The sequence below is a fragment of the Triturus cristatus genome, chromosome 1_1 (assembly GCF_964204655.1).
Source record: "Triturus cristatus chromosome 1_1, aTriCri1.1, whole genome shotgun sequence".
Taxonomy (NCBI): domain Eukaryota; kingdom Metazoa; phylum Chordata; class Amphibia; order Caudata; family Salamandridae; genus Triturus; species Triturus cristatus.
In genome coordinates this window covers 201,127,374-201,271,552 of record NC_140579.1, presented here as the reverse complement: position 1 = coordinate 201,271,552, position 144,179 = coordinate 201,127,374, and positions in this window count along the sequence as shown.

Sequence of the window (144,179 nt, the reverse complement as noted above, 5' to 3'; positions counted from 1 at the left end):
GACTCACTCTCACTGACTCACTCACTCTCACTGACTGACTCACTCTCACTGATTGACTCACTCACTCTCACTGACTGACTCACTCACTCTCACTGACTGACTCACTCTCACTGACTGACTCACTCTCACTGATTGACTCATTCTAACTGACTGACTCACTCACTCTCACTCACTGACTCACTCACTCTCACTGACTGACTCACTCTCACTGACTGACTCTCTCTCTCTCTTACTGACTGACTCACTCACACTCACTGACTGACTCCATCACTCTCACTCACTGACTGACTCACTCTCACTGACTGACTCACTCTCACTGACTGGCTCACTCTCACTGACTGAGTCACTGCATGACTCACTGGCTGACTCACTGGCTGACTCACTCACTCTCACTGACTGACTCACTCACTCTCACTGACTGACTCACTTACTCTCACTGACTGACTCACTCACTCTCACTGACTGAGACTCACTCTCACTGACTGACACTCACTCTCACTGACTGACACTCACTCTCACTGACTGACACTCACTCTCACTGACTGACTCAGTCTCCCTGACTGACTCACTCACTCTCACTGACTCACTCACTCTCACTGACTGACTCACTCACTCTCACTGACTGACTCGCTCACCCTCACTGACTGACTCACTCTCACTGACTCACTCTCTCTCTCACTGACTCACTCACTCTCACTGACTGACTCACTCTCACTGACTGACTCACTCTCACTGATTGACTCACTCTCACTGACTGACTCACTCACTCTCACTGACTGACTCACTCACTCTCACTGACTGACTCACTCTCACTGACTGACTCTCTCTCTCTCACTGACTGACTCACTCACACTCACTGACTGACTCACTCACTCTCACTGACTGACTCACTCACTCTCACTGACTCACTCACTCTCACTGACTCATTCACTCTCAATGATTTACTCACTCTCACTGACTCACTCACTCACTCTCACTGACTGACTCACTCACTCTCACTGACTGACTCACGTACTCTCACTGACTGACTCAGTCTCCCTGACTGACTCACTCACTCTCACTGACTCACTCACTCTAACTGACTCACTGACTCTCACTGACTCACTGACTCTCACTCACTGACTGACTCACTCTACCTGACTGACTCACTCTCACTGACTGGCTCACTCTCACTGACTGAGTCACTGCATGACTCACTGGCTGACTCACTGGCTGACTCACTCACTCTCACTGACTGACTCACTCACTCTCACTGACTGACTCACTTACTCTCACTGACTGACTCACTCACTCTCACTGACTGACACTCACTCTCACTGACTGACACTCACTCTCACTGACTGACACTCACTCTCACTGACTGACACTCACTTTCACTGACTGACTCATGCACTCTCACTGACTGACTCAGTCTCCCTGACTGACTCACTCACTCTCACTGACTGACTCGCTCACTCTCACTGACTCACTCACTCTCACTGACTGACTCACTTACTCTCACTGACTGACTCACTCTCACTGACTGACTCACTCACTCTCACTGACTGACTCACTCACTCTCACTGACTGACTCACTCACTCTCACTGACTGAAACTCACTCTCACTGACTGAGTCACTCTCACTGACTCACTCTCTCTCTCACTGACTCACTCACTCTCACTGACTGACTCACTCTCACTGACTCACTCACTCTCACTGACTGACTCACTCTCACTGATTGACTCACTCACTCTCACTGACTGACTCACTCACTCTCACTGACTGACTCACTCTCACTGACTGACTCTCTCTCTCTCTCACTGACTGACTCACTCACACTCACTGACTGACTCACTCTCACTGACTGACACTCACTCTCACTGACTGACTCACTCACTCTCACTAACTGACTCACTCTCACTGACTGACTAACTCACTCTCACTGACTCACTCACTCTCACTGACTGACTCACTCACTCTCACTGACTGAGACTCACTCTCACTGACTGACACTCACTCTCACTGACTGACACTCACTCTCACTGACTGACACTCACTCTCACTGACTGACTCACGCACTCTCACTGACTGACTCAGTCTCTCTGACTGACTCACTCACTCTCACTGACTGACTCACTCACTCTCACTGACTGACTCACTCTCACTGACTGACTCTCTCTCTCTCACTGACTGACTCACTCACACTCACTGACTGACTCACTCACTCTCACTGACTGACTCACTCACTCTCACTGACTCACTCACTCTCACTGACTCATTCACTCTCAATGATTTACTCACTCTCACTGACTCACTCACTCACTCTCACTGACTGACTCACTCACTCTCACTGACTGACTCACGTACTCTCACTGACTGACTCAGTCTCCCTGACTGACTCACTCACTCTCACTGACTCACTCACTCTCACTGACTGACTCACTCACTCTCACTGACTGACTCGCTCACTCTCACTGACTGACTCACTCTCACTGACTCACTCTCTCTCTCACTGACTCACTCACTCTCACTGACTCACTCTCACTGACTCACTCTCACTGACTGACTCACTCTCACTGACTGACTCACTCTCACTGACTGGCTCACTCTCACTGACTGAGTCACTGACTGACCCACTGGCTGACTGACTGGCTGACTCACTCACTCTCACTGACTGACTCACTCACTCTCACTGACTGACTCACTCACTCTCACTGACTGACTCACTCACTCTCACTGACTGAGACTCACTCTCACTGACTGACACTAACTCTCACTGACTGACACTCACTCTCACTGACTGACACTCACTCTCACTGACTGACTCACGTACTCTCACTGACTGACTCAGTCTCCCTGACTGACTCACTCACTCTCACTGACTCACTCTCTCTCTCACTGACTCACTCACTCTCACTGACTGACTCACTCTCACTGACTGACTCACTCTCACTGATTGACTCATTCTAACTGACTGACTCACTCACTCTCACTCACTGACTCACTCACTCTCACTGACTGACTCACTCTCACTGACTGACTCTCTCTCTCTCTTACTGACTGACTCACTCACACTCACTGACTGACTCACTCACTCTCACTGACTGACTCACTCACTCTCACTGACTCACTCACTCTCACTGACTCACTCACTCTCAATGATTTACTCACTCTGACTGACTCACTCACTCACTCTCACTGACTCACTCACTCTCACTGACTCACTCACTCTCACTGACTCACTCACTCTAACTGACTCACTGACTCTCACTGACTCACTGACTCTCACTCACTGACTGACTCACTCTCACTGACTGACTCACTCTCACTGACTGGCTCACTCTCACTGACTGAGTCACTGCATGACTCACTGGCTGACTCACTGGCTGACTCACTCACTCTCACTGACTGACTCACTCACTCTCACTGACTGACTCACTTACTCTCACTGACTGACTCACTCACTCTCACTGACTGACACTCACTCTCACTGACTGACACTCACTCTCACTGACTGACACTCACTCTCACTGACTGACACTCACTTTCACTGACTGACTCATGCACTCTCACTGACTGACTCAGTCTCCCTGACTGACTCACTCACTCTCACTGACTGACTCGCTCACTCTCACTGACTCACTCACTCTCACTGACTGACTCACTTACTCTCACTGACTGACTCACTCTCACTGACTGACTCACTCACTCTCACTGACTGACTCACTCACTCTCACTGACTGACTCACTCACTCTCACTGACTGAAACTCACTCTCACTGACTGAGTCACTCTCACTGACTCACTCTCTCTCTCACTGACTCACTCACTCTCACTGACTGACTCACTCTCACTGACTCACTCACTCTCACTGACTGACTCACTCTCACTGATTGACTCACTCACTCTCACTGACTGACTCACTCACTCTCACTGACTGACTCACTCTCACTGACTGACTCTCTCTCTCACTGACTGACTCACTCTCACTGACTGACTCACTCTCACTGACTGACTCACTCTCACTGATTGACTCATTCTAACTGACTGACTCACTCACTCTCACTCACTGACTCACTCACTCTCACTGACTGACTCACTCTCACTGACTGACTCTCTCTCTCTCTCTTACTGACTGACTCACTCACACTCACTGACTGACTCACTCACTCTCACTGACTGACTCATTCACTCTCACTGACTGACTCACTCTCACTGACTGACTCACTCTCACTGATTGACTCACTCTCACTGACTGACTCACTCACTCTCACTGACTGACTCACTCACTCTCACTGACTGACTCACTCACTCTCACTGACTGAGACTCACTCTCACTGACTGACACTCACTCTCACTGACTGACACTCACTCTCACTGACTGACTCACGCACTCTCACTGACTGACTCAGTCTCCCTGACTGACTCACTCACTCTCACTGACTCACTCACTCTCACTGACTGACTCACTCACTCTCACTGACTGACTCGCTCACTCTCACTGACTGACTCACTCTCACTGACTCACTCTCTCTCTCACTGACTCACTCACTCTCACTGACTGACTCACTCTCACTGACTGACTCACTCACTCTCACTGACTGACTCACTCACTCTCACTGACTGACTCACTCTCACTGACTGACTCTCTCTCTCTCACTGACTGACTCACTCACACTCACTGACTGACTCACTCACTCTCACTGACTGACTGATTTACTCTCACTGACTCACTCACTCTCACTGACTCACTCACTCTCAATGATTTACTCACTCTCACTGACTCACTCACTCGCTCTCACTGACTCACTCACTCACTCTCACTGACTCACTCACTCTCACTGATTCACTCACTCTAACTAACTCACTGACTCTCACTGACTCAGTGACTCTCACTCACTGACTGACTCACTCTCACTGACTGACTCACTCTCACTGACTGGCTCACTCTCACTGACTGAGTCACTGACTGACCCACTGGCTGACTCACTGGCTGACTCACTCACTCTCACTGACTGACTCACTCACTCTCACTGACTGACTCACTCACTCTCACTGACTGACTCACTCACTCTCACTGACTGAGACTCACTCTCACTGACTGACACTCACTCTCACTGACTGACACTCACTCTCACTGACTGACTCACGTACTCTCACTGACTGACTCAGTCTCCCTGACTGACTCACTCACTCTCACTGACTCACTCACTCTCACTGACTGACTCACTCACTCTCACTGACTGACTCGCTCACTCTCACTGACTGACTCACTCTCACTGACTCACTCTCTCTCTCACTGACTCACTCACTCTCACTGACTGACTCACTCTCACTGACTGACTCACTCTCACTGATTGACTCATTCTAACTGACTGACTCACTCACTCTCACTCACTCACTCTCACTGACTGACTCACTGTCACTGACTGACTCTCTCTCTCTCTTACTGACTGACTCACTCACACTCACTGACTGACTGACTCACTCTCACTGACTCACTCACTCACTCTCACTGACTGACTCACTCTCACTGACTGACTCACTCTCACTGATTGACTCACTTTCACTGACTGACTCACTCACTCTCACTGACTGACTCACACACTCTCACTGACTGACTCACACACTCTCACTGACTGACTCACTCTCACTGACTGACTCTCTCTCTCTCTCACTGACTGACTCACTCACACTCACTGACTGACTCACTCACTCTCACTGACTGACTCACTCACTCTCACTGACTCACTCACTCTCACTGACTCACTCACTCTCAATGATTTACTCACTCTCACTGACTCACTCACTCACTCTCACTGACTCACTCACTCTCACTGACTCACTCACTCTCACTGACTCACTCACTCTAACTGACTCACTGACTCTCACTGACTCACTGACTCTCACTCACTGACTGACTCACTCTCACTGACTGACTCACTCTCACTGACTGGCTCACTCTCACTGACTGATTCACTGCATGACTCACTGGCTGACTCACTGGCTGACTCACTCACTCTCACTGACTGACTCACTCACTCTCACTGACTGACTCACTTACTCTCACTGACTGACTCTCTCACTCTCACTCTCACTGACTCACTCTCACTGACTCACTTTAATTGACTCACTCTCACTGACTCACTCACTCTCACTGACTCACTCACTCACTGACTCACTCTCACTGACTCACTCTCACTGACTGACTGACTCACTCTCACTGACTGACTGACTCACTCTCACTGACTGACTCACTCTCAATGACTCACTCACTCTCACTGACTGACTCACTCACTCTCACTGACTCACTCACTCACTCTCACTGACTCACTCACTCTCACTGACTCACTGACTGTCACTGACTCACTGACTGACTCACTCTCACTGACTGACTCACTCTCACTGACTCACTCTCACTGACTGACTCACTCACTCTCACTGACTCACTCACTCTCACTGACTGACTCACTCACTCTCACTCTCACTGACTCACTCTCACTGGCTCACTTTAATTGACTCACTCTCACTGACTCACTCTCACTGACTCACTCACTCACTGACTCACTCTCACTGACTCACTCTCACTGACTGACTGACTCACTCTCACTGACTGACTGACTCACTCTCACTGACTCACTTGCTCACTCTCACTGACTGACTCTCACTGACTGACTCACTCTCACTGACACTCACCCACTCTCACACACTGACTGACTCACTCTCACTGACTGACTCCCTCTCACTGACTCACTCTCACTGACTCACTCTCACTGACTGACTCACTCTCACTGACTGACTCACTCTCACTGACTGGCTCACTCTCACTGACTGAGTCACTGACTGACCCACTGGCTGACTCACTGGCTAACTCACTCACTCTCACTGACTGACTCACTCACTCTTACTGACTGACTCACTCACTCTCACTGACTGACTCACTTACTCTCAGACTGACTGACTCACTCTCACTGACTGACTCACTCACTCTCACTGACTGACTCACTCACTCTCACTGACTGACTCACTCACTCTCACTGACTGAGACTCACTCTCACTGACTGACACTAACTCTCACTGACTGACACTCAATCTCACTGACTGACACTCACTCTCACTGACTGACTCACGTACTCTCACTGACTGACTCAGTCTCCCTGACTGACTCACTCACTCTCACTGACTCACTCACTCTCACTGACTGACTCACTCACTCTCACTGACTGACTCGCTCATTCTCACTGACTGACTCACTCTCACTGACTCACTCTCTCTCTCACTGACTCACTCACTCTCACTGACTGACTCACTCTCACTGACTGACTCACTCTCACTGATTGACTCACTCTCACTGACTGACTCACTCACTCTCACTCACTGACTCACTCACTCACTGACTCACTCTCACTGACTCACTCTCACTGACTGACTGACTCACTCTCACTGACTGACTGACTCACTCTCACTGACTCACTCACTCTCAATGACTCAATCACTCTCACTGACTGACTCACTCACTCTCACTGACTCACTCACTCACTCTCACTGACTCACTCACTCTCACTGACTCACTCACTCTCACTGACTCACTGACTGACTCACTCTCACTGACTGACTCACTCTCACTGACTCACTCTCACTGACTGACTGACTCACTCTCACTGACTCACTCACTCTCACTGACTGACTCACTCACTCTCACTCTCACTGACTCACTCTCACTGACTCACTTTAATTGACTCACTCTCACTGACTCAGTCTCACTGACTCACTCACTCACTGACTCACTCTCACTGACTCACTCTCACTGACTGACTGACTCACTCTCACTGACTGACTGACTCACTCTCACTGACTCGCTTGCTCACTCTCACTGACTGACTCTCACTGACTGACTCACTCTCACTGACACTCACCCACTCTCACATACTGACTGACTCACTCTCACTGACTGACTCCCTCTCACTGACTCACTCTCACTGACTCACTCTCACTGACTGACTCACTCTCACTGACTGACTCACTCTCACTGACTGGCTCACTCTCACTGACTGAGTCACTGACTGACCCACTGGCTGACTCCCTGGCTAACTCACTCACTCTCACTGACTGACTCACTCACTCTTACTGACTGACTCACTCACTCTCACTGACTGACTCACTTACTCTCAGACTGACTGACTCACTCTCACTGACTGACTCACTCACTCTCACTGACTGACTCACTCACTCTCACTGACTGACTCACTCACTCTCACTGACTGAGACTCACTCTCACTGACTGACACTAACTCTCACTGACTGACACTCACTCTCACTGACTGACACTCACTCTCACTGACTGACTCACGTACTCTCACTGGCTGACTCAGTCTCCCTGACTGACTCACTCACTCTCACTGACTCACTCACTCTCACTGACTGACTCACTCACTCTCACTGACTGACTCGCTCACTCTCACTGACTGACTCACTCTCACTGACTCACTCTCTCTCTCACTGACTCACTCACTCTCACTGACTGACTCACTCTCACTGACTGACTCACTCTCACTGATTGACTCACTCTCACTGACTGACTCACTCACTCTCACTCACTGACTCACTCACTCACTGACTGACTCACTCTCACTGACTGACTCTCTCTCTCTCTCTCTGACTGACTCACTCACACTCACTGACTGACTCACTCACTCTCACTGACTGACTCACTCACTCTCACTGACTCACTCACTCTCACTGACTCACTCACTCTCAATGATTTACTCACTCTCACTGACTCACTCACTCACTCTCACTGACTCACTCACTCTCACTGACTCACTCACTCTCACTGACTCACTCACTCTAACTGACTCACTGACTCTCACTGACTCACTGACTCTCACTCACTGACTGACTCACTCTCACTGACTGACTCACTCTCACTGACTGGCTCACTCTCACTGACTGAGTCACTGCATGACTCACTGGCTGACTCACTGGCTGACTCACTCACTCTCACTGACTGACTCACTCACTCTCACTGACTGACTCACTTACTCTCACTGACTGACTCACTCACTCTCACTGACTGAGACTCACTCTCACTGACTGACACTCACTCTCACTGACTGACACTCACTCTCACTGACTGACACTCACTCTCACTGACTGACACTCACTCTCACTGACTGACTCAGTCTCCCTGACTGACTCACTCACTCTCACTGACTCACTCACTCTCACTGACTGACTCACTCACTCTCACTGACTGACTCGCTCACCCTCACTGACTGACTCACTCTCACTGACTCACTCTCTCTCTCACTGACTCACTCACTCTCACTGACTGACTCACTCTCACTGACTGACTCACTCTCACTGATTGACTCACTCTCACTGACTGACTCACTCACTCTCACTGACTGACTCACTCACTCTCACTGACTGACTCACTCTCACTGACTGACTCTCTCTCTCTCACTGACTGACTCACTCACACTCACTGACTGACTCACTCACTCTCACTGACTGACTCACTCACTCTCACTGACTCACTCACTCTCACTGACTCATTCACTCTCAATGATTTACTCACTCTCACTGACTCACTCACTCACTCTCACTGACTGACTCACTCACTCTCACTGACTGACTCACGTACTCTCACTGACTGACTCAGTCTCCCTGACTGACTCACTCACTCTCACTGACTCACTCACTCTCACTGACTGACTCACTCACTCTCACTGACTGACTCGCTCACTCTCACTGACTGACTCACTCTCACTGACTCACTCTCTCTCTCACTGACTCACTCACTCTCACTGACTCACTCTCACTGACTCACTCTCACTGACTGACTCACTCTCACTGACTGACTCACTCTCACTGACTGGCTCACTCTCACTGACTGAGTCACTGACTGACCCACTGGCTGACTGACTGGCTGACTCACTCACTCTCACTGACTGACTCACTCACTCTCACTGACTGACTCACTCACTCTCACTGACTGACTCACTCACTCTCACTGACTGAGACTCACTCTCACTGACTGACACTAACTCTCACTGACTGACACTCACTCTCACTGACTGACACTCACTCTCACTGACTGACTCACGTACTCTCACTGACTGACTCAGTCTCCCTGACTGACTCACTCACTCTCACTGACTCACTCTCTCTCTCACTGACTCACTCACTCTCACTGACTGACTCACTCTCACTGACTGACTCACTCTCACTGATTGACTCATTCTAACTGACTGACTCACTCACTCTCACTCACTGACTCACTCACTCTCACTGACTGACTCACTCTCACTGACTGACTCTCTCTCTCTCTTACTGACTGACTCACTCACACTCACTGACTGACTCACTCACTCTCACTGACTGACTCACTCACTCTCACTGACTCACTCACTCTCACTGACTCACTCACTCTCAATGATTTACTCACTCTGACTGACTCACTCACTCACTCTCACTGACTCACTCACTCTCACTGACTCACTCACTCTCACTGACTCACTCACTCTAACTGACTCACTGACTCTCACTGACTCACTGACTCTCACTCACTGACTGACTCACTCTCACTGACTGACTCACTCTCACTGACTGGCTCACTCTCACTGACTGAGTCACTGCATGACTCACTGGCTGACTCACTGGCTGACTCACTCACTCTCACTGACTGACTCACTCACTCTCACTGACTGACTCACTTACTCTCACTGACTGACTCACTCACTCTCACTGACTGACACTCACTCTCACTGACTGACACTCACTCTCACTGACTGACACTCACTCTCACTGACTGACACTCACTTTCACTGACTGACTCATGCACTCTCACTGACTGACTCAGTCTCCCTGACTGACTCACTCACTCTCACTGACTGACTCGCTCACTCTCACTGACTCACTCACTCTCACTGACTGACTCACTTACTCTCACTGACTGACTCACTCTCACTGACTGACTCACTCACTCTCACTGACTGACTCACTCACTCTCACTGACTGACTCACTCACTCTCACTGACTGAAACTCACTCTCACTGACTGAGTCACTCTCACTGACTCACTCTCTCTCTCACTGACTCACTCACTCTCACTGACTGACTCACTCTCACTGACTCACTCACTCTCACTGACTGACTCACTCTCACTGATTGACTCACTCACTCTCACTGACTGACTCACTCACTCTCACTGACTGACTCACTCTCACTGACTGACTCTCTCTCTCTCTCACTGACTGACTCACTCACACTCACTGACTGACTCACTCTCACTGACTGATTCACTCACTCTCACTGACTCACTCACTCTCACTGACTCACTCACTCTCAATGACTCATTCACTCTCACTGACTCACTCACTCACTCTCACTGACTCACTCACTCACTCTCACTGACTCACTCACTCTCACTGACTCACTGACTCTCACTGACTCACTGACTCTCACTGACTGACTCACTCTCACTGACTGACTCACTCTCACTGACTGACTCACTCTCACTGACTGGTTCACTCTCACTGACTGAGTCACTGACTGACTAACTGGCTGACTCACTGGCTGACTCACTCACTCTCACTGACTGACTTACTCACTCTCATTGACGGACTCACTCACTCTCACTGACTGACTCACTCACTCTCACTGACTGACTCACTTACTCTCACTGACTGAGACTCACTCTCACTGACTGACACTCACTCTCACTGAATGACACTCACTCTCACTGACTGACTCACTCACTCTCACTGACTGACTCACTCTCACTGACTGACTCACTCACTCTCATTGACTCACTCACTCTCACTGACTGACTTACTCACTCTCACTGACTGAGACTCACTCTCACTGACTGACACTCACTCTCACTGCCTGACACTCACTCTCACTGACTGACACTCACTCTCACTGACTGACTCACGCACTCTCACTGACTGACTCAGTCTCCCTGACTGACTCACTCACTCTCACTGACTCACTCACTCTCACTGACTGACTCATTCACTGTCACTGACTGACTTGCTCACTCTCACTGACTGACTCACTCTCACTTACTCACTCTCTCTCTCACTGACTCACTCACTCTCACTGACTGACTCACTCTCACTGACTGACTCACTCACTCTCACTGACTGACTCACTTACTCTACCTGACTGACTCACTCTCACTGACTGACTCACTCACTCTCACTGACTGACTCACTCACTCTCACTGACTCACTCACTCTCACTGACTCACTCACTCTCAATGATTTACTCACTCTCACTGACTCACTCACTCACTCTCACTGACTCACTCACTCTCACTGACTGACTCACTCTCACTGACTCACTCACTCTAACTGACTCACTGACTCTCACTGACTCACTGACTCTCACTCACTAACTGACTCACTCTCACTGACTGACTCACTCTCACTGACTGGCTCACTCTCACTGACTGAGTCACTGCATGACTCACTGGCTGACTCACTGGCTGACTCACTCACTCTCACTGACTGACTCACTCACTCTCACTGACTGACTCACTTACTCTCACTGACTGACTCCCTCACTCTCACTCTCACTGACTCACTCTCACTGACTCACTTTAATTGACTCACTCTCACTGACTCACTCACTCTCACTGACTCACTCACTCACTGACTCACTCTCACTGACTCACTCTCACTGACTGACTGACTCACTCTCACTGATTGACTGACTCACTCTCACTGACTCACTCACTCTCAATGACTCACTCACTCTCACTGACTGACTCACTCTCACTGACTGACTCACTCACTCTCACTGACTGACTCACTCACTCTCACTGACTGACTCACTCACTCTCACTGACTGACTCACGCACTCTCACTGACTGACTCAGTCTCCCTGACTGACTCACTCACTCTCACTGACTCACTCACTCTCACTGACTGACTCACTCACTCTCACTGACTGACTCGCTCACTCTCACTGACTGACTCACTCTCACTGACTCACTCTCTCTCTCACTGACTCACTCACTCTCACTGACTGACTCACTCACTCACTCTCACTGACTGACTCACTCACTCTCACTGACTGACTCACTCACTCTCACTGACTGACACTCTCACTGACTGACACTCACTCTCTCTGACTGACTCACTCACACTCACTGACTGACTCACTCACTCTCACTGACTGACTCACTCACTCTCACTGACTCACTCACTCTCACTGACTCACTCACTCTCAATGATTTACTCACTCTCACTGACTCACTCACTCACTCTCACTGACTCACTCACTCTCACTGACTCACTCACTCTCACTGACTCACTCACTCTAACTGACTCACTGACTCTCACTGACTCACTGACTCTCACTCACTGACTGACTCACTCTCACTGACTGACTCACTCTCACTGACTGGCTCACTCTCACTGACTGAGTCACTGCATGACTCACTGGCTGACTCACTGGCTGACTCACTCACTCTCACTGACTGACTCACTCACTCTCACTGACTGACTCACTTACTCTCACTGACTGACTCACTCACTCTCACTGACTGAGACTCACTCTCACTGACTGACACTCACTCTCACTGACTGACACTCACTCTCACTGACTGACACTCACTCTCACTGACTGACTCAGTCTCCCTGACTGACTCACTCACTCTCACTGACTCACTCACTCTCACTGACTGACTCACTCACTCTCACTGACTGACTCGCTCACCCTCACTGACTGACTCACTCTCACTGACTCACTCTCTCTCTCACTGACTCACTCACTCTCACTGACTGACTCACTCTCACTGACTGACTCACTCTCACTGATTGACTCACTCTCACTGACTGACTCACTCACTCTCACTGACTGACTCACTCACTCTCACTGACTGACTCACTCTCACTGACTGACTCTCTCTCTCTCACTGACTGACTCACTCACACTCACTGACTGACTCACTCACTCTCACTGACTGACTCACTCACTCTCACTGACTCACTCACTCTCACTGACTCATTCACTCTCAATGATTTACTCACTCTCACTGACTCACTCACTCACTCTCACTGACTGACTCACTCACTCTCACTGACTGACTCACGTACTCTCACTGACTGACTCAGTCTCCCTGACTGACTCACTCACTCTCACTGACTCACTCACTCTAACTGACTCACTGACTCTCACTGACTCACTGACTCTCACTCACTGACTGACTCACTCTCACTGACTGACTCACTCTCACTGACTGGCTCACTCTCACTGACTGAGTCACTGCATGACTCACTGGCTGACTCACTGGCTGACTCACTCACTCTCACTGACTGACTCACTCACTCTCACTGACTGACTCACTTACTCTCACTGACTGACTCACTCACTCTCACTGACTGACACTCACTCTCACTGACTGACACTCACTCTCACTGACTGACACTCACTCTCACTGACTGACACTCACTTTCACTGACTGACTCATGCACTCTCACTGACTGACTCAGTCTCCCTGACTGACTCACTCACTCTCACTGACTGACTCGCTCACTCTCACTGACTCACTCACTCTCACTGACTGACTCACTTACTCTCACTGACTGACTCACTCTCACTGACTGACTCACTCACTCTCACTGACTGACTCACTCACTCTCACTGACTGACTCACTCACTCTCACTGACTGAAACTCACTCTCACTGACTGAGTCACTCTCACTGAATCACTCTCTCTCTCACTGACTCACTCACTCTCACTGACTGACTCACTCTCACTGACTCACTCACTCTCACTGACTGACTCACTCTCACTGATTGACTCACTCACTCTCACTGACTGACTCACTCACTCTCACTGACTGACTCACTCTCACTGACTGACTCTCTCTCTCTCTCACTGACTGACTCACTCACACTCACTGACTGACTCACTCTCACTGACTGATTCACTCACTCTCACTGACTCACTCACTCTCACTGACTCACTCACTCTCAATGACTCATTCACTCTCACTGACTCACTCACTCACTCTCACTGACTCACTCACTCACTCTCACTGACTCACTCACTCTCACTGACTCACTGACTCTCACTGACTCACTGACTCTCACTGACTGACTCACTCTCACTGACTGACTCACTCTCACTGACTGACTCACTCTCACTGACTGGTTCACTCTCACTGACTGAGTCACTGACTGACTAACTGGCTGACTCACTGGCTGACTCACTCACTCTCACTGACTGACTTACTCACTCTCATTGACGGACTCACTCACTCTCACTGACTGACTCACTCACTCTCACTGACTGACTCACTTACTCTCACTGACTGAGACTCACTCTCACTGACTGACACTCACTCTCACTGAATGACACTCACTCTCACTGACTGACTCACTCACTCTCACTGACTGACTCACTCTCACTGACTGACTCACTCACTCTCATTGACTCACTCACTCTCACTGACTGACTTACTCACTCTCACTGACTGAGACTCACTCTCACTGACTGACACTCACTCTCACTGCCTGACACTCACTCTCACTGACTGACACTCACTCTCACTGACTGACTCACGCACTCTCACTGACTGACTCAGTCTCCCTGACTGACTCACTCACTCTCACTGACTCACTCACTCTCACTGACTGACTCATTCACTGTCACTGACTGACTTGCTCACTCTCACTGACTGACTCACTCTCACTTACTCACTCTCTCTCTCACTGACTCACTCACTCTCACTGACTGACTCACTCTCACTGACTGACTCACTCACTCTCACTGACTGACTCACTTACTCTACCTGACTGACTCACTCTCACTGACTGACTCACTCACTCTCACTGACTGACTCACTCACTCTCACTGACTCACTCACTCTCACTGACTCACTCACTCTCAATGATTTACTCACTCTCACTGACTCACTCACTCACTCTCACTGACTCACTCACTCTCACTGACTCACTCACTCTCACTGACTCACTCACTCTAACTGACTCACTGACTCTCACTGACTCACTGACTCTCACTCACTAACTGACTCACTCTCACTGACTGACTCACTCTCACTGACTGGCTCACTCTCACTGACTGAGTCACTGCATGACTCACTGGCTGACTCACTCACTCTCACTGACTGACTCACTCACTCTCACTGACTGACTCACTTACTCTCACTGACTGACTCCCTCACTCTCACTCTCACTGACTCACTCTCACTGACTCACTTTAATTGACTCACTCTCACTGACTCACTCACTCTCACTGACTCACTCACTCACTGACTCACTCTCACTGACTCACTCTCACTGACTGACTGACTCACTCTCACTGATTGACTGACTCACTCTCACTGACTCACTCACTCTCAATGACTCACTCACTCTCACTGACTGACTCACTCTCACTGACTGACTCACTCACTCTCACTGACTGACTCACTCACTCTCACTGACTGACTCACTCACTCTCACTGACTGACTCACGCACTCTCACTGACTGACTCAGTCTCCCTGACTGACTCACTCACTCTCACTGACTCACTCACTCTCACTGACTGACTCACTCACTCTCACTGACTGACTCGCTCACTCTCACTGACTGACTCACTCTCACTGACTCACTCTCTCTCTCACTGACTCACTCACTCTCACTGACTGACTCACTCACTCACTCTCACTGACTGACTCACTCACTCTCACTGACTGACTCACTCACTCTCACTGACTGACACTCTCACTGACTGACACTCACTCTCTCTGACTGACTCACTCACACTCACTGACTGACTCACTCACTCTCACTGACTGACTCACTCACTCTCACTGACTCACTCACTCTCACTGACTCACTCACTCTCAATGATTTACTCACTCTCACTGACTCACTCACTCACTCTCACTGACTCACTCACTCTCACTGACTCACTCACTCTCACTGACTCACTCACTCTAACTGACTCACTGACTCTCACTGACTCACTGACTCTCACTCACTGACTGACTCACTCTCACTGACTGACTCACTCTCACTGACTGGCTCACTCTCACTGACTGAGTCACTGCATGACTCACTGGCTGACTCACTGGCTGACTCACTCACTCTCACTGACTGACTCACTCACTCTCACTGACTGACTCACTTACTCTCACTGACTGACTCACTCACTCTCACTGACTGAGACTCACTCTCACTGACTGACACTCACTCTCACTGACTGACACTCACTCTCACTGACTGACACTCACTCTCACTGACTGACTCAGTCTCCCTGACTGACTCACTCACTCTCACTGACTCACTCACTCTCACTGACTGACTCACTCACTCTCACTGACTGACTCGCTCACCCTCACTGACTGACTCACTCTCACTGACTCACTCTCTCTCTCACTGACTCACTCACTCTCACTGACTGACTCACTCTCACTGACTGACTCACTCTCACTGATTGACTCACTCTCACTGACTGACTCACTCACTCTCACTGACTGACTCACTCACTCTCACTGACTGACTCACTCTCACTGACTGACTCTCTCTCTCTCACTGACTGACTCACTCACACTCACTGACTGACTCACTCACTCTCACTGACTGACTCACTCACTCTCACTGACTCACTCACTCTCACTGACTCATTCACTCTCAATGATTTACTCACTCTCACTGACTCACTCACTCACTCTCACTGACTGACTCACTCACTCTCACTGACTGACTCACGTACTCTCACTGACTGACTCAGTCTCCCTGACTGACTCACTCACTCTCACTGACTCACTCACTCTAACTGACTCACTGACTCTCACTGACTCACTGACTCTCACTCACTGACTGACTCACTCTCACTGACTGACTCACTCTCACTGACTGGCTCACTCTCACTGACTGAGTCACTGCATGACTCACTGGCTGACTCACTGGCTGACTCACTCACTCTCACTGACTGACTCACTCACTCTCACTGACTGACTCACTTACTCTCACTGACTGACTCACTCACTCTCACTGACTGACACTCACTCTCACTGACTGACACTCACTCTCACTGACTGACACTCACTCTCACTGACTGACACTCACTTTCACTGACTGACTCATGCACTCTCACTGACTGACTCAGTCTCCCTGACTGACTCACTCACTCTCACTGACTGACTCGCTCACTCTCACTGACTCACTCACTCTCACTGACTGACTCACTTACTCTCACTGACTGACTCACTCTCACTGACTGACTCACTCACTCTCACTGACTGACTCACTCACTCTCACTGACTGACTCACTCACTCTCACTGACTGAAACTCACTCTCACTGACTGAGTCACTCTCACTGAATCACTCTCTCTCTCACTGACTCACTCACTCTCACTGACTGACTCACTCTCACTGACTCACTCACTCTCACTGACTGACTCACTCTCACTGATTGACTCACTCACTCTCACTGACTGACTCACTCACTCTCACTGACTGACTCACTCTCACTGACTGACTCTCTCTCTCTCTCACTGACTGACTCACTCACACTCACTGACTGACTCACTCTCACTGACTGATTCACTCACTCTCACTGACTCACTCACTCTCACTGACTCACTCACTCTCAATGACTCATTCACTCTCACTGACTCACTCACTCACTCTCACTGACTCACTCACTCACTCTCACTGACTCACTCACTCTCACTGACTCACTGACTCTCACTGACTCACTGACTCTCACTGACTGACTCACTCTCACTGACTGACTCACTCTCACTGACTGACTCACTCTCACTGACTGGTTCACTCTCACTGACTGAGTCACTGACTGACTAACTGGCTGACTCACTGGCTGACTCACTCACTCTCACTGACTGACTTACTCACTCTCATTGACGGACTCACTCACTCTCACTGACTGACTCACTCACTCTCACTGACTGACTCACTTACTCTCACTGACTGAGACTCACTCTCACTGACTGACACTCACTCTCACTGAATGACACTCACTCTCACTGACTGACTCACTCACTCTCACTGACTGACTCACTCTCACTGACTGACTCACTCACTCTCATTGACTCACTCACTCTCACTGACTGACTTACTCACTCTCACTGACTGAGACTCACTCTCACTGACTGACACTCACTCTCACTGCCTGACACTCACTCTCACTGACTGACACTCACTCTCACTGACTGACTCACGCACTCTCACTGACTGACTCAGTCTCCCTGACTGACTCACTCACTCTCACTGACTCACTCACTCTCACTGACTGACTCATTCACTGTCACTGACTGACTTGCTCACTCTCACTGACTGACTCACTCTCACTTACTCACTCTCTCTCTCACTGACTCACTCACTCTCACTGACTGACTCACTCTCACTGACTGACTCACTCACTCTCACTGACTGACTCACTTACTCTACCTGACTGACTCACTCTCACTGACTGACTCACTCACTCTCACTGACTGACTCACTCACTCTCACTGACTCACTCACTCTCACTGACTCACTCACTCTCAATGATTTACTCACTCTCACTGACTCACTCACTCACTCTCACTGACTCACTCACTCTCACTGACTCACTCACTCTCACTGACTCACTCACTCTAACTGACTCACTGACTCTCACTGACTCACTGACTCTCACTCACTAACTGACTCACTCTCACTGACTGACTCACTCTCACTGACTGGCTCACTCTCACTGACTGAGTCACTGCATGACTCACTGGCTGACTCACTCACTCTCACTGACTGACTCACTCACTCTCACTGACTGACTCACTTACTCTCACTGACTGACTCCCTCACTCTCACTCTCACTGACTCACTCTCACTGACTCACTTTAATTGACTCACTCTCACTGACTCACTCACTCTCACTGACTCACTCACTCACTGACTCACTCTCACTGACTCACTCTCACTGACTGACTGACTCACTCTCACTGATTGACTGACTCACTCTCACTGACTCACTCACTCTCAATGACTCACTCACTCTCACTGACTGACTCACTCTCACTGACTGACTCACTCACTCTCACTGACTGACTCACTCACTCTCACTGACTGACTCACTCACTCTCACTGACTGACTCACGCACTCTCACTGACTGACTCAGTCTCCCTGACTGACTCACTCACTCTCACTGACTCACTCACTCTCACTGACTGACTCACTCACTCTCACTGACTGACTCGCTCACTCTCACTGACTGACTCACTCTCACTGACTCACTCTCTCTCTCACTGACTCACTCACTCTCACTGACTGACTCACTCACTCACTCTCACTGACTGACTCACTCACTCTCACTGACTGACTCACTCACTCTCACTGACTGACACTCTCACTGACTGACACTCACTCTCTCTGACTGACTCACTCACACTCACTGACTGACTCACTCACTCTCACTGACTGACTCACTCACTCTCACTGACTCACTCACTCTCACTGACTCACTCACTCTCAATGATTTACTCACTCTCACTGACTCACTCACTCACTCTCACTGACTCACTCACTCTCACTGACTCACTCACTCTCACTGACTCACTCACTCTAACTGACTCACTGACTCTCACTGACTCACTGACTCTCACTCACTGACTGACTCACTCTCACTGACTGACTCACTCTCACTGACTGGCTCACTCTCACTGACTGAGTCACTGCATGACTCACTGGCTGACTCACTGGCTGACTCACTCACTCTCACTGACTGACTCACTCACTCTCACTGACTGACTCACTTACTCTCACTGACTGACTCACTCACTCTCACTGACTGAGACTCACTCTCACTGACTGACACTCACTCTCACTGACTGACACTCACTCTCACTGACTGACACTCACTCTCACTGACTGACTCAGTCTCCCTGACTGACTCACTCACTCTCACTGACTCACTCACTCTCACTGACTGACTCACTCACTCTCACTGACTGACTCGCTCACCCTCACTGACTGACTCACTCTCACTGACTCACTCTCTCTCTCACTGACTCACTCACTCTCACTGACTGACTCACTCTCACTGACTGACTCACTCTCACTGATTGACTCACTCTCACTGACTCACTCACTCACTCTCACTGACTGACTCACTCACTCTCACTGACTGACTCACGTACTCTCACTGACTGACTCAGTCTCCCTGACTGACTCACTCACTCTCACTGACTCACTCACTCTAACTGACTCACTGACTCTCACTGACTCACTGACTCTCACTCACTGACTGACTCACTCTCACTGACTGACTCACTCTCACTGACTGGCTCACTCTCACTGACTGAGTCACTGCATGACTCACTGGCTGACTCACTGGCTGACTCACTCACTCTCACTGACTGACTCACTCACTCTCACTGACTGACTCACTTACTCTCACTGACTGACTCACTCACTCTCACTGACTGACACTCACTCTCACTGACTGACACTCACTCTCACTGACTGACACTCACTCTCACTGACTGACACTCACTTTCACTGACTGACTCATGCACTCTCACTGACTGACTCAGTCTCCCTGACTGACTCACTCACTCTCCCTGACTGACTCGCTCACTCTCACTGACTCACTCACTCTCACTGACTGACTCACTTACTCTCACTGACTGACTCACTCTCACTGACTGACTCACTCACTCTCACTGACTGACTCACTCACTCTCACTGACTGACTCACTCACTCTCACTGACTGAAACTCACTCTCACTGACTGAGTCACTCTCACTGACTCACTCTCTCTCTCACTGACTCACTCACTCTCACTGACTGACTCACTCTCACTGACTCACTCACTCTCACTGACTGACTCACTCTCACTGATTGACTCACTCACTCTCACTGACTGACTCACTCACTCTCACTGACTGACTCACTCTCACTGACTGACTCTCTCTCTCTCACTGACTGACTCACTCACACTCACTGACTGACTCACTCTCACTGACTGATTCACTCACTCTCACTGACTCACTCACTCTCACTGACTCACTCACTCTCAATGACTCATTCACTCTCACTGACTCACTCACTCACTCTCACTGACTCACTCACTCACTCTCACTGACTCACTCACTCTCACTGACTCACTGACTCTCACTGACTCACTGACTCTCACTGACTGACTCACTCTCACTGACTGACTCACTCTCACTGACTGACTCACTCTCACTGACTGGTTCACTCTCACTGACTGAGTCACTGACTGACTAACTGGCTGACTCACTGGCTGACTCACTCACTCTCACTGACTGACTTACTCACTCTCATTGATGGACTCACTCACTCTCACTGACTGACTCACTCACTCTCACTGACTGACTCACTTACTCTCACTGACTGAGACTCACTCTCACTGACTGACACTCACTCTCACTGAATGACACTCACTCTCACTGACTGACTCACTCACTCTCACTGACTGACTCACTCTCACTGACTGACTCACTCACTCTCATTGACTCACTCACTCTCACTGACTGACTTACTCACTCTCACTGACTGAGACTCACTCTCACTGACTGACACTCACTCTCACTGCCTGACACTCACTCTCACTGACTGACACTCACTCTCACTGACTGACTCACGCACTCTCACTGACTGACTCAGTCTCCCTGACTGACTCACTCACTCTCACTGACTCACTCACTCTCACTGACTGACTCATTCACTGTCACTGACTGACTTGCTCACTCTCACTGACTGACTCACTCTCACTTACTCACTCTCTCTCTCACTGACTCACTCACTCTCACTGACTGACTCACTCTCACTGACTGACTCACTCACTCTCACTGACTGACTCACTTACTCTACCTGACTGACTCACTCTCACTGACTGACTCACTCACTCTCACTGACTGACTCACTCACTCTCACTGACTCACTCACTCTCACTGACTCACTCACTCTCAATGATTTACTCACTCTCACTGACTCACTCACTCACTCTCACTGACTCACTCACTCTCACTGACTCACTCACTCTCACTGACTCACTCACTCTAACTGACTCACTGACTCTCACTGACTCACTGACTCTCACTCACTAACTGACTCACTCTCACTGACTGACTCACTCTCACTGACTGGCTCACTCTCACTGACTGAGTCACTGCATGACTCACTGGCTGACTCACTGGCTGACTCACTCACTCTCACTGACTGACTCACTCACTCTCACTGACTGACTCACTTACTCTCACTGACTGACTCCCTCACTCTCACTCTCACTGACTCACTCTCACTGACTCACTTTAATTGACTCACTCTCACTGACTCACTCACTCTCACTGACTCACTCACTCACTGACTCACTCTCACTGACTCACTCTCACTGACTGACTGACTCACTCTCACTGATTGACTGACTCACTCTCACTGACTCACTCACTCTCAATGACTCACTCACTCTCACTGACTGACTCACTCTCACTGACTGACTCACTCACTCTCACTGACTGACTCACTCACTCTCACTGACTGACTCACTCACTCTCACTGACTGACTCACGCACTCTCACTGACTGACTCAGTCTCCCTGACTGACTCACTCACTCTCACTGACTCACTCACTCTCACTGACTGACTCACTCACTCTCACTGACTGACTCGCTCACTCTCACTGACTGACTCACTCTCACTGACTCACTCTCTCTCTCACTGACTCACTCACTCTCACTGACTGACTCACTCACTCACTCTCACTGACTGACTCACTCACTCTCACTGACTGACTCACTCACTCTCACTGACTGACACTCTCACTGACTGACACTCACTCTCTCTGACTGACTCACTCACACTCACTGACTGACTCACTCACTCTCACTGACTGACTCACTCACTCTCACTGACTCACTCACTCTCACTGACTCACTCACTCTCAATGATTTACTCACTCTCACTGACTCACTCACTCACTCTCACTGACTCACTCACTCTCACTGACTCACTCACTCTCACTGACTCACTCACTCTAACTGACTCACTGACTCTCACTGACTAACTGACTCTCACTCACTGACTGACTCACTCTCACTGACTGACTCACTCTCACTGACTGGCTCACTCTCACTGACTGAGTCACTGCATGACTCACTGGCTGACTCACTGGCTGACTCACTCACTCTCACTGACTGACTCACTCACTCTCACTGACTGACTCACTTACTCTCACTGACTGACTCACTCACTCTCACTGACTGAGACTCACTCTCACTGACTGACACTCACTCTCACTGACTGACACTCACTCTCACTGACTGACACTCACTCTCACTGACTGACTCAGTCTCCCTGACTGACTCACTCACTCTCACTGACTCACTCACTCTCACTGACTGACTCACTCACTCTCACTGACTGACTCGCTCACCCTCACTGACTGACTCACTCTCACTGACTCACTCTCTCTCTCACTGACTCACTCACTCTCACTGACTGACTCACTCTCACTGACTGACTCACTCTCACTGATTGACTCACTCTCACTGACTGACTCACTCACTCTCACTGACTGACTCACTCACTCTCACTGACTGACTCACTCTCACTGACTGACTCTCTCTCTCTCACTGACTGACTCACTCACACTCACTGACTGACTCACTCACTCTCACTGACTGACTCACTCACTCTCACTGACTCACTCACTCTCACTGACTCATTCACTCTCAATGATTTACTCACTCTCACTGACTCACTCACTCACTCTCACTGACTGACTCACTCACTCTCACTGACTGACTCACGTACTCTCACTGACTGACTCAGTCTCCCTGACTGACTCACTCACTCTCACTGACTCACTCACTCTCACTGACTGACTCATTCACTCTCACTGACTGACTCGCTCACTCTCACTGACTGACTCACTCTCACTGACTCACTCTCTCTCTCACTGACTCACTCACTCTCACTGACTCACTCTCACTGACTCACTCTCACTGACTGACTCACTCTCACTGACTGACTCACTCTCACTGACTGGCTCACTCTCACTGACTGAGTCACTGACTGACCCACTGGCTGACTGACTGGCTGACTCACTCACTCTCACTGACTGACTCACTCACTCTCACTGACTGACTCACTCACTCTCACTGACTGACTCACTCACTCTCACTGACTGAGACTCACTCTCACTGACTGACACTAACTCTCACTGACTGACACTCACTCTCACTGACTGACACTCACTCTCACTGACTGACTCACGTACTCTCACTGACTGACTCAGTCTCCCTGACTGACTCACTCACTCTCACTGACTCACTCTCTCTCTCACTGACTCACTCACTCTCACTGACTGACTCACTCTCACTGACTGACTCACTCTCACTGATTGACTCATTCTAACTGACTGACTCACTCACTCTCACTCACTGACTCACTCACTCTCACTGACTGACTCACTCTCACTGACTGACTCTCTCTCTCTCTTACTGACTGACTCACTCACACTCACTGACTGACTCACTCACTCTCACTGACTGACTCACTCACTCTCACTGACTCACTCACTCTCACTGACTTACTCACTCTCAATGATTTACTCACTCTGACTGACTCACTCACTCACTCTCACTGACTCACTCACTCTCACTGACTCACTCACTCTCACTGACTCACTCACTCTAACTGACTCACTGACTCTCACTGACTCACTGACTCTCACTCTCTGACTGACTCACTCTCACTGACTGACTCACTCTCACTGACTGGCTCACTCTCACTGACTGAGTCACTGCATGACTCACTGGCTGACTCACTGGCTGACTCACTCACTCTCACTGACTGACTCACTCACTCTCACTGACTGACTCACTTACTCTCACTGACTGACTCACTCACTCTCACTGACTGACACTCACTCTCACTGACTGACACTCACTCTCACTGACTGACACTCACTCTCACTGGCTGACACTCACTTTCACTGACTGACTCATGCACTCTCACTGACTGACTCAGTCTCCCTGACTGACTCACTCACTCTCACTGACTGACTCGCTCACTCTCACTGACTCACTCACTCTCACTGACTGACTCACTTACTCTCACTGACTGACTAACTCTCACTGACTGACTCACTCACTCTCACTGACTGACTCACTCACTCTCACTGACTGACTCACTCACTCTCACTGACTGAAACTCACTCTCACTGACTGAGTCACTCTCACTGACTCACTCTCTCTCTCACTGACTCACTCACTCTCACTGACTGACTCACTCTCACTGACTCACTCACTCTCACTGACTGACTCACTCTCACTGATTGACTCACTCACTCTCACTGACTGACTCACTCACTCTCACTGACTGACTCACTCTCACTGACTGACTCTCTCTCTCTCTCACTGACTGACTCACTCACACTCACTGACTGACTCACTCTCACTGACTGATTCACTCACTCTCACTGACTCACTCACTCTCACTGACTCACTCACTCTCAATGACTCATTCACTCTCACTGACTCACTCACTCACTCTCACTGACTCACTCACTCACTCTCACTGACTCACTCACTCTCACTGACTCACTGACTCTCACTGACTCACTGACTCTCACTGACTGACTCACTCTCACTGACTGACTCACTCTCACTGACTGACTCACTCTCACTGACTGGTTCACTCTCACTGACTGAGTCACTGACTGACTAACTGGCTGACTCACTGGCTGACTCACTCACTCTCACTGACTGACTTACTCACTCTCATTGACGGACTCACTCACTCTCACTGACTGACTCACTCACTCTCACTGACTGACTCACTTACTCTCACTGACTGAGACTCACTCTCACTGACTGACACTCACTCTCACTGAATGACACTCACTCTCACTGACTGACTCACTCACTCTCACTGACTGACTCACTCTCACTGACTGACTCACTCACTCTCATTGACTCACTCACTCTCACTGACTGACTTACTCACTCTCACTGACTGAGACTCACTCTCACTGACTGACACTCACTCTCACTGACTGACACTCACTCTCACTGACTGACACTCACTCTCACTGACTGACTCACGCACTCTCACTGACTGACTCAGTCTCCCTGACTGACTCACTCACTCTCACTGACTCACTCACTCTCACTGACTGACTCATTCACTGTCACTGACTGACTTGCTCACTCTCACTGACTGACTCACTCTCACTTACTCACTCTCTCTCTCACTGACTCACTCACTCTCACTGACTGACTCACTCTCACTGACTGACTCACTCACTCTCACTGACTGACTCACTTACTCTACCTGACTGACTCACTCTCACTGACTGACTCACTCACTCTCACTGACTGACTCACTCACTCTCACTGACTCACTCACTCTCACTGACTCACTCACTCTCAATGATTTACTCACTCTCACTGACTCACTCACTCACTCTCACTGACTCACTCACTCTCACTGACTCACTCACTCTCACTGACTCACTCACTCTAACTGACTCACTGACTCTCACTGACTCACTGACTCTCACTCACTAACTGACTCACTCTCACTGACTGACTCACTCTCACTGACTGGCTCACTCTCACTGACTGAGTCACTGCATGACTCACTGGCTGACTCACTGGCTGACTCACTCACTCTCACTGACTGACTCACTCACTCTCACTGACTGACTCACTTACTCTCACTGACTGACTCCCTCACTCTCACTCTCACTGACTCACTCTCACTGACTCACTTTAATTGACTCACTCTCACTGACTCACTCACTCTCACTGACTCACTCACTCACTGACTCACTCTCACTGACTCACTCTCACTGACTGACTGACTCACTCTCACTGATTGACTGACTCACTCTCAAAAACTCACTCACTCTCAATGACTCACTCACTCTCACTGACTGACTCACTCTCACTGACTGACTCACTCACTCTCACTGACTGACTCACTCACTCTCACTGACTGACTCACTCACTCTCACTGACTGACTCACGCACTCTCACTGACTGACTCAGTCTCCCTGACTGACTCACTCACTCTCACTGACTCACTCACTCTCACTGACTGACTCACTCACTCTCACTGACTGACTCGCTCACTCTCACTGACTGACTCACTCTCACTGACTCACTCTCTCTCTCACTGACTCACTCACTCTCACTGACTGACTCACTCACTCACTCTCACTGACTGACTCACTCACTCTCACTGACTGACTCACTCACTCTCACTGACTGACACTCACTCTCACTGACTGACACTCACTCTCACTGACTGACACTCACTCTCACTGACTGACTCACGCACTCTCACTGACTGACTCAGTCTCCCTGACTGACTCACTCACTCTCACTGACTCACTCACTCTCACTGACTGACTCACTCACTCTCACTGACTGACTCGCTCACTCTCACTGACTGACTCACTCTCACTGACTCACTCTCTCTCTCACTGACTCACTCACTCTCACTGACTGACTCACTCTCACTGACTGACTCACTCTCACTGATTGACTCACTCTCACTGACTGACTCACTCACTCTCACTGACTGACTCACTCACTCTCACTGACTGACTCACTCTCACTGACTGACTCTCTCTCTCTCACTGACTGACTCACTCACACTCACTGACTCACTCACTCACTCTCACTGACTGACTCACTCACTCTCACTGACTCACTGACTCACTCACTCTCAATGATTTACTCACTCTCACTGACTCACTCACTCACTCTCACTGACTCACTCACTCTCACTGACTCACTCACTCTCACTGACTCACTCACTCTAACTGACTCACTGACTCTCACTGACTCAGTGACTCTCACTCACTGACTGACTCACTCTCACTGACTGACTCACTCTCACTGACTGGCTCACTCTCACTGACTGAGTCACTGACTGACCCACTGGCTGACTCACTGGCTGACTCACTCACTCTCACTGACTGACTCACTCACTCTCACTGACTGACTCACTCACTCTCACTGACTGAGACTCACTCTCACTGACTGACACTAACTCTCACTGACTGACACTCACTCTCACTGACTGACACTCACTCTCACTGACTGACTCACGTACTTTCATTGACTGACTCAGTCTCCCTGACTGACTCACTCACTCTCACTGACTCACTCACTCTCACTGACTGACTCACTCACTCTCACTGACTGACTCGCTCACTCTCACTGACTGACTCATTCTCACTGACTCACTCTCTCTCTCACTGACTCATTCACTCTCACTGACTGACTCACTCTCACTGACTGACTCACTCTCACTGATTGACTCATTCTAACTGACTGATTTACTCACTCTCACTCACTGACTCACTCACTCTCACTGACTGACTCACTCTCACTGACTGACTCTCTCTCTCTCTCTCTTACTGACTGACTCACTCACACTCACTGACTGACTCACTCACTCTCACTGACTGACTCATTCACTCTCACTGACTGACTCACTCTCACTGACTGACTCACTCTCACTGATTGACTCACTCTCACTGACTGACTCACTCACTCTCACTGACTGACTCACTCACTCTCACTGACTGACTCACTCACTCTCACTGACTGACTCACTCACTCTCACTGACTGAGACTCACTCTCACTGACTGACACTCACTCTCACTGACTGACACTCACTCTCACTGACTGACACTCACTCTCACTGACTGACTCACGCACTCTCACTGACTGACTCAGTCTCCCTGACTGACTCACTCACTCTCACTGACTCACTCACTCTCACTGACTGACTCACTCACTCTCACTGACTGACTCGCTCACTCTCACTGACTGACTCACTCTCACTGACTCACTCTCTCTCTCACTGACTCACTCACTCTCACTGACTGACTCACTCTCACTGACTGACTCACTCACTCTCACTGACTGACTCACTCACTCTCACTGACTGACTCACTCTCACTGACTGACTCTCTCTCTCTCACTGACTGACTCACTCACACTCACTGACTGACTCACTCACTCTCACTGACTGACTGATTTACTCTCACTGACTCACTCACTCTCACTGACTCACTCACTCTCAATGATTTACTCACTCTCACTGACTCACTCACTCGCTCTCACTGACTCACTCACTCACTCTCACTGACTCACTCACTCTCACTGACTCACTCACTCTAACTGACTCACTGACTCTCACTGACTCAGTGACTCTCACTCACTGACTGACTCACTCTCACTGACTGACTCACTCTCACTGACTGGCTCACTCTCACTGACTGAGTCACTGACTGACCCACTGGCTGACTCACTGGCTGAATCACTCACTCTCACTGACTGACTCACTCACTCTCACTGACTGACTCACTCACTCTCACTGACTGACTCACTCACTCTCACTGACTGAGACTCACTCTCACTGACTGACACTCACTCTCACTGACTGACACTCACTCTCAGTGACTGACTCACGTACTCTCACTGACTGACTCAGTCTCCCTGACTGACTCACTCACTCTCACTGACTCACTCACTCTCACTGACTGACTGACTCACTCTCACTGACTGACTCGCTCACTCTCACTGACTGACTCACTCTCACTGACTCATTCTCTCTCTCACTGACTCACTCACTCTCACTGACTGACTCACTCTCACTGACTGACTCACTCTCACTGATTGACTCATTCTAACTGACTGACTCACTCACTCTCACTCACTCACTCTCACTGACTGACTCACTGTCACTGACTGACTCTCTCTCTCTCTTACTGACTGACTCACTCACACTCACTGACTGACTGACTCACTCTCACTGACTGACTCACTCACTCTCACTGACTGACTCACTCTCACTGACTGACTCACTCTCACTGATTGACTCACTCTCACTGACTGACTCACTCAGTCTCACTGACTGACTCACACACTCTCACTGACTGACTCACTCTCACTGACTGACTCTCTCTCTCTCTCACTGACTGACTCACTCACACTCACTGACTGACTCACTCACTCTCACTGACTGACTCACTCACTCTCACTGACTCACTCACTCTCACTGACTCACTCACTCTCAATGATTTACTCACTCTCACTGACTCACTCACTCACTCTCACTGACTCACTCACTCTCACTGACTCACTCACTCTCACTGACTCACTCACTCTAACTGACTCACTGACTCTCACTGACTCACTGACTCTCACTCACTGACTGACTCACTCTCACTGACTGACTCACTCTCACTGACTGGCTCACTCTCACTGACTGATTCACTGCATGACTCACTGGCTGACTCACTGGCTGACTCACTCACTCTCACTGACTGACTCACTCACTCTCACTGACTGACTCACTTACTCTCACTGACTGACTCTCTAACTCTCACTCTCACTGACTCACTTTAATTGACTCACTCTCACTGACTCACTCACTCTCACTGACTCACTCACTCACTGACTCACTCTCACTGACTCACTCTCACTGACTGACTGACTCACTCTCACTGACTGACTGACTCACTCTCACTGACTGACTCACTCTCACTGACTGGCTCACTCTCACTGACTGAGTCACTGACTGACCCACTGGCTGACTGACTGGCTGACTCACTCACTCTCACTGACTGACTCACTCACTCTCACTGACTGACTCACTCACTCTCACTGACTGACTCACTCACTCTCACTGACTGAGACTCACTCTCACTGACTGACACTAACTCTCACTGACTGACACTCACTCTCACTGACTGACACTCACTCTCACTGACTGACTCACGTACTCTCACTGACTGACTCAGTCTCCCTGACTGACTCACTCACTCTCACTGACTCACTCTCTCTCTCACTGACTCACTCACTCTCACTGACTGACTCACTCTCACTGACTGACTCACTCTCACTGATTGACTCATTCTAACTGACTGACTCACTCACTCTCACTCACTGACTCACTCACTCTCACTGACTGACTCACTCTCACTGACTGACTCTCTCTCTCTCTTACTGACTGACTCACTCACACTCACTGACTGACTCCATCACTCTCACTGACTGACTCACTCACTCTCACTGACTCACTCACTCTCACTGACTCACTCACTCTCAATGATTTACTCACTCTGACTGACTCACTCACTCACTCTCACTGACTCACTCACTCTCACTGACTCACTCACTCTCACTGACTCACTCACTCTAACTGACTCACTGACTCTCACTGACTCACTGACTCTCACTCACTGACTGACTCACTCTCACTGACTGACTCACTCTCACTGACTGGCTCACTCTCACTGACTGAGTCACTGCATGACTCACTGGCTGACTCACTGGCTGACTCACTCACTCTCACTGACTGACTCACTCACTCTCACTGACTGACTCACTTACTCTCACTGACTGACTCACTCACTCCCACTGACTGACACTCACTCTCACTGACTGACACTCACTCTCACTGACTGACACTCACTCTCACTGACTGACACTCACTTTCACTGACTGACTCATGCACTCTCACTGACTGACTCAGTCTCCCTGACTGACTCACTCACTCTCACTGACTGACTCGCTCACTCTCACTGACTCACTCACTCTCACTGACTGACTCACTTACTCTCACTGACTGACTCACTCTCACTGACTGACTCACTCACTCTCACTGACTGACTCACTCACTCTCACTGACTGACTCACTCACTCTCACTGACTGAAACTCACTCTCACTGACTGAGTCACTCTCACTGACTCACTCTCTCTCTCACTGACTCACTCACTCTCACTGACTGACTCACTCTCACTGACTCACTCACTCTCACTGACTGACTCACTCTCACTGATTGACTCACTCACTCTCACTGACTGACTCACTCACTCTCACTGACTGACTCACTCTCACTGACTGACTCTCTCTCTCTCTCTCACTGACTGACTCACTCACACTCACTGACTGACTCACTCTCACTGACTGATTCACTCACTCTCACTGACTCACTCACTCTCACTGACTCACTCACTCTCAATGACTCATTCACTCTCACTGACTCACTCACTCACTCTCACTGACTCACTCACTCACTCTCACTGACTCACTCACTCTCACTGACTCACTGACTCTCACTGACTCACTGACGCTCACTGACTGACTCACTCTCACTGACTGACTCACTCTCACTGACTGACTCACTCTCACTGACTGGTTCACTCTCACTGACTGAGTCACTGACTGACTAACTGGCTGACTCACTGGCTGACTCACTCACTCTCACTGACTGACTTACTCACTCTCATTGACGGACTCACTCACTCTCACTGACTGACTCACTCACTCTCACTGACTGACTCACTTACTCTCACTGACTGAGACTCACTCTCACTGACTGACACTCACTCTCACTGAATGACACTCACTCTCACTGACTGACTCACTCACTCTCACTGACTGACTCACTCTCACTGACTGACTCACTCACTCTCATTGACTCACTCACTCTCACTGACTGACTCACTCACTCTCACTGACTGAGACTCACTCTCACTGACTGACACTCACTCTCACTGACTGACACTCACTCTCACTGACTGACACTCACACTCACTGACTGACTCACGCACTCTCACTGACTGACTCAGTCTCCCTGACTGACTCACTCACTCTCACTGACTCACTCACTCTCACTGACTGACTCATTCACTGTCACTGACTGACTTGCTCACTCTCACTGACTGACTCACTCTCACTTACTCACTCTCTCTCTCACTGACTCACTCACTCTCACTGACTGACTCACTCTCACTGACTGACTCACTCACTCTCACTGACTGACTCACTTACTCTACCTGACTGACTCACTCTCACTGACTGACTCACTCACTCTCACTGACTGACTCACTCACTCTCACTGACTCACTCACTCTCACTGACTCACTCACTCTCAATGATTTACTCACTCTCACTGACTCACTCACTCACTCTCACTGACTCACTCACTCTCACTGACTCACTCACTCTCACTGACTCACTCACTCTAACTGACTCACTGACTCTCACTGACTCACTGACTCTCACTCACTAACTGACTCACTCTCACTGACTGACTCACTCTCACTGACTGGCTCACTCTCACTGACTGAGTCACTGCATGACTCACTGGCTGACTCACTGGCTGACTCACTCACTCTCACTGACTGACTCACTCACTCTCACTGACTGACTCACTTACTCTCACTGACTGACTCCCTCACTCTCACTCTCACTGATTCACTCTCAATGACTCACTTTAATTGACTCACTCTCACTGACTCACTCACTCTCACTGACTCACTCACTCACTGACTCACTCTCACTGACTCACTCTCACTGACTGACTGACTCACTCTCACTGATTGACTGACTCACTCTCACTGACTCACTCACTCTCAATGACTCACTCACTCTCACTGACTGACTCACTCACTCACTCTCACTGACTGACTCACTCACTCTCACTGACTGACTCACTCACTCTCACTGACTGACTCACGCACTCTCACTGACTGACTCAGTCTCCCTGACTGACTCACTCACTCTCACTGACTCACTCACTCTCACTGACTGACTCACTCACTCTCACTGACTGACTCGCTCACTCTCACTGACTGACTCACTCTCACTGACTCACTCTCTCTCTCACTGACTCACTCACTCTCACTGACTGACTCACTCTCACTGACTGACTCACTTACTCTCACTGACTGACTCACTCACTCTCACTGACTGACTCACTCTCACTGACTGACTCACTCACTCTCACTGACTGACTCACTCACTCTCACTGACTGACTCACTCTCACTGACTGACTCTCTCTCTCTCACTGACTGACTCACTCACACTCACTGACTGACTCACTCACTCTCACTGACTGACTGATTTACTCTCACTGACTCACTCACTCTCACTGACTCACTCACTCTCAATGATTTACTCACTCTCACTGACTCACTCACTCGCTCTCACTGACTCACTCACTCACTCTCACTGACTCACTCACTCTCACTGACTCACTCACTCTAACTGACTCACTGACTCTCACTGACTCAGTGACTCTCACTCACTGACTGACTCACTCTCACTGACTGACTCACTCTCACTGACTGGCTCACTCTCACTGACTGAGTCACTGACTGACCCACTGGCTGACTCACTGGCTGAATCACTCACTCTCACTGACTGACTCACTCACTCTCACTGACTGACTCACTCACTCTCACTGACTGACTCACTCACTCTCACTGACTGAGACTCACTCTCACTGACTGACACTCACTCTCACTGACTGACACTCACTCTCAGTGACTGACTCACGTACTCTCACTGACTGACTCAGTCTCCCTGACTGACTCACTCACTCTCACTGACTCACTCACTCTCACTGACTGACTGACTCACTCTCACTGACTGACTCGCTCACTCTCACTGACTGACTCACTCTCACTGACTCATTCTCTCTCTCACTGACTCACTCACTCTCACTGACTGACTCACTCTCACTGACTGACTCACTCTCACTGATTGACTCATTCTAACTGACTGACTCACTCACTCTCACTCACTCACTCTCACTGACTGACTCACTGTCACTGACTGACTCTCTCTCTCTCTTACTGACTGACTCACTCACACTCACTGACTGACTGACTCACTCTCACTGACTGACTCACTCACTCTCACTGACTGACTCACTCTCACTGACTGACTCACTCTCACTGATTGACTCACTCTCACTGACTGACTCACTCAGTCTCACTGACTGACTCACACACTCTCACTGACTGACTCACTCTCACTGACTGACTCTCTCTCTCTCTCACTGACTGACTCACTCACACTCACTGACTGACTCACTCACTCTCACTGACTGACTCACTCACTCTCACTGACTCACTCACTCTCACTGACTCACTCACTCTCAATGATTTACTCACTCTCACTGACTCACTCACTCACTCTCACTGACTCACTCACTCTCACTGACTCACTCACTCTCACTGACTCACTCACTCTAACTGACTCACTGACTCTCACTGACTCACTGACTCTCACTCACTGACTGACTCACTCTCACTGACTGACTCACTCTCACTGACTGGCTCACTCTCACTGACTGATTCACTGCATGACTCACTGGCTGACTCACTGGCTGACTCACTCACTCTCACTGACTGACTCACTCACTCTCACTGACTGACTCACTTACTCTCACTGACTGACTCTCTAACTCTCACTCTCACTGACTCACTTTAATTGACTCACTCTCACTGACTCACTCACTCTCACTGACTCACTCACTCACTGACTCACTCTCACTGACTCACTCTCACTGACTGACTGACTCACTCTCACTGACTGACTGACTCACTCTCACTGACTGACTCACTCTCACTGACTGGCTCACTCTCACTGACTGAGTCACTGACTGACCCACTGGCTGACTGACTGGCTGACTCACTCACTCTCACTGACTGACTCACTCACTCTCACTGACTGACTCACTCACTCTCACTGACTGACTCACTCACTCTCACTGACTGAGACTCACTCTCACTGACTGACACTAACTCTCACTGACTGACACTCACTCTCACTGACTGACACTCACTCTCACTGACTGACTCACGTACTCTCACTGACTGACTCAGTCTCCCTGACTGACTCACTCACTCTCACTGACTCACTCTCTCTCTCACTGACTCACTCACTCTCACTGACTGACTCACTCTCACTGACTGACTCACTCTCACTGATTGACTCATTCTAACTGACTGACTCACTCACTCTCACTCACTGACTCACTCACTCTCACTGACTGACTCACTCTCACTGACTGACTCTCTCTCTCTCTTACTGACTGACTCACTCACACTCACTGACTGACTCCATCACTCTCACTGACTGACTCACTCACTCTCACTGACTCACTCACTCTCACTGACTCACTCACTCTCAATGATTTACTCACTCTGACTGACTCACTCACTCACTCTCACTGACTCACTCACTCTCACTGACTCACTCACTCTCACTGACTCACTCACTCTAACTGACTCACTGACTCTCACTGACTCACTGACTCTCACTCACTGACTGACTCACTCTCACTGACTGACTCACTCTCACTGACTGGCTCACTCTCACTGACTGAGTCACTGCATGACTCACTGGCTGACTCACTGGCTGACTCACTCACTCTCACTGACTGACTCACTCACTCTCACTGACTGACTCACTTACTCTCACTGACTGACTCACTCACTCCCACTGACTGACACTCACTCTCACTGACTGACACTCACTCTCACTGACTGACACTCACTCTCACTGACTGACACTCACTTTCACTGACTGACTCATGCACTCTCACTGACTGACTCAGTCTCCCTGACTGACTCACTCACTCTCACTGACTGACTCGCTCACTCTCACTGACTCACTCACTCTCACTGACTGACTCACTTACTCTCACTGACTGACTCACTCTCACTGACTGACTCACTCACTCTCACTGACTGACTCACTCACTCTCACTGACTGACTCACTCACTCTCACTGACTGAAACTCACTCTCACTGACTGAGTCACTCTCACTGACTCACTCTCTCTCTCACTGACTCACTCACTCTCACTGACTGACTCACTCTCACTGACTCACTCACTCTCACTGACTGACTCACTCTCACTGATTGACTCACTCACTCTCACTGACTGACTCACTCACTCTCACTGACTGACTCACTCTCACTGACTGACTCTCTCTCTCTCTCTCACTGACTGACTCACTCACACTCACTGACTGACTCACTCTCACTGACTGATTCACTCACTCTCACTGACTCACTCACTCTCACTGACTCACTCACTCTCAATGACTCATTCACTCTCACTGACTCACTCACTCACTCTCACTGACTCACTCACTCACTCTCACTGACTCACTCACTCTCACTGACTCACTGACTCTCACTGACTCACTGACGCTCACTGACTGACTCACTCTCACTGACTGACTCACTCTCACTGACTGACTCACTCTCACTGACTGGTTCACTCTCACTGACTGAGTCACTGACTGACTAACTGGCTGACTCACTGGCTGACTCACTCACTCTCACTGACTGACTTACTCACTCTCATTGACGGACTCACTCACTCTCACTGACTGACTCACTCACTCTCACTGACTGACTCACTTACTCTCACTGACTGAGACTCACTCTCACTGACTGACACTCACTCTCACTGAATGACACTCACTCTCACTGACTGACTCACTCACTCTCACTGACTGACTCACTCTCACTGACTGACTCACTCACTCTCATTGACTCACTCACTCTCACTGACTGACTCACTCACTCTCACTGACTGAGACTCACTCTCACTGACTGACACTCACTCTCACTGACTGACACTCACTCTCACTGACTGACACTCACACTCACTGACTGACTCACGCACTCTCACTGACTGACTCAGTCTCCCTGACTGACTCACTCACTCTCACTGACTCACTCACTCTCACTGACTGACTCATTCACTGTCACTGACTGACTTGCTCACTCTCACTGACTGACTCACTCTCACTTACTCACTCTCTCTCTCACTGACTCACTCACTCTCACTGACTGACTCACTCTCACTGACTGACTCACTCACTCTCACTGACTGACTCACTTACTCTACCTGACTGACTCACTCTCACTGACTGACTCACTCACTCTCACTGACTGACTCACTCACTCTCACTGACTCACTCACTCTCACTGACTCACTCACTCTCAATGATTTACTCACTCTCACTGACTCACTCACTCACTCTCACTGACTCACTCACTCTCACTGACTCACTCACTCTCACTGACTCACTCACTCTAACTGACTCACTGACTCTCACTGACTCACTGACTCTCACTCACTAACTGACTCACTCTCACTGACTGACTCACTCTCACTGACTGGCTCACTCTCACTGACTGAGTCACTGCATGACTCACTGGCTGACTCACTGGCTGACTCACTCACTCTCACTGACTGACTCACTCACTCTCACTGACTGACTCACTTACTCTCACTGACTGACTCCCTCACTCTCACTCTCACTGATTCACTCTCAATGACTCACTTTAATTGACTCACTCTCACTGACTCACTCACTCTCACTGACTCACTCACTCACTGACTCACTCTCACTGACTCACTCTCACTGACTGACTGACTCACTCTCACTGATTGACTGACTCACTCTCACTGACTCACTCACTCTCAATGACTCACTCACTCTCACTGACTGACTCACTCACTCACTCTCACTGACTGACTCACTCACTCTCACTGACTGACTCACTCACTCTCACTGACTGACTCACGCACTCTCACTGACTGACTCAGTCTCCCTGACTGACTCACTCACTCTCACTGACTCACTCACTCTCACTGACTGACTCACTCACTCTCACTGACTGACTCGCTCACTCTCACTGACTGACTCACTCTCACTGACTCACTCTCTCTCTCACTGACTCACTCACTCTCACTGACTGACTCACTCACTCACTCTCACTGACTGACTCACTCACTCTCACTGACTGACTCACTCACTCTCACTGACTGACACTCACTCTCACTGACTGACACTCACTCTCACTGACTGACACTCACTCTCACTGACTGACTCACGCACTCTCACTGACTGACTCAGTCTCCCTGACTGACTCACTCACTCTCACTGACTCACTCACTCTCACTGACTCACTCACTCACTCTCACTGACTGACTCGCTCACTCTCACTGACTGACTCACTCTCACTGACTCACTCTCTCTCTCACTGACTCACTCACTCTCACTGACTGACTCACTCTCACTGACTGACTCACTCTCACTGATTGACTCACTCTCACTGACTGACTCACTCACTCTCACTGACTGACTCACTCACTCTCACTGACTGACTCACTCTCACTGACTGACTCTCTCTCTCTCACTGACTGACTCACTCACACTCACTGACTCACTCACTCACTCTCACTGACTGACTCACTCACTCTCACTGACTCACTCACTCTCACTGACTCACTCACTCTCAATGATTTACTCACTCTCACTGACTCACTCACTCACTCTCACTGACTCACTCACTCTCACTGACTCACTCACTCTCACTGACTCACTCACTCTAACTGACTCACTGACTCTCACTGACTCAGTGACTCTCACTCACTGACTGACTCACTCTCACTGACTGACTCACTCTCACTGACTTGGCTCACTCTCACTGACTGAGTCACTGACTGACCCACTGGCTGACTCACTGGCTGACTCACTCACTCTCACTGACTGACTCACTCACTCTCACTGACTGACTCACTCACTCTCACTGACTGACTCACTCACTCTCACTGACTGAGACTCACTCTCACTGACTGACACTAACTCTCACTGACTGACACTCACTCTCACTGACTGACACTCACTCTCACTGACTGACTCACGTACTTTCATTGACTGACTCAGTCTCCCTGACTGACTCACTCACTCTCACTGACTCACTCACTCTCACTGACTGACTCACTCACTCTCACTGACTGACTCGCTCACTCTCACTGACTGACTCATTCTCACTGACTCACTCTCTCTCTCACTGACTCATTCACTCTCACTGACTGACTCACTCTCACTGACTGACTCACTCTCACTGATTGACTCATTCTAACTGACTGATTTACTCACTCTCACTCACTGACTCACTCACTCTCACTGACTGACTCACTCTCACTGACTGACTCTCTCTCTCTCTTACTGACTGACTCACTCACACTCACTGACTGACTCACTCACTCTCACTGACTGACTCATTCACTCTCACTGACTGACTCACTCTCACTGACTGACTCACTCTCACTGATTGACTCACTCTCACTGACTGACTCACTCACTCTCACTGACTGACTCACTCACTCTCACTGACTGACTCACTCACTCTCACTGACTGACTCACTCACTCTCACTGACTGAGACTCACTCTCACTGACTGACACTCACTCTCACTGACTGACACTCACTCTCACTGACTGACACTCACTCTCACTGACTGACTCACGCACTCTCACTGACTGACTCAGTCTCCCTGACTGACTCACTCACTCTCACTGACTCACTCACTCTCACTGACTGACTCACTCACTCTCACTGACTGACTCGCTCACTCTCACTGACTGACTCACTCTCACTGACTCACTCTCACTCTCACTGACTCACTCACTCTCACTGACTGACTCACTCTCACTGACTGACTCACTCACTCTCACTGACTGACTCACTCACTCTCACTGACTGACTCACTCTCACTGACTGACTCTCTCTCTCTCACTGACTGACTCACTCACACTCACTGACTGACTCACTCACTCTCACTGACTCACTCTTACTGACTCACTCTCACTGACTGACTCACTCTCACTGACTGACTCACTCTCACTGACTGGCTCACTCTCACTGACTGAGTCACTGACTGACCCACTGGCTGACTGACTGGCTGACTCACTCACTCTCACTGACTGACTCACTCACTCTCACTGACTGACTCACTCACTCTCACTGACTGACTCACTCACTCTCACTGACTGAGACTCACTCTCACTGACTGACACTAACTCTCACTGACTGACACTCACTCTCACTGACTGACACTCACTCTCACTGACTGACTCACGTACTCTCACTGACTGACTCAGTCTCCCTGACTGACTCACTCACTCTCACTGACTCACTCTCTCTCTCACTGACTCACTCACTCTCACTGACTGACTCACTCTCACTGACTGACTCACTCTCACTGATTGACTCATTCTAACTGACTGACTCACTCACTCTCACTCACTGACTCACTCACTCTCACTGACTGACTCACTCTCACTGACTGACTCTCTCTCTCTCTTACTGACTGACTCACTCACACTCACTGACTGACTCACTCACTCTCACTGACTGACTGACTCACTCTCACTGACTCACTCACTCTCACTGACTCACTCACTCTCAATGATTTACTCACTCTGACTGACTCACTCACTCACTCTCACTGACTCACTCACTCTCACTGACTCACTCACTCTCACTGACTCACTCACTCTAACTGACTCACTGACTCTCACTGACTCACTGACTCTCACTCACTGACTGACTCACTCTCACTGACTGACTCACTCTCACTGACTGGCTCACTCTCACTGACTGAGTCACTGCATGACTCACTGGCTGACTCACTGGCTGACTCACTCACTCTCACTGACTGACTCACTCACTCTCACTGACTGACTCACTTACTCTCACTGACTGACTCACTCACTCTCACTGACTGACACTCACTCTCACTGACTGACACTCACTCTCACTGACTGACACTCACTCTCACTGACTGACACTCACTTTCACTGACTGACTCATGCACTCTCACTGACTGACTCAGTCTCCCTGACTGACTCACTCACTCTCACTGACTGACTCGCTCACTCTCACTGACTCACTCACTCTCACTGACTGACTCACTTACTCTCACTGACTGACTCACTCTCACTGACTGACTCCCTCACTCTCACTGACTGACTCACTCACTCTCACTGACTGACTCACTCACTCTCACTGACTGAAACTCACTCTCACTGACTGAGTCACTCTCACTGTCTCACTCTCTCTCTCACTGACTCACTCACTCTCACTGACTGACTCACTCTCACTGACTCACTCACTCTCACTGACTGACTCACTCTCACTGATTGACTCACTCACTCTCACTGACTGACTCACTCACTCTCACTGACTGACTCACTCTCACTGACTGACTCTCTCTCTCTCTCACTGACTGACTCACTCACACTCACTGACTGACTCACTCTCACTGACTGATTCACTCACTCTCACTGACTCACTCACTCTCACTGACTCACTCACTCTCAATGACTCATTCACTCTCACTGACTCACTCACTCACTCTCACTGACTCACTCACTCACTCTCACTGACTCACTCACTCTCACTGACTCACTGACTCTCACTGACTCACTGACTCTCACTGACTGACTCACTCTCACTGACTGACTCACTCTCACTGACTGACTCACTCTCACTGACTGGTTCACTCTCACTGACTGAGTCACTGACTGACTAACTGGCTGACTCACTGGCTGACTCACTCACTCTCACTGACTGACTTACTCACTCTCATTGACGGACTCACTCACTCTCACTGACTGACTCACTCACTCTCACTGACTGACTCACTTACTCTCACTGACTGAGACTCACTCTCACTGACTGACACTCACTCTCACTGAATGACACTCACTCTCACTGACTGACTCACTCACTCTCACTGACTGACTCACTCTCACTGACTGACTCACTCACTCTCATTGACTCACTCACTCTCACTGACTGACTTACTCACTCTCACTGACTGAGACTCACTCTCACTGACTGACACTCACTCTCACTGACTGACACTCACTCTCACTGACTGACACTCACTCTCACTGACTGACTCACGCACTCTCACTGACTGACTCACTCACTCTCACTGACTGACTCACTCACTCTCACTGACTGACTCACTCACTCTCACTGACTGAGACTCACTCTCACTGACTGACACTCACTCTCACTGACTGACACTCACTCTCACTGACTGACACTCACTCTCACTGACTGACTCACGCACTCTCACTGACTGACTCAGTCTCCCTGACTGACTCACTCACTCTCACTGACTCACTCACTCTCACTGACTGACTCACTCACTCTCACTGACTGACTCGCTCACTCTCACTGACTGACTCACTCTCACTGACTCACTCTCACTCTCACTGACTCACTCACTCTCACTGACTGACTCACTCTCACTGACTGACTCACTCACTCTCACTGACTGACTCACTCACTCTCACTGACTGACTCACTCTCACTGACTGACTCTCTCTCTCTCACTGACTGACTCACTCACACTCACTGACTGACTCACTCACTCTCACTGACTCACTCTTACTGACTCACTCTCACTGACTGACTCACTCTCACTGACTGACTCACTCTCACTGACTGGCTCACTCTCACTGACTGAGTCACTGACTGACCCACTGGCTGACTGACTGGCTGACTCACTCACTCTCACTGACTGACTCACTCACTCTCACTGACTGACTCACTCACTCTCACTGACTGACTCACTCACTCTCACTGACTGAGACTCACTCTCACTGACTGACACTAACTCTCACTGACTGACACTCACTCTCACTGACTGACACTCACTCTCACTGACTGACTCACGTACTCTCACTGACTGACTCAGTCTCCCTGACTGACTCACTCACTCTCACTGACTCACTCTCTCTCTCACTGACTCACTCACTCTCACTGACTGACTCACTCTCACTGACTGACTCACTCTCACTGATTGACTCATTCTAACTGACTGACTCACTCACTCTCACTCACTGACTCACTCACTCTCACTGACTGACTCACTCTCACTGACTGACTCTCTCTCTCTCTTACTGACTGACTCACTCACACTCACTGACTGACTCACTCACTCTCACTGACTGACTGACTCACTCTCACTGACTCACTCACTCTCACTGACTCACTCACTCTCAATGATTTACTCACTCTGACTGACTCACTCACTCACTCTCACTGACTCACTCACTCTCACTGACTCACTCACTCTCACTGACTCACTCACTCTAACTGACTCACTGACTCTCACTGACTCACTGACTCTCACTCACTGACTGACTCACTCTCACTGACTGACTCACTCTCACTGACTGGCTCACTCTCACTGACTGAGTCACTGCATGACTCACTGGCTGACTCACTGGCTGACTCACTCACTCTCACTGACTGACTCACTCACTCTCACTGACTGACTCACTTACTCTCACTGACTGACTCACTCACTCTCACTGACTGACACTCACTCTCACTGACTGACACTCACTCTCACTGACTGACACTCACTCTCACTGACTGACACTCACTTTCACTGACTGACTCATGCACTCTCACTGACTGACTCAGTCTCCCTGACTGACTCACTCACTCTCACTGACTGACTCGCTCACTCTCACTGACTCACTCACTCTCACTGACTGACTCACTTACTCTCACTGACTGACTCACTCTCACTGACTGACTCCCTCACTCTCACTGACTGACTCACTCACTCTCACTGACTGACTCACTCACTCTCACTGACTGAAACTCACTCTCACTGACTGAGTCACTCTCACTGTCTCACTCTCTCTCTCACTGACTCACTCACTCTCACTGACTGACTCACTCTCACTGACTCACTCACTCTCACTGACTGACTCACTCTCACTGATTGACTCACTCACTCTCACTGACTGACTCACTCACTCTCACTGACTGACTCACTCTCACTGACTGACTCTCTCTCTCTCTCACTGACTGACTCACTCACACTCACTGACTGACTCACTCTCACTGACTGATTCACTCACTCTCACTGACTCACTCACTCTCACTGACTCACTCACTCTCAATGACTCATTCACTCTCACTGACTCACTCACTCACTCTCACTGACTCACTCACTCACTCTCACTGACTCACTCACTCTCACTGACTCACTGACTCTCACTGACTCACTGACTCTCACTGACTGACTCACTCTCACTGACTGACTCACTCTCACTGACTGACTCACTCTCACTGACTGGTTCACTCTCACTGACTGAGTCACTGACTGACTAACTGGCTGACTCACTGGCTGACTCACTCACTCTCACTGACTGACTTACTCACTCTCATTGACGGACTCACTCACTCTCACTGACTGACTCACTCACTCTCACTGACTGACTCACTTACTCTCACTGACTGAGACTCACTCTCACTGACTGACACTCACTCTCACTGAATGACACTCACTCTCACTGACTGACTCACTCACTCTCACTGACTGACTCACTCTCACTGACTGACTCACTCACTCTCATTGACTCACTCACTCTCACTGACTGACTTACTCACTCTCACTGACTGAGACTCACTCTCACTGACTGACACTCACTCTCACTGACTGACACTCACTCTCACTGACTGACACTCACTCTCACTGACTGACTCACGCACTCTCACTGACTGACTCAGTCTCCCTGACTCACTCACTCACTCTCACTGACTCACTCACTCTCACTGACTGACTCATTCACTGTCACTGACTGACTTGCTCACTCTCACTGACTGACTCACTCTCACTTACTCACTCTCTCTCTCACTGACTCACTCACTCTCACTGACTGACTCACTCTCACTGACTGACTCACTCACTCTCACTGACTGACTCACTTACTCTACCTGACTGACTCACTCTCACTGACTGACTCACTCACTCTCACTGACTGACTCACTCACTCTCACTGACTCACTCACTCTCACAGACTCACTCACTATCAATGATTTACTCACTCTCACTGACTCACTCACTCACTCTCACTGACTCACTCACTCTCACTGACTCACTCACTCTCACTGACTCACTCACTCTAACTGACTCACTGACTCTCACTGACTCACTGACTCTCACTCACTAACTGACTCACTCTCACTGACTGACTCACTCTCACTGACTGGCTCACTCTCACTGACTGAGTCACTGCATGACTCACTGGCTGACTCACTGGCTGACTCACTCACTCTCACTGACTGACTCACTCACTCTCACTGACTGACTCACTTACTCTCACTGACTGACTCCCTCACTCTCACTCTCACTGACTCACTCTCACTGACTCACTTTAATTGACTCACTCTCACTGACTCACTCACTCTCACTGACTCACTCACTCACTGACTCACTCTCACTGACTCACTCTCACTGACTGACTGACTCACTCTCACTGATTGACTGACTCACTCTCACTGACTCACTCACTCTCAATGACTCACTCACTCTCACTGACTGACTCACTCTCACTGACTGACTCACTCACTCTCACTGACTGACTCACTCACTCTCACTGACTGACTCACTCACTCTCACTGACTGACTCACGCACTCTCACTGACTGACTCAGTCTCCCTGACTGACTCACTCACTCTCACTGACTCACTCACTCTCACTGACTGACTCACTCACTCTCACTGACTGACTCGCTCACTCTCACTGACTGACTCACTCTCACTGACTCACTCTCTCTCTCACTGACTCACTCACTCTCACTGACTGACTGACTCACTCACTCTCACTGACTGACTCACTCACTCTCACTGACTGACTCACTCACTCTCACTGACTGACACTCACTCTCACTGACTGACACTCACTCTCTCTGACTGACTCACTCACACTCACTGACTGACTCACTCACTCTCACTGACTGACTCACTCACTCTCACTGACTCACTCACTCTCACTGACTCACTCACTCTCAATGATTTACTCACTCTCACTGACTCACTCACTCACTCTCACTGACTCACTCACTCTCACTGACTCACTCACTCTCACTGACTCACTCACTCTAACTGACTCACTGACTCTCACTGACTCACTGACTCTCACTCACTGACTGACTCACTCTCACTGACTGACTCACTCTCACTGACTGGCTCACTCTCACTGACTGAGTCACTGCATGACTCACTGGCTGACTCACTGGCTGACTCACTCACTCTCACTGACTGACTCACTCACTCTCACTGACTGACTCACTTACTCTCACTGACTGACTCACTCTCACTGACTGAGACTCACTCTCACTGACTGACACTCACTCTCACTGACTGACACTCACTCTCACTGACTGACACTCACTCTCACTGACTGACACTCACTCTCACTGACTGACTCAGTCTCCCTGACTGACTCACTCACTCTCACTGACTCACTCACTCTCACTGACTGACTCACTCACTCTCACTGACTGACTCGCTCACCCTCACTGACTGACTCACTCTCACTGACTCACTCTCTCTCTCACTGACTCACTCACTCTCACTGACTGACTCACTCTCACTGACTGACTCACTCTCACTGATTGACTCACTCTTACTGACTGACTCACTCACTCTCACTGACTGACTCACTCACTCTCACTGACTGACTCACTCTCACTGACTGACTCTCTCTCTCTCACTGACTGACTCACTCACACTCACTGACTGACTCACTCACTCTCACTGACTGACTCACTCACTCTCACTGACTCACTCACTCTCACTGACTCATTCACTCTCAATGATTTACTCACTCTCACTGACTCACTCACTCACTCTCACTGACTGACTCACTCACTCTCACTGACTGACTCACGTACTCTCACTGACTGACTCAGTCTCCCTGACTGACTCACTCACTCTCACTGACTCACTCACTCTCACTGACTGACTCACTCACTCTCACTGACTGACTCGCTCACTCTCACTGACTGACTCACTCTCACTGACTCACTCTCTCTCTCACTGACTCACTCACTCTCACTGACTCACTCTCACTGACTCACTCTCACTGACTGACTCACTCTCACTGACTGACTCACTCTCACTGACTGGCTCACTCTCACTGACTGAGTCACTGACTGACCCACTGGCTGACTGACTGGCTGACTCACTCACTCTCACTGACTGACTCACTCACTCTCACTGACTGACTCACTCACTCTCACTGACTGACTCACTCACTCTCACTGACTGAGACTCACTCTCACTGACTGACACTAACTCTCACTGACTGACACTCACTCTCACTGACTGACACTCACTCTCACTGACTGACTCACGTACTCTCACTGACTGACTCAGTCTCCCTGACTGACTCACTCACTCTCACTGACTCACTCTCTCTCTCACTGACTCACTCACTCTCACTGACTGACTCACTCTCACTGACTCACTCACTCTCACTGATTGACTCATTCTAACTGACTGACTCACTCACTCTCACTCACTGACTCACTCACTCTCACTGACTGACTCACTCTCACTGACTGACTCTCTCTCTCTCTTACTGACTGACTCACTCACACTCACTGACTGACTCACTCACTCTCACTGACTGACTCACTCACTCTCACTGACTCACTCACTCTCACTGACTCACTCACTCTCAATGATTTACTCACTCTGACTGACTCACTCACTCACTCTCACTGACTCACTCACTCTCACTGACTCACTCACTCTCACTGACTCACTCACTCTAACTGACTCACTGACTCTCACTGACTCACTGACTCTCACTCACTGACTGACTCACTCTCACTGACTGACTCACTCTCACTGACTGGCTCACTCTCACTGACTGAGTCACTGCATGACTCACTGGCTGACTCACTGGCTGACTCACTCACTCTCACTGACTGACTCACTCACTCTCACTGACTGACTCACTTACTCTCACTGACTGACTCACTCACTCTCACTGACTGACACTCACTCTCACTGACTGACACTCACTCTCACTGACTGACACTCACTCTCACTGACTGACACTCACTTTCACTGACTGACTCATGCACTCTCACTGACTGACTCAGTCTCCCTGACTGACTCACTCACTCTCACTGACTGACTCGCTCACTCTCACTGACTCACTCACTCTCACTGACTGACTCACTTACTCTCACTGACTGACTCACTCTCACTGACTGACTCACTCACTCTCACTGACTGACTCACTCACTCTCACTGACTGACTCACTCACTCTCACTGACTGAAACTCACTCTCACTGACTGAGTCACTCTCACTGACTCACTCTCTCTCTCACTGACTCACTCACTCTCACTGACTGACTCACTCTCACTGACTCACTCACTCTCACTGACTGACTCACTCTCACTGATTGACTCACTCACTCTCACTGACTGACTCACTCACTCTCACTGACTGACTCACTCTCACTGACTGACTCTCTCTCTCACTGACTGACTCACTCTCACTGACTGACTCACTCTCACTGACTGACTCACTCTCACTGATTGACTCATTCTAACTGACTGACTCACTCACTCTCACTCACTGACTCACTCACTCTCACTGACTGACTCACTCTCACTGACTGACTCTCTCTCTCTCTCTTACTGACTGACTCACTCACACTCACTGACTGACTCACTCACTCTCACTGACTGACTCATTCACTCTCACTGACTGACTCACTCTCACTGACTGACTCACTCTCACTGATTGACTCACTCTCACTGACTGACTCACTCACTCTCACTGACTGACTCACTCACTCTCACTGACTGACTCACTCACTCTCACTGACTGACTCACTCACTCTCACTGACTGAGACTCACTCTCACTGACTGACACTCACTCTCACTGACTGACACTCACTCTCACTGACTGACTCACGCACTCTCACTGACTGACTCAGTCTCCCTGACTGACTCACTCACTCTCACTGACTCACTCACTCTCACTGACTGACTCACTCACTCTCACTGACTGACTCGCTCACTCTCACTGACTGACTCACTCTCACTGACTCACTCTCTCTCTCACTGACTCACTCACTCTCACTGACTGACTCACTCTCACTGACTGACTCACTCACTCTCACTGACTGACTCACTCACTCTCACTGACTGACTCACTCTCACTGACTGACTCTCTCTCTCTCACTGACTGACTCACTCACACTCACTGACTGACTCACTCACTCTCACTGACTGACTGATTTACTCTCACTGACTCACTCACTCTCACTGACTCACTCACTCTCAATGATTTACTCACTCTCACTGACTCACTCACTCGCTCTCACTGACTCACTCACTCACTCTCACTGACTCACTCACTCTCACTGATTCACTCACTCTAACTGACTCACTGACTCTCACTGACTCAGTGACTCTCACTCACTGACTGACTCACTCTCACTGACTGACTCACTCTCACTGACTGGCTCACTCTCACTGACTGAGTCACTGACTGACCCACTGGCTGACTCACTGGCTGACTCACTCACTCTCACTGACTGACTCACTCACTCTCACTGACTGACTCACTCACTCTCACTGACTGACTCACTCACTCTCACTGACTGAGACTCACTCTCACTGACTGACACTCACTCTCACTGACTGACACTCACTCTCACTGACTGACTCACGTACTCTCACTGACTGACTCAGTCTCCCTGACTGACTCACTCACTCTCACTGACTCACTCACTCTCACTGACTGACTCACTCACTCTCACTGACTGACTCGCTCACTCTCACTGACTGACTCACTCTCACTGACTCACTCTCTCTCTCACTGACTCACTCACTCTCACTGACTGACTCACTCTCACTGACTGACTCACTCTCACTGATTGACTCATTCTAACTGACTGACTCACTCACTCTCACTCACTCACTCTCACTGACTGACTCACTGTCACTGACTGACTCTCTCTCTCTCTTACTGACTGACTCACTCACACTCACTGACTGACTGACTCACTCTCACTGACTCACTCACTCACTCTCACTGACTGACTCACTCTCACTGACTGACTCACTCTCACTGATTGACTCACTCTCACTGACTGACTCACTCACTCTCACTGACTGACTCACACACTCTCACTGACTGACTCACTCTCACTGACTGACTCTCTCTCTCTCTCACTGACTGACTCACTCACACTCACTGACTGACTCACTCACTCTCACTGACTGACTCACTCACTCTCACTGACTCACTCACTCTCACTGACTCACTCACTCTCAATGATTTACTCACTCTCACTGACTCACTCACTCACTCTCACTGACTCACTCACTCTCACTGACTCACTCACTCTCACTGACTCACTCACTCTAACTGACTCACTGACTCTCACTGACTCACTGACTCTCACTCACTGACTGACTCACTCTCACTGACTGACTCACTCTCACTGACTGGCTCACTCTCACTGACTGATTCACTGCATGACTCACTGGCTGACTCACTGGCTGACTCACTCACTCTCACTGACTGACTCACTCACTCTCACTGACTGACTCACTTACTCTCACTGACTGACTCTCTCACTCTCACTCTCACTGACTCACTCTCACTGACTCACTTTAATTGACTCACTCTCACTGACTCACTCACTCTCACTGACTCACTCACTCACTGACTCACTCTCACTGACTCACTCTCACTGACTGACTGACTCACTCTCACTGACTGACTGACTCACTCTCACTGACTGACTCACTCTCAATGACTCACTCACTCTCACTGACTGACTCACTCACTCTCACTGACTCACTCACTCACTCTCACTGACTCACTCACTCTCACTGACTCACTGACTGTCACTGACTCACTGACTGACTCACTCTCACTGACTGACTCACTCTCACTGACTCACTCTCACTGACTGACTCACTCACTCTCACTGACTCACTCACTCTCACTGACTGACTCACTCACTCTCACTCTCACTGACTCACTCTCACTGGCTCACTTTAATTGACTCACTCTCACTGACTCACTCTCACTGACTCACTCACTCACTGACTCACTCTCACTGACTCACTCTCACTGACTGACTGACTCACTCTCACTGACTGACTGACTCACTCTCACTGACTCACTTGCTCACTCTCACTGACTGACTCTCACTGACTGACTCACTCTCACTGACACTCACCCACTCTCACACACTGACTGACTCACTCTCACTGACTGACTCCCTCTCACTGACTCACTCTCACTGACTCACTCTCACTGACTGACTCACTCTCACTGACTGACTCACTCTCACTGACTGGCTCACTCTCACTGACTGAGTCACTGACTGACCCACTGGCTGACTCACTGGCTAACTCACTCACTCTCACTGACTGACTCACTCACTCTTACTGACTGACTCACTCACTCTCACTGACTGACTCACTTACTCTCAGACTGACTGACTCACTCTCACTGACTGACTCACTCACTCTCACTGACTGACTCACTCACTCTCACTGACTGACTCACTCACTCTCACTGACTGAGACTCACTCTCACTGACTGACACTAACTCTCACTGACTGACACTCAATCTCACTGACTGACACTCACTCTCACTGACTGACTCACGTACTCTCACTGACTGACTCAGTCTCCCTGACTGACTCACTCACTCTCACTGACTCACTCACTCTCACTGACTGACTCACTCACTCTCACTGACTGACTCGCTCATTCTCACTGACTGACTCACTCTCACTGACTCACTCTCTCTCTCACTGACTCACTCACTCTCACTGACTGACTCACTCTCACTGACTGACTCACTCTCACTGATTGACTCACTCTCACTGACTGACTCACTCACTCTCACTCACTGACTCACTCACTCACTGACTCACTCTCACTGACTCACTCTCACTGACTGACTGACTCACTCTCACTGACTGACTGACTCACTCTCACTGACTCACTCACTCTCAATGACTCAATCACTCTCACTGACTGACTCACTCACTCTCACTGACTCACTCACTCACTCTCACTGACTCACTCACTCTCACTGACTCACTCACTCTCACTGACTCACTGACTGACTCACTCTCACTGACTGACTCACTCTCACTGACTCACTCTCACTGACTGACTGACTCACTCTCACTGACTCACTCACTCTCACTGACTGACTCACTCACTCTCACTCTCACTGACTCACTCTCACTGACTCACTTTAATTGACTCACTCTCACTGACTCAGTCTCACTGACTCACTCACTCACTGACTCACTCTCACTGACTCACTCTCACTGACTGACTGACTCACTCTCACTGACTGACTGACTCACTCTCACTGACTCGCTTGCTCACTCTCACTGACTGACTCTCACTGACTGACTCACTCTCACTGACACTCACCCACTCTCACATACTGACTGACTCACTCTCACTGACTGACTCCCTCTCACTGACTCACTCTCACTGACTCACTCTCACTGACTGACTCACTCTCACTGACTGACTCACTCTCACTGACTGGCTCACTCTCACTGACTGAGTCACTGACTGACCCACTGGCTGACTCCCTGGCTAACTCACTCACTCTCACTGACTGACTCACTCACTCTTACTGACTGACTCACTCACTCTCACTGACTGACTCACTTACTCTCAGACTGACTGACTCACTCTCACTGACTGACTCACTCACTCTCACTGACTGACTCACTCACTCTCACTGACTGACTCACTCACTCTCACTGACTGAGACTCACTCTCACTGACTGACACTAACTCTCACTGACTGACACTCACTCTCACTGACTGACACTCACTCTCACTGACTGACTCACGTACTCTCACTGGCTGACTCAGTCTCCCTGACTGACTCACTCACTCTCACTGACTCACTCACTCTCACTGACTGACTCACTCACTCTCACTGACTGACTCACTCACTCTCACTGACTGAGACTCACTCTCACTGACTCACTCACTCTCACTGACTGACTCACTCACTCTCACTGACTGACTCGCTCACTCTCACTGACTGACTCACTCTCACTGACTCACTCTCTCTCTCACTGACTCACTCACTCTCACTGACTGACTCACTCTCACTGACTGACTCACTCTCACTGATTGACTCACTCTCACTGACTGACTCACTCACTCTCACTCACTGACTCACTCACTCTCACTGACTGACTGACTCTCACTGACTGACTCTCTCTCTCTCTCACTGACTGACTCACTCACACTCACTGACTGACTCACTCACTCTCACTGACTGACTCACTCACTCTCACTGACTGACTCACTCTCACTGACTCACTCACTCTCAATGATTTACTCACTCTCACTGACTCACTCACTCACTCTCACTGACTCACTCACTCTCACTGACTCACTCACTCTCACTGACTCCTTCACTCTAACTGACTCACTGACTCTCACTGACTCACTGACTCTCACTCACTGACTGACTCACTCTCACTGACTGACTCACTCTCACTGACTGGCTCACTCTCACTGACTGAGTCACTGCATGACTCATTGGCTGACTCACTGGCTGACTCACTCACTCTCACTGACTGACTCACTCACTCACTCTCACTGACTGACTCACTCACTCGCACTGACTGACTCACTTACTCTCACTGACTGACTCACTCTCTCTGACTGACTCACTCACTCTCACTGACTGACTCACTCACTCTCACTGACTGACTCACTCACTCTCACTGACTGAGACTCACTCTCACTGACTGAAACTCACTCTCACTGACTGACACTCACTCTCACTGACTGACTCACACACTCTCACTGACTGACTCAGTCTCCCTGACTGACTCACTCACTCTCACTGACTCACTCACTCTCACTGACTGACTCACTCACTCTCACTGACTGACTCGCTCACTCTCACTGACTGACTCACTCTCACTGACTCACTCACTCTCACTGACTGACTCACTCACTCTCACTGACTGACTCACTCTCACTGACTGACTCTCTCTCTCTCACTGACTGACTCACTCACACACACTGACTGACTCACTCACTCTCACTGACTGACTGACTCACTCTCACTGACTCACTCACTCTCACTGACTCACTCACTCTCAATGATTTACTCACTCTCACTGACTGACTCACTCACTCTCACTGACTGACTCACTCACTCTCACTGACTGACTCGCTCACTCTCACTGACTGAGACTCACTCTCACTGACTCACTCACTCTCACTGACTGACTCACTCACTCTCACTGACTGACTCGCTCACTCTCACTGACTGACTCACTCTCACTGACTCACTCTCTCTCTCACTGACTCACTCACTCTCACTGACTGACTCACTCTCACTGACTGACTCACTCTCACTGATTGACTCACTCTCACTGACTGACTCACTCACTCTCACTCACTGACTCACTCACTCACTGACTGACTCACTCTCACTGACTGACTCTCTCTCTCTCTCTCTGACTGACTCACTCACACTCACTGACTGACTCACTCACTCTCACTGACTGACTCACTCACTCTCACTGACTCACTCACTCTCACTGACTCACTCACTCTCAATGATTTACTCACTCTCACTGACTCACTCACTCACTCTCACTGACTCACTCACTCTCACTGACTCACTCACTCTCACTGACTCACTCACTCTAACTGACTCACTGACTCTCACTGACTCACTGACTCTCACTCACTGACTGACTCACTCTCACTGACTGACTCACTCTCACTGACTGGCTCACTCTCACTGACTGAGTCACTGCATGACTCACTGGCTGACTCACTGGCTGACTCACTCACTCTCACTGACTGACTCACTCACTCTCACTGACTGACTCACTTACTCTCACTGACTGACTCACTCACTCTCACTGACTGAGACTCACTCTCACTGACTGACACTCACTCTCACTGACTGACACTCACTCTCACTGACTGACACTCACTCTCACTGACTGACACTCACTCTCACTGACTGACTCAGTCTCCCTGACTGACTCACTCACTCTCACTGACTCACTCACTCTCACTGACTGACTCACTCACTCTCACTGACTGACTCGCTCACCCTCACTGACTGACTCACTCTCACTGACTCACTCTCTCTCTCACTGACTCACTCACTCTCACTGACTGACTCACTCTCACTGACTGACTCACTCTCACTGATTGACTCACTCTCACTGACTGACTCACTCACTCTCACTGACTGACTCACTCACTCTCACTGACTGACTCACTCTCACTGACTGACTCTCTCTCTCTCACTGACTGACTCACTCACACTCACTGACTGACTCACTCACTCTCACTGACTGACTCACTCACTCTCACTGACTCACTCACTCTCACTGACTCATTCACTCTCAATGATTTACTCACTCTCACTGACTCACTCACTCACTCTCACTGACTGACTCACTCACTCTCACTGACTGACTCACGTACTCTCACTGACTGACTCAGTCTCCCTGACTGACTCACTCACTCTCACTGACTCACTCACTCTCACTGACTGACTCACTCACTCTCACTGACTGACTCGCTCACTCTCACTGACTGACTCACTCTCACTGACTCACTCTCTCTCTCACTGACTCACTCACTCTCACTGACTCACTCTCACTGACTCACTCTCACTGACTGACTCACTCTCACTGACTGACTCACTCTCACTGACTGGCTCACTCTCACTGACTGAGTCACTGACTGACCCACTGGCTGACTGACTGGCTGACTCACTCACTCTCACTGACTGACTCACTCACTCTCACTGACTGACTCACTCACTCTCACTGACTGACTCACTCACTCTCACTGACTGAGACTCACTCTCACTGACTGACACTAACTCTCACTGACTGACACTCACTCTCACTGACTGACACTCACTCTCACTGACTGACTCACGTACTCTCACTGACTGACTCAGTCTCCCTGACTGACTCACTCACTCTAACTGACTCACTCTCTCTCTCACTGACTCACTCACTCTCACTGACTGACTCACTCTCACTGACTGACTCACTCTCACTGATTGACTCATTCTAACTGACTGACTCACTCACTCTCACTCACTGACTCACTCACTCTCACTGACTGACTCACTCTCACTGACTGACTCTCTCTCTCTCTTACTGACTGACTCACTCACACTCACTGACTGACTCACTCACTCTCACTGACTGACTCACTCACTCTCACTGACTCACTCACTCTCACTGACTCACTCACTCTCAATGATTTACTCACTCTGACTGACTCACTCACTCACTCTCACTGACTCACTCACTCTCACTGACTCACTCACTCTCACTGACTCACTCACTCTAACTGACTCACTGACTCTCACTGACTCACTGACTCTCACTCACTGACTGACTCACTCTCACTGACTGACTCACTCTCACTGACTGGCTCACTCTCACTGACTGAGTCACTGCATGACTCACTGGCTGACTCACTGGCTGACTCACTCACTCTCACTGACTGACTCACTCACTCTCACTGACTGACTCACTTACTCTCACTGACTGACTCACTCACTCTCACTGACTGACACTCACTCTCACTGACTGACACTCACTCTCACTGACTGACACTCACTCTCACTGACTGACACTCACTTTCACTGACTGACTCATGCACTCTCACTGACTGACTCAGTCTCCCTGACTGACTCACTCACTCTCACTGACTGACTCGCTCACTCTCACTGACTCACTCACTCTCACTGACTGACTCACTTACTCTCACTGACTGACTCACTCTCACTGACTGACTCACTCACTCTCACTGACTGACTCACTCACTCTCACTGACTGAAACTCACTCTCACTGACTGAGTCACTCTCACTGACTCACTCTCTCTCTCACTGACTCACTCACTCTCACTGACTGACTCACTCTCACTGACTCACTCACTCTCACTGACTGACTCACTCTCACTGATTGACTCACTCACTCTCACTGACTGACTCACTCACTCTCACTGACTGACTCACTCTCACTGACTGACTCTCTCTCTCTCTCACTGACTGACTCACTCACACTCACTGACTGACTCACTCTCACTGACTGATTCACTCACTCTCACTGACTCACTCACTCTCACTGACTCACTCACTCTCAATGACTCATTCACTCTCACTGACTCACTCACTCACTCTCACTGACTCACTCACTCACTCTCACTGACTCACTCACTCTCACTGACTCACTGACTCTCACTGACTCACTGACTCTCACTGACTGACTCACTCTCACTGACTGACTCACTCTCACTGACTGACTCACTCTCACTGACTGGTTCACTCTCACTGACTGAGTCACTGACTGACTAACTGGCTGACTCACTGGCTGACTCACTCACTCTCACTGACTGACTTACTCACTCTCATTGACGGACTCACTCACTCTCACTGACTGACTCACTCACTCTCACTGACTGACTCACTTACTCTCACTGACTGAGACTCACTCTCACTGACTGACACTCACTCTCACTGAATGACACTCACTCTCACTGACTGACTCACTCACTCTCACTGACTGACTCACTCTCACTGACTGACTCACTCACTCTCATTGACTCACTCACTCTCACTGACTGACTTACTCACTCTCACTGACTGAGACTCACTCTCACTGACTGACACTCACTCTCACTGCCTGACACTCACTCTCACTGACTGACACTCACTCTCACTGACTGACTCACGCACTCTCACTGACTGACTCAGTCTCCCTGACTGACTCACTCACTCTCACTGACTCACTCACTCTCACTGACTGACTCATTCACTGTCACTGACTGACTTGCTCACTCTCACTGACTGACTCACTCTCACTTACTCACTCTCTCTCTCTCTCACTGACTGACTCACTCACACTCACTGACTGACTCACTCTCACTGACTGATTCACTCACTCTCACTGACTCACTCACTCTCACTGACTCACTCACTCTCAATGACTCATTCACTCTCACTGACTCACTCACTCACTCTCACTGACTCACTCACTCACTCTCACTGACTCACTCACTCTCACTGACTCACTGACTCTCACTGACTCACTGACTCTCACTGACTGACTCACTCTCACTGACTGACTCACTCTCACTGACTGACTCACTCTCACTGACTGGTTCACTCTCACTGACTGAGTCACTGACTGACTAACTGGCTGACTCACTGGCTGACTCACTCACTCTCACTGACTGACTTACTCACTCTCATTGACGGACTCACTCACTCTCACTGACTGACTCACTCACTCTCACTGACTGACTCACTTACTCTCACTGACTGAGACTCACTCTCACTGACTGACACTCACTCTCACTGAATGACACTCACTCTCACTGACTGACTCACTCACTCTCACTGACTGACTCACTCTCACTGACTGACTCACTCACTCTCATTGACTCACTCACTCTCACTGACTGACTTACTCACTCTCACTGACTGAGACTCACTCTCACTGACTGACACTCACTCTCACTGCCTGACACTCACTCTCACTGACTGACACTCACTCTCACTGACTGACTCACGCACTCTCACTGACTGACTCAGTCTCCCTGACTGACTCACTCACTCTCACTGACTCACTCACTCTCACTGACTGACTCATTCACTGTCACTGACTGACTTGCTCACTCTCACTGACTGACTCACTCTCACTTACTCACTCTCTCTCTCACTGACTCACTCACTCTCACTGACTGACTCACTCTCACTGACTGACTCACTCACTCTCACTGACTGACTCACTTACTCTACCTGACTGACTCACTCTCACTGACTGACTCACTCACTCTCACTGACTGACTCACTCACTCTCACTGACTCACTCACTCTCACTGACTCACTCACTCTCAATGATTTACTCACTCTCACTGACTCACTCACTCACTCTCACTGACTCACTCACTCTCACTGACTCACTCACTCTCACTGACTCACTCACTCTAACTGACTCACTGACTCTCACTGACTCACTGACTCTCACTCACTAACTGACTCACTCTCACTGACTGACTCACTCTCACTGACTGGCTCACTCTCACTGACTGAGTCACTGCATGACTCACTGGCTGACTCACTGGCTGACTCACTCACTCTCACTGACTGACTCACTCACTCTCACTGACTGACTCACTTACTCTCACTGACTGACTCCCTCACTCTCACTCTCACTGACTCACTCTCACTGACTCACTTTAATTGACTCACTCTCACTGACTCACTCACTCTCACTGACTCACTCACTCACTGACTCACTCTCACTGACTCACTCTCACTGACTGACTGACTCACTCTCACTGATTGACTGACTCACTCTCACTGACTCACTCACTCTCAATGACTCACTCACTCTCACTGACTGACTCACTCTCACTGACTGACTCACTCACTCTCACTGACTGACTCACTCACTCTCACTGACTGACTCACTCACTCTCACTGACTGACTCACGCACTCTCACTGACTGACTCAGTCTCCCTGACTGACTCACTCACTCTCACTGACTCACTCACTCTCACTGACTGACTCACTCACTCTCACTGACTGACTCGCTCACTCTCACTGACTGACTCACTCTCACTGACTCACTCTCTCTCTCACTGACTCACTCACTCTCACTGACTGACTCACTCACTCACTCTCACTGACTCACTCACTCACTCTCACTGACTGACTCACTCACTCTCACTGACTGACACTCTCACTGACTGACACTCACTCTCTCTGACTGACTCACTCACACTCACTGACTGACTCACTCACTCTCACTGACTGACTCACTCACTCTCACTGACTCACTCACTCTCACTGACTCACTCACTCTCAATGATTTACTCACTCTCACTGACTCACTCACTCACTCTCACTGACTCACTCACTCTCACTGACTCACTCACTCTCACTGACTCACTCACTCTAACTGACTCACTGACTCTCACTGACTCACTGACTCTCACTCACTGACTGACTCACTCTCACTGACTGACTCACTCTCACTGACTGGCTCACTCTCACTGACTGAGTCACTGCATGACTCACTGGCTGACTCACTGGCTGACTCACTCACTCTCACTGACTGACTCACTCACTCTCACTGACTGACTCACTTACTCTCACTGACTGACTCACTCACTCTCACTGACTGAGACTCACTCTCACTGACTGACACTCACTCTCACTGACTGACACTCACTCTCACTGACTGACACTCACTCTCACTGACTGACTCAGTCTCCCTGACTGACTCACTCACTCTCACTGACTCACTCACTCTCACTGACTGACTCACTCACTCTCACTGACTGACTCGCTCACCCTCACTGACTGACTCACTCTCACTGACTCACTCTCTCTCTCACTGACTGACTCACTCTCACTGACTGACTCACTCTCACTGATTGACTCACTCTCACTGACTGACTCACTCACTCTCACTGACTGACTCACTCACTCTCACTGACTGACTCACTCTCACTGACTGACTCTCTCTCTCTCACTGACTGACTCACTCACACTCACTGACTGACTCACTCACTCTCACTGACTGACTCACTCACTCTCACTGACTCACTCACTCTCACTGACTCATTCACTCTCAATGATTTACTCACTCTCACTGACTCACTCACTCACTCTCACTGACTGACTCACTCACTCTCACTGACTGACTCACGTACTCTCACTGACTGACTCAGTCTCCCTGACTGACTCACTCACTCTCACTGACTCACTCACTCTAACTGACTCACTGACTCTCACTGACTCACTGACTCTCACTCACTGACTGACTCACTCTCACTGACTGACTCACTCTCACTGACTGGCTCACTCTCACTGACTGAGTCACTGCATGACTCACTGGCTGACTCACTGGCTGACTCACTCACTCTCACTGACTGACTCACTCACTCTCACTGACTGACTCACTTACTCTCACTGACTGACTCACTCACTCTCACTGACTGACACTCACTCTCACTGACTGACACTCACTCTCACTGACTGACACTCACTCTCACTGACTGACACTCACTTTCACTGACTGACTCATGCACTCTCACTGACTGACTCAGTCTCCCTGACTGACTCACTCACTCTCACTGACTGACTCGCTCACTCTCACTGACTCACTCACTCTCACTGACTGACTCACTTACTCTCACTGACTGACTCACTCTCACTGACTGACTCACTCACTCTCACTGACTGACTCACTCACTCTCACTGACTGACTCACTCACTCTCACTGACTGAAACTCACTCTCACTGACTGAGTCACTCTCACTGACTCACTCTCTCTCTCACTGACTCACTCACTCTCACTGACTGACTCACTTTCACTGACTCACTCACTCTCACTGACTGACTCACTCTCACTGATTGACTCACTCACTCTCACTGACTGACTCACTCACTCTCACTGACTGACTCACTCTCACTGACTGACTCTCTCTCTCTCTCACTGACTGACTCACTCACACTCACTGACTGACTCACTCTCACTGACTGATTCACTCACTCTCACTGACTCACTCACTCTCACTGACTCACTCACTCTCAATGACTCATTCACTCTCACTGACTCACTCACTCACTCTCACTGACTCACTCACTCACTCTCACTGACTCACTCACTCTCACTGACTCACTGACTCTCACTGACTCACTGACTCTCACTGACTGACTCACTCTCACTGACTGACTCACTCTCACTGACTGACTCACTCTCACTGACTGGTTCACTCTCACTGACTGAGTCACTGACTGACTAACTGGCTGACTCACTGGCTGACTCACTCACTCTCACTGACTGACTTACTCACTCTCATTGACGGACTCACTCACTCTCACTGACTGACTCACTCACTCTCACTGACTGACTCACTTACTCTCACTGACTGAGACTCACTCTCACTGACTGACACTCACTCTCACTGAATGACACTCACTCTCACTGACTGACTCACTCACTCTCACTGACTGACTCACTCTCACTGACTGACTCACTCACTCTCATTGACTCACTCACTCTCACTGACTGACTTACTCACTCTCACTGACTGAGACTCACTCTCACTGACTGACACTCACTCTCACTGCCTGACACTCACTCTCACTGACTGACACTCACTCTCACTGACTGACTCACGCACTCTCACTGACTGACTCAGTCTCCCTGACTGACTCACTCACTCTCACTGACTCACTCACTCTCACTGACTGACTCATTCACTGTCACTGACTGACTTGCTCACTCTCACTGACTGACTCACTCTCACTTACTCACTCTCTCTCTCACTGACTCACTCACTCTCACTGACTGACTCACTCTCACTGACTGACTCACTCACTCTCACTGACTGACTCACTTACTCTACCTGACTGACTCACTCTCACTGACTGACTCACTCACTCTCACTGACTGACTCACTCACTCTCACTGACTCACTCACTCTCACTGACTCACTCACTCTCAATGATTTACTCACTCTCACTGACTCACTCACTCACTCTCACTGACTCACTCACTCTCACTGACTCACTCACTCTCACTGACTCACTCACTCTAACTGACTCACTGACTCTCACTGACTCACTGACTCTCACTCACTAACTGACTCACTCTCACTGACTGACTCACTCTCACTGACTGGCTCACTCTCACTGACTGAGTCACTGCATGACTCACTGGCTGACTCACTGGCTGACTCACTCACTCTCACTGACTGACTCACTCACTCTCACTGACTGACTCACTTACTCTCACTGACTGACTCCCTCACTCTCACTCTCACTGACTCACTCTCACTGACTCACTTTAATTGACTCACTCTCACTGACTCACTCACTCTCACTGACTCACTCACTCACTGACTCACTCTCACTGACTCACTCTCACTGACTGACTGACTCACTCTCACTGATTTACTGACTCACTCTCACTGACTCACTCACTCTCAATGACTCACTCACTCTCACTGACTGACTCACTCTCACTGACTGACTCACTCACTCCCACTGACTGACTCACTCACTCTCACTGACTGACTCACTCACTCTCACTGACTGACTCACGCACTCTCACTGACTGACTCAGTCTCCCTGACTGACTCACTCACTCTCACTGACTCACTCACTCTCACTGACTGACTCACTCACTCTCACTGACTGACTCGCTCACTCTCACTGACTGACTCACTCTCACTGACTCACTCTCTCTCTCACTGACTCACTCACTCTCACTGACTGACTCACTCACTCACTCTCACTGACTGACTCACTCACTCTCACTGACTGACTCACTCACTCTCACTGACTGACACTCTCACTGACTGACACTCACTCTCTCTGACTGACTCACTCACACTCACTGACTGACTCACTCACTCTCACTGACTGACTCACTCACTCTCACTGACTCACTCACTCTCACTGACTCACTCACTCTCAATGATTTACTCACTCTCACTGACTCACTCACTCACTCTCACTGACTCACTCACTCTCACTGACTCACTCACTCTCACTGACTCACTCACTCTAACTGACTCACTGACTCTCACTGACTCACTGACTCTCACTCACTGACTGACTCACTCTCACTGACTGACTCACTCTCACTGACTGGCTCACTCTCACTGACTGAGTCACTGCATGACTCACTGGCTGACTCACTGGCTGACTCACTCACTCTCACTGACTGACTCACTCACTCTCACTGACTGACTCACTTACTCTCACTGACTGACTCACTCACTCTCACTGACTGAGACTCACTCTCACTGACTGACACTCACTCTCACTGACTGACACTCACTCTCACTGACTGACACTCACTCTCACTGACTGACTCAGTCTCCCTGACTGACTCACTCACTCTCACTGACTCACTCACTCTCACTGACTGACTCACTCACTCTCACTGACTGACTCGCTCACCCTCACTGACTGACTCACTCTCACTGACTCACTCTCTCTCTCACTGACTCACTCACTCTCACTGACTGACTCACTCTCACTGACTGACTCACTCTCACTGATTGACTCACTCTCACTGACTGACTCACTCACTCTCACTGACTGACTGACTCACTCTCACTGACTGACTCACTCTCACTGACTGACTCTCTCTCTCTCACTGACTGACTCACTCACACTCACTGACTGACTCACTCACTCTCACTGACTGACTCACTCACTCTCACTGACTCACTCACTCTCACTGACTCATTCACTCTCAATGATTTACTCACTCTCACTGACTCACTCACTCACTCTCACTGACTGACTCACTCACTCTCACTGACTGACTCACGTACTCTCACTGACTGACTCAGTCTCCCTGACTGACTCACTCACTCTCACTGACTCACTCACTCTCACTGACTGACTCACTCACTCTCACTGACTGACTCGCTCACTCTCACTGACTGACTCACTCTCACTGACTCACTCTCTCTCTCACTGACTCACTCACTCTCACTGACTCACTCTCACTGACTCACTCTCACTGACTGACTCACTCTCACTGACTGACTCACTCTCACTGACTGGCTCACTCTCACTGACTGAGTCACTGACTGACCCACTGGCTGACTGACTGGCTGACTCACTCACTCTCACTGACTGACTCACTCACTCTCACTGACTGACTCACTCACTCTCACTGACTGACTCACTCACTCTCACTGACTGAGACTCACTCTCACTGACTGACACTAACTCTCACTGACTGACACTCACTCTCACTGACTGACACTCACTCTCACTGACTGACTCACGTACTCTCACTGACTGACTCAGTCTCCCTGACTGACTCACTCACTCTCACTGACTCACTCTCTCTCTCACTGACTCACTCACTCTCACTGACTGACTCACTCTCACTGACTGACTCACTCTCACTGATTGACTCATTCTAACTGACTGACTCACTCACTCTCACTCACTGACTCACTCACTCTCACTGACTGACTCACTCTCACTGACTGACTCTCTCTCTCTCTTACTGACTGACTCACTCACACTCACTGACTGACTCACTCACTCTCACTGACTGACTCACTCACTCTCACTGACTCACTCACTCTCACTGACTCACTCACTCTCAATGATTTACTCACTCTGACTGACTCACTCACTCACTCTCACTGACTCACTCACTCTCACTGACTCACTCACTCTCACTGACTCACTCACTCTAACTGACTCACTGACTCTCACTGACTCACTGACTCTCACTCACTGACTGACTCACTCTCACTGACTGACTCACTCTCACTGACTGGCTCACTCTCACTGACTGAGTCACTGCATGACTCACTGGCTGACTCACTGGCTGACTCACTCACTCTCACTGACTGACTCACTCACTCTCACTGACTGACTCACTTACTCTCACTGACTGACTCACTCACTCTCACTGACTGACACTCACTCTCACTGACTGACACTCACTCTCACTGACTGACACTCACTCTCACTGGCTGACACTCACTTTCACTGACTGACTCATGCACTCTCACTGACTGACTCAGTCTCCCTGACTGACTCACTCACTCTCACTGACTGACTCGCTCACTCTCACTGACTCACTCACTCTCACTGACTGACTCACTTACTCTCACTGACTGACTCACTCTCACTGACTGACTCACTCACTCTCACTGACTGACTCACTCACTCTCACTGACTGACTCACTCACTCTCACTGACTGAAACTCACTCTCACTGACTGAGTCACTCTCACTGACTCACTCTCTCTCTCACTGACTCACTCACTCTCACTGACTGACTCACTCTCACTGACTCACTCACTCTCACTGACTGACTCACTCTCACTGATTGACTCACTCACTCTCACTGACTGACTCACTCACTCTCACTGACTGACTCACTCTCACTGACTGACTCTCTCTCTCTCTCACTGACTGACTCACTCACACTCACTGACTGACTCACTCTCACTGACTGATTCACTCACTCTCACTGACTCACTCACTCTCACTGACTCACTCACTCTCAATGACTCATTCACTCTCACTGACTCACTCACTCACTCTCACTGACTCACTCACTCACTCTCACTGACTCACTCACTCTCACTGACTCACTGACTCTCACTGACTCACTGACTCTCACTGACTGACTCACTCTCACTGACTGACTCACTCTCACTGACTGACTCACTCTCACTGACTGGTTCACTCTCACTGACTGAGTCACTGACTGACTAACTGGCTGACTCACTGGCTGACTCACTCACTCTCACTGACTGACTTACTCACTCTCATTGACGGACTCACTCACTCTCACTGACTGACTCACTCACTCTCACTGACTGACTCACTTACTCTCACTGACTGAGACTCACTCTCACTGACTGACACTCACTCTCACTGAATGACACTCACTCTCACTGACTGACTCACTCACTCTCACTGACTGACTCACTCTCACTGACTGACTCACTCACTCTCATTGACTCACTCACTCTCACTGACTGACTTACTCACTCTCACTGACTGAGACTCACTCTCACTGACTGACACTCACTCTCACTGACTGACACTCACTCTCACTGACTGACACTCACTCTCACTGACTGACTCACGCACTCTCACTGACTGACTCAGTCTCCCTGACTGACTCACTCACTCTCACTGACTCACTCACTCTCACTGACTGACTCATTCACTGTCACTGACTGACTTGCTCACTCTCACTGACTGACTCACTCTCACTTACTCACTCTCTCTCTCACTGACTCACTCACTCTCACTGACTGACTCACTCTCACTGACTGACTCACTCACTCTCACTGACTGACTCACTTACTCTACCTGACTGACTCACTCTCACTGACTGACTCACTCACTCTCACTGACTGACTCACTCACTCTCACTGACTCACTCACTCTCACTGACTCACTCACTCTCAATGATTTACTCACTCTCACTGACTCACTCACTCACTCTCACTGACTCACTCACTCTCACTGACTCACTCACTCTCACTGACTCACTCACTCTAACTGACTCACTGACTCTCACTGACTCACTGACTCTCACTCACTAACTGACTCACTCTCACTGACTGACTCACTCTCACTGACTGGCTCACTCTCACTGACTGAGTCACTGCATGACTCACTGGCTGACTCACTGGCTGACTCACTCACTCTCACTGACTGACTCACTCACTCTCACTGACTGACTCACTTACTCTCACTGACTGACTCCCTCACTCTCACTCTCACTGACTCACTCTCACTGACTCACTTTAATTGACTCACTCTCACTGACTCACTCACTCTCACTGACTCACTCACTCACTGACTCACTCTCACTGACTCACTCTCACTGACTGACTGACTCACTCTCACTGATTGACTGACTCACTCTCAAAAACTCACTCACTCTCAATGACTCACTCACTCTCACTGACTGACTCACTCTCACTGACTGACTCACTCACTCTCACTGACTGACTCACTCACTCTCACTGACTGACTCACTCACTCTCACTGACTGACTCACGCACTCTCACTGACTGACTCAGTCTCCCTGACTGACTCACTCACTCTCACTGACTCACTCACTCTCACTGACTGACTCACTCACTCTCACTGACTGACTCGCTCACTCTCACTGACTGACTCACTCTCACTGACTCACTCTCTCTCTCACTGACTCACTCACTCTCACTGACTGACTCACTCACTCACTCTCACTGACTGACTCACTCACTCTCACTGACTGACTCACTCACTCTCACTGACTGACACTCACTCTCACTGACTGACACTCACTCTCACTGACTGACACTCACTCTCACTGACTGACTCACGCACTCTCACTGACTGACTCAGTCTCCCTGACTGACTCACTCACTCTCACTGACTCACTCACTCTCACTGACTGACTCACTCACTCTCACTGACTGACTCGCTCACTCTCACTGACTGACTCACTCTCACTGACTCACTCTCTCTCTCACTGACTCACTCACTCTCACTGACTGACTCACTCTCACTGACTGACTCACTCTCACTGATTGACTCACTCTCACTGACTGACTCACTCACTCTCACTGACTGACTCACTCACTCTCACTGACTGACTCACTCTCACTGACTGACTCTCTCTCTCTCACTGACTGACTCACTCACACTCACTGACTCACTCACTCACTCTCACTGACTGACTCACTCACTCTCACTGACTCACTCACTCTCACTGACTCACTCACTCTCAATGATTTACTCACTCTCACTGACTCACTCACTCACTCTCACTGACTCACTCACTCTCACTGACTCACTCACTCTCACTGACTCACTCACTCTAACTGACTCACTGACTCTCACTGACTCAGTGACTCTCACTCACTGACTGACTCACTCTCACTGACTGACTCACTCTCACTGACTGGCTCACTCTCACTGACTGAGTCACTGACTGACCCACTGGCTGACTCACTGGCTGACTCACTCACTCTCACTGACTGACTCACTCACTCTCACTGACTGACTCACTCACTCTCACTGACTGAGACTCACTCTCACTGACTGACACTAACTCTCACTGACTGACACTCACTCTCACTGACTGACACTCACTCTCACTGACTGACTCACGTACTTTCATTGACTGACTCAGTCTCCCTGACTGACTCACTCACTCTCACTGACTCACTCACTCTCACTGACTGACTCACTCACTCTCACTGACTGACTCGCTCACTCTCACTGACTGACTCATTCTCACTGACTCACTCTCTCTCTCACTGACTCATTCACTCTCACTGACTGACTCACTCTCACTGACTGACTCACTCTCACTGATTGACTCATTCTAACTGACTGATTTACTCACTCTCACTCACTGACTCACTCACTCTCACTGACTGACTCACTCTCACTGACTGACTCTCTCTCTCTCTCTCTTACTGACTGACTCACTCACACTCACTGACTGACTCACTCACTCTCACTGACTGACTCATTCACTCTCACTGACTGACTCACTCTCACTGACTGACTCACTCTCACTGATTGACTCACTCTCACTGACTGACTCACTCACTCTCACTGACTGACTCACTCACTCTCACTGACTGACTCACTCACTCTCACTGACTGACTCACTCACTCTCACTGACTGAGACTCACTCTCACTGACTGACACTCACTCTCACTGACTGACACTCACTCTCACTGACTGACACTCACTCTCACTGACTGACTCACGCACTCTCACTGACTGACTCAGTCTCCCTGACTGACTCACTCACTCTCACTGACTCACTCACTCTCACTGACTGACTCACTCACTCTCACTGACTGACTCGCTCACTCTCACTGACTGACTCACTCTCACTGACTCACTCTCTCTCTCACTGACTCACTCACTCTCACTGACTGACTCACTCTCACTGACTGACTCACTCACTCTCACTGACTGACTCACTCACTCTCACTGACTGACTCACTCTCACTGACTGACTCTCTCTCTCTCACTGACTGACTCACTCACACTCACTGACTGACTCACTCACTCTCACTGACTGACTGATTTACTCTCACTGACTCACTCACTCTCACTGACTCACTCACTCTCAATGATTTACTCACTCTCACTGACTCACTCACTCGCTCTCACTGACTCACTCACTCACTCTCACTGACTCACTCACTCTCACTGACTCACTCACTCTAACTGACTCACTGACTCTCACTGACTCAGTGACTCTCACTCACTGACTGACTCACTCTCACTGACTGACTCACTCTCACTGACTGGCTCACTCTCACTGACTGAGTCACTGACTGACCCACTGGCTGACTCACTGGCTGAATCACTCACTCTCACTGACTGACTCACTCACTCTCACTGACTGACTCACTCACTCTCACTGACTGACTCACTCACTCTCACTGACTGAGACTCACTCTCACTGACTGACACTCACTCTCACTGACTGACACTCACTCTCACTGACTGACTCACGTACTCTCACTGACTGACTCAGTCTCCCTGACTGACTCACTCACTCTCACTGACTCACTCACTCTCACTGACTGACTCACTCACTCTCACTGACTGACTCGCTCACTCTCACTGACTGACTCACTCTCACTGACTCATTCTCTCTCTCACTGACTCACTCACTCTCACTGACTGACTCACTCTCACTGACTGACTCACTCTCACTGATTGACTCATTCTAACTGACTGACTCACTCACTCTCACTCACTCACTCTCACTGACTGACTCACTGTCACTGACTGACTCTCTCTCTCTCTTACTGACTGACTCACTCACACTCACTGACTGACTGACTCACTCTCACTGACTGACTCACTCACTCTCACTGACTGACTCACTCTCACTGACTGACTCACTCTCACTGATTGACTCACTCTCACTGACTGACTCACTCAGTCTCACTGACTGACTCACACACTCTCACTGACTGACTCACTCTCACTGACTGACTCTCTCTCTCTCTCACTGACTGACTCACTCACACTCACTGACTGACTCACTCACTCTCACTGACTGACTCACTCACTCTCACTGACTCACTCACTCTCACTGACTCACTCACTCTCAATGATTTACTCACTCTCACTGACTCACTCACTCACTCTCACTGACTCACTCACTCTCACTGACTCACTCACTCTCACTGACTCACTCACTCTAACTGACTCACTGACTCTCACTGACTCACTGACTCTCACTCACTGACTGACTCACTCTCACTGACTGACTCACTCTCACTGACTGGCTCACTCTCACTGACTGATTCACTGCATGACTCACTGGCTGACTCACTGGCTGACTCACTCACTCTCACTGACTGACTCACTCACTCTCACTGACTGACTCACTTACTCTCACTGACTGACTCTCTAACTCTCACTCTCACTGACTCACTTTAATTGACTCACTCTCACTGACTCACTCACTCTCACTGACTCACTCACTCACTGACTCACTCTCACTGACTCACTCTCACTGACTGACTGACTCACTCTCACTGACTGACTGACTCACTCTCACTGACTGACTCACTCTCACTGACTGGCTCACTCTCACTGACTGAGTCACTGACTGACCCACTGGCTGACTGACTGGCTGACTCACTCACTCTCACTGACTGACTCACTCACTCTCACTGACTGACTCACTCACTCTCACTGACTGACTCACTCACTCTCACTGACTGAGACTCACTCTCACTGACTGACACTAACTCTCACTGACTGACACTCACTCTCACTGACTGACACTCACTCTCACTGACTGACTCACGTACTCTCACTGACTGACTCAGTCTCCCTGACTGACTCACTCACTCTCACTGACTCACTCTCTCTCTCACTGACTCACTCACTCTCACTGACTGACTCACTCTCACTGACTGACTCACTCTCACTGATTGACTCATTCTAACTGACTGACTCACTCACTCTCACTCACTGACTCACTCACTCTCACTGACTGACTCACTCTCACTGACTGACTCTCTCTCTCTCTTACTGACTGACTCACTCACACTCACTGACTGACTCACTCACTCTCACTGACTGACTCACTCACTCTCACTGACTCACTCACTCTCACTGACTCACTCACTCTCAATGATTTACTCACTCTGACTGACTCACTCACTCACTCTCACTGACTCACTCACTCTCACTGACTCACTCACTCTCACTGACTCACTCACTCTAACTGACTCACTGACTCTCACTGACTCACTGACTCTCACTCACTGACTGACTCACTCTCACTGACTGACTCACTCTCACTGACTGGCTCACTCTCACTGACTGAGTCACTGCATGACTCACTGGCTGACTCACTGGCTGACTCACTCACTCTCACTGACTGACTCACTCACTCTCACTGACTGACTCACTTACTCTCACTGACTGACTCACTCACTCCCACTGACTGACACTCACTCTCACTGACTGACACTCACTCTCACTGACTGACACTCACTCTCACTGACTGACACTCACTTTCACTGACTGACTCATGCACTCTCACTGACTGACTCAGTCTCCCTGACTGACTCACTCACTCTCACTGACTGACTCGCTCACTCTCACTGACTCACTCACTCTCACTGACTGACTCACTTACTCTCACTGACTGACTCACTCTCACTGACTGACTCACTCACTCTCACTGACTGACTCACTCACTCTCACTGACTGACTCACTCACTCTCACTGACTGAAACTCACTCTCACTGACTGAGTCACTCTCACTGACTCACTCTCTCTCTCACTGACTCACTCACTCTCACTGACTGACTCACTCTCACTGACTCACTCACTCTCACTGACTGACTCACTCTCACTGATTGACTCACTCACTCTCACTGACTGACTCACTCACTCTCACTGACTGACTCACTCTCACTGACTGACTCTCTCTCTCTCTCTCACTGACTGACTCACTCACACTCACTGACTGACTCACTCTCACTGACTGATTCACTCACTCTCACTGACTCACTCACTCTCACTGACTCACTCACTCTCAATGACTCATTCACTCTCACTGACTCACTCACTCTCACTGACTCACTCACTCACTCTCACTGACTCACTCACTCACTCTCACTGACTGACTCGCTCACTCTCACTGACTGACTCACTCTCACTGACTCACTCTCTCTCTCACTGACTCACTCACTCTCACTGACTGACTCACTCTCACTGACTGACTCACTCTCACTGATTGACTCACTCTCACTGACTGACTCACTCACTCTCACTGACTGACTCACTCACTATCACTGACTGACTCACTCTCACTGACTGACTCTCTCTCTCTCACTGACTGACTCACTCACACTCACTGACTCACTCACTCACTCTCACTGACTGACTCACTCACTCTCACTGACTCACTCACTCTCACTGACTCACTCACTCTCAATGATTTACTCACTCTCACTGACTCACTCACTCACTCTCACTGACTCACTCACTCTCACTGACTCACTCACTCTCACTGACTCACTCACTCTAACTGACTCACTGACTCTCACTGACTCAGTGACTCTCACTCACTGACTGACTCACTCTCACTGACTGACTCACTCTCACTGACTGGCTCACTCTCACTGACTGAGTCACTGACTGACCCACTGGCTGACTCACTGGCTGACTCACTCACTCTCACTGACTGACTCACTCACTCTCACTGACTGACTCACTCACTCTCACTGACTGAGACTCACTCTCACTGACTGACACTAACTCTCACTGACTGACACTCACTCTCACTGACTGACACTCACTCTCACTGACTGACTCACGTACTTTCATTGACTGACTCAGTCTCCCTGACTGACTCACTCACTCTCACTGACTCACTCACTCTCACTGACTGACTCACTCACTCTCACTGACTGACTCGCTCACTCTCACTGACTGACTCATTCTCACTGACTCACTCTCTCTCTCACTGACTCATTCACTCTCACTGACTGACTCACTCTCACTGACTGACTCACTCTCACTGATTGACTCATTCTAACTGACTGATTTACTCACTCTCACTCACTGACTCACTCACTCTCACTGACTGACTCACTCTCACTGACTGACTCTCTCTCTCTCTCTCTTACTGACTGACTCACTCACACTCACTGACTGACTCACTCACTCTCACTGACTGACTCATTCACTCTCACTGACTGACTCACTCTCACTGACTGACTCACTCTCACTGATTGACTCACTCTCACTGACTGACTCACTCACTCTCACTGACTGACTCACTCACTCTCACTGACTGACTCACTCACTCTCACTGACTGACTCACTCACTCTCACTGACTGAGACTCACTCTCACTGACTGACACTCACTCTCACTGACTGACACTCACTCTCACTGACTGACACTCACTCTCACTGACTGACTCACGCACTCTCACTGACTGACTCAGTCTCCCTGACTGACTCACTCACTCTCACTGACTCACTCACTCTCACTGACTGACTCACTCACTCTCACTGACTGACTCGCTCACTCTCACTGACTGACTCACTCTCACTGACTCACTCTCTCTCTCACTGACTCACTCACTCTCACTGACTGACTCACTCTCACTGACTGACTCACTCACTCTCACTGACTGACTCACTCACTCTCACTGACTGACTCACTCTCACTGACTGACTCTCTCTCTCTCACTGACTGACTCACTCACACTCACTGACTGACTCACTCACTCTCACTGACTGACTGATTTACTCTCACTGACTCACTCACTCTCACTGACTCACTCACTCTCAATGATTTACTCACTCTCACTGACTCACTCACTCGCTCTCACTGACTCACTCACTCACTCTCACTGACTCACTCACTCTCACTGACTCACTCACTCTAACTGACTCACTGACTCTCACTGACTCAGTGACTCTCACTCACTGACTGACTCACTCTCACTGACTGACTCACTCTCACTGACTGGCTCACTCTCACTGACTGAGTCACTGACTGACCCACTGGCTGACTCACTGGCTGAATCACTCACTCTCACTGACTGACTCACTCACTCTCACTGACTGACTCACTCACTCTCACTGACTGACTCACTCACTCTCACTGACTGAGACTCACTCTCACTGACTGACACTCACTCTCACTGACTGACACTCACTCTCACTGACTGACTCACGTACTCTCACTGACTGACTCAGTCTCCCTGACTGACTCACTCACTCTCACTGACTCACTCACTCTCACTGACTGACTCACTCACTCTCACTGACTGACTCGCTCACTCTCACTGACTGACTCACTCTCACTGACTCATTCTCTCTCTCACTGACTCACTCACTCTCACTGACTGACTCACTCTCACTGACTGACTCACTCTCACTGATTGACTCATTCTAACTGACTGACTCACTCACTCTCACTCACTCACTCTCACTGACTGACTCACTGTCACTGACTGACTCTCTCTCTCTCTTACTGACTGACTCACTCACACTCACTGACTGACTGACTCACTCTCACTGACTGACTCACTCACTCTCACTGACTGACTCACTCTCACTGACTGACTCACTCTCACTGATTGACTCACTCTCACTGACTGACTCACTCAGTCTCACTGACTGACTCACACACTCTCACTGACTGACTCACTCTCACTGACTGACTCTCTCTCTCTCTCACTGACTGACTCACTCACACTCACTGACTGACTCACTCACTCTCACTGACTGACTCACTCACTCTCACTGACTCACTCACTCTCACTGACTCACTCACTCTCAATGATTTACTCACTCTCACTGACTCACTCACTCACTCTCACTGACTCACTCACTCTCACTGACTCACTCACTCTCACTGACTCACTCACTCTAACTGACTCACTGACTCTCACTGACTCACTGACTCTCACTCACTGACTGACTCACTCTCACTGACTGACTCACTCTCACTGACTGGCTCACTCTCACTGACTGATTCACTGCATGACTCACTGGCTGACTCACTGGCTGACTCACTCACTCTCACTGACTGACTCACTCACTCTCACTGACTGACTCACTTACTCTCACTGACTGACTCTCTAACTCTCACTCTCACTGACTCACTTTAATTGACTCACTCTCACTGACTCACTCACTCTCACTGACTCACTCACTCACTGACTCACTCTCACTGACTCACTCTCACTGACTGACTGACTCACTCTCACTGACTGACTGACTCACTCTCACTGACTGACTCACTCTCACTGACTGGCTCACTCTCACTGACTGAGTCACTGACTGACCCACTGGCTGACTGACTGGCTGACTCACTCACTCTCACTGACTGACTCACTCACTCTCACTGACTGACTCACTCACTCTCACTGACTGACTCACTCACTCTCACTGACTGAGACTCACTCTCACTGACTGACACTAACTCTCACTGACTGACACTCACTCTCACTGACTGACACTCACTCTCACTGACTGACTCACGTACTCTCACTGACTGACTCAGTCTCCCTGACTGACTCACTCACTCTCACTGACTCACTCTCTCTCTCACTGACTCACTCACTCTCACTGACTGACTCACTCTCACTGACTGACTCACTCTCACTGATTGACTCATTCTAACTGACTGACTCACTCACTCTCACTCACTGACTCACTCACTCTCACTGACTGACTCACTCTCACTGACTGACTCTCTCTCTCTCTTACTGACTGACTCACTCACACTCACTGACTGACTCACTCACTCTCACTGACTGACTCACTCACTCTCACTGACTCACTCACTCTCACTGACTCACTCACTCTCAATGATTTACTCACTCTGACTGACTCACTCACTCACTCTCACTGACTCACTCACTCTCACTGACTCACTCACTCTCACTGACTCACTCACTCTAACTGACTCACTGACTCTCACTGACTCACTGACTCTCACTCACTGACTGACTCACTCTCACTGACTGACTCACTCTCACTGACTGGCTCACTCTCACTGACTGAGTCACTGCATGACTCACTGGCTGACTCACTGGCTGACTCACTCACTCTCACTGACTGACTCACTCACTCTCACTGACTGACTCACTTACTCTCACTGACTGACTCACTCACTCCCACTGACTGACACTCACTCTCACTGACTGACACTCACTCTCACTGACTGACACTCACTCTCACTGACTGACACTCACTTTCACTGACTGACTCATGCACTCTCACTGACTGACTCAGTCTCCCTGACTGACTCACTCACTCTCACTGACTGACTCGCTCACTCTCACTGACTCACTCACTCTCACTGACTGACTCACTTACTCTCACTGACTGACTCACTCTCACTGACTGACTCACTCACTCTCACTGACTGACTCACTCACTCTCACTGACTGACTCACTCACTCTCACTGACTGAAACTCACTCTCACTGACTGAGTCACTCTCACTGACTCACTCTCTCTCTCACTGACTCACTCACTCTCACTGACTGACTCACTCTCACTGACTCACTCACTCTCACTGACTGACTCACTCTCACTGATTGACTCACTCACTCTCACTGACTGACTCACTCACTCTCACTGACTGACTCACTCTCACTGACTGACTCTCTCTCTCTCTCTCACTGACTGACTCACTCACACTCACTGACTGACTCACTCTCACTGACTGATTCACTCACTCTCACTGACTCACTCACTCTCACTGACTCACTCACTCTCAATGACTCATTCACTCTCACTGACTCACTCACTCTCACTGACTCACTCACTCACTCTCACTGACTCACTCACTCTCACTGACTCACTGACTCTCACTGACTCACTGACGCTCACTGACTGACTCACTCTCACTGACTGACTCACTCTCACTGACTGACTCACTCTCACTGACTGGTTCACTCTCACTGACTGAGTCACTGACTGACTAACTGGCTGACTCACTGGCTGACTCACTCACTCTCACTGACTGACTTACTCACTCTCATTGACGGACTCACTCACTCTCACTGACTGACTCACTCACTCTCACTGACTGACTCACTTACTCTCACTGACTGAGACTCACTCTCACTGACTGACACTCACTCTCACTGAATGACACTCACTCTCACTGACTGACTCACTCACTCTCACTGACTGACTCACTCTCACTGACTGACTCACTCACTCTCATTGACTCACTCACTCTCACTGACTGACTCACTCACTCTCACTGACTGAGACTCACTCTCACTGACTGACACTCACTCTCACTGACTGACACTCACTCTCACTGACTGACACTCACACTCACTGACTGACTCACGCACTCTCACTGACTGACTCAGTCTCCCTGACTGACTCACTCACTCTCACTGACTCACTCACTCTCACTGACTGACTCATTCACTGTCACTGACTGACTTGCTCACTCTCACTGACTGACTCACTCTCACTTACTCACTCTCTCTCTCACTGACTCACTCACTCTCACTGACTGACTCACTCTCACTGACTGACTCACTCACTCTCACTGACTGACTCACTTACTCTACCTGACTGACTCACTCTCACTGACTGACTCACTCACTCTCACTGACTGACTCACTCACTCTCACTGACTCACTCACTCTCACTGACTCACTCACTCTCAATGATTTACTCACTCTCACTGACTCACTCACTCACTCTCACTGACTCACTCACTCTCACTGACTCACTCACTCTCACTGACTCACTCACTCTAACTGACTCACTGACTCTCACTGACTCACTGACTCTCACTCACTAACTGACTCACTCTCACTGACTGACTCACTCTCACTGACTGGCTCACTCTCACTGACTGAGTCACTGCATGACTCACTGGCTGACTCACTGGCTGACTCACTCACTCTCACTGACTGACTCACTCACTCTCACTGACTGACTCACTTACTCTCACTGACTGACTCCCTCACTCTCACTCTCACTGATTCACTCTCAATGACTCACTTTAATTGACTCACTCTCACTGACTCACTCACTCTCACTGACTCACTCACTCACTGACTCACTCTCACTGACTCACTCTCACTGACTGACTGACTCACTCTCACTGATTGACTGACTCACTCTCACTGACTCACTCACTCTCAATGACTCACTCACTCTCACTGACTGACTCACTCACTCACTCTCACTGACTGACTCACTCACTCTCACTGACTGACTCACTCACTCTCACTGACTGACTCACGCACTCTCACTGACTGACTCAGTCTCCCTGACTGACTCACTCACTCTCACTGACTCACTCACTCTCACTGACTGACTCACTCACTCTCACTGACTGACTCGCTCACTCTCACTGACTGACTCACTCTCACTGACTCACTCTCTCTCTCACTGACTCACTCACTCTCACTGACTGACTCACTCACTCACTCTCACTGACTGACTCACTCACTCTCACTGACTGACTCACTCACTCTCACTGACTGACACTCACTCTCACTGACTGACACTCACTCTCACTGACTGACACTCACTCTCACTGACTGACTCACGCACTCTCACTGACTGACTCAGTCTCCCTGACTGACTCACTCACTCTCACTGACTCACTCACTCTCACTGACTCACTCACTCACTCTCACTGACTGACTCGCTCACTCTCACTGACTGACTCACTCTCACTGACTCACTCTCTCTCTCACTGACTCACTCACTCTCACTGACTGACTCACTCTCACTGACTGACTCACTCTCACTGATTGACTCACTCTCACTGACTGACTCACTCACTCTCACTGACTGACTCACTCACTCTCACTGACTGACTCACTCTCACTGACTGACTCTCTCTCTCTCACTGACTGACTCACTCACACTCACTGACTCACTCACTCACTCTCACTGACTGACTCACTCACTCTCACTGACTCACTCACTCTCACTGACTCACTCACTCTCAATGATTTACTCACTCTCACTGACTCACTCACTCACTCTCACTGACTCACTCACTCTCACTGACTCACTCACTCTCACTGACTCACTCACTCTAACTGACTCACTGACTCTCACTGACTCAGTGACTCTCACTCACTGACTGACTCACTCTCACTGACTGACTCACTCTCACTGACTGGCTCACTCTCACTGACTGAGTCACTGACTGACCCACTGGCTGACTCACTGGCTGACTCACTCACTCTCACTGACTGACTCACTCACTCTCACTGACTGACTCACTCACTCTCACTGACTGACTCACTCACTCTCACTGACTGAGACTCACTCTCACTGACTGACACTAACTCTCACTGACTGACACTCACTCTCACTGACTGACACTCACTCTCACTGACTGACTCACGTACTTTCATTGACTGACTCAGTCTCCCTGACTGACTCACTCACTCTCACTGACTCACTCACTCTCACTGACTGACTCACTCACTCTCACTGACTGACTCGCTCACTCTCACTGACTGACTCATTCTCACTGACTCACTCTCTCTCTCACTGACTCATTCACTCTCACTGACTGACTCACTCTCACTGACTGACTCACTCTCACTGATTGACTCATTCTAACTGACTGATTTACTCACTCTCACTCACTGACTCACTCACTCTCACTGACTGACTCACTCTCACTGACTGACTCTCTCTCTCTCTTACTGACTGACTCACTCACACTCACTGACTGACTCACTCACTCTCACTGACTGACTCATTCACTCTCACTGACTGACTCACTCTCACTGACTGACTCACTCTCACTGATTGACTCACTCTCACTGACTGACTCACTCACTCTCACTGACTGACTCACTCACTCTCACTGACTGACTCACTCACTCTCACTGACTGACTCACTCACTCTCACTGACTGAGACTCACTCTCACTGACTGACACTCACTCTCACTGACTGACACTCACTCTCACTGACTGACACTCACTCTCACTGACTGACTCATGCACTCTCACTGACTGACTCAGTCTCCCTGACTGACTCACTCACTCTCACTGACTCACTCACTCTCACTGACTGACTCACTCACTCTCACTGACTGACTCGCTCACTCTCACTGACTGACTCACTCTCACTGACTCACTCTCACTCTCACTGACTCACTCACTCTCACTGACTGACTCACTCTCACTGACTGACTCACTCACTCTCACTGACTGACTCGCTCACTCTCACTGACTGACTCACTCTCACTGACTCACTCTCACTCTCACTGACTCACTCACTCTCACTGACTGACTCACTCTCACTGACTGACTCACTTACTCTCACTGACTGACTCTCTAACTCTCACTCTCACTGACTCACTTTAATTGACTCACTCTCACTGACTCACTCACTCTCACTGACTCACTCACTCACTGACTCACTCTCACTGACTCACTCTCACTGACTGACTGACTCACTCTCACTGACTGACTGACTCACTCTCACTGACTGACTCACTCTCACTGACTGGCTCACTCTCACTGACTGAGTCACTGACTGACCCACTGGCTGACTGACTGGCTGACTCACTCACTCTCACTGACTGACTCACTCACTCTCACTGACTGACTCACTCACTCTCACTGACTGACTCACTCACTCTCACTGACTGAGACTCACTCTCACTGACTGACACTAACTCTCACTGACTGACACTCACTCTCACTGACTGACACTCACTCTCACTGACTGACTCACGTACTCTCACTGACTGACTCAGTCTCCCTGACTGACTCACTCACTCTCACTGACTCACTCTCTCTCTCACTGACTCACTCACTCTCACTGACTGACTCACTCTCACTGACTGACTCACTCTCACTGATTGACTCATTCTAACTGACTGACTCACTCACTCTCACTCACTGACTCACTCACTCTCACTGACTGACTCACTCTCACTGACTGACTCTCTCTCTCTCTTACTGACTGACTCACTCACACTCACTGACTGACTCACTCACTCTCACTGACTGACTCACTCACTCTCACTGACTCACTCACTCTCACTGACTCACTCACTCTCAATGATTTACTCACTCTGACTGACTCACTCACTCACTCTCACTGACTCACTCACTCTCACTGACTCACTCACTCTCACTGACTCACTCACTCTAACTGACTCACTGACTCTCACTGACTCACTGACTCTCACTCACTGACTGACTCACTCTCACTGACTGACTCACTCTCACTGACTGGCTCACTCTCACTGACTGAGTCACTGCATGACTCACTGGCTGACTCACTGGCTGACTCACTCACTCTCACTGACTGACTCACTCACTCTCACTGACTGACTCACTTACTCTCACTGACTGACTCACTCACTCCCACTGACTGACACTCACTCTCACTGACTGACACTCACTCTCACTGACTGACACTCACTCTCACTGACTGACACTCACTTTCACTGACTGACTCATGCACTCTCACTGACTGACTCAGTCTCCCTGACTGACTCACTCACTCTCACTGACTGACTCGCTCACTCTCACTGACTCACTCACTCTCACTGACTGACTCACTTACTCTCACTGACTGACTCACTCTCACTGACTGACTCACTCACTCTCACTGACTGACTCACTCACTCTCACTGACTGACTCACTCACTCTCACTGACTGAAACTCACTCTCACTGACTGAGTCACTCTCACTGACTCACTCTCTCTCTCACTGACTCACTCACTCTCACTGACTGACTCACTCTCACTGACTCACTCACTCTCACTGACTGACTCACTCTCACTGATTGACTCACTCACTCTCACTGACTGACTCACTCACTCTCACTGACTGACTCACTCTCACTGACTGACTCTCTCTCTCTCTCTCACTGACTGACTCACTCACACTCACTGACTGACTCACTCTCACTGACTGATTCACTCACTCTCACTGACTCACTCACTCTCACTGACTCACTCACTCTCAATGACTCATTCCCTCTCACTGACTCACTCACTCACTCTCACTGACTCACTCACTCACTCTCACTGACTCACTCACTCTCACTGACTCACTGACTCTCACTGACTCACTGACGCTCACTGACTGACTCACTCTCACTGACTGACTCACTCTCACTGACTGACTCACTCTCACTGACTGGTTCACTCTCACTGACTGAGTCACTGACTGACTAACTGGCTGACTCACTGGCTGACTCACTCACTCTCACTGACTGACTTACTCACTCTCATTGACGGACTCACTCACTCTCACTGACTGACTCACTCACTCTCACTGACTGACTCACTTACTCTCACTGACTGAGACTCACTCTCACTGACTGACACTCACTCTCACTGAATGACACTCACTCTCACTGACTGACTCACTCACTCTCACTGACTGACTCACTCTCACTGACTGACTCACTCACTCTCATTGACTCACTCACTCTCACTGACTGACTCACTCACTCTCACTGACTGAGACTCACTCTCACTGACTGACACTCACTCTCACTGACTGACACTCACTCTCACTGACTGACACTCACACTCACTGACTGACTCACGCACTCTCACTGACTGACTCAGTCTCCCTGACTGACTCACTCACTCTCACTGACTCACTCACTCTCACTGACTGACTCATTCACTGTCACTGACTGACTTGCTCACTCTCACTGACTGACTCACTCTCACTTACTCACTCTCTCTCTCACTGACTCACTCACTCTCACTGACTGACTCACTCTCACTGACTGACTCACTCACTCTCACTGACTGACTCACTTACTCTACCTGACTGACTCACTCTCACTGACTGACTCACTCACTCTCACTGACTGACTCACTCACTCTCACTGACTCACTCACTCTCACTGACTCACTCACTCTCAATGATTTACTCACTCTCACTGACTCACTCACTCACTCTCACTGACTCACTCACTCTCACTGACTCACTCACTCTCACTGACTCACTCACTCTAACTGACTCACTGACTCTCACTGACTCACTGACTCTCACTCACTAACTGACTCACTCTCACTGACTGACTCACTCTCACTGACTGGCTCACTCTCACTGACTGAGTCACTGCATGACTCACTGGCTGACTCACTGGCTGACTCACTCACTCTCACTGACTGACTCACTCACTCTCACTGACTGACTCACTTACTCTCACTGACTGACTCCCTCACTCTCACTCTCACTGATTCACTCTCAATGACTCACTTTAATTGACTCACTCTCACTGACTCACTCACTCTCACTGACTCACTCACTCACTGACTCACTCTCACTGACTCACTCTCACTGACTGACTGACTCACTCTCACTGATTGACTGACTCACTCTCACTGACTCACTCACTCTCAATGACTCACTCACTCTCACTGACTGACTCACTCACTCACTCTCACTGACTGACTCACTCACTCTCACTGACTGACTCACTCACTCTCACTGACTGACTCACGCACTCTCACTGACTGACTCAGTCTCCCTGACTGACTCACTCACTCTCACTGACTCACTCACTCTCACTGACTGACTCACTCACTCTCACTGACTGACTCGCTCACTCTCACTGACTGACTCACTCTCACTGACTCACTCTCTCTCTCACTGACTCACTCACTCTCACTGACTGACTCACTCACTCACTCTCACTGACTGACTCACTCACTCTCACTGACTGACTCACTCACTCTCACTGACTGACACTCACTCTCACTGACTGACACTCACTCTCACTGACTGACACTCACTCTCACTGACTGACTCACGCACTCTCACTGACTGACTCAGTCTCCCTGACTGACTCACTCACTCTCACTGACTCACTCACTCTCACTGACTCACTCACTCACTCTCACTGACTGACTCGCTCACTCTCACTGACTGACTCACTCTCACTGACTCACTCTCTCTCTCACTGACTCACTCACTCTCACTGACTGACTCACTCTCACTGACTGACTCACTCTCACTGATTGACTCACTCTCACTGACTGACTCACTCACTCTCACTGACTGACTCACTCACTCTCACTGACTGACTCACTCTCACTGACTGACTCTCTCTCTCTCACTGACTGACTCACTCACACTCACTGACTCACTCACTCACTCTCACTGACTGACTCACTCACTCTCACTGACTCACTCACTCTCACTGACTCACTCACTCTCAATGATTTACTCACTCTCACTGACTCACTCACTCACTCTCACTGACTCACTCACTCTCACTGACTCACTCACTCTCACTGACTCACTCACTCTAACTGACTCACTGACTCTCACTGACTCAGTGACTCTCACTCACTGACTGACTCACTCTCACTGACTGACTCACTCTCACTGACTGGCTCACTCTCACTGACTGAGTCACTGACTGACCCACTGGCTGACTCACTGGCTGACTCACTCACTCTCACTGACTGACTCACTCACTCTCACTGACTGACTCACTCACTCTCACTGACTGACTCACTCACTCTCACTGACTGAGACTCACTCTCACTGACTGACACTAACTCTCACTGACTGACACTCACTCTCACTGACTGACACTCACTCTCACTGACTGACTCACGTACTTTCATTGACTGACTCAGTCTCCCTGACTGACTCACTCACTCTCACTGACTCACTCACTCTCACTGACTGACTCACTCACTCTCACTGACTGACTCGCTCACTCTCACTGACTGACTCATTCTCACTGACTCACTCTCTCTCTCACTGACTCATTCACTCTCACTGACTGACTCACTCTCACTGACTGACTCACTCTCACTGATTGACTCATTCTAACTGACTGATTTACTCACTCTCACTCACTGACTCACTCACTCTCACTGACTGACTCACTCTCACTGACTGACTCTCTCTCTCTCTTACTGACTGACTCACTCACACTCACTGACTGACTCACTCACTCTCACTGACTGACTCATTCACTCTCACTGACTGACTCACTCTCACTGACTGACTCACTCTCACTGATTGACTCACTCTCACTGACTGACTCACTCACTCTCACTGACTGACTCACTCACTCTCACTGACTGACTCACTCACTCTCACTGACTGACTCACTCACTCTCACTGACTGAGACTCACTCTCACTGACTGACACTCACTCTCACTGACTGACACTCACTCTCACTGACTGACACTCACTCTCACTGACTGACTCATGCACTCTCACTGACTGACTCAGTCTCCCTGACTGACTCACTCACTCTCACTGACTCACTCACTCTCACTGACTGACTCACTCACTCTCACTGACTGACTCGCTCACTCTCACTGACTGACTCACTCTCACTGACTCACTCTCACTCTCACTGACTCACTCACTCTCACTGACTGACTCACTCTCACTGACTGACTCACTCACTCTCACTGACTGACTCACTCACTCTCACTGACTGACTCACTCTCACTGACTGACTCTCTCTCTCTCACTGACTGACTCACTCACACTCACTGACTGACTCACTCACTCTCACTGACTGACTGATTTACTCTCACTGACTCACTCACTCTCACTGACTCACTCACTCTCAATGATTTACTCACTCTCACTGACTCACTCACTCGCTCTCACTGACTCACTCACTCACTCTCACTGACTCACTCACTGTCACTGACTCACTCACTCTAACTGACTCACTGACTCTCACTGACTCAGTGACTCTCACTCACTGACTGACTCACTCTCACTGACTGACTCACTCTCACTGACTGGCTCACTCTCACTGACTGAGTCACTGACTGACCCACTGGCTGACTCACTGGCTGACTCACTCACTCTCACTGACTGACTCACTCACTCTCACTGACTGACTCACTCACTCTCACTGACTGACTCACTCACTCTCACTGACTGACACTCACTCTCACTGACTGACACTCACTCTCACTGACTGACACTCACTCTCAGTGACTGACTCACGTATCTCACTGACTGACTCAGTCTCCCTGACTGACTCACTCACTCTCACTGACTCACTCACTCTCACTGACTGACTCACTCACTCTCACTGACTGACTCGCTCACTCTCACTGACTGACTCACTCTCACTGACTCATTCTCTCTCTCACTGACTCACTCACTCTCACTGACTGACTCACTCTCACTGACTGACTCACTCTCACTGATTGACTCATTCTAACTGACTGACTCACTCACTCTCACTCACTCACTCTCACTGACTGACTCACTGTCACTGACTGACTCTCTCTCTCTCTTACTGACTGACTCACTCACACTCACTGACTGACTGACTCACTCTCACTGACTGACTCACTCACTCTCACTGACTGACTCACTCTCACTGACTGACTCACTCTCACTGATTGACTCACTCTCACTGACTGACTCACTCAGTCTCACTGACTGACTCACACACTCTCACTGACTGACTCACTCTCACTGACTGACTCTCTCTCTCTCTCACTGACTGACTCACTCACACTCACTGACTGACTCACTCACTCTCACTGACTAACTCACTCACTCTCACTGACTCACTCACTCTCACTGACTCACTCACTCTCAATGATTTACTCACTCTCACTGACTCACTCACTCACTCTCACTGACTCACTCACTCTCACTGACTCACTCACTCTCACTGACTCACTCACTCTAACTGACTCACTGACTCTCACTGACTCACTGACTCTCACTCACTGACTGACTCACTCTCACTGACTGACTCACTCTCACTGACTGGCTCACTCTCACTGACTGATTCACTGCATGACTCACTGGCTGACTCACTGGCTGACTCACTCACTCTCACTGACTGACTCACTCACTCTCACTGACTGACTCACTTACTCTCACTGACTGACTCTCTCACTCTCACTCTCACTGACTCACTTTAATTGACTCACTCTCACTGACTCACTCACTCTCACTGACTCACTCACTCACTGACTCACTCTCACTGACTCACTCTCACTGACTGACTGACTCACTCTCACTGACTGACTGACTCACTCTCACTGACTGACTCACTCTCAATGACTCACTCACTCTCACTGACTGACTCACTCACTCTCACTGACTCACTCACTCACTCTCACTGACTCACTCACTCTCACTGACTCACTGACTGTCACTGACTCACTGACTGACTCACTCTCACTGACTGATTCACTCTCACTGACTCACTCTCACTGACTGACTGACTCACTCTCACTGACTCACTCACTCTCACTGACTGACTCACTCACTCTCACTCTCACTGACTCACTCTCACTGACTCACTTTAATTGACTCACTCTCACTGACTCACTCTCACTGACTCACTCACTCACTGACTCACTCTCACTGACTCACTCTCACTGACTGACTGACTCACTCTCACTGACTGACTGACTCACTCTCACTGACTCACTTGCTCACTCTCACTGACTGACTCTCACTGACTGACTCACTCTCACTGACACTCACCCACTCTCACACACTGACTGACTCACTCTCACTGACTGACTCCCTCTCACTGACTCACTCTCACTGACTCACTCTCACTGACTGACTCACTCTCACTGACTGACTCACTCTCACTGACTGGCTCACTCTCACTGACTGAGTCACTGACTGACCCACTGGCTGACTCACTGGCTAACTCACTCACTCTCACTGACTGACTCACTCACTCTTACTGACTGACTCACTCACTCTCACTGACTGACTCACTTACTCTCAGACTGACTGACTCACTCTCACTGACTGACTCACTCACTCTCACTGACTGACTCACTCACTCTCACTGACTGACTCACTCACTCTCACTGACTGAGACTCACTCTCACTGACTGACACTAACTCTCACTGACTGACACTCACTCTCACTGACTGACTCACGTACTCTCACTGACTGACTCAGTCTCCCTGACTGACTCACTCACTCTCACTGACTCACTCACTCTCACTGACTGACTCACTCACTCTCACTGACTGACTCGCTCATTCTCACTGACTGACTCACTCTCACTGACTCACTCTCTCTCTCACTGACTCACTCACTCTCACTGACTGACTCACTCTCACTGACTCACTCACTCTCAATGACTCAATCACTCTCACTGACTGACTCACTCACTCTCACTGACTCACTCACTCACTCTCACTGACTCACTCACTCTCACTGACTCACTCACTCTCACTGACTCACTGACTGACTCACTCTCACTGACTGACTCACTCTCACTGACTCACTCTCACTGACTGACTGACTCACTCTCACTGACTCACTCACTCTCACTGACTGACTCACTCACTCTCACTCTCACTGACTCACTCTCACTGACTCACTTTAATTGACTCACTCTCACTGACTCAGTCTCACTGACTCACTCACTCACTGACTCACTCTCACTGACTCACTCTCACTGACTGACTGACTCACTCTCACTGACTGACTGACTCACTCTCACTGACTCGCTTGCTCACTCTCACTGACTGACTCTCACTGACTGACTCACTCTCACTGACACTCACCCACTCTCACATACTGACTGACTCACTCTCACTGACTGACTCCCTCTCACTGACTCACTCTCACTGACTCACTCTCACTGACTGACTCACTCTCACTGACTGACTCACTCTCACTGACTGGCTCACTCTCACTGACTGAGTCACTGACTGACCCACTGGCTGACTCACTGGCTAACTCACTCACTCTCACTGACTGACTTACTCACTCTTACTGACTGACTCACTCACTCTCACTGACTGACTCACTTACTCTCAGACTGACTGACTCACTCTCACTGACTGACTCACTCACTCTCACTGACTGACTCACTCACTCTCACTGACTGACTCACTCACTCTCACTGACTGAGACTCACTCTCACTGACTGACACTAACTCTCACTGACTGACACTCACTCTCACTGACTGACACTCACTCTCACTGACTGACTCATGTACTCTCACTGACTGACTCAGTCTCCCTGACTGACTCACTCACTCTCACTGACTCACTCACTCTCACTGACTGACTCACTCACTCTCACTGACTGACTCGCTCACTCTCACTGACTGACTCACTCTCACTGACTCACTCTCTCTCTCACTGACTCACTCACTCTCACTGACTAACTCACTCTCACTGACTGACTCACTCTCACTGATTGACTCACTCTCACTGACTGACTCACTCACTCTCACTCACTGACTCACTCACTCACTGACTGACTCACTCTCACTGACTGACTCTCTCTCTCTCTCTCTGACTGACTCACTCACACTCACTGACTGACTCACTCACTCTCACTGACTGACTCACTCACTCTCACTGACTCACTCACTCTCACTGACTCACTCACTCTCAATGATTTACTCACTCTCACTGACTCACTCACTCACTCTCACTGACTCACTCACTCTCACTGACTCACTCACTCTCACTGACTCACTCACTCTAACTGACTCACTGACTCTCACTGACTCACTGACTCTCACTCACTGACTGACTCACTCTCACTGACTGACTCACTCTCACTGACTGGCTCACTCTCACTGACTGAGTCACTGCATGACTCACTGGCTGACTCACTGGCTGACTCACTCACTCTCACTGACTGACTCACTCACTCTCACTGACTGACTCACTTACTCTCACTGACTGACTCACTCACTCTCACTGACTGAGACTCACTCTCACTGACTGACACTCACTCTCACTGACTGACACTCACTCTCACTGACTGACACTCACTCTCACTGACTGACTCACGCACTCTCACTGACTGACTCAGTCTCCCTGACTGACTCACTCACTCTCACTGACTCACTCACTCTCACTGACTGACTCACTCACTCTCACTGACTGACTCGCTCACTCTCACTGACTGACTCACTCTCACTGACTCACTCTCTCTCTCACTGACTCACTCACTCTCACTGACTCACTCTCACTGACTCACTCTCACTGACTGACTCACTCTCACTGACTGACTCACTCTCACTGACTGGCTCACTCTCACTGACTGAGTCACTGACTGACCCACTGGCTGACTGACTGGCTGACTCACTCACTCTCACTGACTGACTCACTCACTCTCACTGACTGACTCACTCACTCTCACTGACTGACTCACTCACTCTCACTGACTGAGACTCACTCTCACTGACTGACACTAACTCTCACTGACTGACACTCACTCTCACTGACTGACACTCACTCTCACTGACTGACTCACGTACTCTCACTGACTGACTCAGTCTCCCTGACTGACTCACTCACTCTCACTGACTCACTCTCTCTCTCACTGACTCACTCACTCTCACTGACTGACTCACTCTCACTGACTGACTCACTCTCACTGATAGACTCATTCTAACTGACTGACTCACTCTCTCTCACTCACTGACTCACTCACTCTCACTGACTGACTCACTCTCACTGACTGACTCTCTCTCTCTCTTACTGACTGACTCACTCACACTCACTGACTGACTCACTCACTCTCACTGACTGACTCACTCACTCTCACTGACTCACTTACTCTCACTGACTCACTCACTCTCAATGATTTACTCACTCTGACTGACTCACTCACTCACTCTCACTGACTCACTCACTCTCACTGACTCACTCACTCTCACTGACTCACTCACTCTAACTGACTCACTGACTCTCACTGACTCACTGACTCTCACTCACTGACTGACTCACTCTCACTGACTGACTCACTCTCACTGACTGGCTCACTCTCACTGACTGAGTCACTGCATGACTCACTGGCTGACTCACTGGCTGACTCACTCACTCTCACTGACTGACTCACTCACTCTCACTGACTGACTCACTTACTCTCACTGACTGACTCACTCACTCTCACTGACTGACACTCACTCTCACTGACTGACACTCACTCTCACTGACTGACACTCACTCTCACTGACTGACACTCACTTTCACTGACTGACTCATGCACTCTCACTGACTGACTCAGTCTCCCTGACTGACTCACTCACTCTCACTGACTGACTCGCTCACTCTCACTGACTCACTCACTCTCACTGACTGACTCACTTACTCTCACTGACTGACTCACTCTCACTGACTGACTCACTCACTCTCACTGACTGACTCACTCACTCTCACTGACTGACTCACTCACTCTCACTGACTGAAACTCACTCTCACTGACTGAGTCACTCTCACTGACTCACTCTCTCTCTCACTGACTCACTCACTCTCACTGACTGACTCACTCTCACTGACTCACTCACTCTCACTGACTGACTCACTCTCACTGATTGACTCACTCACTCTCACTGACTGACTCACTCACTCTCACTGACTGACTCACTCTCACTGACTGACTCTCTCTCTCTCTCACTGACTGACTCACTCACACTCACTGACTGACTCACTCTCACTGACTGATTCACTCACTCTCACTGACTCACTCACTCTCACTGACTCACTCACTCTTAATGACTCATTCACTCTCACTGACTCACTCACTCTCACTGACTGACTCACTCACTCTCACTGACTGACTCGCTCACTCTCACTGACTGACTCACTCTCACTGACTCACTCTCTCTCTCACTGACTCACTCACTCTCACTGACTCACTCTCACTGACTCACTCTCACTGACTGACTCACTCTCACTGACTGACTCACTCTCACTGACTGGCTCACTCTCACTGACTGAGTCACTGACTGACCCACTGGCTGACTGACTGGCTGACTCACTCACTCTCACTGACTGACTCACTCACTCTCACTGACTGACTCACTCACTCTCACTGACTGACTCACTCACTCTCACTGACTGAGACTCACTCTCACTGACTGACACTAACTCTCACTGACTGACACTCACTCTCACTGACTGACACTCACTCTCACTGACTGACTCACGTACTCTCACTGACTGACTCAGTCTCCCTGACTGACTCACTCACTCTCACTGACTCACTCTCTCTCTCACTGACTGACTCACTCTCACTGACTGACTCACTCTCACTGACTGACTCACTCTCACTGATTGACTCATTCTAACTGACTGACTCACTCACTCTCACTCACTGACTCACTCACTCTCACTGACTGACTCACTCTCACTGACTGACTCTCTCTCTCTCTTACTGACTGACTCACTCACACTCACTGACTGACTCACTCACTCTCACTGACTGACTCACTCACTCTCACTGACTCACTTACTCTCACTGACTCACTCACTCTCAATGATTTACTCACTCTGACTGACTCACTCACTTACTCTCACTGACTCACTCACTCTCACTGACTCACTCACTCTCACTGACTCACTCACTCTAACTGACTCACTGACTCTCACTGACTCACTGACTCTCACTCACTGACTGACTCACTCTCACTGACTGACTCACTCTCACTGACTGGCTCACTCTCACTGACTGAGTCACTGCATGACTCACTGGCTGACTCACTGGCTGACTCACTCACTCTCACTGACTGACTCACTCACTCTCACTGACTGACTCACTTACTCTCACTGACTGACTCACTCACTCTCACTGACTGACACTCACTCTCACTGACTGACACTCACTCTCACTGACTGACACTCACTCTCACTGACTGACACTCACTTTCACTGACTGACTCATGCACTCTCACTGACTGACTCAGTCTCCCTGACTGACTCACTCACTCTCACTGACTGACTCGCTCACTCTCACTGACTCACTCACTCTCACTGACTGACTCACTTACTCTCACTGACTGACTCACTCTCACTGACTGACTCACTCACTCTCACTGACTGACTCACTCACTCTCACTGACTGACTCACTCACTCTCACTGACTGAAACTCACTCTCACTGACTGAGTCACTCTCACTGACTCACTCTCTCTCTCACTGACTCACTCACTCTCACTGACTGACTCACTCTCACTGACTCACTCACTCTCACTGACTGACTCACTCTCACTGATTGACTCACTCACTCTCACTGACTGACTCACTCACTCTCACTGACTGACTCACTCTCACTGACTGACTCTCTCTCTCTCTCTCACTGACTGACTCACTCACACTCACTGACTCACTCACTCTCACTGACTGAAACTCACTCTCACTGACTGAGTCACTCTCACTGACTCACTCTCTCTCTCACTGACTCACTCACTCTCACTGACTGACTCACTCTCACTGACTCACTCACTCTCACTGACTGACTCACTCTCACTGATTGACTCACTCACTCTCACTGACTGACTCACTCACTCTCACTGACTGACTCACTCTCACTGACTGACTCTCTCTCTCTCTCTCACTGACTGACTCACTCACACTCACTGACTGACTCACTCTCACTGACTGATTCACTCACTCTCACTGACTGAGTCACTCTCACTGACTCACTCTCTCTCTCACTGACTCACTCACTCTCACTGACTGACTCATTCTCACTGACTCACTCACTCTCACTGACTGACTCACTCTCACTGATTGACTCACTCACTCTCACTGACTGACTCACTCACTCTCACTGACTGACTCACTCTCACTGACTGACTCTCTCTCTCTCTCTCACTGACTGACTCACTCACACTCACTGACTGACTCACTCTCACTGACTGATTCACTCACTCTCACTGACTCACTCACTCTCACTGACTCACTCACTCTCAATGACTCATTCACTCTCACTGACTCACTCACTCTCACTGACTGACTCACTCACTCTCACTGACTGACTCGCTCACTCTCACTGACTGACTCACTCTCACTGACTCACTCTCTCTCTCACTGACTCACTCACTCTCACTGACTCACTCTCACTGACTCACTCTCACTGACTGACTCACTCTCACTGACTGACTCACTCTCACTGACTGGCTCACTCTCACTGACTGAGTCACTGACTGACCCACTGGCTGACTGACTGGCTGACTCACTCACTCTCACTGACTGACTCACTCACTCTCACTGACTGACTCACTCACTCTCACTGACTGACTCACTCACTCTCACTGACTGAGACTCACTCTCACTGACTGACACTAACTCTCACTGACTGACACTCACTCTCACTGACTGACACTCACTCTCACTGACTGACTCACGTACTCTCACTGACTGACTCAGTCTCCCTGACTGACTCACTCACTCTCACTGACTCACTCTCTCTCTCACTGACTCACTCACTCTCACTGACTGACTCACTCTCACTGACTGACTCACTCTCACTGATTGACTCATTCTAACTGACTGACTCACTCACTCTCACTCACTGACTCACTCACTCTCACTGACTGACTCACTCTCACTGACTGACTCTCTCTCTCTCTTACTGACTGACTCACTCACACTCACTGACTGACTCACTCACTCTCACTGACTGACTCACTCACTCTCACTGACTCACTTACTCTCACTGACTCACTCACTCTCAATGATTTACTCACTCTGACTGACTCACTCACTCACTCTCACTGACTCACTCACTCTCACTGACTCACTCACTCTCACTGACTCACTCACTCTAACTGACTCACTGACTCTCACTGACTCACTGACTCTCACTCACTGACTGACTCACTCTCACTGACTGACTCACTCTCACTGACTGGCTCACTCTCACTGACTGAGTCACTGCATGACTCACTGGCTGACTCACTGGCTGACTCACTCACTCTCACTGACTGACTCACTCACTCTCACTGACTGACTCACTTACTCTCACTGACTGACTCACTCACTCTCACTGACTGACACTCACTCTCACTGACTGACACTCACTCTCACTGACTGACACTCACTCTCACTGACTGACACTCACTTTCACTGACTGACTCATGCACTCTCACTGACTGACTCAGTCTCCCTGACTGACTCACTCACTCTCACTGACTGACTCGCTCACTCTCACTGACTCACTCACTCTCACTGACTGACTCACTTACTCTCACTGACTCACTCACTCTCACTGACTGACTCACTCACTCTCACTGACTGACTCACTCACTCTCACTGACTGACTCACTCACTCTCACTGACTGAAACTCACTCTCACTGACTGAGTCACTCTCACTGACTCACTCTCTCTCTCACTGACTCACTCACTCTCACTGACTGACTCACTCTCACTGACTCACTCACTCTCACTGACTGACTCACTCTCACTGATTGACTCACTCACTCTCACTGACTGACTCACTCACTCTCACTGACTGACTCACTCTCACTGACTGACTCTCTCTCTCTCTCTCACTGACTGACTCACTCACACTCACTGACTGACTCACTCTCACTGACTGATTCACTCACTCTCACTGACTCACTCACTCTCACTGACTCACTCACTCTCAATGACTCATTCACTCTCACTGACTCACTCACTCACTCTCACTGACTCACTCACTCACTCTCACTGACTCACTCACTCTCACTGACTCACTGACTCTCACTGACTCACTGACTCTCACTGACTCACTGACTCTCACTGACTGAATCACTCTCACTGACTGACTCACTCTCACTGACTGACTCACTCTCACTGACTGGTTCACTCTCACTGACTGAGTCACTGACTGACTAACTGGCTGACTCACTGGCTGACTCACTCACTCTCACTGACTGACTCACTTACTCTCACTGACTGAGACTCACTCTCACTGACTGACACTCACTCTCACTGAATGACACTCACTCTCACTGACTGACTCACTCACTCTCACTGACTGACTCACTCTCACTGACTCACTCACTCACTCTCACTGACTCACTCACTCTCACTGACTCACTGACTCTCACTGACTCACTGACTCTCACTGACTCACTGACTCTCACTGACTGACTCACTCTCACTGACTGACTCACTCTCACTGACTGACTCACTCTCACTGACTGGTTCACTCTCACTGACTGAGTCACTGACTGACTAACTGGCTGACTCACTGGCTGACTCACTCACTCTCACTGACTGACTTACTCACTCTCATTGACTGACTCACTCACTCTCACTGACTGACTCACTCACTCTCACTGACTGACTCACTTACTCTCACTGACTGAGACTCACTCTCACTGACTGACACTCACTCTCACTGAATGACACTCACTCTCACTGACTGACTCACTCACTCTCACTGACTGACTCACTCTCACTGACTGACTCACTCACTCTCATTGACTCACTCACTCTCACTGACTGACTCACTCACTCTCACTGACTGAGACTCACTCTCACTGACTGACACTCACTCTCACTGACTGACACTCACTCTCACTGACTGACACTCACTCTCACTGACTGACTCACGCACTCTCACTGACTGACTCAGTCTCCCTGACTGACTCACTCACTCTCACTGACTCACTCACTCTCACTGACTGACTCATTCACTGTCACTGACTGACTTGCTCACTCTCACTGACTGACTCACTCTCACTTACTCACTCTCTCTCTCACTGACTCACTCACTCTCACTGACTGACTCACTCTCACTGACTGACTCACTCACTCTCACTGACTGACTCACTTACTCTACCTGACTGACTCACTCTCACTGACTGACTCACTCACTCTCACTGACTGACTCACTCACTCTCACTGACTCACTCACTCTCACTGACTCACTCACTCTCAATGATTTACTCACTCTCACTGACTCACTCACTCACTCTCACTGACTCACTCACTCTCACTGACTCACTCACTCTCACTGACTCACTCACTCTAACTGACTCACTGACTCTCACTGACTCACTGACTCTCACTCACTAACTGACTCACTCTCACTGACTGACTCACTCTCACTGACTGGCTCACTCTCACTGACTGAGTCACTGCATGACTCACTGGCTGACTCACTGGCTGACTCACTCACTCTCACTGACTGACTCACTCACTCTCACTGACTGACTCACTTACTCTCACTGACTGACTCCCTCACTCTCACTCTCACTGACTCACTCTCACTGACTCACTTTAATTGACTCACTCTCACTGACTCACTCACTCTCACTGACTCACTCACTCACTGACTCACTCTCACTGACTCACTCTCACTGACTGACTGACTCACTCTCACTGACTGACTGACTCACTCTCACTGATTGACTGACTCACTCTCACTGACTCACTCACTCTCAATGACTCACTCACTCTCACTGACTGACTCACTCTCACTGACTGACTCACTCACTCACTCTCACTGACTGACTCACTCACTCTCACTGACTGACTCACTCACTCTCACTGACTGACTCACGCACTCTCACTGACTGACTCAGTCTCCCTGACTGACTCACTCACTCTCACTGACTCACTCACTCTCACTGACTGACTCACTCACTCTCACTGACTGACTCGCTCACTCTCACTGACTGACTCACTCTCACTGACTCACTCTCTCTCTCACTGACTCACTCACTCTCACTGACTGACTCACTCACTCACTCTCACTGACTGACTCACTCACTCTCACTGACTGACTCACTCACTCTCACTGACTGACACTCACTCTCACTGACTGACACTCACTCTCACTGACTGACACTCACTCTCACTGACTGACTCACGCACTCTCACTGACTGACTCAGTCTCCCTGACTGACTCACTCACTCTCACTGACTCACTCACTCTCACTGACTGACTCACTCACTCTCACTGACTGACTCGCTCACTCTCACTGACTGACTCACTCTCACTGACTCACTCTCTCTCTCACTGACTCACTCACTCTCACTGACTGACTCACTCTCACTGACTGACTCACTCTCACTGATTGACTCACTCTCACTGACTGACTCACTCACTCTCACTGACTGACTCACTCACTCTCACTGACTGACTCACTCTCACTGACTGACTCTCTCTCTCTCACTGACTGACTCACTCACACTCACTGACTGACTCACTCACTCTCACTGACTGACTCACTCACTCTCACTGACTCACTCACTCTCACTGACTCACTCACTATCAAAGATTTAGTCACTCTCACTGACTCACTCACTCACTCTCACTGACTCACTCACTCTCACTGACTCACTCACTCTCACTGACTCACTCACTCTAACTGACTCACTGACTCTCACTGACTCAGTGACTCTCACTCACTGACTGACTCACTCTCACTGACTGACTCACTCTCACTGACTGGCTCACTCTCACTGACTGAGTCACTGACTGACCCACTGGCTGACTCACTGGCTGACTCACTCACTCTCACTGACTGACTCACTCACTCTCACTGACTGACTCACTCACTCTCACTGACTGACTCACTCACTCTCACTGACTGAGACTCACTCTCACTGACTGACACTAACTCTCACTGACTGACACTCACTCTCACTGACTGACACTCACTCTCACTGACTGACTCACGTACTTTCATTGACTGACTCAGTCTCCCTGACTGACTCACTCACTCTCACTGACTCACTCACTCTCACTGACTGACTCACTCACTCTCACTGACTGACTCGCTCACTCTCACTGACTGACTCATTCTCACTGACTCACTCTCTCTCTCACTGACTCATTCACTCTCACTGACTGACTCACTCTCACTGACTGACTCACTCTCACTGATTGACTCATTCTAACTGACTGACTCACTCACTCTCACTCACTGACTCACTCACTCTCACTGACTGACTCACTCTCACTGACTGACTCTCTCTCTCTCTCTCTCTTACTGACTGACTCACTCACACTCACTGACTGACTCACTCACTCTCACTGACTGACTCATTCACTCTCACTGACTGACTCACTCTCACTGACTGACTCACTCTCACTGATTGACTCACTCTCACTGACTGACTGACTCACTCTCACTGACTGACTCACTCACTCTCACTGACTGACTCACTCACTCTCACTGACTGACTCACTCACTCTCACTGACTGAGACTCACTCTCACTGACTGACACTCACTCTCACTGACTGATACTCACTCTCACTGACTGACTCACGCACTCTCACTGACTGACTCAGTCTCCCTGACTGACTCACTCACTCTCACTGACTCACTCACTCTCACTGACTGACTCACTCACTCTCACTGACTGACTCGCTCACTCTCACTGACTGACTCGCTCACTCTCACTGACTGACTCACTCTCACTGACTCACTCTCTCTCTCACTGACTCACTCACTCTCACTGACTGACTCACTCTCACTGACTGACTCACTCACTCTCACTGACTGACTCACTCACTCTCACTGACTGACTCACTCACTCTCACTGACTGACTCACTCTCACTGACTGACTCTCTCTCTCTCACTGACTGACTCACTCACACTCACTGACTGACTCACTCACTCTCACTGACTGACTGATTTACTCTCACTGACTCACTCACTCTCACTGACTCACTCACTCTCAATGATTTACTCACTCTCACTGACTCACTCACTCGCTCTCACTGACTCACTCACTCACTCTCACTGACTCACTCACTCTCACTGACTCACTCACTCTAACTGACTCACTGACTCTCACTGACTCAGTGACTCTCACTCACTGACTGACTCACTCTCACTGACTGACTCACTCTCACTGACTGGCTCACTCTCACTGACTGAGTCACTGACTGACCCACTGGCTGACTCACTGGCTGACTCACTCACTCTCACTGACTGACTCACTCACTCTCACTGACTGACTCACTCACTCTCACTGACTGACTCACTCACTCTCACTGACTGAGACTCACTCTCACTGACTGACACTCACTCTCACTGACTGACACTCACTCTCAGTGACTGACTCACGTACTCTCACTGACTGACTCAGTCTCCCTGACTGACTCACTCACTCTCACTGACTCACTCACTCTCACTGACTGACTCACTCACTCTCACTGACTGACTCGCTCACTCTCACTGACTGACTCACTCTCACTGACTCACTCTCTCTCTCACTGACTCACTCACTCACTGACTCACTCTCACTGACTCACTCTCACTGACTGACTGACTCACTCTCACTGACTGACTGACTCACTCTCACTGACTGACTCACTCTCAATGACTCACTCACTCTCACTGACTGACTCACTCACTCTCACTGACTCACTCACTCACTCTCACTGACTCACTCACTCTCACTGACTCACTGACTGTCACTGACTCACTGACTGACTCACTCTCACTGACTCACTCTCACTGACTGACTCACTCACTCTCACTGACTCACTCACTCTCACTGACTGACTCACTCACTCTCACTCTCACTGACTCACTCTCACTGACTCACTTTAATTGACTCACTCTCACTGACTCACTCTCACTGACTCACTCACTCACTGACTCACTCTCACTGACTCACTCTCACTGACTGACTGACTCACTCACACTGACTGACTGACTCACTCTCACTGACTCACTTGCTCACTCTCACTGACTGACTCTCACTGACTGACTCACTCTCACTGACACTCACCCACTCTCACACACTGACTGACTCACTCTCACTGACTGACTCCCTCTCACTGACTCACTCTCACTGACTCACTCTCACTGACTGACTCACTCTCACTGACTGACTCACTCTCACTGACTCACTCACTCTCACTGACTGACTCACTCTCACTGATTGACTCACTCACTCTCACTGACTGACTCACTCACTCTCACTGACTGACTCACTCTCACTGACTGACTCTCTCTCTCTCTCTCACTGACTGACTCACTCACACTCACTGACTGACTCACTCTCACTGACTGATTCACTCACTCTCACTGACTCACTCACTCTCACTGACTCACTCACTCTCAATGACTCATTCACTCTCACTGACTCACTCACTCACTCTCACTGACTCACTCACTCACTCTCACTGACTCACTCACTCTCACTGACTCACTGACTCTCACTGACTCACTGACTCTCACTGACTCACTGACTCTCACTGACTGACTCACTCTCACTGACTGACTCACTCTCACTGACTGACTCACTCTCACTGACTGGTTCACTCTCACTGACTGAGTCACTGACTGACTAACTGGCTGACTCACTGGCTGACTCACTCACTCTCACTGACTGACTTACTCACTCTCATTGACTGACTCACTCACTCTCACTGACTGACTCACTCACTCTCACTGACTGACTCACTTACTCTCACTGACTGAGACTCACTCTCACTGACTGACACTCACTCTCACTGAATGACACTCACTCTCACTGACTGACTCACTCACTCTCACTGACTGACTCACTCTCACTGACTGACTCACTCACTCTCATTGACTCACTCACTCTCACTGACTGACTCACTCACTCTCACTGACTGAGACTCACTCTCACTGACTGAGACTCACTCTCACTGACTGACACTCACTCTCACTGACTGACACTCACTCTCACTGACTGACTCACGTACTCTCACTGACTGACTCAGTCTCCCTGACTGACTCACTCACTCTCACTGACTCACTCACTCTCACTGACTGACTCATTCACTGTCACTGACTGACTTGCTCACTCTCACTGACTGACTCACTCTCACTTACTCACTCTCTCTCTCACTGACTCACTCACTCTCACTGACTGACTCACTCTCACTGACTGACTCACTCACTCTCACTGACTGACTCACTTACTCTACCTGACTGACTCACTCTCACTGACTGACTCACTCACTCTCACTGACTGACTCACTCACTCTCACTGACTCACTCACTCTCACTGACTCACTCACTCTCAATGATTTACTCACTCTCACTGACTCACTCACTCAGTCTCACTGACTCACTCACTCTCACTGACTCACTCACTCTCACTGACTCACTCACTCTAACTGACTCACTGACTCTCACTGACTCACTGACTCTCACTCACTGACTGACTCACTCTCACTGACTGACTCACTCTCACTGACTGGCTCACTCTCACTGACTGAGTCACTGCATGACTCACTGGCTGACTCACTGGCTGACTCACTCACTCTCACTGACTGACTCACTCACTCTCACTGACTGACTCACTTACTCTCACTGACTGACTCCCTCACTCTCACTCTCACTGACTCACTCTCACTGACTCACTTTAATTGACTCACTCTCACTCACTCACTCACTCTCACTGACTCACTCACTCACTGACTCACTCTCACTGACTCACTCTCACTGACTGACTGACTCACTCTCACTGATTGACTGACTCACTCTCACTGACTCACTCACTCTCAATGACTCACTCACTCTCACTGACTGACTCACTCACTCTCACTGACTCACTCACTCTCACTGACTCACTCACTCTCACTGACTCACTCTCACTGACTGACTCACTCACTCTCACTGACTCACTGACTCTCACTGACTGACTCACTCACTCTCACTGACTGACACTAACTCTCACTGACTGACACTCACTCTCACTGACTGACACTCACTCTCACTGACTGACTCACGTACTCTCACTGTCTGACTCAGTCTCCCTGACTGACTCACTCACTCTCACTGACTCACTCACTCTCACTGACTGACTCACTCACTCTCACTGACTGACTCGCTCATTCTCACTGACTGACTCACTCTCACTGACTCACTCTCTCTCTCACTGACTCACTCACTCTCACTGACTGACTCACTCTCACTGACTGACTCACTCTCACTGATTGACTCACTCTCACTGACTGACTCACTCACTCTCACTCACTGACTCACTCACTCACTGACTCACTCTCACTGACTCACTCTCACTGCTGACTGACTCACTCTCACTGACTGACTGACTCACTCTCACTGACTCACTCACTCTCAATGACTCACTCACTCTCACTGACTCACTGACTCTCACTGACTCACTGACTCTCACTGACTCACTGACTCTCACTGACTGAATCACTCTCACTGACTGACTCACTCTCACTGACTGACTCACTCTCACTGACTGGTTCACTCTCACTGACTGAGTCACTGACTGACTAACTGGCTGACTCACTGGCTGACTCACTCACTCTCACTGACTGACTTACTCACTCTCATTGACTGACTCACTCACTCTCACTGACTGACTCACTCACTCTCACTGACTGACTCACTTACTCTCACTGACTGAGACTCACTCTCACTGACTGACACTCACTCTCACTGAATGACACTCACTCTCACTGACTGACTCACTCACTCTCACTGACTGACTCACTCTCACTGACTCACTCACTCACTCTCACTGACTCACTCACTCTCACTGACTCACTGACTCTCACTGACTCACTGACTCTCACTGACTCACTGACTCTCACTGACTGACTCACTCTCACTGACTGACTCACTCTCACTGACTGACTCACTCTCACTGACTGGTTCACTCTCACTGACTGAGTCACTGACTGACTAACTGGCTGACTCACTGGCTGACTCACTCACTCTCACTGACTGACTTACTCACTCTCATTGACTGACTCACTCACTCTCACTGACTGACTCACTCACTCTCACTGACTGACTCACTTACTCTCACTGACTGAGACTCACTCTCACTGACTGACACTCACTCTCACTGAATGACACTCACTCTCACTGACTGACTCACTCACTCTCACTGACTGACTCACTCTCACTGACTGACTCACTCACTCTCATTGACTCACTCACTCTCACTGACTGACTCACTCACTCTCACTGACTGAGACTCACTCTCACTGACTGACACTCACTCTCACTGACTGACACTCACTCTCACTGACTGACACTCACTCTCACTGACTGACTCACGCACTCTCACTGACTGACTCAGTCTCCCTGACTGACTCACTCACTCTCACTGACTCACTCACTCTCACTGACTGACTCATTCACTGTCACTGACTGACTTGCTCACTCTCACTGACTGACTCACTCTCACTTACTCACTCTCTCTCTCACTGACTCACTCACTCTCACTGACTGACTCACTCTCACTGACTGACTCACTCACTCTCACTGACTGACTCACTTACTCTACCTGACTGACTCACTCTCACTGACTGACTCACTCACTCTCACTGACTGACTCACTCACTCTCACTGACTCACTCACTCTCACTGACTCACTCACTCTCAATGATTTACTCACTCTCACTGACTCACTCACTCACTCTCACTGACTCACTCACTCTCACTGACTCACTCACTCTCACTGACTCACTCACTCTAACTGACTCACTGACTCTCACTGACTCACTGACTCTCACTCACTAACTGACTCACTCTCACTGACTGACTCACTCTCACTGACTGGCTCACTCTCACTGACTGAGTCACTGCATGACTCACTGGCTGACTCACTGGCTGACTCACTCACTCTCACTGACTGACTCACTCACTCTCACTGACTGACTCACTTACTCTCACTGACTGACTCCCTCACTCTCACTCTCACTGACTCACTCTCACTGACTCACTTTAATTGACTCACTCTCACTGACTCACTCACTCTCACTGACTCACTCACTCACTGACTCACTCTCACTGACTCACTCTCACTGACTGACTGACTCACTCTCACTGATTGACTGACTCACTCTCACTGACTCACTCACTCTCAATGACTCACTCACTCTCACTGACTGACTCACTCTCACTGACTGACTGACTCACTCACTCTCACTGACTGACTCACTCACTCTCACTGACTGACTCACTCACTCTCACTGACTGACTCACGTACTCTCACTGACTGACTCAGTCTCCCTGACTGACTCACTCACTCTCACTGACTCACTCACTCTCACTGACTGACTCACTCACTCTCACTGACTGACTCGCTCACTCTCACTGACTGACTCACTCTCACTGACTCACTCTCTCTCTCACTGACTCACTCACTCTCACTGACTGACTCACTCACTCACTCTCACTGACTGACTCACTCACTCTCACTGACTGACTCACTCACTCTCACTGACTGACACTCACTCTCACTGACTGACACTCACTCTCACTGACTGACACTCACTCTCACTGACTGACTCACGCACTCTCACTGACTGACTCAGTCTCCCTGACTGACTCACTCACTCTCACTGACTCACTCACTCTCACTGACTGACTCACTCACTCTCACTGACTGACTCGCTCACTCTCACTGACTGACTCACTCTCACTGACTCACTCTCTCTCTCACTGACTCACTCACTCTCACTGACTGACTCACTCTCACTGACTGACTCACTCTCACTGATTGACTCACTCTCACTGACTGACTCACTCACTCTCACTGACTGACTCACTCACTCTCACTGACTGACTCACTCTCACTGACTGACTCTCTCTCTCTCACTGACTGACTCACTCACACTCACTGACTGACTCACTCACTCTCACTGACTGACTCACTCACTCTCACTGACTCACTCACTCTCACTGACTCACTCACTATCAAAGATTTAGTCACTCTCACTGACTCACTCACTCACTCTCACTGACTCACTCACTCTCACTGACTCACTCACTCTCACTGACTCACTCACTCTAACTGACTCACTGACTCTCACTGACTCAGTGACTCTCACTCACTGACTGACTCACTCTCACTGACTGACTCACTCTCACTGACTGGCTCACTCTCACTGACTGAGTCACTGACTGACCCACTGGCTGACTCACTGGCTGACTCACTCACTCTCACTGACTGACTCACTCACTCTCACTGACTGACTCACTCACTCTCACTGACTGACTCACTCACTCTCACTGACTGAGACTCACTCTCACTGACTGACACTAACTCTCACTGACTGACACTCACTCTCACTGACTGACACTCACTCTCACTGACTGACTCACGTACTTTCATTGACTGACTCAGTCTCCCTGACTGACTCACTCACTCTCACTGACTCACTCACTCTCACTGACTGACTCACTCACTCTCACTGACTGACTCGCTCACTCTCACTGACTGACTCATTCTCACTGACTCACTCTCTCTCTCACTCACTCTCACTGACTGACTCACTCTCACTGATTGACTCATTCTAACTGACTGACTCACTCACTCTCACTCACTGACTCACTCACTCTCACTGACTGACTCACTCTCACTGACTGACTCTCTCTCTCTCTCTCTTACTGACTGACTCACTCACACTCACTGACTGACTCACTCACTCTCACTGACTGACTCATTCACTCTCACTGACTGACTCACTCTCACTGACTGACTCACTCTCACTGATTGACTCACTCTCACTGACTGACTCACTCACTCTCACTGACTGACTCACTCACTCTCACTGACTGACTCACTCACTCTCACTGACTGACTCACTCACTCTCACTGACTGAGACTCACTCTCACTGACTGACACTCACTCTCACTGACTGACACTCACTCTCACTGACTGACTCACGCACTCTCACTGACTGACTCAGTCTCCCTGACTGACTCACTCACTCTCACTGACTCACTCACTCTCACTGACTGACTCACTCACTCTCACTGACTGACTCGCTCACTCTCACTGACTGACTCGCTCACTCTCACTGACTGACTCACTCTCACTGACTCACTCTCTCTCTCACTGACTCACTCACTCTCACTGACTGACTCACTCTCACTGACTGACTCACTCACTCTCACTGACTGACTCACTCACTCTCACTGACTGACTCACTCTCACTGACTGACTCTCTCTCTCTCACTGACTGACTCACTCACACTCACTGACTGACTCACTCACTCTCACTGACTCACTCACTCTCACTGACTCACTCACTCTCAATGATTTACTCACTCTCACTGACTCACTCACTCGCTCTCACTGACTCACTCACTCACTCTCACTGACTCACTCACTCTCACTGACTCACTCACTCTAACTGACTCACTGACTCTTACTGACTCAGTGACTCTCACTCACTGACTGACTCACTCTCACTGACTGACTCACTCTCACTGACTGGCTCACTCTCACTGACTGAGTCACTGACTGACCCACTGGCTGACTCACTGGCTGACTCACTCACTCTCACTGACTGACTCACTCACTCTCACTGACTGACTCACTCACTCTCACTGACTGACTCACTCACTCTCACTGACTGAGACTCACTCTCACTGACTGACACTCACTCTCACTGACTGACACTCACTCTCAGTGACTGACTCACGTACTCTCACTGACTGACTCAGTCTCCCTGACTGACTCACTCACTCTCACTGACTCACTCACTCTCACTGACTGACTCACTCACTCTCACTGACTGACTCGCTCACTCTCACTCTCACTCTCACTGCATGACTCACTGGCTGACTCACTGGCTGACTCACTCACTCTCACTGACTGACTCACTCACTCTCACTGACTGACTCACTTACTCTCACTGACTGACTCCCTCACTCTCACTCTCACTGACTCACTCTCACTGACTCACTTTAATTGACTCACTCTCACTGACTCACTCACTCTCACTGACTCACTCACTCACTGACTCACTCTCACTGACTCACTCTCACTGACTGACTGACTCACTCTCACTGATTGACTGACTCACTCTCACTGACTCACTCACTCTCAATGACTCACTCACTCTCACTGACTGACTCACTCTCACTGACTGACTGACTCACTCACTCTCACTGACTGACTCACTCACTCTCACTGACTGACTCACTCACTCTCACTGACTGACTCACGTACTCTCACTGACTGACTCAGTCTCCCTGACTGACTCACTCACTCTCACTGACTCACTCACTCTCACTGACTGACTCACTCACTCTCACTGACTGACTCGCTCACTCTCACTGACTGACTCACTCTCACTGACTCACTCTCTCTCTCACTGACTCACTCACTCTCACTGACTGACTCACTCACTCACTCTCACTGACTGACTCACTCACTCTCACTGACTGACTCACTCACTCTCACTGACTGACACTCACTCTCACTGACTGACACTCACTCTCACTGACTGACACTCACTCTCACTGACTGACTCACGCACTCTCACTGACTGACTCAGTCTCCCTGACTGACTCACTCACTCTCACTGACTCACTCACTCTCACTGACTGACTCACTCACTCTCACTGACTGACTCGCTCACTCTCACTGACTGACTCACTCTCACTGACTCACTCTCTCTCTCACTGACTCACTCACTCTCACTGACTGACTCACTCTCACTGACTGACTCACTCTCACTGATTGACTCACTCTCACTGACTGACTCACTCACTCTCACTGACTGACTCACTCACTCTCACTGACTGACTCACTCTCACTGACTGACTCTCTCTCTCTCACTGACTGACTCACTCACACTCACTGACTGACTCACTCACTCTCACTGACTGACTCACTCACTCTCACTGACTCACTCACTCTCACTGACTCACTCACTATCAAAGATTTAGTCACTCTCACTGACTCACTCACTCACTCTCACTGACTCACTCACTCTCACTGACTCACTCACTCTCACTGACTCACTCACTCTAACTGACTCACTGACTCTCACTGACTCAGTGACTCTCACTCACTGACTGACTCACTCTCACTGACTGACTCACTCTCACTGACTGGCTCACTCTCACTGACTGAGTCACTGACTGACCCACTGGCTGACTCACTGGCTGACTCACTCACTCTCACTGACTGACTCACTCACTCTCACTGACTGACTCACTCACTCTCACTGACTGACTCACTCACTCTCACTGACTGAGACTCACTCTCACTGACTGACACTAACTCTCACTGACTGACACTCACTCTCACTGACTGACACTCACTCTCACTGACTGACTCACGTACTTTCATTGACTGACTCAGTCTCCCTGACTGACTCACTCACTCTCACTGACTCACTCACTCTCACTGACTGACTCACTCACTCTCACTGACTGACTCGCTCACTCTCACTGACTGACTCATTCTCACTGACTCACTCTCTCTCTCACTGACTCATTCACTCTCACTGACTGACTCACTCTCACTGACTGACTCACTCTCACTGATTGACTCATTCTAACTGACTGACTCACTCACTCTCACTCACTGACTCACTCACTCTCACTGACTGACTCACTCTCACTGACTGACTCTCTCTCTCTCTCTCTTACTGACTGACTCACTCACACTCACTGACTGACTCACTCACTCTCACTGACTGACTCATTCACTCTCACTGACTGACTCACTCTCACTGACTGACTCACTCTCACTGATTGACTCACTCTCACTGACTGACTCACTCACTCTCACTGACTGACTCACTCACTCTCACTGACTGACTCACTCACTCTCACTGACTGACTCACTCACTCTCACTGACTGAGACTCACTCTCACTGACTGACACTCACTCTCACTGACTGACACTCACTCTCACTGACTGACTCACGCACTCTCACTGACTGACTCAGTCTCCCTGACTGACTCACTCACTCTCACTGACTCACTCACTCTCACTGACTGACTCACTCACTCTCACTGACTGACTCGCTCACTCTCACTGACTGACTCGCTCACTCTCACTGACTGACTCACTCTCACTGACTCACTCTCTCTCTCACTGACTCACTCACTCTCACTGACTGACTCACTCTCACTGACTGACTCACTCACTCTCACTGACTGACTCACTCACTCTCACTGACTGACTCACTCTCACTGACTGACTCTCTCTCTCTCACTGACTGACTCACTCACACTCACTGACTGACTCACTCACTCTCACTGACTCACTCACTCTCACTGACTCACTCACTCTCAATGATTTACTCACTCTCACTGACTCACTCACTCGCTCTCACTGACTCACTCACTCACTCTCACTGACTCACTCACTCTCACTGACTCACTCACTCTAACTGACTCACTGACTCTTACTGACTCAGTGACTCTCACTCACTGACTGACTCACTCTCACTGACTGACTCACTCTCACTGACTGGCTCACTCTCACTGACTGAGTCACTGACTGACCCACTGGCTGACTCACTGGCTGACTCACTCACTCTCACTGACTGACTCACTCACTCTCACTGACTGACTCACTCACTCTCACTGACTGACTCACTCACTCTCACTGACTGAGACTCACTCTCACTGACTGACACTCACTCTCACTGACTGACACTCACTCTCAGTGACTGACTCACGTACTCTCACTGACTGACTCAGTCTCCCTGACTGACTCACTCACTCTCACTGACTCACTCACTCTCACTGACTGACTCACTCACTCTCACTGACTGACTCGCTCACTCTCACTGACTGACTCACTCTCACTGACTCACTCTCTCTCTCACTGACTCACTCACTCACTGACTCACTCTCACTGACTCACTCTCACTGACTGACTGACTCACTCTCACTGACTGACTGACTCACTCTCACTGACTGACTCACTCTCAATGACTCACTCACTCTCACTGACTGACTCACTCACTCTCACTGACTCACTCACTCACTCTCACTGACTCACTCACTCTCACTGACTCACTGACTGTCACTGACTCACTGACTGACTCACTCTCACTGACTGACTCACTCTCACTGACTCACTCTCACTGACTGACTCACTCACTCTCACTGACTCACTCACTCTCACTGACTGACTCACTCACTCTCACTCTCACTGACTCACTCTCACTGACTCACTTTAATTGACTCACTCTCACTGACTCACTCTCACTGACTCACTCACTCACTGACTCACTCTCACTGACTCACTCTCACTGACTGACTGACTCACTCACACTGACTGACTGACTCACTCTCACTGACTCACTTGCTCACTCTCACTGACTGACTCTCACTGACTGACTCACTCTCACTGACACTCACCCACTCTCACACACTGACTGACTCACTCTCACTGACTGACTCCCTCTCACTGACTCACTCTCACTGACTCACTCTCACTGACTGACTCACTCTCACTGACTGACTCACTCTCACTGACTCACTCACTCTCACTGACTGACTCACTCTCACTGATTGACTCACTCACTCTCACTGACTGACTCACTCACTCTCACTGACTGACTCACTCTCACTGACTGACTCTCTCTCTCTCTCTCACTGACTGACTCACTCACACTCACTGACTGACTCACTCTCACTGACTGATTCACTCACTCTCACTGACTCACTCACTCTCACTGACTCACTCACTCTCAATGACTCATTCACTCTCACTGACTCACTCACTCACTCTCACTGACTCACTCACTCACTCTCACTGACTCACTCACTCTCACTGACTCACTGACTCTCACTGACTCACTGACTCTCACTGACTCACTGACTCTCACTGACTGACTCACTCTCACTGACTGACTCACTCTCACTGACTGACTCACTCTCACTGACTGGTTCACTCTCACTGACTGAGTCACTGACTGACTAACTGGCTGACTCACTGGCTGACTCACTCACTCTCACTGACTGACTTATTCACTCTCATTGACTGACTCACTCACTCTCACTGACTGACTCACTCACTCTCACTGACTGACTCACTTACTCTCACTGACTGAGACTCACTCTCACTGACTGACACTCACTCTCACTGAATGACACTCACTCTCACTGACTGACTCACTCACTCTCACTGACTGACTCACTCTCACTGACTGACTCACTCACTCTCATTGACTCACTCACTCTCACTGACTGACTCACTCACTCTCACTGACTGAGACTCACTCTCACTGACTGAGACTCACTCTCACTGACTGACACTCACTCTCACTGACTGACACTCACTCTCACTGACTGACTCACGTACTCTCACTGACTGACTCAGTCTCCCTGACTGACTCACTCACTCTCACTGACTCACTCACTCTCACTGACTGACTCATTCACTGTCACTGACTGACTTGCTCACTCTCACTGACTGACTCACTCTCACTTACTCACTCTCTCTCTCACTGACTCACTCACTCTCACTGACTGACTCACTCTCACTGACTGACTCACTCACTCTCACTGACTGACTCACTTACTCTACCTGACTGACTCACTCTCACTGACTGACTCACTCACTCTCACTGACTGACTCACTCACTCTCACTGACTCACTCACTCTCACTGACTCACTCACTCTCAATGATTTACTCACTCTCACTGACTCACTCACTCACTCTCACTGACTCACTCACTCTCACTGACTCACTCACTCTCACTGACTCACTCACTCTAACTGACTCACTGACTCTCACTGACTCACTGACTCTCACTCACTGACTGACTCACTCTCACTGACTGACTCACTCTCACTGACTGGCTCACTCTCACTGACTGAGTCACTGCATGACTCACTGGCTGACTCACTGGCTGACTCACTCACTCTCACTGACTGACTCACTCACTCTCACTGACTGACTCACTTACTCTCACTGACTGACTCCCTCACTCTCACTCTCACTGACTCACTCTCACTGACTCACTTTAATTGACTCACTCTCACTGACTCACTCACTCTCACTGACTCACTCACTCACTGACTCACTCTCACTGACTCACTCTCACTGACTGACTGACTCACTCTCACTGATTGACTGACTCACTCTCACTGACTCACTCACTCTCAATGACTCACTCACTCTCACTGACTGACTCACTCACTCTCACTGACTCACTCACTCACTCTCACTGACTCACTCACTCTCACTGACTCACTGACTGTCACTGACTCACTGACTGACTCACTCTCACTGACTCACTCACTCTCACTGACTCACTCTCACTGACTGACTCACTCACTCTCACTGACTCACTCACTCTCACTGACTGACTCACTCACTCTCACTGACTGACACTAACTCTCACTGACTGACACTCACTCTCACTGACTGACACTCACTCTCACTGACTGACTCACGTACTCTCACTGTCTGACTCAGTCTCCCTGACTGACTCACTCACTCTCACTGACTCACTCACTCTCACTGACTGACTCACTCACTCTCACTGACTGACTCGCTCATTCTCACTGACTGACTCACTCTCACTGACTCACTCTCTCTCTCACTGACTCACTCACTCTCACTGACTGACTCACTCTCACTGACTGACTCACTCTCACTGATTGACTCACTCTCACTGACTGACTCACTCACTCTCACTCACTGACTCACTCACTCACTGACTCACTCTCACTGACTCACTCTCACTGACTGACTGACTCACTCTCACTGACTGACTGACTCACTCTCACTGACTCACTCACTCTCAATGACTCACTCACTCTCACTGACTGACTCACTCACTCTCACTGACTCACTCACTCACTCTCACTGACTCACTCACTCTCACTGACTCACTGACTGTCACTGACTCACTGACTGACTCACTCTCACTGACTGACTCACTCTCACTGACTCACTCTCACTGACTGACTCACTCACTCTCACTGACTCACTCACTCTCACTGACTGACTCACTCACTCTCACTCTCACTGACTCACTCTCACTGACTCACTTTAATTGACTCACTCTCACTGACTCACTCTCACTGACTCACTCACTCACTGACTCACTCTCACTGACTCACTCTCACTAACTGACTGACTCACTCTCACTGACTGACTGACTCACTCTCACTGACTCGCTTGCTCACTCTCACTGACTGACTCTCACTGACTGACTCACTCTCACTGACACTCACCCACTCTCACACACTGACTGACTCACTCTCACTGACTGACTCACTCTCACTGACTCACTCTCACTGACTCACTCTCACTGACTGACTCACTCTCACTGACTGACTCACTCTCACTGACTGGCTCACTCTCACTGACTGAGTCACTGACTGACCCACTGGCTGACTCACTGGCTAACTCACTCACTCTCACTGACTGACTCACTCACTCTTACTGACTGACTCACTCACTCTCACTGACTGACTCACTTACTCTCAGACTGACTGATTCACTCTCACTGACTGACTCACTCACTCTCACTGACTGACTCACTCACTCTCACTGACTGACTCACTCACTCTCACTGACTGAGACTCATTCTCACTGACTGACACTAACTCTCACTGACTGACACTCACTCTCACTGACTGACACTCACTCTCACTGACTGACTCACGTACTCTCACTGACTGACTCAGTCTCCCTGACTGACTCACTCACTCTCACTGACTCACTCACTCTCACTGACTGACTCACTCACTCTCACTGACTGACTCGCTCACTCTCACTGACTGACTCACTCTCACTGACTCACTCTCTCTCTCACTGACTCACTCACTCTCACTGACTGACTCACTCTCACTGACTGACTCACTCTCACTGATTGACTCACTCTCACTGACTGACTCACTCACTCTCACTCACTGACTCACTCACTCACTGACTGACTCACTCTCACTGACTGACTCTCTCTCTCTCTCTCTGACTGACTCACTCACACTCACTGACTGACTCACTCACTCTCACTGACCGACTCACTCACTCTCACTGACTCACTCACTCTCACTGACTCACTCACTCTCAATGATTTACTCACTCTCACTGACTCACTCACTCACTCTCACTGACTCACTCACTCTTACTGACTCACTCACTCTCACTGACTCACTCACTCTAACTGACTCACTGACTCTCACTGACTCACTGACTCTCACTCACTGACTGACTCACTCTCACTGACTGACTCACTCTCACTGACTGGCTCACTCTCACTGACTGAGTCACTGCATGACTCACTGGCTGACTCACTGGCTGACTCACTCACTCTCACTGACTGACTCACTCACTCTCACTGACTGACTCACTTACTCTCACTGACTGACTCACTCACTCTCACTGACTGAGACTCACTCTCACTGACTGACACTCACTCTCACTGACTGACACTCACTCTCACTGACTGACACTCACTCTCACTGACTGACTCACGCACTCTCACTGACTGACTCAGTCTCCCTTACTGACTCACTCACTCTCACTGACTGACTTGCTCACTCTCACTGACTCACTCACTCTCACTGACTGACTCACTTACTCTCACTGACTGACTCACTCTCACTGACTGACTGACTCACTCTCACTGACTGACTCACTCACTCTCACTGACTGACTCACTCACTCTCACTGACTGAGACTCACTCTCACTGACTGAAACTCACTCTCACTGACTGAGTCACTCTCACTGACTCACTCTCTCTCTCACTGACTCACTCACTCTCACTGACTGACTCACTCTCACTGACTCACTCACTCTCACTGACTGACTCACTCTCACTGATTGACTCACTCACTCTCACTGACTGACTCACTCACTCTCACTGACTGACTCACTCTCACTGACTGACTCTCTCTCTCTCACTGACTGACTCACTCACACTCACTGACTGACTCACTCTCACTGACTGACTCACTCACTCTCACTGACTGACTCGCTCATTCTCACTGACTGACTCACTCTCACTGACTCACTCTCTCTCTCACTGACTGACTCACTCTCACTGACTGACTCTCTCTCTCTCTTACTGACTGACTCACTCACACTCACTGACTGACTCACTCACTCTCACTGACTGACTCACTCACTCTCACTGACTGACTCACTCTCACTGACTGACTCACTCTCACTGATTGACTCACTCTCACTGACTGACTCACTCACTCTCACTGACTGACTCACTCACTCTCACTGACTGACTCACTCTCACTGACTGACTCTCTCTCTCTCACTGACTGACTGACTCACACTCACTGACTGACTCACTCACTCTCACTGACTGACTCACTCACTCTCACTGACTCACTCACTCTCACTGACTCACTCACTCTCAATGATTTACTCACTCTCACTGATACACTCACTCACTCTCACTGACTCACTCACTCTCACTGACTCACTCACTCTCACTGACTCACTCACTCTAACTGACTCACTGACTCTCACTGACTCACTGACTCTCACTCACTGACTGACTCACTCTCACTGACTGACTCACTCTCACTGACTGGCTCACTCTCACTGACTGAGTCACTGCATGACTCACTGGCTGACTCACTGGCTGACTCACTCACTCTCACTGACTGACTCACTCACTCTCACTGACTCACTCACTTACTCTCACTGACTGACTCCCTCACTCTCACTCTCACTGACTCACTCTCACTGACTCACTTTAATTGACTCACTCTCACTGACTCACTCACTCTCACTGACTCACTCACTCACTGACTCACTCTCACTGACTCACTCTCACTGACTGACTGACTCACTCTCACTGACTCACTCACTCTCAATGACTCACTCACTCTCACTGACTGACTCACTCACTCTCACTGACTCACTCACTCACTCTCACTGACTCACTCACTCTCACTGACTCACTGACTGTCACTGACTCACTGACTGACTCACTCTCACTGACTGACTCACTCTCACTGACTCACTCTCACTGACTGACTGACTCACTCTCACTGACTCACTCACTCTCACTGACTGACTCACTCACTCTCACTCTCACTGACTCACTCTCACTGACTGAAACTCACTCTCACTGACTGAGTCACTCTCACTGACTCACTCTCTCTCTCACTGACTCACTCACTCTCACTGACTGACTCACTCTCACTGACTCACTCACTCTCACTGACTGACTCACTCTCACTGATTGACTCACTCACTCTCACTGACTGACTCACTCACTCTCACTGACTGACTCACTCTCACTGACTGACTCTCTCTCTCTCACTGACTGACTCACTCACACTCACTGACTGACTCACTCTCACTGACTGACTCACTCACTCTCACTGACTGACTCGCTCATTCTCACTGACTGACTCACTCTCACTGACTCACTCTCTCTCTCACTGACTGACTCACTCTCACTGACTGACTCTCTCTCTCTCTTACTGACTGACTCACTCACACTCACTGACTGACTCACTCACTCTCACTGACTGACTCACTCACTCTCACTGACTGACTCACTCTCACTGACTGACTCACTCTCACTGATTGACTCACTCTCACTGACTGACTCACTCACTCTCACTGACTGACTCACTCACTCTCACTGACTGACTCACTCTCACTGACTGACTCTCTCTCTCTCACTGACTGACTGACTCACACTCACTGACTGACTCACTCACTCTCACTGACTGACTCACTCACTCTCACTGACTCACTCACTCTCACTGACTCACTCACTCTCAATGATTTACTCACTCTCACTGATACACTCACTCACTCTCACTGACTCACTCACTCTCACTGACTCACTCACTCTCACTGACTCACTCACTCTAACTGACTCACTGACTCTCACTGACTCACTGACTCTCACTCACTGACTGACTCACTCTCACTGACTGACTCACTCTCACTGACTGGCTCACTCTCACTGACTGAGTCACTGCATGACTCACTGGCTGACTCACTGGCTGACTCACTCACTCTCACTGACTGACTCACTCACTCTCACTGACTCACTCACTTACTCTCACTGACTGACTCCCTCACTCTCACTCTCACTGACTCACTCTCACTGACTCACTTTAATTGACTCACTCTCACTGACTCACTCACTCTCACTGACTCACTCACTCACTGACTCACTCTCACTGACTCACTCTCACTGACTGACTGACTCACTCTCACTGACTCACTCACTCTCAATGACTCACTCACTCTCACTGACTGACTCACTCACTCTCACTGACTCACTCACTCACTCTCACTGACTCACTCACTCTCACTGACTCACTGACTGTCACTGACTCACTGACTGACTCACTCTCACTGACTGACTCACTCTCACTGACTCACTCTCACTGACTGACTGACTCACTCTCACTGACTCACTCACTCTCACTGACTGACTCACTCACTCTCACTCTCACTGACTCACTCTCACTGACTCACTCTCACTGACTCACTTTAATTGACTCACTCTCACTGACTCACTCTCACTGACTCACTCACTCACTGACTCACTCTCACTGACTCACTCTCACTGACTGACTGACTCACTCTCACTGACTGACTGACTCACTCTCACTGACTGGCTTGCTCACTCTCACTGACTGACTCTCACTGACTGACTCACTCTCACTGACACTCACCCACTCTCACACACTGACTGACTCACTCTCACTGACTGACTCCCTCTCACTGACTCACTCTCACGACTGACTGACTCACTCTCACTGACTGACTCACTCTCACTGACTGGCTCACTCTCACTGACTGAGTCACTGACTGACCCACTGGCTGACTCACTGGCTAACTCACTCACTCACTCTCACTGACTGACTCACTCACTCTTACTGACTGACTCACTCACTCTCACTGACTGACTCACTTACTCTCAGACTGACTGACTCACTCTCACTGACTGACTCACTCACTCTCACTGACTGACTCACTCACTCTCACTGACTGACTCACTCACTCTCACTGACTGAGACTCACTCTCACTGACTGACACTAACTCTCACTGACTGACACTCACTCTCACTGACTGACACTCACTCTCACTGACTGACTCACGTACTCTCACTGACTGACTCAGTCTCCCTGACTGACTCACTCACTGTTGGACCCGGCCTCGTGGCGTGGTCCTTAACCCCCTGGATTGTGCCCGTTCCCCGCCCCGGCCGTCACGGGCCACCCGTCTGAACTGCACCAAGGCCCTTCACCCGGAGCTGCACGTGGACGCATACTCCTCGTGGCTCCGCCATCTTGTTGGCATCCACGTCACACCGTGCACCAGCCGGCGCGACCCCGCTCAACCCGGCCTCGACCCCAGCGAAGCCCCGACATCGAGGCACCACGAACTAGCCAGGGGGTGCCACAGGAACCATTCATCGCCCCCGGTGGAGGACAGTATCGATGGGACCCCCAACTGTCCTCCCCTCTCGAGGTGTGATCGCCCTGCAACTCCCATGGGCCTGGCGCCTCTCCTGCTGGGCGTCTGGCCACCTCCACCCGGCCACTCCGCCCCCTCGGGCGCATAGGTCCGGACATCAAAGGGCTCCAGACCTATATCTGGGGCGACCCCACCACAGCTCGGCAGTTGTATCCCGGAGTCGAGAGCCCTGCTGATTGAATCGCGGCTGACCCTACGGAGAAGAACTCTTGACGGAACCATCACGAGCCCTGCTGACTGCGTCGCGGCTCCCTCCTGTGAACCCTTTTCTGAACCACCTGGAACATCGGAGCCCTGCAGACGCCGTCGCGGCCCAACCTCGCTGGAACCTTCCTCGGAGCCCTGCTGACGACGTCGCGGCTCGAGCTGAACAGAGACCATCTTGAGAGCCCTGCTGATTGAATCGCGGCTCTCCACGAACTGTACGCCAGAGCCCTGCTGACGCCGTCGCGGCTCGACCCCTCCGAGATCGGAGGTCCTCCAGCGTGAGGATAAGAACTGGGCCCCAGGTACCCTCGTACCACATTCCTGCCAAAGACTGTCCCGCTACCCCTACCCTTCCAAAGAGACATTGAGACTTTTGGTGGATCCCTCGATCCCTTCGTGTAAATATTGAGCTCGTAACCTTTTATTGATGATAAAGAATTGCTTGTCTTGAGACAACCTCCTTGAGTCCGGTGTGGTGGTGTTACTGTGCTAGTACGGGATAGGAGAAGGATCTCTCAGGAGACTTCTCGGCAGCGCTCGGCTACTTCGTGCAGTGAGAGGGCCCCCCCCCTTGGTGGTCTCACCGACTCCTCGGGGTCCGCCTTCCAACACTCACTCTCACTGACTCACTCACTCTCACTGACTCACTCACTCTCAATGATTTACTCACTCTCACTGACTGAGACTCACTCTCACTGACTGACACTCACTCTCACTGACTGACTCACTCACTCTCACTGACTGACTCACTCTCACTGACTGACTCACTCACTCTCACTGACTGACTCACTCTCACTGACTGACTCACTCACTCTCACTGACTGAGACTCACTCTCACTGACTGACACTCACTCTCACTGACTGACACTCACTCTCACTGACTGACACTCACTCTCACTGACTGACTCACGCACTCTCACTGACTGACTCAGTCTCTCTGACTGACTCACTCACTCTCACTGACTCACTCACTCTCACTGACTGACTCACTCACTCTCACTGACTGACTCGCTCACTCTCACTGACTGACTCACTCTCACTGACTCACTCTCTCTCTCACTGATTCACTCACTCTCACTGGCTGACTCACTCTCACTGACTGACTCACTCTCACTGACTGACTCACTCACTCTCACTGACTGACACTCACTCTCACTGACTGACTCACGTACTTTCACTGACTGACTCAGTCTCCCTGACTGACTCACTCACTCTCACTGACTCACTCACTCTCACTGACTGACTCACTCACTCTCACTGACTGACTCGCTCACTCTCACTGACTGACTCACTCTCACTGACTCACTCTCTCTCTCACTGACTCACTCACTCTCACTGACTGACTCACTCCCACTGACTGACTCACTCTCACTGATTGACTCATTCTAACTGACTGACTCACTCACTCTCACTCACTGACTCACTCACTCTCACTGACTGACTCACTCTCACTGACTGACTCTCTCTCTCTTACTGACTGACTCACTCACACTCACTGACTGACTCACTCACTCTCACTGACTGACTCACTCACTCTCACTGACTGACTCACTCTCACTGACTGACTCACTCTCACTGATTGACTCACTCTCACTGACTGACTCACTCACTCTCACTGACTGACTCACTCACTCTCACTGACTGACTCACTCTCACTGACTGACTCTCTCTCTCTCTCACTGACTGACTCACTTACACTCACTGACTGACTCACTCACTCTCACTGACTGACTCACTCACTCTCACTGACTCACTCACTCTCACTGACTCACTCACTCTCAATGATTTACTCACTCTCACTGACTCACTCACTCACTCTTACTGACTCACTCACTCTCACTGACTCACTCACTCTCACTGACTCACTCACTCTAACTGACTCACTGACTCTCACTGACTCACTGACTCTCACTCACTGACTGACTCACTCTCACTGACTGACTCACTCTCACTGACTGGCTCACTCTCACTGACTGAGTCACTGCATAACTCACTGGCTGACTCACTGGCTGACTCACTCACTCTCACTGACTGACTCACTCACTCTCACTGACTCACTCACTTACTCTCACTGACTGACTCCCTCACTCTCACTCTCACTGACTCACTCTCACTGACTCACTTTAATTGACTCACTCTCACTGACTCACTCACTCTCACTGACTCACTCACTCACTGACTCACTCTCACTGACTCACTCTCACTGACTGACTGACTCACTCTCACTGACTGACTGACTCACTCTCACTGACTCACTCACTCTCAATGACTCACTCACTCTCACTGACTGACTCACTCACTCTCACTGACTCACTCACTCACTCTCACTGACTCACTCACTCTCACTGACTCACTGACTGTCACTGACTCACTGACTGACTCACTCTCACTGACTGACTCACTCTCACTGACTCACTCTCACTGACTGACTGACTCACTCTCACTGACTCACTCACTCTCACTGACTGACTCACTCACTCTCACTCTCACTGACTCACTCTCACTGACTCACTTTAATTGACTCACTCTCACTGACTCACTCTCACTGACTCACTCACTCACTGACTCACTCTCACTGACTCACTCTCACTGACTGACTGACTCACTCTCACTGACTGACTCACTCACTCTCACTGACTCGCTTGCTCACTCTCACTGACTGACTCTCACTGACTGACTCACTCTCACTGACACTCACCCACTCTCACACACTGACTGACTCACTCTCACTGACTCACTCCCTCTCACTGACTCACTCTCACTGACTCACTCTCACTGACTGACTCACTCTCACTGACTGACTCACTCTCACTGACTGGCTCACTCTCACTGACTGAGTCACTGACTGACCCACTGGCTGACTCACTGGCTAACTCACTCACTCTCACTGACTGACTCACTCACTCTTACTGACTGACTCACTTACTCTCAGACTGACTGACTCACTCTCACTGACTGACTCACTCACTCTCACTGACTGACTCACTCACTCTCACTGACTGACTCACTCACTCTCACTGACTGAGACTCACTCTCACTGACTGACACTAACTCTCACTGACTGACACTCACTCTCACTAACTGACACTCACTCTCACTGACTGACTCACGTACTCTCACTGACTGACTCAGTCTCCCTGACTGACTCACTCACTCTCACTGACTCACTCACTCTCACTGACTCACTCACTCTCAATGATTTACTCACTCTCTCTGACTGAGACTCACTCTCACTGACTGACACTCACTCTCACTGACTGACTCACTCACTCTCACTGACTGACTCACTCTCACTGACTGACTCACTCACTCTCACTGACTCACTCACTCTCACTGACTGACTCACTCACTCTCACTGACTGAGACTCACTCTCACTGACTGACACTCACTCTCACTGACTGACACTCACTCTCACTGACTGACACTCACTCTCACTGACTGACTCATGCACTCTTACTGACTGACTCAGTCTCTCTGACTGACTCACTCACTCTCACTGACTCACTCACTCTCACTGACTGACTCACTCACTCTCACTGACTGACTCGCTCACTCTCACTGACTGACTCACTCTCACTGACTCACTCTCTCTCTCACTGATTCACTCACTCTCACTGGCTGACTCACTCTCACTGACTGACTCACTCTCACTGACTGACTCACTCTCACTGACTGACTCACTCTCACTGACTGACTCTCTCTCTCTCTCACTGACTGACTCACTCACTCTCACTGACTGACTCACTCACTCTCACTGACTGACTCACTCACTCTCACTGACTGAGACTCACTCTCACTGACTGACACTAACTCTCACTGACTGACTCTCTCTCTCTCTCACTGACTGACTCACTCACTCTCACTGACTGACTCACTCACTCTCACTGACTGACACTCACTCTCACTGACTGACTCACGCACTCTCACTGACTGACTCAGTCTCCCTGACTGACTAACTCACTCTCACTGACTCACTCACTCTCACTGACTGACTCACTCACTCTCACTGACTGACTCGCTCACTCTCACTGACTGACTCACTCTCACTGACACTCTCTCTCACTGACTCACTCACTCTCACTGACTGACTCACTCTCACTGACTGACTCACTCTCACTGATTGACTCACTCTCACTGACTGACTCACTCACTCTCACTGACTGACTCACTCACTCTCACTGACTGACTCACTCTCACTGACTGACTCTCTCTCTCTCTCACTGACTGACTCACTCATACTCACGGACTGACTCACTCACTCTCACTGACTGACTCACTCACTCTCACTGACTCACTCACTCTCACTGACTCACTCACTCTCAATGATTTACTCACTCTCACTGACTCACTCACTCACTCTCACTGACTCACTCACTCTCACTGACTCACTCACTCTCACTGACTCACTCACTCTAACTGACTCACTGACTCTCACTGACTCACTGACTCTCACTCACTGACTGACTCACTCTCACTGACTGACTCACTCTCACTGACTGGCTCACTCTCACTGACTGACTCACGCACTCTCACTGACTGACTCAGTCTCCCTGACTGACTCACTCACTCTCACTCTCACTGACTGACTCACTCACTCTCACTGACTGACTCGCTCACTCTCACTGACTGACTCACTCTCACTGACTCACTCTCTCTCTCACTGACTCACTCACTCTCACTGACTGGCTCACTCTCACTGACTGACTCACTCTCACTGATTGACTCACTCTCACTGACTGACTCACTCACTCTCACTGACTGACTCACTCACTCTCACTGACTGACTCACTCTCACTGACTGACTCTCTCTCTCTCACTGACTGACTCACTCACACTCACTGACTGACTCACTCACTCTCACTGACTGACTCACTCACTCTCACTGACTCACTCACTCTCACTGACTCACTCACTCTCAATGATTTACTCACTCTCACTGACTCACTCACTCACTCTCACTGACTCACTCACTCTCACTGACTCACTCACTCTCACTGACTCACTCACTCTAACTGACTCACTGACTCTCACTGACTCAGTGACTCTCACTCACTGACTGACTCACTCTCACTGACTGACTCACTCTCACTGACTGGCTCACTCTCACTGACTGAGTCACTGACTGACCCACTGGCTGACTCACTGGCTGACTCACTCACTCTCACTGACTGACTCACTCACTCTCACTGACTGACTCACTCACTCTCACTGACTGACTCACTCACTCTCACTGACTGAGACTCACTCTCACTGACTGACACTAACTCTCACTGACTGACACTCACTCTCACTGACTGACACTCACTCTCACTGACTGACTCACGTACTTTCATTGACTGACTCAGTCTCCCTGACTGACTCACTCACTCTCACTGACTCACTCACTCTCACTGACTGACTCACTCACTCTCACTGACTGACTCACTCACTCTCACTGACTGACTCGCTCACTCTCACTGACTGACTCATTCTCACTGACTCACTCTCTCTCTCACTGACTCATTCACTCTCACTGACTGACTCACTCTCACTGACTGACTCACTCTCACTGATTGACTCATTCTAACTGACTGACTCACTCACTCTCACTCACTGACTCACTCACTCTCACTGACTGACTCACTCTCACTGACTGACTCTCTCTCTCTCTCTCTTACTGACTGACTCACTCACACTCACTGACTGACTCACTCACTCTCACTGACTGACTCATTCACTCTCACTGACTGACTCACTCTCACTGACTGACTCACTCTCACTGATTGACTCACTCTCACTGACTGACTCACTCACTCTCACTGACTGACTCACTCACTCTCACTGACTGACTCACTCACTCTCACTGACTGAGACTCACTCTCACTGACTGACACTCACTCTCACTGACTGACACTCACTCTCACTGACTGACACTCACTCTCACTGACTGACTCACGCACTCTCACTGACTGACTCAGTCTCCCTGACTGACTCACTCACTCTCACTGACTCACTCACTCTCACTGACTGACTCACTCACTCTCACTGACTGACTCGCTCACTCTCACTGACTGACTCACTCTCACTGACTCACTCTCTCTCTCACTGACTCACTCACTCTCACTGACTGACTCACTCTCACTGACTGACTCACTCACTCTCACTGACTGACTCACTCACTCTCACTGACTGACTCACTCTCACTGACTGACTCTCTCTCTCTCACTGACTGACTCACTCACACTCACTGACTGACTCACTCACTCTCACTGACTGACTGATTTACTCTCACTGACTCACTCACTCTCACTGACTCACTCACTCTCAATGATTTACTCACTCTCACTGACTCACTCACTCACTCTCACTGACTCACTCATTCTAACTGACTCACTGACTCTCACTGACTCAGTGACTCTCACTCACTGACTGACTCACTCTCACTGACTGACTCACTCTCACTGACTGGCTCACTCTCACTGACTGAGTCACTGACTGACCCACTGGCTGACTCACTGGCTGACTCACTCACTCTCACTGACTGACTCACTCACTCTCACTGACTGACTCACTCACTCTCACTGACTGACTCACTCACTCTCACTGACTGAGACTCACTCTCACTGACTGACACTCACTCTCACTGACTGACACTCACTCTCACTGACTGACTCACGTACTCTCACTGACTGACTCAGTCTCCCTGACTGACTCACTCACTCTCACTGACTCACTCACTCTCACTGACTGACTCACTCACTCTCACTGACTGACTCGCTCACTCTCACTGACTGACTCACTCTCACTGACTCACTCTCTCTCTCACTGACTCACTCACTCTCACTGACTGACTCACTCTCACTGACTGACTCACTCTCACTGATTGACTCATTCTAACTGACTGACTCACTCACTCTCACTCACTCACTCTCACTGACTGACTCACTGTCACTGACTGACTCTCTCTCTCTCTTACTGACTGACTCACTCACACTCACTGACTGACTGACTCACTCTCACTGACTGACTCACTCACTCTCACTGACTGACTCACTCTCACTGACTGACTCACTCTCACTGATTGACTCACTCTCACTGACTGACTCACTCACTCTCACTGACTGACTCACACACTCTCACTGACTGACTCACTCTCACTGACTGACTCTCTCTCTCTCTCACTGACTGACTCACTCACACTCACTGACTGACTCACTCACTCTCACTGACTGACTCACTCACTCTCACTGACTCACTCACTCTCACTGACTCACTCACTCTCAATGATTTACTCACTCTCACTGACTCACTCACTCACTCTCACTGACTCACTCACTCTCACTGACTCACTCACTCTCACTGACTCACTCACTCTAACTGACTCACTGACTCTCACTGACTCACTGACTCTCACTCACTGACTGACTCACTCTCACTGACTGACTCACTCTCACTGACTGGCTCACTCTCACTGACTGATTCACTGCATGACTCACTGGCTGACTCACTGGCTGACTCACTCACTCTCACTGACTGACTCACTCACTCTCACTGACTGACTCACTTACTCTCACTGACTGACTCTCTCACTCTCACTCTCACTGACTCACTCTCACTGACTCACTTTAATTGACTCACTCTCACTGACTCACTCACTCTCACTGACTCACTCACTCACTGACTCACTCTCACTGACTCACTCTCACTGACTGACTGACTCACTCTCACTGACTGACTGACTCACTCTCACTGACTGACTCACTCTCAATGACTCACTCACTCTCACTGACTGACTCACTCACTCTCACTGACTCACTCACTCACTCTCACTGACTCACTCACTCTCACTGACTCACTCACTCTCACTGACTCACTGACTGACTCACTCTCACTGACTGACTCACTCTCACTGACTCACTCTCACTGACTGACTCACTCACTCTCACTGACTCACTCACTCTCACTGACTGACTCACTCACTCTCACTCTCACTGACTCACTCTCACTGACTCACTTTAATTGACTCACTCTCACTGACTCACTCTCACTGACTCACTCACTCACTGACTCACTCTCACTGACTCACTCTCACTGACTGACTGACTCACTCTCACTGACTGACTGACTCACTCTCACTGACTCACTTGCTCACTCTCACTGACTGACTCTCACTGACTGACTCACTCTCACTGACACTCACCCACTCTCACACACTGACTGACTCACTCTCACTGACTGACTCCCTCTCACTGACTCACTCTCACTGACTCACTCTCACTGACTGACTCACTCTCACTGACTGACTCACTCTCACTGACTGGCTCACTCTCACTGACTGAGTCACTGACTGACCCACTGGCTGACTCACTGGCTAACTCACTCACTCTCACTGACTGACTCACTCACTCTTACTGATTGACTCACTCACTCTCACTGACTGACTCACATACTCTCAGACTGACTGACTCACTCTCACTGACTCACTCACTCTCACTGACTCACTCACTCACTCTCACTGACTCACTCACTCTTACTGACTCACTCACTCTCACTGACTCACTCACTCTAACTGACTCACTGACTCTCACTGACTCACTGACTCTCACTCACTGACTGACTCACTCTCACTGACTGACTCACTCTCACTGACTGGCTCACTCTCACTGACTGAGTCACTGCATGACTCACTGGCTGACTCACTGGCTGACTCACTCACTCTCACTGACTGACTCACTCACTCTCACTGACTGACTCACTCACTCTCACTGACTGAGACTCACTCTCAATGACTCACTCACTCTCACTGACTGACTCACTCACTCTCACTGACTCACTCACTCACTCTCACTGACTCACTCACTCTCACTGACTCACTCACTCTCACTGACTCACTGACTGACTCACTCTCACTGACTGACTCACTCTCACTGACTCACTCTCACTGACTGACTCACTCACTCTCACTGACTCACTCACTCTCACTGACTGACTCACTCACTCTCACTCTCACTGACTCACTCTCACTGACTCACTTTAATTGACTCACTCTCACTGACTCACTCTCACTGACTCACTCACTCACTGACTCACTCTCACTGACTCACTCTCACTGACTGACTGACTCACTCTCACTGACTGACTGACTCACTCTCACTGACTCACTTGCTCACTCTCACTGACTGACTCTCACTGACTGACTCACTCTCACTGACACTCACCCACTCTCACACACTGACTGACTCACTCTCACTGACTGACTCCCTCTCACTGACTCACTCTCACTGACTCACTCTCACTGACTGACTCACTCTCACTGACTGACTCACTCTCACTGACTGGCTCACTCTCACTGACTGAGTCACTGACTGACCCACTGGCTGACTCACTGGCTAACTCACTCACTCTCACTGACTGACTCACTCACTCTTACTGACTGACTCACTCACTCTCACTGACTGACTCACTTACTCTCAGACTGACTGACTCACTCTCACTGACTCACTCACTCTCACTGACTCACTCACTCACTCTCACTGACTCACTCACTCTTACTGACTCACTCACTCTCACTGACTCACTCACTCTAACTGACTCACTGACTCTCACTGACTCACTGACTCTCACTCACTGACTGACTCACTCTCACTGACTGACTCACTCTCACTGACTGGCTCACTCTCACTGACTGAGTCACTGCATGACTCACTGGCTGACTCACTGGCTGACTCACTCACTCTCACTGACTGACTCACTCACTCTCACTGACTGACTCACTCACTCTCACTGACTGAGACTCACTCTCACTGACTGACACTAACTCTCACTGACTGACACTCACTCTCACTGACTGACACTCACTCTCACTGACTGACTCACGTACTCTCACTGACTGACTCAGTCTCCCTGACTGACTCACTCACTCTCACTGACTCACTCACTCTCACTGACTCACTCACTCACTCTCACTGACTGACTCGCTCATTCTCACTGACTGACTCACTCTCACTGACTCACTCTCTCTCTCACTGACTCACTCACTCTCACTGACTGACTCACTCTCACTGACTGACTCACTCTCACTGACTGACTCACTCACTCTCACTCACTGACTCACTCACTCACTGACTCACTCTCACTGACTCACTCTCACTGACTGACTGACTCACTCTCACTGACTGACTGACTCACTCTCACTGACTCACTCACTCTCAATGACTCAATCACTCTCACTGACTGACTCACTCACTCTCACTGACTCACTCACTCACTCTCACTGACTCACTCACTCTCACTGACTCACTCACTCTCACTGACTCACTGACTGACTCACTCTCACTGACTGACTCACTCTCACTGACTCACTCTCACTGACTGACTGACTCACTCTCACTGACTCACTCACTCTCACTGACTGACTCACTCACTCTCACTCTCACTGACTCACTCTCACTGACTCACTTTAATTGACTCACTCTCACTGACTCAGTCTCACTGACTCACTCACTCACTGACTCACTCTCACTGACTCACTCTCACTGACTGACTGACTCACTCTCACTGACTGACTGACTCACTCTCACTGACTCGCTTGCTCACTCTCACTGACTGACTCTCACTGACTGACTCACTCTCACTGACACTCACCCACTCTCACATACTGACTGACTCACTCTCACTGACTGACTCCCTCTCACTGACTCACTCTCACTGACTCACTCTCACTGACTGACTCACTCTCACTGACTGACTCACTCTCACTGACTGGCTCACTCTCACTGACTGAGTCACTGACTGACCCACTGGCTGACTCACTGGCTAACTCACTCACTCTCACTGACTGACTCACTCACTCTTACTGACTGACTCACTCACTCTCACTGACTGACTCACTTACTCTCAGACTGACTGATTCACTCTCACTGACTGACTCACTCACTCTCACTGACTGACTCACTCACTCTCACTGACTGACTCACTCACTCTCACTGACTGAGACTCATTCTCACTGACTGACACTAACTCTCACTGACTGACACTCACTCTCACTGACTGACACTCACTCTCACTGACTGACTCACGTACTCTCACTGACTGACTCAGTCTCCCTGACTGACTCACTCACTCTCACTGACTCACTCACTCTCACTGACTGACTCACTCACTCTCACTGACTGACTCGCTCACTCTCACTGACTGACTCACTCTCACTGACTCACTCTCTCTCTCACTGACTCACTCACTCTCACTGACTGACTCACTCTCACTGACTGACTCACTCTCACTGATTGACTCACTCTCACTGACTGACTCACTCACTCTCACTCACTGACTCACTCACTCACTGACTGACTCACTCTCACTGACTGACTCTCTCTCTCTCTCTCTGACTGACTCACTCACACTCACTGACTGACTCACTCACTCTCACTGACTGACTCACTCACTCTCACTGACTCACTCACTCTCACTGACTCACTCACTCTCAATGATTTACTCACTCTCACTGACTCACTCACTCACTCTCACTGACTCACTCACTCTTACTGACTCACTCACTCTCACTGACTCACTCACTCTAACTGACTCACTGACTCTCACTGACTCACTGACTCTCACTCACTGACTGACTCACTCTCACTGACTGACTCACTCTCACTGACTGGCTCACTCTCACTGACTGACTGACTCACTTACTCTCACTGACTGACTCACTCACTCTCACTGACTGACTCACTTACTCTCACTGACTGGCTCACTCTCACTGACTGAGTCACTGCATGACTCACTGGCTGACTCACTGGCTGACTCACTCACTCTCACTGACTGACTCACTCACTCTCACTGACTGACTCACTTACTCTCACTGACTGACTCACTCACTCTCACTGACTGAGACTCACTCTCACTGACTGACACTCACTCTCACTGTCTGACACTCACTCTCACTGACTGACACTCACTCTCACTGACTGACTCACGCACTCTCACTGACTGACTCAGTCTCCCTTACTGACTCACTCACTCTCACTGACTGACTTGCTCACTCTCACTGACTCACTCACTCTCACTGACTGACTCACTTACTCTCACTGACTGACTCACTCTCACTGACTGACTCACTCACTCTCACTGACTGACTCACTCACTCTCACTGACTGACTCACTCACTCTCACTGACTGAGACTCACTCTCACTGACTGAAACTCACTCTCACTGACTGAGTCACTCTCACTGACTCACTCTCTCTCTCACTGACTCACTCACTCTCACTGACTGACTCACTCTCACTGACTCACTCACTCTCACTGACTGACTCACTCTCACTGATTGACTCACTCACTCTCACTGACTGACTCACTCACTCTCACTGACTGACTCACTCTCACTGACTGACTCTCTCTCTCTCACTGACTGACTCACTCACACTCACTGACTGACTCACTCTCACTGACTGACTCACTCACTCTCACTGACTGACTCGCTCATTCTCACTGACTGACTCACTCTCACTGACTCACTCTCTCTCTCACTGACTGACTCACTCTCACTGACTGACTCTCTCTCTCTCTTACTGACTGACTCACTCACACTCACTGACTGACTCACTCACTCTCACTGACTGACTCACTCACTCTCACTGACTGACTCACTCTCACTGACTGACTCACTCTCACTGATTGACTCACTCTCACTGACTGACTCACTCACTCTCACTGACTGACTCACTCACTCTCACTGACTGACTCACTCTCACTGACTGACTCTCTCTCTCTCACTGACTGACTGACTCACACTCACTGACTGACTCACTCACTCTCACTGACTGACTCACTCACTCTCACTGACTCACTCACTCTCACTGACTCACTCACTCTCAATGATTTACTCACTCTCACTGATACACTCACTCACTCTCACTGACTCACTCACTCTCACTGACTCACTCACTCTCACTGACTCACTCACTCTAACTGACTCACTGACTCTCACTGACTCACTGACTCTCACTCACTGACTGACTCACTCTCACTGACTGACTCACTCTCACTGACTGGCTCACTCTCACTGACTGAGTCACTGCATGACTCACTGGCTGACTCACTGGCTGACTCACTCACTCTCACTGACTGACTCACTCACTCTCACTGACTCACTCACTTACTCTCACTGACTGACTCCCTCACTCTCACTCTCACTGACTCACTCTCACTGACTCACTTTAATTGACTCACTCTCACTGACTCACTCACTCTCACTGACTCACTCACTCACTGACTCACTCTCACTGACTCACTCTCACTGACTGACTGACTCACTCTCACTGACTCACTCACTCTCAATGACTCACTCACTCTCACTGACTGACTCACTCACTCTCACTGACTCACTCACTCACTCTCACTGACTCACTCACTCTCACTGACTCACTGACTGTCACTGACTCACTGACTGACTCACTCTCACTGACTGACTCACTCTCACTGACTCACTCTCACTGACTGACTGACTCACTCTCACTGACTCACTCACTCTCACTGACTGACTCACTCACTCTCACTCTCACTGACTCACTCTCACTGACTCACTCTCACTGACTCACTTTAATTGACTCACTCTCACTGACTCACTCTCACTGACTCACTCACTCACTGACTCACTCTCACTGACTCACTCTCACTGACTGACTGACTCACTCTCACTGACTGACTGACTCACTCTCACTGACTGGCTTGCTCACTCTCACTGACTGACTCTCACTGACTGACTCACTCTCACTGACACTCACCCACTCTCACACACTGACTGACTCACTCTCACTGACTGACTCCCTCTCACTGACTCACTCTCACGACTGACTGACTCACTCTCACTGACTGACTCACTCTCACTGACTGGCTCACTCTCACTGACTGAGTCACTGACTGACCCACTGGCTGACTCACTGGCTAACTCACTCACTCACTCTCACTGACTGACTCACTCACTCTTACTGACTGACTCACTCACTCTCACTGACTGACTCACTTACTCTCAGACTGACTGACTCACTCTCACTGACTGACTCACTCACTCTCACTGACTGACTCACTCACTCTCACTGACTGACTCACTCACTCTCACTGACTGAGACTCACTCTCACTGACTGACACTAACTCTCACTGACTGACACTCACTCTCACTGACTGACACTCACTCTCACTGACTGACTCACGTACTCTCACTGACTGACTCAGTCTCCCTGACTGACTCACTCACTGTTGGACCCGGCCTCGTGGCGTGGTCCTTAACCCCCTGGATTGTGCCCGTTCCCCGCCCCGGCCGTCACGGGCCACCCGTCTGAACTGCACCAAGGCCCTTCACCCGGAGCTGCACGTGGACGCATACTCCTCGTGGCTCCGCCATCTTGTTGGCATCCACGTCACACCGTGCACCAGCCGGCGCGACCCCGCTCAACCCGGCCTCGACCCCAGCGAAGCCCCGACATCGAGGCACCACGAACTAGCCAGGGGGTGCCACAGGAACCATTCATCGCCCCCGGTGGAGGACAGTATCGATGGGACCCCCAACTGTCCTCCCCTCTCGAGGTGTGATCGCCCTGCAACTCCCATGGGCCTGGCGCCTCTCCTGCTGGGCGTCTGGCCACCTCCACCCGGCCACTCCGCCCCCTCGGGCGCATAGGTCCGGACATCAAAGGGCTCCAGACCTATATCTGGGGCGACCCCACCACAGCTCGGCAGTTGTATCCCGGAGTCGAGAGCCCTGCTGATTGAATCGCGGCTGACCCTACGGAGAAGAACTCTTGACGGAACCATCACGAGCCCTGCTGACTGCGTCGCGGCTCCCTCCTGTGAACCCTTTCTGAACCACCTGGAACATCGGAGCCCTGCAGACGCCGTCGCGGCCCAACCTCGCTGGAACCTTCCTCGGAGCCCTGCTGATGACGTCGCGGCTCGAGCTGAACAGAGACCATCTTGAGAGCCCTGCTGATTGAATCGCGGCTCTCCACGAACTGTACGCCAGAGCCCTGCTGACGCCGTCGCGGCTCGACCCCTCCGAGATCGGAGGTCCTCCAGCGTGAGGATAAGAACTGGGCCCCAGGTACCCTCGTACCACATTCCTGCCAAAGACTGTCCCGCTACCCCTACCCTTCCAAAGAGACATTGAGACTTTTGGTGGATCCCTCGATCCCTTCGTGTAAATATTGAGCTCGTAACCTTTTATTGATGATAAAGAATTGCTTGTCTTGAGACAACCTCCTTGAGTCCGGTGTGGTGGTGTTACTGTGCTAGTACGGGATAGGAGAAGGATCTCTCAGGAGACTTCTCGGCAGCGCTCGGCTACTTCGTGCAGTGAGAGGGCCCCCCCCCTTGGTGGTCTCACCGACTCCTCGGGGTCCGCCTTCCAACACTCACTCTCACTGACTCACTCACTCTCACTGACTCACTCACTCTCAATGATTTACTCACTCTCACTGACTGAGACTCACTCTCACTGACTGACACTCACTCTCACTGACTGACTCACTCACTCTCACTGACTGACTCACTCTCACTGACTGACTCACTCACTCTCACTGACTGACTCACTCTCACTGACTGACTCACTCACTCTCACTGACTGAGACTCACTCTCACTGACTGACACTCACTCTCACTGACTGACACTCACTCTCACTGACTGACACTCACTCTCACTGACTGACTCACGCACTCTCACTGACTGACTCAGTCTCTCTGACTGACTCACTCACTCTCACTGACTCACTCACTCTCACTGACTGACTCACTCACTCTCACTGACTGACTCGCTCACTCTCACTGACTGACTCACTCTCACTGACTCACTCTCTCTCTCACTGATTCACTCACTCTCACTGGCTGACTCACTCTCACTGACTGACTCACTCTCACTGACTGACTCACTCACTCTCACTGACTGACACTCACTCTCACTGACTGACTCACGTACTTTCACTGACTGACTCAGTCTCCCTGACTGACTCACTCACTCTCACTGACTCACTCACTCTCACTGACTGACTCACTCACTCTCACTGACTGACTCGCTCACTCTCACTGACTGACTCACTCTCACTGACTCACTCTCTCTCTCACTGACTCACTCACTCTCACTGACTGACTCACTCCCACTGACTGACTCACTCTCACTGATTGACTCATTCTAACTGACTGACTCACTCACTCTCACTCACTGACTCACTCACTCTCACTGACTGACTCACTCTCACTGACTGACTCTCTCTCTCTTACTGACTGACTCACTCACACTCACTGACTGACTCACTCACTCTCACTGACTGACTCACTCACTCTCACTGACTGACTCACTCTCACTGACTGACTCACTCTCACTGATTGACTCACTCTCACTGACTGACTCACTCACTCTCACTGACTGACTCACTCACTCTCACTGACTGACTCACTCTCACTGACTGACTCTCTCTCTCTCTCACTGACTGACTCACTTACACTCACTGACTGACTCACTCACTCTCACTGACTGACTCACTCACTCTCACTGACTCACTCACTCTCACTGACTCACTCACTCTCAATGATTTACTCACTCTCACTGACTCACTCACTCACTCTTACTGACTCACTCACTCTCACTGACTCACTCACTCTCACTGACTCACTCACTCTAACTGACTCACTGACTCTCACTGACTCACTGACTCTCACTCACTGACTGACTCACTCTCACTGACTGACTCACTCTCACTGACTGGCTCACTCTCACTGACTGAGTCACTGCATGACTCACTGGCTGACTCACTGGCTGACTCACTCACTCTCACTGACTGACTCACTCACTCTCACTGACTCACTCACTTACTCTCACTGACTGACTCCCTCACTCTCACTCTCACTGACTCACTCTCACTGAATCACTTTAATTGACTCACTCTCACTGACTCACTCACTCTCACTGACTCACTCACTCACTGACTCACTCTCACTGACTCACTCTCACTGACTGACTGACTCACTCTCACTGACTGACTGACTCACTCTCACTGACTCACTCACTCTCAATGACTCACTCACTCTCACTGACTGACTCACTCACTCTCACTGACTCACTCACTCACTCTCACTGACTCACTCACTCTCACTGACTCACTGACTGTCACTGACTCACTGACTGACTCACTCTCACTGACTGACTCACTCTCACTGACTCACTCTCACTGACTGACTGACTCACTCTCACTGACTCACTCACTCTCACTGACTGACTCACTCACTCTCACTCTCACTGACTCACTCTCACTGACTCACTTTAATTGACTCACTCTCACTGACTCACTCTCACTGACTCACTCACTCACTGACTCACTCTCACTGACTCACTCTCACTGACTGACTGACTCACTCTCACTGACTGACTCACTCACTCTCACTGACTCGCTTGCTCACTCTCACTGACTGACTCTCACTGACTGACTCACTCTCACTGACACTCACCCACTCTCACACACTGACTGACTCACTCTCACTGACTCACTCCCTCTCACTGACTCACTCTCACTGACTCACTCTCACTGACTGACTCACTCTCACTGACTGACTCACTCTCACTGACTGGCTCACTCTCACTGACTGAGTCACTGACTGACCCACTGGCTGACTCACTGGCTAACTCACTCACTCTCACTGACTGACTCACTCACTCTTACTGACTGACTCACTTACTCTCAGACTGACTGACTCACTCTCACTGACTGACTCACTCACTCTCACTGACTGACTCACTCACTCTCACTGACTGACTCACTCACTCTCACTGACTGAGACTCACTCTCACTGACTGACACTAACTCTCACTGACTGACACTCACTCTCACTAACTGACACTCACTCTCACTGACTGACTCACGTACTCTCACTGACTGACTCAGTCTCCCTGACTGACTCACTCACTCTCACTGACTCACTCACTCTCACTGACTCACTCACTCTCAATGATTTACTCACTCTCTCTGACTGAGACTCACTCTCACTGACTGACACTCACTCTCACTGACTGACTCACTCACTCTCACTGACTGACTCACTCTCACTGACTGACTCACTCACTCTCACTGACTCACTCACTCTCACTGACTGACTCACTCACTCTCACTGACTGAGACTCACTCTCACTGACTGACACTCACTCTCACTGACTGACACTCACTCTCACTGACTGACACTCACTCTCACTGACTGACTCATGCACTCTTACTGACTGACTCAGTCTCTCTGACTGACTCACTCACTCTCACTGACTCACTCACTCTCACTGACTGACTCACTCACTCTCACTGACTGACTCGCTCACTCTCACTGACTGACTCACTCTCACTGACTCACTCTCTCTCTCACTGATTCACTCACTCTCACTGGCTGACTCACTCTCACTGACTGACTCACTCTCACTGACTGACTCACTCTCACTGACTGACTCACTCTCACTGACTGACTCTCTCTCTCTCTCACTGACTGACTCACTCACTCTCACTGACTGACTCACTCACTCTCACTGACTGACTCACTCACTCTCACTGACTGAGACTCACTCTCACTGACTGACACTAACTCTCACTGACTGACTCTCTCTCTCTCTCACTGACTGACTCACTCACTCTCACTGACTGACTCACTCACTCTCACTGACTGACACTCACTCTCACTGACTGACTCACGCACTCTCACTGACTGACTCAGTCTCCCTGACTGACTAACTCACTCTCACTGACTCACTCACTCTCACTGACTGACTCACTCACTCTCACTGACTGACTCGCTCACTCTCACTGACTGACTCACTCTCACTGACACTCTCTCTCACTGACTCACTCACTCTCACTGACTGACTCACTCTCACTGACTGACTCACTCTCACTGATTGACTCACTCTCACTGACTGACTCACTCACTCTCACTGACTGACTCACTCACTCTCACTGACTGACTCACTCTCACTGACTGACTCTCTCTCTCTCTCACTGACTGACTCACTCATACTCACGGACTGACTCACTCACTCTCACTGACTGACTCACTCACTCTCACTGACTCACTCACTCTCACTGACTCACTCACTCTCAATGATTTACTCACTCTCACTGACTCACTCACTCACTCTCACTGACTCACTCACTCTCACTGACTCACTCACTCTCACTGACTCACTCACTCTAACTGACTCACTGACTCTCACTGACTCACTGACTCTCACTCACTGACTGACTCACTCTCACTGACTGACTCACTCTCACTGACTGGCTCACTCTCACTGACTGACTCACGCACTCTCACTGACTGACTCAGTCTCCCTGACTGACTCACTCACTCTCACTCTCACTGACTGACTCACTCACTCTCACTGACTGACTCGCTCACTCTCACTGACTGACTCACTCTCACTGACTCACTCTCTCTCTCACTGACTCACTCACTCTCACTGACTGGCTCACTCTCACTGACTGACTCACTCTCACTGATTGACTCACTCTCACTGACTGACTCACTCACTCTCACTGACTGACTCACTCACTCTCACTGACTGACTCACTCTCACTGACTGACTCTCTCTCTCTCACTGACTGACTCACTCACACTCACTGACTGACTCACTCACTCTCACTGACTGACTCACTCACTCTCACTGACTCACTCACTCTCACTGACTCACTCACTCTCAATGATTTACTCACTCTCACTGACTCACTCACTCACTCTCACTGACTCACTCACTCTCACTGACTCACTCACTCTCACTGACTCACTCACTCTAACTGACTCACTGACTCTCACTGACTCAGTGACTCTCACTCACTGACTGACTCACTCTCACTGACTGACTCACTCTCACTGACTGGCTCACTCTCACTGACTGAGTCACTGACTGACCCACTGGCTGACTCACTGGCTGACTCACTCACTCTCACTGACTGACTCACTCACTCTCACTGACTGACTCACTCACTCTCACTGACTGACTCACTCACTCTCACTGACTGAGACTCACTCTCACTGACTGACACTAACTCTCACTGACTGACACTCACTCTCACTGACTGACACTCACTCTCACTGACTGACTCACGTACTTTCATTGACTGACTCAGTCTCCCTGACTGACTCACTCACTCTCACTGACTCACTCACTCTCACTGACTGACTCACTCACTCTCACTGACTGACTCACTCACTCTCACTGACTGACTCGCTCACTCTCACTGACTGACTCATTCTCACTGACTCACTCTCTCTCTCACTGACTCATTCACTCTCACTGACTGACTCACTCTCACTGACTGACTCACTCTCACTGATTGACTCATTCTAACTGACTGACTCACTCACTCTCACTCACTGACTCACTCACTCTCACTGACTGACTCACTCTCACTGACTGACTCTCTCTCTCTCTCTCTTACTGACTGACTCACTCACACTCACTGACTGACTCACTCACTCTCACTGACTGACTCATTCACTCTCACTGACTGACTCACTCTCACTGACTGACTCACTCTCACTGATTGACTCACTCTCACTGACTGACTCACTCACTCTCACTGACTGACTCACTCACTCTCACTGACTGACTCACTCACTCTCACTGACTGAGACTCACTCTCACTGACTGACACTCACTCTCACTGACTGACACTCACTCTCACTGACTGACACTCACTCTCACTGACTGACTCACGCACTCTCACTGACTGACTCAGTCTCCCTGACTGACTCACTCACTCTCACTGACTCACTCACTCTCACTGACTGACTCACTCACTCTCACTGACTGACTCGCTCACTCTCACTGACTGACTCACTCTCACTGACTCACTCTCTCTCTCACTGACTCACTCACTCTCACTGACTGACTCACTCTCACTGACTGACTCACTCACTCTCACTGACTGACTCACTCACTCTCACTGACTGACTCACTCTCACTGACTGACTCTCTCTCTCTCACTGACTGACTCACTCACACTCACTGACTGACTCACTCACTCTCACTGACTGACTGATTTACTCTCACTGACTCACTCACTCTCACTGACTCACTCACTCTCAATGATTTACTCACTCTCACTGACTCACTCACTCACTCTCACTGACTCACTCATTCTAACTGACTCACTGACTCTCACTGACTCAGTGACTCTCACTCACTGACTGACTCACTCTCACTGACTGACTCACTCTCACTGACTGGCTCACTCTCACTGACTGAGTCACTGACTGACCCACTGGCTGACTCACTGGCTGACTCACTCACTCTCACTGACTGACTCACTCACTCTCACTGACTGACTCACTCACTCTCACTGACTGACTCACTCACTCTCACTGACTGAGACTCACTCTCACTGACTGACACTCACTCTCACTGACTGACACTCACTCTCACTGACTGACTCACGTACTCTCACTGACTGACTCAGTCTCCCTGACTGACTCACTCACTCTCACTGACTCACTCACTCTCACTGACTGACTCACTCACTCTCACTGACTGACTCGCTCACTCTCACTGACTGACTCACTCTCACTGACTCACTCTCTCTCTCACTGACTCACTCACTCTCACTGACTGACTCACTCTCACTGACTGACTCACTCTCACTGATTGACTCATTCTAACTGACTGACTCACTCACTCTCACTCACTCACTCTCACTGACTGACTCACTGTCACTGACTGACTCTCTCTCTCTCTTACTGACTGACTCACTCACACTCACTGACTGACTGACTCACTCTCACTGACTGACTCACTCACTCTCACTGACTGACTCACTCTCACTGACTGACTCACTCTCACTGATTGACTCACTCTCACTGACTGACTCACTCACTCTCACTGACTGACTCACACACTCTCACTGACTGACTCACTCTCACTGACTGACTCTCTCTCTCTCTCACTGACTGACTCACTCACACTCACTGACTGACTCACTCACTCTCACTGACTGACTCACTCACTCTCACTGACTCACTCACTCTCACTGACTCACTCACTCTCAATGATTTACTCACTCTCACTGACTCACTCACTCACTCTCACTGACTCACTCACTCTCACTGACTCACTCACTCTCACTGACTCACTCACTCTAACTGACTCACTGACTCTCACTGACTCACTGACTCTCACTCACTGACTGACTCACTCTCACTGACTGACTCACTCTCACTGACTGGCTCACTCTCACTGACTGATTCACTGCATGACTCACTGGCTGACTCACTGGCTGACTCACTCACTCTCACTGACTGACTCACTCACTCTCACTGACTGACTCACTTACTCTCACTGACTGACTCTCTCACTCTCACTCTCACTGACTCACTCTCACTGACTCACTTTAATTGACTCACTCTCACTGACTCACTCACTCTCACTGACTCACTCACTCACTGACTCACTCTCACTGACTCACTCTCACTGACTGACTGACTCACTCTCACTGACTGACTGACTCACTCTCACTGACTGACTCACTCTCAATGACTCACTCACTCTCACTGACTGACTCACTCACTCTCACTGACTCACTCACTCACTCTCACTGACTCACTCACTCTCACTGACTCACTCACTCTCACTGACTCACTGACTGACTCACTCTCACTGACTGACTCACTCTCACTGACTCACTCTCACTGACTGACTCACTCACTCTCACTGACTCACTCACTCTCACTGACTGACTCACTCACTCTCACTCTCACTGACTCACTCTCACTGACTCACTTTAATTGACTCACTCTCACTGACTCACTCTCACTGACTCACTCACTCACTGACTCACTCTCACTGACTCACTCTCACTGACTGACTCACTCACTCTCACTGACTGACTGACTCACTCTCACTGACTCACTTGCTCACTCTCACTGACTGACTCTCACTGACTGACTCACTCTCACTGACACTCACCCACTCTCACACACTGACTGACTCACTCTCACTGACTGACTC